At 44.1% G+C, this 144,179-nt stretch overlaps 3 protein-coding genes across 6 annotated transcripts; 1 reads left to right on the top strand and 2 right to left on the bottom strand.

Annotated features, from left to right (window-relative positions):
• Positions 1-2,973: 2,973 nt before the first annotated feature.
• On the bottom strand, positions 2,974-40,204 carry JAKMIP3 (Janus kinase and microtubule interacting protein 3). The gene is made up of 22 exons (XM_054205622.1): positions 40,070-40,204; positions 36,280-36,777; positions 26,302-26,517; positions 24,573-24,692; positions 23,983-24,129; positions 22,988-23,119; positions 22,486-22,521; positions 21,048-21,107; positions 19,440-19,568; positions 17,805-17,933; positions 15,680-15,763; positions 13,880-13,942; positions 13,457-13,555; positions 12,386-12,484; positions 12,243-12,296; positions 9,741-9,806; positions 9,219-9,287; positions 9,044-9,121; positions 5,359-5,562; positions 4,948-5,013; positions 3,932-3,973; positions 2,974-3,354 (listed from the first exon to the last, which is right to left on the bottom strand). The coding sequence occupies exons 1-22, from the start codon at positions 40,202-40,204 to the stop codon at positions 3,100-3,102; spliced, it is 2,781 nt and encodes a 926-aa protein (XP_054061597.1). The 3' UTR covers positions 2,974-3,099.
• Positions 40,205-85,967: 45,763 nt separating this feature from the next.
• On the top strand, positions 85,968-96,651 carry BNIP3 (BCL2 interacting protein 3). Its single transcript, XM_054204743.1, has 6 exons — positions 85,968-86,115; positions 88,975-89,158; positions 90,262-90,346; positions 93,708-93,814; positions 93,915-94,064; positions 95,680-96,651. Exons 1-6 carry the CDS (start codon positions 86,079-86,081, stop codon positions 95,729-95,731), a joined length of 615 nt encoding a protein of 204 aa, XP_054060718.1. The 5' UTR covers positions 85,968-86,078; the 3' UTR covers positions 95,732-96,651.
• A 6,259-nt stretch (positions 96,652-102,910) lies between these two features.
• Positions 102,911-132,340, bottom strand: PPP2R2D (protein phosphatase 2 regulatory subunit Bdelta). Of its 4 annotated transcripts, none has more exons than XM_054204739.1 (10): positions 132,289-132,340; positions 131,532-131,624; positions 117,715-117,812; positions 114,699-114,864; positions 112,861-112,973; positions 110,003-110,180; positions 108,970-109,134; positions 107,353-107,522; positions 107,175-107,266; positions 102,911-105,095 (listed from the first exon to the last, which is right to left on the bottom strand). In XM_054204739.1, exons 1-10 carry the CDS (start codon positions 132,323-132,325, stop codon positions 104,816-104,818), a joined length of 1,392 nt encoding a protein of 463 aa, XP_054060714.1. In that variant the 5' UTR covers positions 132,326-132,340; the 3' UTR covers positions 102,911-104,815. The 4 variants fall into 4 exon arrangements, with proteins under 4 accessions (XP_054060714.1, XP_054060715.1, XP_054060717.1 ...); XM_054204740.1 differs by lacking the exon at positions 132,289-132,340 and adding an exon at positions 131,957-132,094; XM_054204742.1 differs by lacking the exons at positions 112,861-112,973; positions 114,699-114,864; positions 117,715-117,812; positions 132,289-132,340.
• Positions 132,341-144,179: the final 11,839 nt, after the last annotated feature.

Raw genomic sequence — 144,179 nt, 5'->3', positions numbered from 1 at the left:
ACACACACACACGTATTTACAGAGACACACAGGACAATGTCATTAGCACAAGGCTGAGAAGCGCAGCAGCCCCGCACTGAGAGAAGCCCAGAAAAAGGCACTCACTGAGCCTTGACTGCCCTCCTGTGCCAGGGCCACCCAACGCCACTGTCCTGCGCTGCCCCAGCACCCCGTGATCCCTATTCCATACTTCTCCCTCCCTTTCCCATTTCTCCAGAGCGCACCAGCCCCCCACTGGGAAAGGCTGCGGAGGACCCCCCCTCGGCTCCCTCCCACCAGCTCCCCCCCACCGCCTCGGCCCTTGGCCAGTGCCGGGAGAGCGTCCGCACTGGGATTCCCGATGCACATCAGCACTGCCGGAACAACGACGCGTAGGTGTGCTAAGGTGTGATAACGGTATTATCCTGGAAGCCTCTAGTCAGAAGCACTCATTGAGATTTATCGGCTCAGAGTCGATAGACTTGCCAACCCCATGCGTAAGCATTTATTTTTCTTAAGCGAGTGCCTGAAATGTCCCCAACGTAGCGGCACAGTCTGAGAGCCGGGGGCTCACCATGTCCTGCCAGCGCTCCCCGAAAGGCCCAGCCACCTCTCACAGGACAGACAGACTTGGGTAGGTCTTTCTTCTTGGTTTCAGTTTGCCATCTTTGTAAATCTGTTCTTGTTTCTCAAAAGCTCTCCCATTGTCATATACTCAACCATTGCCTGATTTAAATTATTTCCCTCCTTTGACTGTGTTAAGGTTCTTTTTTGGGTTACTAAACACATGGATCTCATTGATCTTACTGCCCAGGAACACCAGCCCCTCGGAGACTGGTGTGACACTGGCAGCCACCGAGGGTTTGGACCCCTCTCGGAACGCCAGCAGGGCTGAGGTGTCCGGCTGCAGGGCTGGAAGAAGAGCAGGCGTCATCTAACCCCGAGCACAGGTTACCTCAGCAAGACCACGTAAGACAAGTAACTTCTCAGACTCCCCGCGCGCACCCCTCTGTATGTCGATATCCTGTGTCCGACTGATTACAAAAGCAGCGACCCTATCAGAGCAGCACATCAATAACCTTAAGATCGGAGAGGTGTTCAAGCTCAGACTGGATGGACATTCTGCTTCGAAAAACTATTTGGGGGGGAGGGAAGAAGAAAACTGATGGGATGAAGTACAGAGAGACGATTCCTACTTTAAAGCAGCATGAGTCCTGTGAGAAGTACTAGATATAAGAAGTGTAACGTTAAGAGGTGCTGGGACAGCCCCGACAAACCAAAAAAGGCCTCCGAGCCCTGCGGCGAGTGCTCCAGTTCACCCGACGCTTTGCCTGGTGACTGAGCCATCCTGAGCATTAGCCACAGGAGGGCCCAGGGAACTGAAGTTCTATGCCAGCTGGTTATATTTTGGAAACTTCAGTATTTTCCCTCATTTGGGGAGGGAGACAACGGAGCCCAGCGAGCACAAGTCTTTCCAGGCATGCCAAACTCCCCCAGGCTGTGGTAGCAGCGATTTCTCGTCAGCCATCTAGCTGGGTTCTGGTCCCCCATTTAACGTCCCTCTAGTCTTAAATATTCTTGAAAAAAGGCAGCTTCAGCAGTGCGAGGGTGACTGCTGAGACTGTCCCCATCACGTTTACCAGCCAAGTAACTCATTACCAGCATGAATTAGAAAAAAATTAAATGAAATTGTGACTTAAAATACTTTTCTGAACACTATTTGTCTTTTCATTCCAAACTGAAAAATATTTTCATGTATTGCATTTAAAATATATATTTTTAAAGTACCATGACTGCTTGCGGTTCACACAAATTGGACAGTGCGTTTCATTTAGTACTTTTTGTTAAGTGACCACTGATCTAAAGCGATAAAGTTAGCACTTGTCATTACATCATACTGAAATTCAATACCTAAATTACTAAAGTAAAAGAGAGAGATAAATAAATAATGTTTACATAAAGCCTTTGCTAATTTCAAAGTTTTCTCTGCATTATCATTAGAAACATTTTAACTCGTGCAAGAGGGACTAACAGCCATGCCAAGGACGTTACACAGTACATACACATAATTATACACCAAGTTGGTTTCCCGTTAACCAGGCTCACCTGTCCGCAGCTCTGGTTTCGCTTCCTGCCCCGTGCTGCCAAGGGAGGGGCAGTTCCCACCCGCGTCCTGCCCTCGGGGACCTTGGTGACACCGCAGCCATGGGAAGCTGCGGACGGCAGCGTGCTCTTGCCCCTTCTCGCCAGCCCCGGGTTCTCGCGCTCGGCTGCAGCTCCCATATGGTGACTCACACTGGTGGGATTTCTTCCGGATTTTCCCTCCTTCACCTGTCTTTCTGGAGGATCCATTTCTCCTTCCCGGCTCCTGCGCCACCTCCAGGGCTCGGGCTCTGTGGTCCTTGTGCTCCCTTGTCCCAAGGTAACATCTTCTGTTGCCTTTGGCTGCCTGCCCGAGCCCAGAGCGTGCGGATCAGGGATGACGTTGTTTTCCATTCACTCTTTTCTGGGTTGATCTTTTTGTTGGGACAGTGTTAAGTCTTTTCTCGTCATTTAGGGACAGCAAATTATAAATTATTGTGCCATTTTTCTCATCGTGCTGTGGGCCACGGTCTACTGAAAACTTCCCCCAAAATTAAAACTTGATTTCCTGGAGGGTTCAAACATACCTCAAAAAACCTTCAGGTTTTTCCCTAAAACTGGGCTTGCAGGATGTTCAACCAACCATTGGCCATACCCTGTGCTATGAAGAAATACCTTGGAACAAAACACTTCATTTTCATTCACGTTTATCTTTTTGTGACTTACTCCTCTGGAACTCTTCCTAAAATCTTCCAAGACAGATTTTTAAATAACTATGAATAACAAATATAAATGCGTGACATATAAAACAGGACACGGGCACTTCTACAGAGAAGCAATGTACTACCTGCTTAGCAGGGAACCAAAGTCTATTCAGTTTATCTGAATTAGTATACTGCTCCGTCAGTAAAGCTGAGAGCTAGTTCAAGCAGCAGAGCCAGGACTTCCACTGAAAGTTAGTTCAAGCAGCAGAGCCAGGACTCCGGGAAGGAGCCTGTGGCTGGAGGGGAGGGAGGGGGTTTTTGGCTTTCTTCTGTGTCAGCTTAGTTCTAGCTTTTCAAAATGCTCGGTCAGAGGGGCCAGTGGTGCAGGCGCCACCTGTGCAGAGACTTCCACGTCCCCTAGTTCAGCTTCAGTCTGAAAGGAGGAGAAAGATTGCACCTTCCATCGCCGGTAGCAAAATGTGAGAGATATTTGGAGTTTTTGAAATGGCAATGTCTCTTTTTGTGTCTCGGTAATCAGTGCTGTCTTCCTGTCAGTGACAGTAGAAGCAATTCTAGCTCCCTCCGTTGGCTGAAACAAGAAAAAGATATAAAAACATGGATCAAAAAAAAGTCTTATCTGGGCAAAAAAAACATGCATGAAATTTCTGTAAGGTTTATATTTATACCTATCTGTTTGAATTGTACAACTGATAAAAAAGGATTTGTGCTGTATTCTATTGCCTTTGGTGACTAATCGGGAATGCCCCCCTCAGTGCCATCAATGTGGTGATTTCTACGACCTCCGGAAGCACAAACAGATTGGCATTTTAACTCCTATTGACACGGGAATAAAGGCGGGGCTGGGCAATATCTAGGGCCCTAAGGCATGATGCTGGGACAAACACATTCATAAACGTCATGTCTCCACCCAAACCATCCTGGGTTTTTAGCCTGAAGCCAGGACGAGCTAACGCAAGGGGCCTGATCCAGCTGTGAGCGTGTCAGCCAGCCCAGCTGGGCAGGGAGAAGGAGCAGGGATTTCCATTTTCGGGCTATCTGGGGCACCCAGGAGACCCCCCAATACTGCTGAGGCCTGAGCAGCAAAGGGAAGGCTCTGACGCTTTGCAAAACAAAGAGGGGAAACCAGAGGTGATCCGAGGGCTTACCTTTTGTGTGTGGCCTGAAGGACTATGACCAAAGAATGAAAGCTAAAGAGAAAAATAAAAACAAAAATAAAAACTGAAAAGGGGAGGGAGGAGAGGAAAAAATGGAAGAGAAGAAAGAGAATAAGAGTTTACAGTGTGTTTAGCTGAGAAATAAGCCATGGTTACAGACAGAGTGCAACAAAACTCTGAGTTGAGAAGAAATATAAAGTGTGAAGCAAGGTCTGGGGCTCGGGGCTCAGCTCAGCTCAGCCGGAGCCCAGCAGCCCTCGGACTGACGAGAGCCGTCTCCTGCCCCAGTGGAGCCCGGCCCAGTCGCTGCCAAGGGCTCAGGAAAAACGGGGAGTAAAATATGAGCTGAATTCTTCTGATACCTCAAAGAACCCCGAACCGCTCACTGCTAAGGTTTGTGCTTGCTTTCAGGTGAAAGTCCGTCCCGGTCCCTGTTGTACCTGAGCAAGTTCTCCCATGGCAATTTCATCAGAAAGAGATTATTTCAGATGAGGGTAATTTTAGGGTAAAATTCAACAGGTATGGCTTGCCTGGAGAAAGCTCGATGACATTAACCACGGTGACAGTGACTGCTGTGGCTGCAGGAGGGGAGGGGAGAGGAAAGGGAGCCTCCTCTCTCCCCCCAGAGAAGGCAGGTCAGAGCAGATGCTGCAGATGGGAAGGAGACAAGATCCTCGGCTCCTTCCCTGAGCACGTGCGAGACCTCATCCCTCTGATGCCCAGCAGCTCTCCATCCCCTTCCCAGGGCAGATGGACCCCGCCATCCTTGCCAAGTCCCGTGTTTCGGACTTTACTGAAGGATAACAGAAGGAAAGGCTCAATTTCAGTTGGTAACCTTTCCTTCTCAGAGGGACAATGCAAATGCGAAATGGTTTCCTGGAGCGCTCTCACATTAGCTCACTGCGCTAACAAGCACAAACTTTTCATAAGATTGTTTTCTTAGCTGAGGTGAAATGAATATATGGTCATGTGCACATACAGTAACTGTTTCATCTGCATTACCTTACCTTTTCCTCTAACTCTTTTATTTGTCTTTTTTGGCCTTCAATTCTTTCTTCTAGCTCTTTAATTCTCTGTCAGATTTCAAATAAAAAAATATTTATTAACCAACCAAATACAGATGTACCCAGAAGACGCATTATTTTTGGAGATATAAATTGTATGTGCTGTGCTTCTAAAAAAATTGGGTTTTAAGCTGTAGATGAGTCCTCTGTGACTGTCACCACGTGTGACAAATTCATGAAAACCAAAATGCCCTGTTTGTAGGGATTATCCAAGGCAAATCAAACTCTGGCCCCAGGACCAGCCATTCCTGGTACAGCTCTGGGAGAAGAGGCTGGTGCTCACAAGTTCATTACGTTCCCGTCCGAGGGACCGTCCCACCCCACACCCCGCCATGCCCGTGCACCAGAGCCTACCTGCTGTGCGTGTTGGATGAGCTCCATCCTTTCTCGCAGGATTTGGGCGTCCCTCTCCCGGAGCTCACTCATCACCTGCCGCTTCCATTGCTCTACGGCGCTCTTCAGTTTCTCTTTCTCCTCTTCTGAAAGAAGTTCGGAAATTTTGGCTCCAGCTTCTTGCTGCAGGGCATCATAGAGCATGGCTTCTAATTCCAGAATTTGCTAATCAAAAACAATATAAGGCTGTCAGCTTGACCTTGTCTCTGCTCGGATGAGGATTCTGTGAGGAACTGAAAATCCTACCCCGGTAAGGCAACGGGAGCGGGAGAGGGGTTGTGTGTGTGCTGAGCCTCCTGCACAGGACAGTGCGGAAAACTCAATCCAGGGGGAAAATACTTCAAGGTGCTTTTAGCTTGTGGGGCTCTGAGCAGCACTGGGGCTGGGACGGCCCTGGGCCCAGCCTAGGCTGCCTCTCAAAAAATACATGGGTGTCAACGACTCCTTTCTGGATATGGGGAGATGGCTGTGGGGAGAAAGGGCAAAAAGAAAAAAAAAAGGAAAGGGAAAAAAGAAAAAGGGAGAAGAGGTTCATGTAAGTCTCATTTTGTGAGTTACAGGTATTTTTTAAATGCAATGTTCAGTCTCTCGGTACAACTCTCCCAGGTATTTCGTTTGCAGCACAGAGGATACGACAGCACCAGCTCATGCTCCTGCAGAAACGAACAACTCCCTGTTGTGTGCTTGCAGCATTTTGTACCAGGCAGCTTAAAATGCCCCATGTGAAGGCGTTTCCAGCACTTCCCTTGGCAGAGCTGTCAGCTCCAAGAGGCTTCACGCTCGAGAAAAATCTATCTGGTAGCTGGGCTCTGCTCCTGCAGTCTCAGGCTCCAGAGCCTCTGCTTCACTGCATCAGAAAACGTCTCTTGCACAGAGACGGGTGTACCCTCCAGACCTATTGAGATGTAGAAGTGTGTAGGGAAAGGGCTGGCAATGTTTCCCCAGCGTCATCGAGCCTGGTGCCCTTCTAGGGCAGGTGACCTTGCCAAACAATGTCTTCTGCTTCAAAGTCCAAGGTGAATGTTATTCCTTCGTGCAAGCCAAAAACCAAGGCAAAATCTTTTTCTGCAAGTTTGATATAGAGCAAGAGACAAAGCAGCAAATGATGGCACCTTTGCACACCCTCTCCAAAGCTGGTGGCATCTTGCAGAGCTCTCCGTGCTTCAGGAGACCACGACTGCTGCAATAGTGTGGTTTGAACCTTGCAGAGCTCTCCGTGACTTCAGGAGACCACGACTGCTGCAATAGTGTGGCTTGAACCTCCGGACGGGCTGTTTGAAGGTGCCATAGATGCTGCTTGTGACAATTCAGCTCAATTCAAAATCACCAAGTTTTTCTACCTGAGGCTGCTGGTGGTGTTTTCTTACTGTGCCTTAGCAGAGTCAGGACAGAAGAATGCAAGCATTTACAAGAACAATAACATCGCGCAGGAGTTATGGATACTGATGATAACGGAAAGAGTGCAACCATGGTATCTCTGGGGGGGAGACCAGATCAGATCTCAGAAGAAGATTCTGCTTTCACTTTTAAAAATAACGCCAACAGCCTTGCTAACCAGAACTGTTTCAACAAAATGCTGTTCTTTGAAACACGGATTTCTGTTGGGTCCCAAACCTCCACTGTACAGCCATTGGCCCTTCTGATTATACTGACTTGTGAAGAAAGAAGAGTGTGGGGAAATTCACGGTCTCCAGAGCAGCAACAGTGCCAGGAGTCTCTGCGTGAGCCAAGTGCTTCTCGGAGCAAAATCCCCCGCCAGCAACCAAAGGGAGTGAAAACCGTGCAAAAAGCTTAGCGGTTACAGCTGGTAATCTTGTTGGCTGCAGTTAGCGGGGGAAGATTAGCAGCTCCTCATCCCAAGGGGCACAAAGGAAACATGGGAGTGAAACAAATTATAGAAATCAAAAGAGCCTTTGCCACTTGAATTTTGGGGCAGAACAAAGCTTCCTCACTGCTTTCACGCTGCATTTGTGCCCGGGAGTAAAGCCCATCACTTTGCCAGGGGACACTTGTGCGATGCATTCAAAGAATACAGGAAGAAGCAAGTAACCCTCAGCTCCTTCAACATATTCATTACGCTCTTCCTTCTAATGACCAAGAGCTCATTACGCTCTTCCTTCTCTACCAAGAGCTACCAAGATGATTAGGGGGCTGGAACATCTCTCTTATGAAGAAAGGCTGAGGGATTTGGGTCTCTTCGGTCTGGAAAAAAGACGACTGAGGGGGGATCTTATCAACACTTATAAATACTTAAAGGGTGGGTGTCAGGAGGATGGGACCAGGATCTTTTCAGTGGTGCCCGGGGACAGGACAAGAGGTAATGGGCACAAACTTGAACATAGGAAGTTCCACCTAAACATGAGGAGGAACTTCTTTACTTGGAGGGTGGCAGAGCCCTGGCACAGGCTGCCCAGAGAGGTGTGGAGTCTCCGTCTCTGGAGACATCCCAAACCCGCCTGGACGCGTTCCTGTGCAACTGCTCTGGGTGACCCTGCTCTGGCAGGGGTTGGACTGGGTGAGCTCCAGAGGTCCCTTCCAATCCTATGATTCTATGATTCTCCACAAGCGGCAGTGCCAAGGAACAGGTAGTTGTTGTTGGAGCCTTCGGTAAATTTGGGATCCTGGAACTGGAGATCCATCTCACGGACAGAGAGTGAGCGGCCGGCCGTGAGCCGGAGAGGTGCTGAGTAACCGACAGCCACGGCTCCATGTCTGAGCTCTCCTGCACAGTCCATGATGTTACCAGGAGTTTCAAGTGATCCCATATGATTTTTACCACTCTGCTGCTGGTGCAAGTTTCCGCATACTCAGATGTATGGATCTGTTTCAGAACTCACCCAAGACCTAGAGGATCACCTCTCTCAGGGCTTATCTTTCAAGATGAATCCTACAGGCTCAGCCTTCGGCTGCACCAAACTGCTTCTCAGAACAGCTCGAGGCTGCAGGAGATAATCTTGTTTTAGGGCTGAGACCATAGGTAAAGGGGTCCAGGGTTTCCACTGTGCATAGTCATTGGTTCCAGATATAGCTCATCATTTGGCAAAATCAGTCTTAAAAATCATCCTTACAGGACAGGAAGCGTACTGAGTAAAAGCTCTCCCAAATGGCTGGAGATACAAATAAATAATAGGTGTCCAGAAAAAGAGGCATAAATACTCATTCCTGTGTAACTGCTCAAAATTGGAATGGAACTGAAAGAATGAGACAAATTGATATGAAAATTTATGCATTTATGTCTCTCGTGAGTATATATTGAACTTTTCTCTAACTGAGCTGTAATCTAAGATCTAAGGAAATGTCTAGGCTAGAATCTCTATTTTGTAAGGAAAAGAGAAGTTACTGAAAACGTAACTTTCTTCTCAGTCATTTATTGAAACCTCTGCTAAATTAAAAGTTGTGTTTAATAAGTTAACGTTCAGGTCCTACTCCTGCAGGGACCACCCAAACCCAAGAAACTCTGTCTATAAGGAACTCACTGTTAGCGCAGGGTACAGAGGATATAAAATTCAGCCTGTTTACTGCTCGGGTGACTCCACGAGCAGTCCTGTCCAAAGCACAGAGTTTTTCTATGGAGCACAGACTGCACATAATACGCAAAGTAAGTTCACCAAGATGTCGTAATTCAGCCAAGACTGATTTTCCTCACCTTGTGAGCTTGGTCCAAGGACTGTTTCCTGAAGTCGAGCTCATCATCCAGGTAGCCCTTCTGCTTGCTGAACAGCTCCTGGGGACAGAAGGAAGAGGCTGTCAGTGCAACCGCCCTGGTGCGACTGCTCTCCTGCCGCCTCTCCCACCGGCTCCTTCCCATCGTCTCCCGGTACCTTTTCATTCTCAAGATCCAGCATCTTCTGCTGCAGCGCAGATTCCGTCACCTCTATCTGCTGTAGCCACTGTGCACAGAAACAGAGATGGAGTGCGTAAGCTGAAAGAGCAGCGGCAGCACGCCTGCGCACGCAGCTTTCACTGCGACTCTAGGGCGTGCCAGCACCCCCTGCAAGTACTTATTTAAAATCACTAAATAAAAGAGGAAAAATTAACTTTATTATTACATCTTTGCTTTTATACATATTGGTAATGGAAAACAGCATTATTTCAAAGCCTAGCCATTTACCTTCTAACATAATTTTGCTAATTAACATTTTAAAATAAGCAATGTCTGTCTGTATTGCCTGAAAGCTACCTTTATTTTGACAAAAACTAGTGTAAGTATAATTCCACATAAAGAATTGGGGAATTTTGATAGTGATGAAACTATCCTTTCCATCACCAGTGTCTTCAAGCGAGCTACCCTGAGAGGGTCAGATGCTTTCCTGACAGGCGTTGACTGAGGCAGTTGTCATTACCTTTTCAGCCAGCGTGAGAACTGTCCTTGCTTGTATGACAACTACTTGCTCTTCGTTGCTCAGATTCTGCACCAAAAGCAGAATATAATTACAACAAATCCCAGTGCCTTGGTACTAATCCACTACTTGGGCTACTGCTTGTTAAACAAATATGAAATTAAAATATGTTCAAGGAACAATAAACTAAGGCAAAAAATATTAGTATTGCAATGCAACATTGTTGTAAAAATGATTGTAACTCTTCATGCTAAATTGTTATCATACATATAGTTAATTCTTCTAAAATCCCCACATTTACCAAAAAACAGGTGTTGACCCTGGATCTATTTTTCCCCCAAGAGGGAGTAAGCACACAGTTACACAAGACAAAATCAAGCTTAGCGCAACGTGCCACTATGAAAAGAGATGCAATCTGAAGTGCTCTGTGTTCTGTTACATGTACAGTAGGTTAATACACAATCCTTGTTCCACACGGCCAAAAGTCATGATTTTGGAAAACACTTGTTAAGATGTTAGTTTTTCAACTCATGTTTGGGGTTTTTTGTTGCTTTTTTTTAAAAAAAATGAAACCACTGAAACTATGTTTTGCATTTCATCCCAAACCTGGGTCTCCCTCTGTCCCCGCCGATGGTAGCAGAAGTGACCCCTTCTAGGCTGGGACCCGTATTTGCTCAGATCCAGAGAGCCGAGTCCGACCCACTGCTGCCAGGCACAGGAGGATGCGCCAGTCCCCGTGTCTTATTATTCCCCCAGGGTAATTAGGAAGGTGATAACGAAGGGTGACTGGGGTGAACTTCGACTTAATGCAGAAGGCTGCGACAGTGACAGTACTATCCGGCACAGGGTTGGACTAGATGACCCCCGGAGGTCCCTTCCAAGCCCTGTCATTCTGTGATTCTGTGGATGGGAAGAGCCCTGGAAAATTGTCTCTTCCATAAATGTCAGTAATTTTTTTTAAAAACAAGTTATGTTACATTAAAAATGAAACCATCCATACAGAGAATGAGCGGTGTTCTCTCCTGTGAGCCATCCCCTGTGTGTGGGAAGGGGAGGGCTTCTGTGTTCCTCAGCCCCCCTTCTCTGTGCCTGTCCCAGGGATGTCCTGCACGCCTCGGACCCTCGCTTCTGCTCTGCTCCTCGAGGTGCTCCCGCAAGGGCTTGCCTTACTGAAAGCAGTACTTAACTCATGACAGCTCTGCAGGAAGCAGCGAGGAGTTGCTGAGGGGCTCTGCAGAAATGCAAGTGAGAAAATGTGCAGAAAAGGCTGGAATCGCTTGCAGACAGGTGGGACATGGGTTCACTTTCCCACCCTCCCTAACAGCCAGACAGGACAACGTGCACCCACGGGGCAGAGTCTGCCATCGGTGGCTGAGGCTGTGATGTTAAACATTTGAAAACAAGAAAAAAACAAGCGATAATAACATCTACAGTTATCTTAAAGCTATCTGAGGTAAGAACTGTGAACTCCCCCTTGCGTTGTATCTGGAATTAACTGGTTGTATGTAATAGGAAGAAAAAAAAAAACCTGAGGAGGAAATAACATTATAGACTAGAAACCATTAATATAGTAAAGAAGCCAAGAGGAAAAGAAAGGGAACAGAAAACACGAGAAAAGCTGTTATTTTTTTGGTCCCTCTTTGTCTCCAAATTGCCTGTTTGGGACGCACAGGACTAACCTGACATCAGTAATGCCACTGAAGACAATATTAGCACAGGCATGAAAAGATTAATAGGTATTACCTTTCTACACATTAGCAGGGTCGGTCTCAGCTCATTTGCGAGTAAGCTTTTATGTATATTTTTTTTATTCTTTGCACACAGAAGATTTTAGGATTCTTCATATTTCTGCTAGTGTGAATATCATTAACTGCAGTGGGGAAGATTATTAATCGCTTCAGTGCGTTTCAGCTCCTCCACTAGCTCCTGGCCTGATTTTGTGGGGCAGAGTGTGTAGATGTCGGAGTGGGGACGTGGAGATAGCATGACCCAAGTGGTCTAACCAGAGAGGTGGCCACGAGGTACTTCCAGGCTGCCCGTGCCCCTGGGGCTGGCGTTTTTGCTGCTATCCCAACTGTAGAGAGGAGGGGGAGAGCTGGGGCAGCTCCTGGTTACCATCAAAGGTTTATGGGTTATTAGACAAAATTAAAATACACAGCTGCTAAAATGCAAAAGCAAAGCAAATGCAGAATAAGCAAATAAACAAACCTTGTGTGAACAGCAACCAGAAAAAAAAAAAAAGGCAAACCACACCGAAGTTTCAAAATGTTTCCAAATCATTGAAAATTTAAAAGCAATCTTGTGACACCAAGATCCCACATAGCACTGGTCAGAAGGCTAATAACGAAATCTTAAAAAGCCAGAAAACGCTTAGCTGGTAGCCCAGTACGTTGAGCACAGGGAGGAGAGGTTGTGCAGTAGCAAACCAAGAAGGCTTTGCTAACTTAACACGAGGACAGATATTTACCAAAGCATGCACAATTTATTAAAGGAACATACACTTACGGCGTTATCCCCTAAAATGTCCAATTTTTTCATCAGCTCTGCTACTACTATGTCCTAACAAGAGAGAAATGGAAAACCAGGAGTCAGAACAGAGCGTCTGATTTCATTTAGGGAAGGGAATGTACGAGACGAGGATCCCTTACCGTTACACCTTCTGCCTCGCAGTAGACCTGGAGAGGGCTTTTCCCCTCTGTAAAAGGACCGTGATGGAAATTGATGGCAGGCGATCGTCTTTCTCTCTCCTGAAATGACAATAATTGCTTGGTTACCCACTACGGTGTGTCACACATGGCAGCTTCCCCAAGAACTCGATAAATACAGTTTGGAAAAGACTCCCTCTGACTGAGCACGTCGCAAAGCAACGCTGTCGCAGAGTGCCATTATCTTGGGCACAGAGAGCACCAAAACCCTTCCTCCTGCACCCTGCGGCTGCTGGCACAACAGCCAGGAGCAAAGACGTTTCTCTGGCCAGCCCATGTGCTTTTGTGAGGGCACCGAGGGCTGACGCCTGCAGAGCAGGGCAGTCGTACACAGTAACAGCGCTATTTCCCACGTGCTGCTTCATCGGGCACTGAGCAGCAGCACTTACCTATTCGTTTGACTACGCAATATATTTGAACAAAACTATACGCTTATACCTAGTGTAATATAAATAGCATTTAAATTTTTCCTGTAAGTGGCTGATTTGTTAATCTCTTTTTGGAGAATCTGGAAGACAGCTTCCAAGAGCTGATAGACTCTGTTTATTCAGGTAATGATACAGAGAAGAGAAGGCTCAGTGGAAAAACTGAGTGGTCTAGGCCATGTGATTCCTTCTCTGCACGTTTAGCATGAGGTGAAACACAGCAATGATTTTTGGCGATGAAAAAAAGTTCCTTTTTCTTTCCCACGTATGATCTGTTCTGGTTTTATCTCTGCATTTTCAGAACAGATGGAGTATAGTAAAATGTGTATCTACATCGTGAGCCAATCTTCTGCATCTTGAAATTACTTAAGTAGTAAGACTGCCAGAACAACTTCTCAAGAATACCAGTATTGATCCCTTGGTGTTTGTTTGGGTTTTTTTTCCTGTTTTACCAAGCCCTTTGGTCTCATTCAGTGCAATGCAGCTCTTTAGAGTAAACGTGGGTGAGTTCCCACAGCTGCAGTGCCGCGGCCTCGGCTCGCGCAGCCCAGGGCGGGTGGGCAGGACCGCGGCTGCAACATGTGCTCACTTCAAGCTCCAGGATCCTGAACTCCAGGAGCTCATTTTGATCCTTAACGTCCTGGACATCATGTTTCAAGCGAGCTTCCTCGGCTTCCATTTGTTTTATCTGCAAAATAAAGCAGCCCGTGTTAGCACTGTTTGCAGAGCGTCACTCGAGATGCGCCGTGCTCTGACACTGCTGGGGAGACGCCAGGGTGAGGGCGAGCGCTGAGGGATCGAGCCCACCCCTGGGGTCAGCGTAGGTGCGGACTGCAGCACCAGCACTGGGGAACACGGGGCTTTTCCCCACAGCCACGGCCTCGCACCGGGACATTTTATGGGGCAATAGGGAATGTCAGAAAACCACTTTCTCTGGCAGGTTTATAAGGGTGTTGTTATTACACATGAATTATTTCCAGTAGAATAGAATAGAAATAGAAGCATTGAACACCTTTTCTACCAGTTCTTGATTTCTTCTGTACAACGCTTGCTTCTCCTCAATCCACTTCATGTCCTTGAAAAAGAAATGACCAATATTGTAGGTGAAGCTGGCAATGTTTAGCACATAGTAGCAAGTATTTCATTAAATCACACATCTAGAGAGAAGGGACAGAATAATATTGCATATGAAACTGTAATTCCATTATTTCCTATGATACAAAAGTTCACCCTTTTCGTCTTATTTTAACATCCTGTAGTATAAAATGGAACAGAAACACTCCAATGACTAAAACCAGCTTTCAGATAAAAGGTTGGTTTGTATAAAAGGGATATTTCTAGCTATGCAGTTACTACTAAATTTCAATTATACTGAATATGTATTTCTGAACAGTTGGCAAAATAAACCTTATTTTGAAACTAATGTCTTCATTTGATGGATATAAAAACCCACAAACCCGAGAACATTATTTATCAGTAAGGTTAAGAATAATAAGAGGTTAAGCTGGAAAGGTAAGGATCAAATGATTTAGTATTATTTTAAAGTTGTTCTCAAAAAACATTTTATGTTTCTGGCTGGTTTTTTGGTTGTGGTTTTGTGGGTTTTTTTGGATTGAAAAGTAAGACCCAGGCTAGAAACAGCCCGGGGACACTTCTTGTATTTCCAGCTGGGGGTTGGATATTTGCAGTCTGCAATATTTCATTCTCAAGGCTACCCCAAGGCTCGAGGTGTGCCTCTCTCACCATCACCCTGGGATGCCAGTGTGCGAGGTGGTTTTAAACACGTCCAATTTAAGGTGCCTTTTCCTCTTAACCTTTTCCTGTGTTATGCTACTTTCTGCACATCTCTGGACCGTGTAACCTCAGTGCCAGGACCGACTAGTTCACCCGAGCCACGAGGAGGAGGGTGTTGGGTGGTGGAGCAGAGGTGGCTTGAGTTCCCACCCCACCGCCGGGACGCTGCCTGGTCTGGGTGGTGTGGAGGTGGGCGCAGGATCCTCCTGCATCCGAGGAAGTGCCCTGCTGTGCTGTGAGCGTTCCGAGCCACGCGGCTCTGCAGGCAGGGGAGCAGAAATCCCAACACCATAATGCCTTTTCTGTTTGGGGAACATTACGAGGGAGATTTGTCTAACAGTAGCTAGGCAAGGACACCGAATCCAGGTACTCCTTTACCTGCTGACCTTGGCTTTCCCTTACTGTAACATCTGTGCAGCACAGTGCCTCTCACGCAGGCATCCTCCGCTGTTGTCTCCGTTGTGCCGGAGCAAGTGAGGCATTAAGGCTGAGCTCAGCAATGATACATGGGGCTTTAACGGGTGTTGGTTTCAGGAGCAGCATCTAAGCACCGATGGGGACTCAGGGCTTTGGGGACTGGTATCTGAGATAATAACACATGCCAATGTGGAGAGTGGGGGGTTCAAGAGCCCTTGTATGGCTGACTCTCCTTGAAACCAACTAGACCACATGTATTAAAAATGCTTTGTTTTCAATTAATTAACATGTTTACTGAAATAGTACTTGGCAGGTGACATTAATGTCTCCTAAATCAGGAGTGAGGTGGTGATGGGGGCTGTGCAGGGTAGGTCACTGCAGCACACACTGACAGGGACAGTAATTGCTTCCCTGGTACGTCTGCTTTGTACGGAATGAAACAGCTATTGAAAAGTCGCATCAGGATTATTCTATCCATAGACAAACACTCACTAGCATCTGCAGTATCGTATGGTAACATGATCAGGCACATCTCCAGAGCCCCCTCCTGCCCTCAGCAGGAAGGCTGGAGAAAGGGCCGGCGTTTGGCCACGTGCATTACCTGCCCCTGCTCAGCAAGAGCCTTCTCCAGGTCTTCTATCTGCGCCTGGGATCGGTGGATTTCTGCTTGGAGCTGCTCACGTGTCTGTAGGACACAAGGGAAAAAGAAAAAAAATAATAAATCAAACTTTCTCTAAAAGACAAAAGCTAACACAGGTATAAAAATACTTAAAACATCAAATACTTTTAAAAAATCATTTTTAAAGTTCTTTGGCAGAATAGATTTGCAGCTAAGCACATACTGGTAGTCATTAATCATAAAAAGAAATCTATAAGATAGGATAATAATTTTGAGGCTGAAGTCAAGATTAACATAAAGAGCCTCCCATTAGGCAGACAGTAGGACAGCAAAACAGAAACGCCTTCTCACAGCTGGTTCTGACAGTCTGCAGCGAGCAGCCTTCCCTGTTCTAGAGAAAGGTGGTTAAAAAAGCCAGTGTAATGCAAAGATTTGTTTCTCCATGAAGACAAATTAAAACTATTATGTCACAATTCTGGGCACACCTGATTCCTTTATAATTTTGACAAGTTAAAAAGCTCAGAACAGACCCTACATATATAACACTACTAACTGGCAAACTGCATTCCTCCTCATGCGTTTAGTACCCTACCTTATGGTCTTACTGCACTGTGTGGAATTTTTTACTATTCTTATAGCCTCATGCTTATTTATATTTACACCGTCTTCCTACGTGTGTTTTCTGGAGAGTAAACATAATTATTATTAGCTATTTTATTTGTTTAATACTGTTTTACAGAACATTTTCTTTCCTCAAACCATTTATCTGCTATTTATCTTGTTATTTATAATGAAAATGATCTTATTTATTTGCATTACCTGCATTGTTGTCTCTTTTGTCCTACTATGGAAAAAGTAAAATCAAGTGACTTTTCAAGTGAGGCATGTCTTGTTCCACTACAATTTTCTTTACCTGAGCCATTCCTAACACTTAAGAGCAGAGTGCCTGCTTCTGGGAACGTTAATTTTAATGCCGTTTGGGCATTCCGAGAGAGTGAGGTGGCCTGTGATTGCCAAACAGGGAGGTCGCTGGGAGACCAGGGATGCTGGGAGATACTCACCACCAGAGACAGTGGTGAAATTAACAGTTAATTCTTTGAATTATTCAGTGGAAAAAAGACCCAGACTAGTTATATATGTAGGAAAGCCAAAATATTACTGTAAAGATGGAATTCAGCTAGAGGAATTCATCTGTTTGCTTTATGTCTAATTGGAGCCAGGGAACCGCCCGCGGCTGGGACAGTCCCAGCTCGGTGGTACACGGTGCTGTGCCGCTGCTGGCAGAGGTGTCCCCGCCGGAGGCACCAGGTTGGGGGATGTGGGTATCTCCCAGCATTGCCGTCCTTACCTTGAGCTACAGCAGGCGTTCCTGGGTAACACGCTCACCCAATGGATTTAGAGGCAAATTAAGACCTTGCAGCTACACTGCTCCTATTAGGCATTAAACTGTGAGCTCAGAACAGAACCTGTCCCTTTATTTACTATATTCACCCACGCATTCTGTGCGTGGTAAGTCCTGCCAACTCCTTGTAATATACAACATACTCTTAACAAATGCAACCTTTTATGCCGGCTGTTTGAAGCTGCCTGGGCTGTGCGAGGCAGATAGGCATGCAGAATAGCACAGGACGCTTTGCAATTTAATTAAGAAAAAGAATCTCTCTCAGCTATAAGCTTTCTAAACAGTTTACGAGGAATCATGTAATCTCACAGAATCCAGAGGGAGTTAAATACCAGGCATTATATATTTAAGGCTATCTGCCCTAGATTTTTATAGAAAAAGAGCTTAATTTTAAGGATTTCCCATAAAAATTCTGTCTGAATTTCTCTTCAACTGATCAGAGGTGAAAAGACTAAACCATATTAATGGTGGTTCCTCCAGCCAACCAGCACGTGATGGGGGATGCCAGACAGGCTGGCTGGTGTCAGAGACCCCAGAACCCACCCTGGCAGCCCAGTCCAGTCCCCTGCCCCACACCCCCGGCTGGCAGCGTGCTGGAGGGGCTGCCTCACCCCCGTTTAGCTCAAAAACAACCTGAGCACGTACAATTGGAACCCCCCATACAATTACATTCCTTTATTTTCATGTAATATAAGCCATTTAGACCTTAACTTCTCGTTCTGCATCCAATGTTCCTCCGACCTGTTCTTGCAATAGGGCGTACGCTCGTTGCAGAGCCTGGTACTCCATCGTCAGCTGCCGAAACCGCAGCTCTGTCTCTTCCTTGGCCATGCCCTGGAATTGAAAACAAATATGCATTGCGCCAGTTGCTTTTCTTCTGCGATGAAAGTAAAAAATACTGTAAGAGTGGATTGCACTTGCTTTCTCGAAAAAGTGCTAAAATTATTACTTTCAAAATGCAATTTGGGAAGCAGAGTACTAAGGATCTTGTTTATGTGCCCTCAGACTAGCTCTCTTCGGTCCCTTAAACATCTTTTGTATACACTTACTTCAAGAAAATGCAATATAGAAAAAAAACTTAAATCCTCCCACCTTGGAAAGATAAAAACTTGCCATCCATATAACATACTAACGACTGAATTGCCCGTTATTACCGTAACAGGCAAAGTCATCACACTTAAACGTGAAAATACAACTTTCTTGAAACAACAAAAGGTTTCCAATCTGGAGAATAAGCCAAGCCTGACGGTCTCACTCAATTTTTAAAACACTAATCTAGAGTTAATACTTGTAGAAATGGTGACATCGACATGAAAAGAGCCCTTCTTGACTCTCCTTACAATATCCAGCATTGAACGCTTTCATGTCAGGTTGACCGGAATATTTCATTCGACATGAAATGAAATGATACTGCTGGTTGCATGCATAAACTTCACACTGTCTGAACAGGGAAAAGAATGTCAATACAGGAATGAAAAATGAATAGGCTCATACATATAAAAATACATTCAGATTTCCTGCAGTGCAGCACACACCTGGTAACCACTCATGTATCTTTTATGATGGAGACAGGAATTCTTTAGGTTCCCTTTTAAAAGATCTAATTACGACCCATGAAACAGGTGAAATGGCAGATGAAAAACTGCAGCCATCACACCATAAAAAGGCTGCAAGACGTTATTAGGATTTTTTTTGTTTATCACAAGATTCTTGTTAAACCTAGAAACATGTAATGGTACAGTGATCTGACACACGCTCGGGAATGCGTCTGTCGGGAAGCTCTGCAAAACACCAGGAATAATCCCTTTTATTTGTACACCTTTGTGTACTCTGCATTCAGAGCCTCCAGAAAAGTCACCACCTCGATATACCGGGGAGGAAACAGCCTTCCCTCTGGAGACCGGTGCTTTGTGTGACTGCTTCCTTCTCCTTCCAGAAACACGAACCTTATCACTTAAGGTTGCGCTCAGTGCCGAGGTCAAAGTGACAAATAGAAGGACCTGAACCAAACTACACGCGCACAAACCTGCAGTAAATCTCAGTGTGAAGAGATCTTCCCAGCGGTGTGAAACTTCTCAGTCTTTTTAGACCTCTAACATATAAACCAATTATAAATCTAATATTCTCAGGATATAATATTTCCAATATTTCCTAAAAGTTGTGACATTACTGAAGATTTGAGATCCAGAGATATTAACCACCACGCACAGTATTAAATTTAACATCAATTTTCAATTCTCTGCTCAGAGGTGACAGATGAATGATATAACAGACCAGGAATTTCATTAAAAATTAGCAGCAAGGTTTCAAAACAAAATAACACATGTTTTTGATGAATACCTCTTCCAAGTCATCTTCAGGAGTGCAAGGGGTTTGATCTGTCCGGTCAGTTTGATACGAGATGGAGGAACCGTCAGACTCCAAGGAAGCTTCTTCATCGTAGCCAAAAAACGTCTCCACAACCGGCTTCTGGCAGAGAGAAGGCATCAGCGAGCGCACCACGCCGCGGGGCAGCGTGCCATCGCCTGCGCCAGCCCGACGGCCTCGGGGGACAGCGGTGACTCTGGACACATGGCTACACTCTGTGCCTTCGTAGGTTTTTAACATACACACTTTCGGAGGAACCTCAGTTCCAGATTATTGGTAATTCTCACTGCTTTTTGAAAAACCATCCAGTTCGTTATATGCATTCTGTGAAGCTTTTGCACCCCACAACAGCGCTCTAACGATAGCTAAAACTATTCAAATCGCTCAATTGTCCTATTTGTTATGAGCCATCAGTGTGCCGCCTCAAAGCCCCTGCCTTTTTTTATTGTATTTTCCCCCTGATTTCTCCAGCTAAGGCAGAGCACCCTTTTCACGTCTTTGGGTGTTCATCTTGGCGCGAGGTGGGAGTCGTGCATGGAAATGCCTTTGTCAATCCATTGTCACCACCACGATGTCCCTCCTGTCAGTACCACAACTGTCACAGGAAAAGTTAGATTTGCAAGAAATATTCTACTTGGAAATTTGAAGTTAATCACCACAGCAATGTTTTTACAGTTTGAAGAAAACAAGTGTTCCACTCAAATCTGCTTTCTGTTTAAAAGACTGAGGGTAGTGCTGGTAAAAAAACATCTACTGTTAAATGCTTGAAAGTCAAAGATGCCATTTCAAACACAGTTTTAAAGATATTTGTAATTGTTGATCTACAAAAAAACATTTCTAGATTTTAGCTTTTTTAAATTATATATTTGCAGTGGCTAACTTTGGAAGGAGACAAAACGTAACTCTCCTTCCAAGGCCTGGTTGCCATTTGCAGGATGACAGGAGTTAAGGAGTTATCTCACATCGACCACAATTCGTTATTTATAGATTCATTAGCTCCATCACCGCCTTAATTCTTCATATATAGAGCACAGCGTACTCGTAGGTCCCTGGCATTATACCTTGCGATGTCATTACAGTGTTAATATTTATATTACCATCCTGCCAAGTATTCATTAACTAACATTTTCTTTTTCCCTGAGCTCTCTAACCATTGCTTCTTGTAACCAGCAATTTTTGCATGTTACTAAACTCCACAATGAATTATTTACAACCTACATATGTTTTCAGGCAGTGCCATTAAAAGATCATTTTGAGATGTGTTAATTCATAAAATCTGTCTTATCCTAAGACAATCGCGTAGCACTGCAGTCCCAGGGGACTGCTCGGGGTAAACGCGGAGCATGCGAATGCTCGTAATGCACAGTGCAAACGGTTCCCCAGCCACATCTTTTCTGAATATCCCAATAGTCTGTCAATGTCCTTCAACTACGTGACCCACATTTAAGATGGGGACCCGTTTGCAGACCCTCGAGGAGAATGTTGCCCCGCGCGTGGCTCTGAGGCGCTCAGAGCAACTGGGGAAGCCAGCATGCCCCAGCATGCCCACCAGCATGTCACCACTCAAGCTTTTTTTTTTACCTTAGGAATTCTTGTCATTTTTTTCCTTTGCTTCCTATACCTCAACAGCTTATCACGTTCCTGAAAGAATCAGATACATAGGTTATTTGTTTTCAGAGAGCTGTTATTTAAATTAACCGTGTCAGTACTAGTAGTCATTGGGCAATCAAGAAATAGTAATGCCAGTGTCGGCCACTGCCTCAAAATGAGATAACCACGCTTTCATCCGACAAATGTTAGTTTTACTCCAACGTCTTCCAAGTTTGCCATGTACAAGTAGCAATTGCTCTTTATATTAATGAAAACCAAAATCTCGAAAGAAAGGTGATTATAACCAGTGCACCACACTGACAGCTTCGGTGGCGTGTCAGAGCTGCTCCGTGAGCAATTGCGCTCCACTGCGCGCTCCAGCGCGTGCCCAGGCTCTTCTCTGGGCTCTGTCCGGGGGGGAGAGGCAAAGACCGACTCCTGCCCATGGCTCTCGCGCCGTGGCTGTTACCGCACACATGTAACAGCCCAGCGACGCAAAATTCAGAGTCTGACTGAGCTCCGCACTTTCAGTCCCAGCTGACTTCTCTAAGGACCTGCAGGTTCCCAGTGCGCCTGAAAAAAGGTTTGAGCATTTATTGCTGCCAGCAAATTTTTCTGTTCAGTGGAAATGATGCCTCTCTTCAGATTCATGTCAATTTTTTATACTACTGAAAAAAATTTACTTATTCTGGATTGCAAATACAGGCAAAGTCCAGGACTGCAGCAACTAAAGTTCGAAAAGGGAAAATCCCTATAATTTTTCATATTAACCATTCAGTAAAAAAATGTGATGACGTTGTGGGAAATTGATAATGTGCCACTACCATCAGCCCAACAGCAAATCCCAACACCAGCAGCAGTGACGGAAGAAAATCGAATACTTGTTTCGCTTGGCAACACAAGCTTTGCTGCACACTTGGCAATGAAGAACAAAGCAGGACACATTTTATCAATACATTTTAGTGGCTTAACTTCACAAAATCTTTACTGATAATAACACAGGGATGAGTCAGACAAGGGCAGTGACTGAGAACACGCCAGTGTGGGTGAGACAGAGCTAGTGGTAATCAGACTCAAAAAAAAATGCATTTCCAGCATGGCCGAGCTGTCCCGGAGATGGGGACACTTGCTATCAGCCGTCAGGACAGGGTGACCACGCAGACCTTTCCCTCTGAGGTCATCCTAGAGGTGAAAGAAGAGTTTTCCTCTCTCACCAGAGCTTTCCTCTCCACTATCACTGCATTTTTCTCCAGTGAACAACTTCTGCTGATACGGCCTTTGACAACATCTATGCTAATAAAAACACTGTGTTAGCTTGCTGCCTAAATGAAGATATAAGTGATAATAAATGTTATTATACCCTGTGTGCTTTTCATGAACAGCAATTTAAATCTTTCAAATATGAAGACAAAGTTAACTTCATTCTTACCATGACACTCTTCACGTAGCCAGCAGTTTCCAGGGTCTAATAAAAAAGAATGAAATAACGTCAGTAAGTGTACAGACATTTAAAAAAAAAATTTTCCAGAGGAGTATTATGATTACAGTATTTGCACTTTCCAAAGACTGAGAACACAACCTTGCAGACCACCCCCCTTGTACACAGCAGTCTTTAGCCCTGTGCTGTCTCCAGCTAACGGAGCTCTGACGTTTCCTCTCGCAGGTGCAGGATCTGGCCATCAGCATATCTACTGGATGTGCTGCAACGCTTCTGTCATGCAAGTACAATGTAGATTGAAAGGATTTTCCCAAATATACCACAGATAATTTATATTCAGTTCAATTACTAGTAATCGTAGAAATGCCTACCATGTTCCAGTGATGCAAGCTATGTCTGTTAGCCCGCAGAACGCCAAGCACCCATTGCTTAGGCTTCCTGTTCTGCTATGGCCTTAGTTGACCTCTCGCGAGAGCGGCAGTATTACACTTACCTTGGAGAGTTCATCGATGATATTTTGCTGTTCAATAACTTGTAGTCTCAGGAAATCAACTTCTCTTTCTTCCTGGCTGTGGTCAAGGTCATTTAAAGAGCTCGGTCTCCTTATTGTTCCAGCTCTTTGCCTCTAAAAAAGTCCAACCACACAGCAGAAGAGGAAATGATCAGAAGGCTTTGCCAAAGGAGAGCACATAACCCTTCCCTTTACAGCTAGCGAGGCACCGACCCTAATGGCTCTTCTGGCAGCTCTCCTGCTCCCTGTTGCTGGGCAATACCACGAGACTGCAAGGACACAGGGTGTTCCTGCTCCTCAGGGCGCCGCGTGAAGCTCCTGGCACTGGGGAGGATGGCAGACACACAGGACCACCACATCAAAGAGAGGGGCCAGCAGAAGCTCAGCTGCATCTGCTCTTTAGATCTGCCAAGAGCTAACTCTGGGTGGAGAAGGAACGCAGAGAGCTGGGACCAGTATCACTTCTCTCCGGGTTCCTCTCATTAGTTTATCTGCAGCAGCCCCGGTGCTGCGGCACCCACAGGGATGACCTCAGTGCTCCTACACTCGCGCAAAGCCACAGCATTGAGCATATTGCCCACTGACAATATTCAATGGAAAAAAAAGGGAAGAGTGACAAGTGCCGATTTCCTAAGGATTACGAGGTCATTCTGGTACAAAAGTCCAAGGTGGAGCAGGGCGATTTGTGCTCACGTCAAGCTGAGCAGCCAGTGACTGAGCAGTTGGATCAACATGTGCAAGGCTCACACAATCTCTTTTCTTCACAACTATTTGTTTTTAAAGCTAAAATAAAACATTTTATATAAACCAAAACACGTTCAAGCCACAAACCACTCAGTACTGCACCACGGAACATCTCAACAAGCACCCGAAAGGGGAAAGTTTCCTATTAAACTTGCCGGTTTGGGACAATGTCTACCTTCAACAGAGCTCGGACCTCTAAATTACATGTTCTCCCTGGAGCAGAAGTGACTTACCATTGCTATATTTTCTTGAGTTACAAATTTTAATTTATTTTCCATTCGACGTAAGGCATGTGACAATTCTTCATTCTTCCTACTAAGGCGTTTATTTTTGTCCAAAATGGGCTTATACTGACTTTCAGCTTCTCTAAGACGCTTTAACTGAAAAATAAAGAGAGAATTAACATCTCCAAAGCTGTTATTTTTCATCAAACATATTAATAATTTTATTTAACTATCACACTAGCAGTATTCTCTCCTGATGCAAAGCAGAGTTGATCAAAAATGCTTGGTATTTTCCATTAGGAAGCAGATTGTTCCTCGGTCATGAGGTATTCAGTCCGTGCAACAAGCATACCATGCTGGGAATGTATTTATTTTAAAAAATAAATAAAAATTATTCCAGCTTATGCCATCTTAAAAATTCATTGTTGTATAAGCAACGATGAGCGTAATGTGGCCAATCACCAAATGCAGAGCGTAAGGAGGAGCCAGCTACTCCTGCAACCATTCCAAAATGGCACAGGGGAGAACCCCTCGATATTTTGGGGGTAAGGCACAGCCACGGCAGCACATTCACAAGCAGTGACCACTGCGGCACCCACCAGCTCGTTCCTCTCCTCCGACAGCAGCGCGTTCCGGTCCTCCAGCTTCCTGATGATGGCACTCAGCTCAGCAATTTTGAGTTGGAAACGCCGGGCATCCTTTTCATCCAACTGCTGTTCCTAAAACAAAGATCAACTGCAAATAACTGTTCATAAGTGCACAGGCAATAGCAGTATTTTTCAAAGCTCAAACTTTTTCTTATCCCAAATTCAAACATTTCAAAAAACTACACAGCAGTGTAACCCCTGTACCCTAACTGACCACTGAAAGCTGCAGGATGAGACCAACGGAAAGTTAGGAGTGAAAATGTAACAAAGTATGCAAATGCAGAAGTATGTATATGCAAATACAAAGTCACAAATGGTAAACTTGGAAATAGAAAAGAAATTATCAAAAATTAAGGCAATGTTTCCAATGTATGCCACTGTTGAACTGAGTGCTTCAGACACATCACCCACTCTGAGGACTTCGTTATAAGAAAATGATATTAAAAGTACAAATGGGGAAAATCCATGCAATTATACCATTGCATAAGCTCTTCTTCCATAAAGCTGTGGCCCTTATGGGGTTCTACAGGGTCACTCGTAAGGCCAAACGGGTAGCACTTTATCCGAGTGAAAATGCTTACACCAAATTATAAATGAATAGCAATATAGGTAGACGAGTTCTCATTCAGAATCAGAGAGAAGTTACATCTATTTACAAATGTGAGAGACTTTCCCCCCTTCTCTAGGACTTGTTCTGACGTTTGGCAGAAGTTGAGTACAAATCGAAACAAGCAAATTAGTGTCCGCAGTGCTGGGGGCTCTCTGGGAGGTCTAGGGTTCCTCATTCAACAGGTGCAGGAGAGGCTTGGGACAAAGAATAAGAGATCGGTTTGCTCATGTACAAGGACTTACACTTCTACTGAGAAAATTAAGGCTGTTGCAAAAGAAATCTTGATGAGAATCAGCAATGAAGAAAATTTGCATACGTCAGATATATGAGGTCAGTTAACTGAGGGGTTTTTCATATGAGCAAATTAAGGCAAAAGCAGAAAGGTGCCATAGTTATATTAAAAAAGCCATTGTGAAAGGGTGACTAAAATTTAATGTTCTGGATATCGCATCGTAGAAGAGAACTAGGAGAGAACAGGTTAGCGGGTGTTTAATTGGCTGTCTGGTCCGCTGAAAGCGAGAGCCCTTAGCAGCAGAACCCGCGCCAGCAGCACTGATCCGGGGGGACCCCGGCACGGCCCGCGCCTTCATGCACCGGTTACCTTCCCCGCTTCCCTCGGTAAACTGACCTGGTACATCTGCTCACAAAATCCATTGTTAGCCGTTCCAAAAGCTAGCACACATACATCACTTGGTTAGAAATGCATTTGCATCATTTGTTGGCAAAATCGTGTTAAACTGTCAAATTAAGGCAGGTGGCAGAAGTATGGTACAGCGAGGAGAAGGAAGAGAAAAGGAACAGAAAGAATCCACCCTGCTAATGAAACCAAACCAACCAAACCAGGAAACAAAACGACAAAAAAGCAAAAGCTCTCCCATAACAAGGTTTGAATTTAAATCTTCAAGGTTTGGCTAACGAACGAGAGCAAGAAATGGGTGCCTCGGGGCTTCCCCTGCATGGCTATGGGAAAGCTGTTGCCGGAGGGCGCACTCATCAAGATTCTGTCACTCGGTGCCATTTTGTCACTCTGTCTGCTCGTTTGTGTAGGTGAAACCACGTGAAAGTGCTTACGGGGCTTCCCGAATGATCTGAAGCGTCTCCTGCACCACTTGCATAAGGAAGTTCCCGCTTGGGGCTGCTCAGATGCCGATCGGCCTCTTTGATCTGGGAAAGTTGTTCATCTAAAGCCTCCTTTTGGAGCTGCAGTCTCTGAGCATGCCCGGCTTGAACCCCTAACTCTCTCTCCAGCACGTAGACTGCTCTGTCTTTAAATTTAATCTCCTCCATCTACAAGGAGAACAGAACACAATCACACAGGCAGGCAGCGGCTTGACAACAACAGAGCATCTTACGACCCCAAACGCGGCCAGAGAACAGTTGCACAGCGCCAACACCCCTCAACATGGAAAATACAGCAACCAATGTTTGACCGTGAACACACGAACTGCATCGCTCGACCGGCTCATGGGTATTAGCGGCTACCCAGAATAAAATCTCTCTTTTCGGCAGGAATTCTTTCATTAAAAGGATTAGGAAATAACCCGTATTCTTCGTACTCTTTTCAGAATATCCTAAAAACATTCGAAACCTAATATTCATATCACAATTTGGATTAGTTCACTCAAACATTGTAATGATTTTGCAGTGTTTTGCTTGGACATCACCTTTTGAAAAGTTGGATTCATAATTTTAAAAGAAAAATATTAAAACCTGAATATCCCTTTAATTTTCAAATTATAGAAGCAATGTGAATTTTTTTAATTCTTTTTCCAAAAGTCTCCCATGCGAGCAATTTGTTTAATTATCCCCTTTCCATGAAAGGTTTTGCTTATGCATAATAAACATTATGCAAAATCATTAAGTGCTTCATCGACAAATGTGTGGCTATCTCTAATTCCGTTCTTTCCTGTTTGCCTGCACTGGGTTCAGAGAGCCGTGCTCATCGCTGGTGGATCAAGAACGCTGAATCTCCGGGTGCTCCAGCGATATTTTCCCCGGGAGAGCGTACTTGGGCTTTTTCCGAATGCTAATGTGGAATCAAAGCCTCCCTCTCTGCGGAGCTGAGCCACATCCCCCAGAGCTCCTGCGCTGGGAGGTGTGCGGGGCCGAGGGATGGCTCACGCTGCAGGTGCCGTGGCTTACGCCAGGATCAGGCCCTGGCCAGCCTGTGCCCTGCCTATTAACCAAAAATTGCTGAGCACAGCCCAAAATCTTTCTCTGTGCCTGCGATGATGTACGTTGCTGCAACAGGATCGCAGGCTCTTCCCAGCTGGATCGCATACAGCTACATTATACATGAATATAAAGTATTAATTACACTCACACGCCACGGGGCTGCCAAATGTGCTTACAGATAATGATTCTACGGGAAGAAAGAAATCAGATACATGTCTGTTGATCTGGTGTCAGACACCATGAATGCGTAAGATTTTTGTCATGAGTTTTTTAGACTTCATACATTTAATTTAAATGATCAGTTTTTAAAATGTGTCCTGCTTGAAATAAGAACATTTTGCCTTGTGAGAACTGTGTTTGATATTTTTATCTCTCCTAGCTTTGTCTGTAAACCTGGAAAAAAATGACATTGTGAATTAACAAATCACTCAAAGTACTTTGTTTCCAACAACTGCAAAAACGGCCCACGCAGGGAAAAAGCAAGTGATGGGAGTTTACACACACCCAGCAATGGTTCCGGGAAACCGCTTCCATTAGGGGTGTTTGGACGGAGGGGCTGGTTACAGCATAAAGCTGTGAAACCAGTTCCGCGGGAGAGGACAGGGCGGGTTAGGGCACGATGTCCCTCCGCTGGACAGCTGGAGGCCGTGTGCTGACCCCGGCCAGGCGAGGTGCGTGTCACTCCATCGCCCTCCCGCAGCGGGGAAGCCCCGCGGTTCAGCGCCAGCCGTAGGCGAGACCAAGGTGCTCCCCGAGGGGCTGCACTGCCCGGGGCCCTCCTGCCCTTCGGCGGCCGAACAATCGAGCTACAAACCCCGACAGGCCCCACATCCTCCCCGGGGAAGAGCCAGCCGTTGCCGAAAGACAAGGTGGGACAACTCAGAAGTACCTGCCTGGAAACTGTGTTTCAAGTTATGCAAAATTTAGATTCTCTTAGTAAAATGCTGCAAATCCACTGTACCTTGGGAGCCATTTTATTAAAGGTGTTTCAACACTTTCCGTTAAGGCAACGGTCTACTAACTTTGAGTGAAACAAAGAGATGCCCACTGAGGTCCTTCTGCTAAATACCTAATTAGGTAGAAAACTAAATGGATGTATAAATGAAAAGGTAACACATTATCAAATGATGTTTTGTTTAAAATAGGCAGAATATTGGGCAGCTGATCCCTATTTCTATGAAAACAAAGACATGGCACAACATAGGCAACACTTGGAATTAGGAGGAACAAAGAAACTGGAGAAAATACAAAAGATTTCACAGCATTTCACTAATGGTTTGTTTTCCATAAAAAAGAAAGCTAAACATAATTTTCATAAACAACTAAGGAAACATCAATATTCACATTTCTCTTCATAGGATTAAATTCACATTCATGAAATACACATGACAGTTTGACATCTGCAGCTCGTTATTAAATAGCAATGTTATAGAAACAGTACAAACTGACGGCAGCATTGCACCGAGAAATATTACTTAGCGCATTTCTTCCTACCATAAGTAAGGTTCAGAAAAGATAAAGACAAGAAAGAATGCGGCACTCACTGGCAGAGGTGCCCGTCCCCGGGCGCGCGCCCCAGCCGGCTGTCGCAGGTGCCAGCCCCATTCTGTGGAGGGTGCGGGAGCGGGGGGACGCCTCCTCCCACCCCGTGCCAGGGGCTTCACCCACCAGCGGCGCGTGTGGTGGGGCGTCAGCGTGTTGCAGCGCAGCCTCCACCCACCCGAGAGGAGGCTCCGCACCGCGCGGGGGGCATCCCCACCCAGCTGTAGCGGGCTGACTCGACTCGGGATGAATATTTATGGGGGAGCGCTAATTAATAACCAGCCCGTGAGCACAGCTGATGCCAGTTACACAGACATAATCCCATGCAAAGTTAAATTTGTTATCCCCTCCTTGCACTGCTCAGTGCCATACCTAGCACAGACTGACATGCAGCTGGTTTTAAGCCATGAGATTCTTTTTAAATGTATTATTTCCATCATGATTGTAAAACCAGCATGTCGGTTCCGTGGCTGGGAAGTTTCTCCTTGTGGTGTTCCCGGGGCCTTGGCAGCTCTGCAAATTCACAGACGCCCTCAGGAGCACGGCCACGCGCCCCAGAGATCTGCCTTTGAAGCTACCAGCTCGTGGCAGATAAAAGCCATCGTTCGTAGGCTGCGGTTTTAAATGCAAATGAGATGCCCCTCTCCAGCTGGAGCGTCTCCCCACAGGCATGGTGTCAGAGCCAGCAATCAGGACACGGAGGAGACCTGCCCTGGGACTCGGCCCTTGGGAGCAGAGGGGACTGACCTGCCAGGTCCTCCTCATTGTGGTTCAGCCGTGACACAAGAGCAACCCCCCCCCAGCACCCTGCCCCTGCCTCCGCCTCCCAAATCCTCTGCCAGCGCTAGGTCCTACCATAGGAGAAGTTCACTTATCATATTGATCCATAGGAAAACCGTTCTTTTTCACGTTCATGGTTAACTTTCTGCTGCGGCAGCTCACTGGACTGGCTCACTCCGTGCAGGCATGGCCCCGTGCAGGAGAGGTGGGTTGGGCACGACACTGGGGGGAGCACGGCTGGGGGCTCTGGTAGCATCATGTGCTCAGCCTGGCTCAGCTGTGAGGTGAAAATACACTCTCTAATCTCTGAATTACCTGGTCTCGCAGGTTGCATGGGTTTTTTAAGAGTCATCACTAGATGACATTAGAAGAAAACTGCAGCTATCCCATGGCTTCTTCTGAAGCAATGAAGTAACCCATACACGCTGGCAGCCACCACCCACGCCTGGAAGCTGGTGGGCAGAGCCTGAGCACCACTGTCCTGCAGGACGGCGGTGGTACCTCCCAGCATCACCCAGGAAACTTCTCCTCTCATGTCGTCTTCCAGAATTAATCCTCATCAGAAGGTGGTCAGTCAGCAGTGCATGACCATTGTTCCAGCAACCTTGCCAAATCGTCAGACATGAGAGGAGACAACATGTCACCTGTTTTCAGTAAAACAAGGACACGTGTGATTTGTTTTACCAAAAACTTCATTTGCAACATGATTCTGCTACAACTTTGGGAAAAGAACGATTCTATTTCAGACTGATTAAAACCCAGTTATACTTACCCAAACAGAAAACGTTTGTAACACGCCCAGTAAATGGAATATGATCATTTCCAGACAATTAAGATGCTGCAGCATCTTACATACAGTCGCTTACTGGGACGTGCTGGCACGGCAAAGTGCTCCTCAGGCAGAGCAGCCCACGGCACGGGGCCAATAGCGCGACCACTGGGATCGCACTGGCTCCCGACATTCCCTGGGAACGGGCTCTCGGACCCAAGCCCTGTGGCTGCCTTGCTGGCAGCTTCCCCAGGTCAAAGGACTGACGCTGATGGGCAGGGTCGGGATCCTTGTCACTGGCCTGCACGTAATTCCACTGAAACTGCTGGGATGATGCTGAGAGAGGTGCAGTGTTAAGCTGTTAAGCATAGAAAGGTTAAGTGGCGCAGGTGAAATCATAATTTGCTGCCCCACTCAGGCTATATATGACCAAAAAATTTCCTTTGCCAGGTGACTAAAGGCTTTTGTTTCTGAAAACTGGTTCCTTTTGGAGTGTGTGAGGTGTGAATTGCAGTACACAGAATTGGTAATGTTATATGTAAAGCTACTCATATCAAATTGTTAGATACTTCTGGATTTATATTAAGACATATTGAAAAAATTACTAATCAGAGTAGACTTTTCAATGAATAATCATTCGCACAGTTCATAACAAAAATTCTAACACAATTAAATTTAATACCATATTTGAAGAGTAAGGCATGTTGGATGGGAGAAATAATTGTGCATAAAGAAAGATTCAAAGATATTTCCCACACTTGTCCTATTTTGCACTCCTCTCTTTTGCTCTACCTTCAGATATACGTCATACCAGTGCCACTGGTAAATGCCACAAGCGGCAGCGTGCGGTGTCTCAGACCTCCGCTGCTCAACGCAGAGACCTCCCATCCAGTGCCCGCAGTTGCAGAGTGCTCCCAGCGTCCAGGAGCCCCAGACCCAAGCCCCGGGTTAGGAGTGCTGGAGCACAACACCACCACGGTCACAGCACGGAAGAGGGCAGAATTCTTGTTTAGGACCATAGAGAAAAACGTTTTTAAAAACTGGACTGTAAGACACAACAGGAACAACTCAGAACTAGGAGGTTTCACTGCAAAATGTAGGAGTAATGTTGCATAGCTTTTAATATACAACAAAATCCTTCAGCAGTCCACGTTTAGTTGGAATAAATATTATTGTAAATGAGGTTCAAACCACAATGATGAAAAAAATCCACATTTGCAAGAAGGAATTATTTACCTTGAATAATTTGTCTACCTTTCAGTATAGGATGACTGCTGAGATACCTTTTATAATACCAAATATGGTAACTTTTCACAGCATAAGGGAACAAAAAAGAGAAGATAAAGACTAAATCAATCACCAAAAATATTAATATTTAAAAAGTCAGCTTCCTACACTTTTCATCTGATACCGTCCTTTAAATCAGACATCTTCACTAATTTACCACTGCCTCACAGAGAAATCTCAGGGAAGTGCCCGTAAACGCAGAGGTTCAGAGCGACACTGAACAGACCGAGCTCCTCTTTGTCTGTGGTGCTGCATTACCACAAGGAAGCCACGAAGGTCGCAACGTACAGTGGTCGTACCTGAGGTATTAGAGTAGGTTATTAAACCTTTTGGTAGTGATCATCAACTAAAGTTTAACTTAAATTGAAAACAAACAGTTTCCAGTCTCTAACAAATCTCATTTCTTCAGTTTTTCTGACTTCTGTTTTAGTCCTCTTACAAACGAGACAAGAGGAAGGGACGCTGTAGTGGCCATTGCTGTTCAGCACTTCTCCTTTCTGACCAATCTACATTTAAGTAAAATTCAAATGCTCTTTGCCACATCAAATTTTAGTCCCCATTAAGCAAAATTCAAGGCCAGTTGATGTCAGGGAACTATCCTTATTGAAAGGCTGTTTTCCCTGGACGTGCTCACACTAACACAGGGTGTGCTGTTATTAGTGGGAACAATGTGAATATAATCAAATACATTCGTGTAGTATTTTAAGCTGTTCTAAAATGAACAAATTAAAACTTAAAAAAAAAGTTTACTAAAATTAGAAATTCTTTAGGAAGGAGGTGGATGCCATACTTACTTGTTACCATCTGCAAGGGACTTTCATCTTTTACATTAACATTTCTTAAGCTTCTGAGCCAGGGACAGCTTAACTGGGTGGGTTGTACTTCTCTGGAGGGCGTCACACTCAGACTTTACAGACACAAACAGCACAAGCCATATGTGCAAACAGAAAACACGAGGCCAGAATAAGTTGAACACACACTTTTGCAAAACACATTATTTCCTTTCCTATGCTGTACACAGAACTGAAAGATGCTCAGCCCTGCTGGATGGGATTAGCCCAAAGCCATTGGCATCAACGACTAATAGTTACCCTGGCACCTGAAAAATAACTGGAATAAATCGCTCTAATTTTTATTTGGTAAATACTAAGCGGGAACTGTTTCTAAAGAGCAATTACACCTTGCTAGCTGTTAGCAAGCCTCTGTGTGCCTGCAGTGCAAAACTACCACAATCACCACCTGGACATAGTACCCCTCTACTGTAACAGCCGGTGTGCTGCGCGTGCAGGGTCTGCCGAAAACACGCCTGGCACCAGAGTGCAAGCTGGGGAGGAGCCAGCTTGCAGCTGCGCTTGGAATTCTCCTTTTGCCCACAATTATGTTTTGGATTTAGTTTTGCCGCGGGAGAGGAGCGCAGCGCGCAGGCAGGCACGGCTGGTGTGACAGGCTGCAGGGCAGCTCTGCCTTCCCCAAGTCTCTTCTGGAAGAGGGCAGAAACACAGGGATTCCCTTCGAAACCTGGCAAGGGCAAAGTTCGTTCAAGGGCACTGGGTCTGGCTTGATACCACAATTTAACTTCATTCAAAGTTGTAGTAAGTCAACAACGTGGACAGGTTCACAGCAGAGCTGGTGATTTTGAGAGCCTGAGCATACATACCCTGCATCTCCCCTGGCAAAATCTGACAGAAGAGGATGACGCTGAAGACCAGAGAACTCCAATTTGCTTGAGGTAAATCTGATGGCTGTACAGTTTCTTTTTGCATAATGTTGTATTTTCCTACCACATCTGTTACTTTAAAGGCCATCTAACATTCATCCGAAAGTCTAAAGTGAGACATCAACAAATGTACTCCTGTCTGACCAATACAGAAAAAAACCCTAGTTTTAATTTGAAAGGAGAATAATGGATTAGTGCTAACTCACCTTTTTAAAAGAATCTTTGTCTGACTATGTATGGAAGTATTTTCCATACACTAAGCCTGTATAAATATACTTGACTTGGAAATGAAAATCTGTAACTATCAGAGATAAATAACTTAAAAAAATTAACCTATGTTAAGGGACTTCACATCATTGCAAAGCTAAACATGAATGAGTACAACCTGTCTTTCTCTATTCTCATATTTTTTCTAGCCATGAAATAATAATTTGCTCAAAGGTTACTTCCTCCTTTGATAAAATGACTAAATAATGCATCATACATGAATCACGGAGCTTTTAAAATCCTGATGCGAACCCATTACCAGCTGAGGGCTGGATGTCTGCCACGGCTGTTACACGAATGTGCAATCCCACTGCTCTGCTGGGTGGATGGACCCGCTCACGTGGGGCTGCCCTGCGTTTCTGTCTCATTGCGAGCCCAGTGGGGCTCAAGGACTGTACTTTATTGCTGGCCCCTATCTTAAAAGGGGAAAAAAAGCACTGGTTTTCAGTAATAGTTGAAGTGTTTTGAGAATTGTCTCATTTTCATGGAGAGGAGAGCTTTTATCATACAGCATGGCACCAGCCTTCCCCCCCCCGAAATGGCAGGGCCCTCCCCTGCCAGGTGCCAGGAGCCAACAGCTCCACGGAAATCAATTACGGGCAAGTCAGCGGAGCTCAGAGTACTTGAAGTCATTCAGGAAGCACTCGGGGCTTGCCAAAACCATGGCGTCATGTAATTTAATTAGTACAGTTAGATAATCTGATTCTTTCAAGCAGGAATTAAAAAAGTTTGATTTTTAAAGGCAATTTAGAAAACATAACATCAAACCACTCCATTCCTTATAACTAAGAACATATTTATTTTATAGCTTCTATATTAGAGGCCATTAGCGTGGACTTTTTATGTAATGCAGCAAGTTTAGTTTGGATGTCCATTAGCCAGCCTTTCACTCTGATGTAGTAAATCAATGCATCTAATAATGTATGTTTAGAGAAGAAAGTATTTACACTGCAGAATATTTGAACAGTATCAATAGATCAGCTGGTTATAAATTATTTTAATATCCTCTTCATAAAAATAAAATAATCTATGAGGGGGAGAAAAAACCCCACTTAACCTAAAGTCTGAGAGAATGGGTGGCTAAATAAAGGGCAGGTAACGCTCCACTGACCGAGGGAGCAGCGCACGGTGCGTCAGTCGCCGTCGGTCACTTTGGCTGGTTAGCACGCAGCCGACGCTGTGCCAGCCCTGCCGTGGGCAGGTCCCGCAGGGCCTTCACTGAGGCACGGCTGCGCTGCCGTGCTTTCACTTGGGGACGGTCTGCTACCTGATTGGGCAGTTTTAGATTATTTTTTTAGGGTTTGGATAATAATTAAGGGATAATGACTTAGAAGGAACATGGATGAGTTACACTAGGACACTGAATGCTATAAAAAAGCATGGCAAACATGAAAAGATGGTGACTTCAAATAAATACTGAGACAAGACCCAAAACACACATCATGAGAGTATGGGTGTTACATTTGCTCCAGCATCCTTGGGAAAGGCAGCGACAGTTCAGGGATACAGTCCCACAAATGACCTGCGCACTCACAAGACTGCGTGAATCGTAAGGCAAGTGTCTGAGATGGCAGTGGAGAAAAAATCACCCTAAACCCCAGAGCGTGTCGGTGGCCTGCCACGCTCTCATGCAGAGACTTCCCTCTTGGAGGGAGCTCCCTTCTGCAGGGACTTCTCCCCTTTTCCAAGCAACGTGATCCGATCTAATCTCTCCGACAAGTTTCCAAAGACACTGGAGGAATACTCCAAAGCCGTAAGCATGAGGCTATTGCCTTTTAGACTCAAACCGCTGCACCTGAGCCCCAAATGGTTGGAGTAGGTGATGGGAGGCCGATGAGCACACACAAAGCCCCGGTGAGGAGCAGGTGAGCGATGCTGGGTGAGGAAGACCAGTAACCTACTGAGGCCGGGAGCCTGCTGAGACACTGCTCGCGGGCCACCAGAGGAGGAGCACCAGTGCCTGTCCTGGGGAAAGCCACCAAGGTGGGTCACGGAGAGGAACTCCTTCCTGAACGCCTTGCAGAGGGAAGGGGGTCATTGCCTACACGGTATAGGACTCACCATGGGATGCAGGAGAAAGAGCGTTTTGGGATTGTGTAAAGCTCATTATGGGATGTTCATGGGGACTAGCAAAGGCAGAGAAAGGGAGGGACCAAGGTGGATCAGCAAGGAACAAATGGTGGGGAAACAGAGGCATGGGCCGAGAAACATAACTGTTTTGTATAATTCCCCTAACCAGTTAGTAACCCAAGGCCTCTTCCCGATACCTGAAATGTGAACAATATTAACAGGCACAGACACAGATAAAAATGTCCCTTACAAAACATCCTAATCATTTTTAAAAAACATTTTGACATCTCTACTAGTAAATGTGAAGCAGATTTGAAGGACGCTCCAGAAGTTTGAATGCCCATCCTTATCTACTCATCCGAGTCTAGCACTGAACTTTCACTTACTTACTATCAATACCATAAGTGTTAGTAAAAACATAGATGCAGACAGCAACACGTACCAGTCTACGAATTTCTCTCTCACACTCCCTCTTAATTCTGTTGATTTCCTCTTGATGCAGGTGATACACGCTCCTTATCTCGGCTGCTTTGATTTTGTCAGCTTGGATGACCATAGTTAAAGCTTCTTCCACTTGTTTCTTAGCCCCCTTCAGCTCTGAAATTTCTTGCTGCATTTTTATTTTCTCAACTTCAAACCCTTTCTTGGCCTCCTCCTTCGCCTCTGTGAGCAGCACCGTTTTCACCTTGTCAGGAGCCCCATCGCGTACAGCATTGAGAAGGGTCTGTAGTCTCTGGATTTCATTATCTTTAATTTTTATTACTCTAAGTAGTTCAGCTTCGTGCTGTCTCAAAAGCGCTTCTCGAACAGCTTGCAGCTCCTTCATTTTCTCTTCATGAAGTTTGACTTTGAGCTCTGTTACCACCACTGTACTTTTATGCTGTTCGTGCTCTTTGATCTGCTTAACTTCCTGATTTTTCTCTCTTTCCAACTTGCTGACCTACAAGGAAAATCAAAAAAGTATTTTTAATTAACAGAATGATTAATACAAATTACGATATTATCTAAAAATGGTACAGATCACTTTACAGTATTAGACCTTAACGTTGTATGTCTGTGCCTTAGAGCGAAAGCCCCGTCAATTAGTATTACCTCATGCAGAACTACCTATTTGGCATTTTGTTCATTCTTTATGATCAAATACTTCATTACACATTAAACATTGTTTTTTAAAAGAGGTTCCAGGTAAAACTAGGGCCACTGAGCTCTGCCGTGCAGCCTTCATGCTGTAGACTTACAGAAGAGAAATTTCTTCTCTTGAAGCATTTTGTGTGCGGAAAATTCACATTATAAACGCCTGTAAAACATTTTCACAGGGAAAAGGTTCTTTACAATTCCTGGCAAATGCTTTGAATGCACTGTCACAGCTGTCCTTGGCCTCGAGGCTCGGCAGGTACCTGTGGGGATCCTCGGTGACGCAGCTAATCTAGCAACGCAGCCAATCTAGCAACGCAGCCAGGAGTATTCGGAGTTGCAAAAGCGATTGCAAATCTACCACAAATACCCCGGGAACAACTCTGCCTTAGCCCTGACAGACCCGGCCTCTCTCCAGAAGCACTAGCGAGTGTTCCCCTTGTCACTGCAGAGCCACTGCAGCGCCACATCGTCAACATCCACAGTGGCAATGGCCACAATCCTTAGGATACAAGCTGTCCTCTGGGTGGCGGTAGCTGTGACAACTGCCCTTAGGCACCAAGGTACAGCCGACTGTCAGTTGTCCCATCCACTGCCCTCCTGGCCATACGTCCCTGCTCGGAGCTTACGCGTGTGCGTAAACACCAGAAGAGCCGGCAGAGCTGTCAGGCAGTCATCAGTGATTTGCTGGGTTACACATGAGAATCGTGTGTCTTAGGGGAAAATATGGCCCACCTCGGCGTTTTATGGAAGGCAGGCAGGCGCTGCACTAGCAGACGCTCCCAGCGTGTATCCGCAGCAGCACGCGCAGCGTCTGCCGCGCTGTCCCTCTCCTTGGGTGGGCAGGTGTGTTCCGAGACAGGGAGCACACCTCTGTCTTTTCTGCCCTATAACATTCTGCCCTAGAGCAGCCTGTGCACATGTTCAAATGCTAAAATTCAGAAGTGGATATTCACTATGTTTTATTTAATTACTGAAGTGTTTATTGGGAAAACAGTTCTGGTCAATTCTGTTCAGTAAAGATGCATTTTTCTTCCTCGGTTGACACAATAAGGTTTCCTTGCTAAGAATATGCCTAAGCCTGCCTCACAAACGAGAACACTGCACAACCAGGCCGGGCAGGTGTAAAGAAAAAAACCTGACATTATGGAGAACTTTCAGAACTCTTCTAAGGAAAAAGTAAGTTGTAAAAATAAGAAAAAGAACCCTGGAAAATTTGTAGAAAAGACCTTTCTTTTACTGAAAGCCAGCATAAGCAGAAATATCTGCATATTTTAAAAAAGAGAAACAAAAATCTATCATTATAATTTCGCAAATTATTGATATCGAGGATGAAGTCTAGGCACCAATGCTGAATTTAGCATCATATTGTATTTTTATAATTAAATAATAATCCCTTGCAATCTTACGGATTCTTTAATTTGCCCAATTCAGTGCCCTAAAAAGCATGAATTAACACAATATAAATAAGTACCATGAATTTATGCAAGAAACACAAAACCCAGGTGAAGTATGCATCCATATCCAAACACTGCAGGAAGTGTATGCTCAGGAACTAGGCTAACGGGTGTGTGACGGGGCTAGAAACAGACTAATGTTTAAGACAATACACATTTAGGAACTAGCCACTACCTTGTGGAGTAAGCCTGAGTCCTTACTTTATTTTTCAGCTGGATATCTGCAGAAGCTCTCACCCCACATCCCCAGAAGAATACATGAGAAATCAGATGCTGAGCCATTATTTTGGCACGCTCAGGCACACAGATCCAAACTGCTCAGTGCGCGTGTACGCATGCAGGACATAAGAAGCTCTGTGCAAGCTACTGTGAAGCCCCAAACAATGGGATTTTATCAGATGCTTTTTAAGCAATGAATTATGCATTACAGATAACTAACTATATCTGACCACAGAAGGGTCAAATGACACTTCAATTTAAAACCATACCATACACTCAAAAGAAGCTGCGATGAGAAGTAGCTGGGGAGGACAGGGAGAAGGAAAATGGGGTCTTCAGTCTTGAAACTGCAAATGCTGCTTCACAACAAAAGGATTAATACATGTTCTATTTTTATATATAGATACACACACACACACACTCCCCTTCAGAAGCTTCCTTAAAATTGTATTCATAGTCTACAATGCCTAATAATGATGCAAATTAATGGAAAAATGCAGAATATCATTCTGTTCCTGCATAGTAATGCATGTCTCTATGAATATTCTGGAATCAAACCCCCCCCCAAAGTTTATCAGTAGAAACTAATTTGGGGGATTTGGCAAAAGCAAATAAAGTTTTCATGCCCTCACTGAGAAGTGGGCTGAAGGCTATGGCTGAAGGCTCTTAAAGCTGAGGCGCAAGCTGCATCAGCCGCGGCGCTCTCAAAGGCTCAGGGTGCAGCTGTGGCAGTCAGAGCAGGGGGCAGGGCTGAGGCCTAGTAGTGTATATCTGGAAATTGTAAGCAGCCAGTTTGAAGGATTTTGAGCATAAAATCCAAATGAAATTAGTGTAAATGTGAAAGAGAAGAAACAGCAAAGAGAATTTCTGAAGAATACAAAATTGCGTTCAAAGCCCTCGATGTAGCCAACCTCATGAATAGGTAAATATTTACTAGAAAAAGTTGTAGTGAGAGAAACAAAGGACGTGGACAGCTTTCAGCCCACCACTACAAGTACGCCATCTGTTTTGAGCAGATGTTTGTCTTTCCAGATCTTTTGCTGGCATTTAGCTCTGCCATTTTTCAACTTCATTTCTTCCTGGCTGGCGGGAGCAAGCGTGCTGCCCGCAGCCGAGTCCTGCTGCCCAGGGACTGCCCATCCTCACTGCTCGCCTTTCCCACCGAGACGCATACCACCAAAGCACCCTCGCTTCCAGAGTTCTTTTGTACCATTCGCATGTTATAAATACAAGAACAATTTAAAAATCTGCAATACAGAGGTTGCCTCTTGTTTCCCACGGAAGGCTAGCTCCAGGGGCATGCACTCCGATTTATTGTCGAAGTCATGTACAAGTTAGCTATGAGTGGGGCAAAGAGTCGTTAGCGTTCAGAAACAACAGACCTTGTTAATTAACGTCAGAAGGAAAGGAAAAGATGCACACCTTACTCTTTTCTTGCTGGAGCTCTATCTGGATGTCGGTGAGCTTGGCCCTGAGCTCTTCATTGGCAGCCTGCAAGGCGGCCAAGGCATCCGGCTTCTCCCCCCGAGCTCGGCTGCTGGTGCCCTTCTTGGACATGGTGAGGCTGCGTGGCAGCGAGGGGAGTCCTGCCCAGAGGCCCTCGTCCCAGCGCTCGCTCGGGGCTTCTCCTCTTTGCCTCCGTCCCACTACATTTTCTTACTTGCCTGGAAGGGGGGAAATCACGTAAGCGCTGTCAGAGTGCCAGAGGCGGGCAGGTGACACCTCACCCAGCAAGAGCACAGGGAGACACAGGACATCTCTAGGAAGCATGAGGTACACCTCAGCCAGCTAAAGTGGCTCTTCCCTGGATTAAGTAAGAGCTAGAAACATTGTCAGGTGTAATATTTTTTTACACGTGCTGAGAGCAAAAGATTTAAACCACAAACTGTAAACATTTCCTGCGACTTCATTTGCACTGGAGTTCAGACAGTGCAGAGGATGTGGATGCTCGGGAGAGACGTCCAAGCACCATCCCCTGGCACTGGCACGGCCTGGAGACAGCAACAGCTGGGAAAACTCGTATCAGTACAGGCAGAATACTTTTATGTTCTTTAAAAAAAAAGTCTTAAGAAAAGCAGTGTTTGTTTTCCTACAAATAGTTTTCACATATTCATGATAAAAATAGTAAAAGTAATAAAAAAGTACGGAAGCAAGGGGAGATTACCCAAAGGCAAGAGAAGTTTTCTGTACAGGAGTGTGCAGTGAATCATCAAACCAGCAATTAAGATCTCTATAGCTTTATCTAAGTCTGTAACAATGCAGGAGTTTTAGTCACACTAAGGGGATTTGAGTGAAATCTAAGCAAATGAAACCGAGACAAGCAAATTCATTCTACTAAACAGCAGGGAACTGGGCAAAAGTGGACGCAACCTCACACTATTCATCTATGAATACAGCTTGCATTCCATGCCTATCCCTTAATCCCAACACATTCATAAACTATACAACATACACAATTTATAGCGATAACTTCAGATTTGTCGACAAAACATATAATATTAAGTACAGTACTAAAAGCTGCATGCATTTGTTGATTTTTATTTCAAAATTCTCCAACACTTTGTCCAAGAATAAGCAGCAGTGTTCTGGAATGGGTAAGCATTATTAAGGTCTGTAGAGACTGTGCCAAATTTAGAACGTCAAATTATCAATGAAACTCAAAGGTCCTTTATAATCAATACCATTAAGGAAAGCATATAAGAGTTATTGGAAATTCATATTCTTGCAAAAAACATATTCTAGTTTAGTGTAACTGTCAGGACAAGAGCTAGACACAAACTCACTCCAAAGAATTTGCTATCTGAGACAAAGACAGATAAAAGTAGGGAGAATGATGGTATTTTTTTATCTGTTAATGCCATTTTTATGCTGCATCCATCTTATTGTTCAGAAAAGTCTATCAGAGTTCTATGTAAAAATAAATAATTAACCTATTCATCAAATCAAATGAAATCCTGGTAACCTGTGAGTTGTCTGCAGAGGTGAACTTGACTGAAGTTATCACAATTTGTCCTTATTTCATTTGATTCATTTTTAGAGCTGTTGATGCAGACAGCGAGTCCATTAATGTTCAGCACAAAGTGACCGAGTACGTAATAAGTCAGTAAGAGGGTGTTCAGGTTGCTGTTAATTCTCCCTCTGATCAGTATTTAACTCAGGGTTCATCAATGGCACGAACAGATGTAATTAAATAGAAACTTGAGGATAGCAAGAAATTCTGGGCAAAACGCTGTGTCCTGGAGGCTTTGTTTTGCTCTGGAGCCGTGGAACGTAGGTACTGTTTGCTCCATCCCAAAATACAAATGTTTCCCCGACGGTTCTTTCACACGCGGTATACTTTCTGAAGGATCTCCTCTTACAGCAACATTGTTTGGTCAAAGCACTATGGAAGGAGAATCCCCACGCTACCGCACAAGCTCCTTGAGAATTATCCCATGCAATTTTTCAATCTGTGGATATAGACTACGGTTGTGAAAACCCAGTTCACACAGTTCATGCCTGTTTAAATGATAAACAGCAACACACACAAAAAAACCAGTTGCCTCTGCTTCTCTAGACAAAGCTGACTCCACTATCAAAGTTCATTTGAAAATTGTCTATGAAAAAAATTAATGGGAGCGCAATCATGAATGAAACGCCTAGAGGAGCAGCTAACACGCTCACACAAGAGACACGCGCTCGTGGTACTGCAAAATGGGGAAACACCATCACAAAGAGAAGGATCAAAATAACATTCAGAGAACTGGATGGTCCTACAGACTGTAGTAAGAGAGGAGGTATGAAATCCAGTGCCGTAACGGCTCTGACTTTCAACAGGGTTCTCAGAGAAGACTTGGGCCAACTTCTGACCCCAGGACGAGGACAACATGGTTTCATTGTTTTGGAGCAAACAGCAGCATGTACATTTACAGAAGAATGTAAAATCTAATGAAAAAATCTCTCACTGGCAAACTTTGACTTGGTAGATAAAACTAGATCCTGAAGAGATCATATGTATTTCTGAGTTCAAAAACTTACTTGGATTCATTTTTAACTGTCACTACAATTCCAGTTTGAACTAAACCCTTGTTTTAAAGATCCGTTTAATTTATGCTATAAAAAATACACAAAAAGCGAAAATTTGGAAAAATATTTCCAAACTTGTTAATACTAACCTTATTAATGTGGATAACAATCTTTTTGCACGATGACCTTCAATGCATCGGTTTATTCATCCTGACTCATCGTCAAAACCACAACAGAGCAGCGCTATTCCCGGTCCAAGCACGAGTAAAGAGGCTTAACGGTACAGGGCAGCTGTAATAATAAAATATCAATAAATAATAACAGTAAAATATCAATGCTAAATACCACCAATAATACCACCAACTGAATTCTAAGAGCAAAACCTGCATCCATTAGGGAGGAAGCGCAAAGGGAGGCAGCCGCCTCGGGGGATACAGAGGTGGGCTGCGATGCTGCGTGAGGGCTGAGAGCGCCCGGGAGAGGTGGCGGGAGTTTGGCAGTCACCAGGCAAAGCTGCCGACAGCCGGGGACATTAAGAAGCACAAGCAGCCCCTACAAACCTACACTGGGTCAGAGTAACAGTGGGGAGGCTCAGACTTAGGGAGAAAAGTGCAGGGAAAAATAAAATTCCTGATATTGGTTGACCAAACCAAGGCAGCACAAACGGTCTTAGCTCTGTTGTTTCTCAGTCTGATGCTTGACTTTGTAGCCTTGAAGTTTCTATTAAAAAAATGTGTTTGGTTGTTCAAAGAAATAGAAATAAATAACATTTTACAGATATTGCCTGAAAAACCTATAAACAGGAGTAGGTGTTCTTAGCATTTAAGATTCTTGCTTCTTTGTGTAAGAAGATGCACTACAGCAGTGACTGTTCTACAACGGAGGTCTTAAAAACCCTCTTTCTTTATAGATAAAAAATGGGGCAGTCTATAGCCACAGGCACTGAATTCTACCTGCTGTGATGAATGAAGCATTTGTGCACATTACAATAATTTTCTTAAACGCTATGTTATAATGACAGATGCAGCAGGTGAGTCAGGTTATTTCACAACCCGAGGAAATGAGAAGCAGCACAATACAAGCTTTTAACTACTTTCATTTGAATGTCAGACGAATAATAATTTGAACAATACAGGGATTTGTGAAAATTGATTTAAATCAGAAGGATTATTTTTGACAGACAAGGGCTACGAGAATTTTTGTTTGTTTGTTTTCTTACAAAAAATAAACCTAAGGAACTGGTACAAGTAAACTGAAAGGCAAGCATGCTACCAGAGGCACGCTAGGAGGAGCGCAAGCCCAGCAGCTGATTTTCTGGGAGACAGTGCGTGGTAATGGTGCAGAGTAGTCAGACACCCTGCGCACACGCACCCTGGGTGTCCCTGTGAGTCCCACTACCAGAAGATCAACCATTTTGCTGCCATGTGCCGGTGTTTTCTCAGAGAGCCCTCAGGAATATCGTGCAGAGGAGCCCACCACGCTGGCATCTCCCCTGCAGAGCCGGGGACCTAATGGTTCCTCAGCGTAGTTCGCTCGACGGGAACTCTGCCTGAGGTCCATTTGTAGCACCATGTGTCCCCATACTTTCAGTTTTTAAGCTTTTAAATTTTGTTTAAAATGTTACCAAGGTCTAATTGTATGAGTTGACACATTTCATGCCAATCATCTGCCTAAATCTGATTTTTCTCTACTAAAAACCAAAATCTAAAATCGGTTAGCTTATTCCAAGAAAGAAAGGCTTGTATTGCAATGTTTGCTCTGAGCAGGTCTAGAAAACCTCTAAAGATCTGAAATATGACCAGCAAGGTGTTCCCTGTTGTCCCCTAAAAGCAGCCCAAGTGCGGGAAGGTGAAACTCCTGCCAGAGGCTGCAGTTGCCCACCCTCAGCCAGGCTTGGCCAAGGCTTCACTAGCCATAGTCACGGCCTGTGTCTGCCATCCATCCCCCCAGGCACCAGTGCCAGGAGACCTTCTCCTCTGCAGGCTCAGCTGCGGCTCATGTCCGCATGTCCCATGGTAAGTCCGAGGTGACAAAGGACAGGGGACAGAACTAACTTTCAGATCCTACAGGCTCCCATCGGTGCAGCATGGGCGAAGGGGCCGACATCAGAAACCTCTTCCGGACTGGAATGCTGAAGCCTTAATGAGATTTTCCCAGAAAACATCATCTCCCTTGCCAGTACTTAAAGCAATAAGCCTGCTTCAAAAAGAACTACACTGAAATCAGCTGAGGACTCTTTCAATTAAATCTTTAAGGATGAAAAGGGACAAAATGATAAAACTCGCATGCAGCCAAGAATAACATCCAAGGATTAAGAGATCCAGACAATGGGAATCTGATCGGCCTTGGTAATGGGCTGTCTGCACCAATGCACTAACAGCGAGACCAGCAGAACAATGGAAAGCTGTTCTGCACACCACACTTCCCAGCACAAAATCCTTTGGGTAGTCAGGGAAGGTTTCTCAGAGGAAGATCTGCAAGAAAGGAGTGTGTTTCCCCTTTCTCATGGTAAAAAAGGGCTACGTTGATTGTAGACTTGCTCATGCGGAGTGGGAGGAGCTTGCGGAGGCGGCGGTGGTGGTGGTAGCCTTTCCACAGGCATTTAGAAGCCAGCAGGGATGTAAGCCCTGGTCAAGGAGTGGCAGTGCCCATCAGTGATGCCACAGCTGGCTTTGTTCCTGGATATGTCAGAGCTCGGGCCCTGCAGGCAGCTGCCCCAGCTAGCAGGGATGCTCTGCACATCCCTCCTGAAGTGGAAGAGGCACACGCTGGAGAATGACAGAAAAGGAGGTTCCCCTGCCCCCGCTGGGGTCCTTGCGGAGGCCCAGGAGGCTCCCACTTCCCTCCCAGCAGGAGTGGGACCAAACCCCTCTGCGCTTACAGACCTGACCCTGTCCCTCCTGGGGCGGGGAAGGAAAGTCAGCCTAGGACCGAGGAGCTTCGGCGCTACCAAATGCTCACTTCAATAGCTTAGCTGTAATTTATTCGATGCAAATTAACGAATCATTAATAACAATAAAAGATATTTAGATAATCTACATTCATGAAACTCCATTGGTTTCAAAGACATTATGAAAACATAAATTAACGAAGCCTACAGGCTCTTGAACTTCTAAGTATGGAAAGACTAACATGCGGTGTGAGCACTAGGTATTATTAGTGACCAGGTTGATTTATCCCTGGTAACCAAGAAGTGTAATCACACTTGCTGTTCACCTGCAAGGACATTGATTTTGAAGGCAAAACTAGCAAAAAGCAACCATTATTGTCAGAGAATAAAACAAGTACCAGTCACTTACTGCTGTTTTTTCCACACTACGGAAAGCTGCAGGAAGGATAAACAAAAGAAAAGCAGGTAGCGTACAGGTACTCGCTCACTTGCGGTCTGACGCACGACCTGTGATTTACTCCCCGGGAGCAGAGAACTCCCCTGCTGCTCTGCTTTTCCTCTGCCCCAAGCACTTTGCCTCCCGCCCGGCTCCTACCAGGCAGCACTGGTTTGTGGCTGGGGGTAAGGCACCGGGGCAGAAGCAGCAGGACGGGTGCAAGGGGACAAGGGGGGAGCAGGAGCCATTTCTCCCCTGGCATTCTAGAGGGCTGTGGCTTTGTCATCCTTAAATGGCACATCTCTCAGAGCTGGGATCACAGGGCATGAAAATACTGCCACGAATGGGTGTAAACCAGAGAGAAGGGAATCCCAGCCCCCTTCTCCCCCCCGCAGACGCCCCTCTGGCTGCAGGTATACATCGCACAGCCGTGGGCTGCAGCAGACCGCATGAGGAAATACCCGCAGCTTCATTTTGGGGCAGGGCTCCTGACCAAAATTGCTCAATCCGTTGCTGTACGGGTTGAAGGGAAAAACCTGAAAGCAGTGGGCTTATTTTCAAGAACTGCTGATACACACAGAGGCCCCCTCACCTATTCCGTGGCCTGCAGACCATGAAGGGATGTACAATTCGGAGTCATCGGTCCATTTGATGTATGCTGGGTTGTGATTCCCAGGGGTAATAATGGGAAATCAGGCTGGCTGGAGTAAGACAGCTTTCTAGTGACAACCACAGGCTTCTGTGTATGCAATGGGACAAGCCCCATTGTTGGGAACTATGAAAGTAGTGATTTGTATTAATAAAAGTGCCGGTCTTGTAATACGGAGCCAGCGGTGTCTGCTGGTGCATGCCTGTGCACAGAAAAGCCATCTGGGGGCTGGTGGACAAATGACAGTCTTAAAAGAATATTTCTCCCAAATACTGGGAGAAAAAATTTCTGCAAAAACGTTTCCAAGCCAACATCATTGTGCTGACAGAGAATGCAGCAGAGATGGTCTGTCACGCCAGCGAGGGCATGCAGTCCTGGTGGTCCCAGGCTGCTCGGTGTTCTGCTCTGACAGCTCGCTAATGTGTGCTGAGCCCAGACGCTAATGCTGAGCTGCCAAAACTCAGCACAGCCCCTTAAACAGCCCAGTCCCTACAGCCCTCCACCAGCTCCAGGGCCACCACCACCGTGGTGCGGGGCAGCAGTGGGCAGGGAGCCATCTCCTATAAAAACAGTTACCTTGCCCTTCTATCTTTTTTTTTTCCCAATGAGTTATGTAGAGGGGGACATCTATAAGACACATCATCTTAATAGAACAGAAAGGTCTTCATACTTTTGATTCTGGGAGAAAATATTATGTATATGATTCCTGGCATGTTTGATATTGAAAATAGCATTAATAATGCATCATAAGCTGCCTTTAGCAGGGCTTATCATTCTTTTTGCGTCCTGACTTACAATTCAGACATCAAGGCTAATTGGAAAATGTGTTTTCTAGATAGTAGTTTCTGAAATCAATGTTTCACTGCGCTTAAAAATAAATTAATAAATCCCTACCCAGAGTACCGATATTTTATACAAAACACTGTTCTTACAAATACTGAAAATTTCAAATGTATAATACAGCCTTGTGAACACGGTTGCTTTCTATTTTTGACAAATTGTTATAATTAATTAGTTTATACAAATCTTTTGAGTCTCTGGTGCATCTCTAAATATTATAATAGAAAGAAAATGTAATATTGTCTATGGCTGAGTTCCCAGTTCCTCATATGGGGAAGCTCTTCTTGAGTAATCTCAATTTTTCATTTAGGATTTCAACAGTCTATAGATCTGAATGCAAGAAAATGAGTTTTCCTCTGAAAAAGGTGTTTCTTGCTAAGCCAAAGGGCTCTGCCAATGTAGTCTCCTCACATGCTGGTTTTCTGTTGGGTTTTTTCTGTACAAACACTTGTCACAAACAGTATATTATTCACTCGGCTGCAATGCGAGGAGAAGAAAATCTGTTGAAAATTACATGGAAAAATACAGTGAGCAGGCAGCAAGTCTTGAAAGCACCGAGATCAAGAAATAATTGCCAAGACACGTATTGTGCATATGGTTATGTTGCATATTTCCCATATACATCCCATGAGGATTTTTTCTCTGTGCTGTTTAGATAATCATTAAATTGAGACTAGTTTGATAAAACACTTTTTTTGCTACTACTAATTGTGGTTAACTCAACCCAAACTATCAAAGAAGCATGCCTGTCCTGACCATGCTTTTGCTGAGAAACTTTCAGGTTCAGAACAAAACTCCTCATCCAAAGGGGCAGAAGACACCAGCGTAAGCAAAGCTCGGGTACATGGGACACTCACTCGGGATGCGGGAAACTCGCGTTCAGGGCACTGCTTTTAACCGAGTGCCATGCTCACCGGGAAACAGGGTCTTGCCTGGAAGATTCTCACTCTGAACAGAACTACCACGTGCTACCACGCGCCAGCAAACCCCTCGGGAGCTACCCCTATTGCAAAGTTAATGTGCTCCTTCATCAACAGGTGGCTGCTTCAGCAAATCTCAGCTTCCACAAGGGAAAAAAACCAGACACCCAACCAATGTTTCCCTGTGTGAAATAAGTTCTGAGCTTATCTTTGATAATATCTGATTTAAACTCAAAATAACAAACACGCCTCCCCCCCCAACTCCACCATCCAGTAATGAGTCTCTGCAGATGGAAGTCTAGCCAAAGTTTTGCTTAGGATTAGATCAATTCCAGCAACAGCTTTAACAGACACATGTCAAATCCTGACTGACCTGAATTTTTCCTCAAAGATTAATCCTTCAACTGTAGCCAGCTTTAACTCATTGGTGGGCGGACCATGTTTACAAACCCCAAGCAAATATTCATAGGTAGTTGACACAGATTCCTACGTGCAGATTTAGTGGGTGTGCGTACCTGTTTGCATCACACACACACAGCTAAATCCCATCCACTGATTAGTCAACGTAAGTTTTACACAGTTTGTTGGGTTCTTTTAATTGTAAAACATAGCTGGGTGTCAATTATGTGAACAGTTAATGGTTTATAGCAAAACAGAAGAGATTAAGAGAATTTCAGTACTGGAAGACACAACTGCTGCTAAATCTCAACATGTATATTTTAAACCACCTGTTAAACTTTTCCATCTCTTATGGCCAAATTGCAGAAAGTGAAATAATTAATCAGAAACAGTGGCTAATATGTAGGAAGCTAATTTTTCTTTTTTCTCAGGTACTCCACAACACTTAAGGTACAAAAATACATTAGAGTTATTGCAGTAATACAATAGTACACCTATCCTAATTCTCAGTTAAACTAGAGCAACTTAGAATAATTCCACTGATTTGTGGAGGATTATTAGCGAGGAATGCATTTCTGACTTAATTCCGTCAGTTTAATATTGTGTCATTCCATTATCTTGATCACAAACAAACTGTTTGAGTAATGCCGTCCATTTTCCCAAGGAATTCATGCCTGTATAATTAACTACAATCAACTGTAACACAGATGGCATCGTATGATCCAAAAGCACTTTATGGAAACATTTTAAGCATGTTATTAACATCCCTAAATAACTATTTAACGCTACCTCTCCAACCCTCTTCTGCATGAACACACAACACAGCTGGATTTGAGAGTGGGAAAGGCAGTATTTAACTGCAACTCAGTTCTTGGAATTATTCAATTTATAAATGAGTTTGAAAATAACAGACCATACTGTGGCAACAAAAACATTGCGTTTTAGATTTCAGAATTAAGACTAATTTGCAGAATGACTCATGCTCATCAAGCTCAGCTCTGAGGAACTGGGCAGCATGGAATGATACTGATGGGATGAGGAACCTTTCTTTAGGCTGACCATGGTTATCCAAAAAAGGTCTTTCTATTTGACAGTTTCTTTTTTTCTCAGTAGATGTGTGCCCAGTTCTAAACTGAGATAAAAATTTACATTTAACAGCAACAGACAAGAATTTGAATGGAAAGTCGATTAATCTCCCAAATGAAAACAGTTACAAGTCATTAGATGCCCATCAAGCCCTAATGAAAAATTGTTCTTTCAGCATGAAAAAAACGACGATCAGATTGTTATTATTATTTTTCATTCCTAAATATCCGGTTTAAATAAACTTTTCTTGACAGCTGCTGAGACTCCCCTCCCTAATTTCAGCCCATTTCTGCCCATTTATTTAATAGTGAGCAAGTCCCTTGGCCCATAAACTGATTTAGAAAGAAAGAAAAAACATGATGAACGTAACAGACTTGGAGATTCACTGTGATGATGCTTTAGGGGGATGGGCTGCAGTACCCACCGAAGGCGACAGCACTGGGGATTAAGACCATTCCTCTCCCACAAACATCTGCTCGACGAGGGCAGTCCTGATGGGGGCTGGAGGTCCAAAATCTCATGGAATCAAGTGCGAGCCCTCCGGCATGATCTCAGATGGGGAGATAGTCCCTGGGAAAGAGCAAGAGAGCTTTTGGTAAATTGTGACGGAAGCGAGATCTTTTGCATTTTAGTAACCAAAGAGACAACCTGCTGCTCCTCTTCACACTGGGCAAGCTTCTGGCAAGAAGGCTGCTAGAGACGATAAAGCCGAGAGAGAGATGCAATTTAGAGATGACAAACGAGTTCAGAAAAGAGAAGGTGTTCAAATATCACATTACCATCACTTAAGATCTAGTGCTCAGTATCACACAATGGGGCTTCTTAACACTTGAAGTGGGCAGCACTAAAGGAATATTCGGCGTGAGAACTGGAACTAGGGTGAGAAAACCATAACGAACATAACAGTCATTTAGAGGTATTGTCACACAATTAGCTGCAATTATTTTAGGTACATGGATTTCTGTCACACGATAGGATCATAGCATGTGGAAGGGAAACAAAAAACAGTTCTGGACATTATTATGTGCTCTGGGGGTTATTAACTCAGCTTTCTATTCCTTCCTGAAGAAAGCTGGCAATTCAGCGTATCAGAGCTCTGCAGGATTCAGCGAGAGCGGTGCTTTTTAATTATTGGTCTCCATCCATGTATTTGTACGATCTCTCATAACAAATTGGGAGACAAGACAACAGCGTAAGATTTTGTCTTCTTAAGGAACGCACTGCAGAGACACACACATAAGAGGTCTAAGTTATACACAGATACAAAAGGCAAAACAAGAGTGTTACTGCTGTCAGTTTTAGTTAGAAAGCCAAGGTTTTCCCAAGTCAGCAGTTCTAAACTGGAGTAGCGCTAACTTAGCAACAGCAAGTCACCACTGTTCTCCTGTAGGACTGGGGCTTCCTACTGCCCTGTGGCAGCTACAGCAGGCGAATTTACTGAGTGTAAAGTTACACAAATAGCTTTGCTCCCACTGAAAATAACCTTAGGCATGGGCCAGGCCAGGTGTCACACCTGAGGTCAGGCACCGTTTGAAGCCAGCTGGGAACACCTCCTGAGCAGCCCAGGAGGGATGCCGCGGTCAGCAGCCCAACCAGCCAAGGCTCCCTCCACGGCACCTCTGTGTCTCACCCATGGGTTCCGGGCAAATTCTCTCTTAGAAATCACTAACGGAGACACTAAGAAAAAGAAACAAACCAAACCTTCACTTACCTGTAAATCTTCTGAGGAGATCAGAACTGCGGTATTTAGCTTATACGCTTAGCTACAAAATAACAGTTTGTTGTTTTTTAAACACCAGAAAAGCTATTGAATTTACCACTAGTACCTTTAGGGACACCAGACCACTGTTTAATATGAACTGCTGCATATCTAATTATTTTGTAAGATTCCACATATTTCACAATTCACACAATAATGAGCACAAAAGCAGTGTCTTTTCACAGCTAATAATCGTTATGAAGAAACCAGAAGTCAAAATACCCAGCTCATTGATACTGCACATTTTAAGTTATGCACTGAATAATGTTAAGAAAAAAATATGGAAATACTTAGCAAGCAGAAAAGGATTTGAAAAAAAAAAAAAAGGAAAAAATATTGTTAGCCAACTTCATACAAGAGCTCTAATCCAGCTTTAGAAAGGATGCATCTCTGCAGGGAATAAGGATGCTAGAGAAGGGCGATGCTGCCGGAACAGCCGTATCCCCTTGCAGCCTCTCCCATGGCCCGCTGTAACCAGGCTCTTTCCATCTTTTCCACTGGGTTACAAATGGGGCACCGGAGCCAAGTTCCACTTAAGTCAGTAGGAAACTTTCCATCCACTGTAATGATCCAGTCATTAATATACTCGGAAGTCAAAAATAAGTGCCTAAAAGCCACTTCTCCAGAGCTTCCATTTAAAAGCAAAAGATTCTCTCTTCAGAGATGAACCAGCGCCTCACTGGTGTAAAACGCTGGAGAGCAGGAGGAGGTGCCGGTGAGGCCCAGGAACGGGGGAGGCGATGCAGGCGCCGTCCTGCTGGCAGCGCACAGCCGGTTCCTGGGAATGCTTGCTGGGCCTCCTGCGTACCTGTGCCCACCTTGTGCCTCGGAAAGGGAAAGGACTGAGAGACAGCCGGGTCAGGATAAGTGCTGGAAAAAAACAAGTTCTTATTTATCCTCAGAGCTAGAAATAGGATGATTCACCGGAGTTAGCCATCCCGAGGACGCCGCTCTTTTCCTAGGAATGTCTTCCAGTTTCTAGGGGCAGAGGGGTGACACCCCTGAACCGCACACAGACACAAGTCAGAGGGGCCTCTCCTTGCCTGCTCTTCTCCAGGGCAAGTGCAGCTGGAATGTTAGGAAAAACCATAAAAGTAGTCAAGGAGAATAAGGACAGCAGAGTCAGTTGGGTGCTTTGAAGAAAAGCACTATGTAAAGTTCTAAGCATAATACCCAATCCTTATAAAACCAAGTAAGATAAGGTTTGTTCCAGATGACCATGAAAAATATTGCCACTATGAGAGAATTTTACATGCGAAAGCAAATTCCTATTTAGCCATGTCTATACCAAGAACCAGTAAGTTAACCTTCCTTCCATAATGTTTTTTGTATTTGCTATTAGTACATACAGGGCCCGTTTTGATTAACCATTTTTTGGCAATGGTTAATCATTTGGCAGTGATCTCCATCAGCTCGGAGATGAGGACTCAGACACACTCCTGTAAATCCCAGTCTGACCCAGGCACTGAGGCGCATAGAGAAGGACTCCATTGACACGTGTGCTATGAAGCAAGCCCCAAAGCAAGAACCAACAGATCCTATAACCCATGCCACGTATTAAAGCACTCGTTATTTACAGAGAAAGGGAGAAGTATGCCGATTTTATCTGGTTAAGTACATATGTCCAACTATAAAGATCTTTAAAAAAGATTTTAAAAACAAAACAAACAAACAAAAAACCCCAACCCATCCCATGGAAGACGACTGAATAAAATCCCAAGGGCAAAATGCCCTCCCAGAAAACAAAATAGAAATACTAAAAAACCTTGCAGTACCAAAGCTCGTGTTTCTCAAAGGAGAAGCAAAGCAACAAGTAGGAAGGACAACGCTGAAGGCATGCAGGAAAGCACACGGCGAAGAGCAAGAAATGCTGGTGTGACGTGAACCAAACGCTCTTGTCCGCGAGGCTGATGACCGAGTCTCTGCCACGTCGAGGGTACGCAGACGCGGTGGTGTTTCACTGCTGCTGACCTTCTCAAGGTGATTGCTGTTAGTAGGTGGCTGTGCATTAACCAGATGTACATGGCTGAGAATTTTTAAGCTATAATCTGATTTTTTAAAGCTCATTTGATTTGAGATGCTGCACCAACCTTTCTAGTCAATTTGCTTGGCATGCAGGTACCCATTTCTCTGTCGTTTCATACAGCAGTCCAGTAAGGGGGTTTAAGACTTCCTTTCAGCATGGCAAAACCAGACCCGTTCTTAAATATTTCAGGCTTCTAAGGGGGATAAAAGGGCAAGGGTTGTTTCAATCCAACTTTAACATGGGAAGTCAAATGATCCATTCCTCTGGGAAAACCTTATTTTCAACACAAGAGCTCTATAATTTTTTTTAATCAAGACTAACAACCAGAAGACAGGCTGACTTTCACGGAACACCACAGTTTGTATACATAATCATACTCGAGATATAATTTCAGTTAGTAACCAGCACAACATAAACTCATCCCTCTAATGCTACACTAAATGTAATAAGCATTGCATTGAATATAAATATAATTGGATTTAAAAAAAAAAACAACCCTAAAAATAATTGGAATGAGCAACTCAGAAGATGGACCATGCAAACCCAGTGTGTGTGCATATGCGATGAGAAAGTTAACAGAAGTTATACCGTGTTATAGAGCCTCCTGCTACCGGCACCACGAATGACAAATGTACACCGAGGATTTAATCTCCAATAGCACACCATGTGGCTCACGTGGCCTCTACCTGCCTACAAATCCAGGGACCAATATACAAATTATTGTTAAAAAACCACACACAGCCCCTACCGCAACAGCAACTGCATAACCACTTTCATGGGACTGGCTAAAACGAACAGCACCTCTGAAAGCTCTCCTGCTCTGTGCTGCTCCCCAGCTGGGAGATTATCAAGGAAAAGGGACTGACCCCTTGGGAGGATTACAGGAATGCTGCCAGAGCGTGCAGGGATGAAACAAGGAAAGCCAAGGCCGCCTTGGAATTAAACCTGGCTAGGGATGTCAAGCTCAACAGGAAGGGCTTCTACAAGTATATCGGAAGCAAAAGGAAGAGCAGAGAAGTTGCGGGCCCACTGCTGAATGAGGCAGGAGCCATGGGGATGGAGGATGCGGAGAAGGCAGAGTTACTGAATGCCTGCTTTGCTTCGGTCTTTACTGCTTGGCCCAACCCTCAGGAGTCCCAGGCATTGGGGGAAGTAACGGGGAAAGAAGAAGACTTCCCTTGGGTTGAGGAGGATCGAGTGAGGGATCAATTAGATATTCACAAGTCCATGGGCCCCGATGGGATGCACCCGAGAGTGCTGAGGGAGCTGGCGGAAGTCATTGCTGGGCCGCTCTCCATCATCTTTGAAAGGTCCTGGAGAACAGGCGAGGTGCCTGAGGACTGTAGGAAAGCCAATGTCACTCCAGTCTTCAAAAAAGGCAAGAAGGAGGAGCCGGGGAACTACAGGCCCGTCAGCGTCACCTCCATCCCTGGAAAGATGATGGAACAGCTCGTTCTGGGCGTCATCTCAAGGCATGTGGAAGTAAAGAAAGCTATCAGAAGTAGTCAACATGGATTCACCAAGGGGAAATCATGTCTGACTAATCTGATAGCCTTCTATGATGGCATGACTGGATGGATAGATGAGGGGAGGGCAGTAGATGTGGTCTACCTTGACTTCAGCAAGGCGTTTGACACGGTCTCCCACAGCATCCTCATAGGGAAGCTTAGGAAGAGTGGGCTTGATGAATGGACAGTGAGGTGGACAGATAACTGGTTGAAAGACAGAGCTCAGAGAGTGGTGATTAGGGGCACAGAGTCCAGTTGGAGGTCAGTGACGAGTGGTGTTCCCCAGGGGTCAGTACTGGGTCCAGTCCTCTTCAATATATTCATCAATGACCTGGATGAGGGGATACAGTGCACCCTCAGCGAGTTTGCTGATGACACAAAGCTGGGGGGGGGGTGGCTGACACACCGGAAGGCTGTGCCGCCATCCAGAGAGACCTGGACAGGTTGGAGAGTTGGGCAAAGAGGAACCTTATGAAATTCAGTAAGGGCAAGTGTAGGGCGCTGCACCTGGGGAGGAACAACCCCCTGCACCAGGACAGGCTGGGGCTGACCTGCTGGAGAGCAGCTCTGTGCAAAGAGACCTGGGAGTCCTGGTGGACAACAGGATGGCCATGAGCCAGCAATGTGCCCTTGTGGCCAAGAAGGCCAATGGCATCCCGGGGGGCATCAAGAAGAGTGTGGCCAGCAGGTGGAGGGAGGTCATCCTCCCCCTCTACTCTGCCTTGGTGAGGCCGCACCTGGAGTACTGTGTCCAGTTCTGGGCTCCCTGGTTCAAGAAGGACACGGAACTGCTGGAGAAGGGACAGCAAAGGGCTACCAAGATGATTAGGGGGCTGGAACACCTCTATGAAGAAAGGCTGAGGGATTTGGGCCTTTCTAGTCTGGAAAAAAGGCGACTGAGGGGGGACCTTATCAACATTTATAAATACTTAAAGGGTGGGTGTCAGGAGGATGGGACCAGGATCTTTTCAGTGGTGCCCGGGGACAGGACAAGAGGTAATGGGCACAATCTTGAGCATAGGAAGTTCCACCTAAACATGAGGAGGAGCTTCTTTGCTGTGAGGGTGGCAGAACCCTGGCACAGGCTGCCCAGAGAGGTGTGGAGTCTCCGTCTCTAGAGACATCCCAAACCCGCCTGGACGCGTTCCTGTGTAACCTGCTCTGGGTGACCCCGCTCTGGCAGGCGTTGGACTAGATGATCTCCAGAGGTCCCTTCCAATCCTATGATTCTAAGACACCCCAGGGCAGCACACTGGCACCTGCAGAGCTGAAGTTCGGGTCAGTTTGCTGGTTCTGCTAAAGGACAAAACTGGGGCAATCTCAGCGCATGTGAGTATATGGAAAAGTCTCTCATTTCTCTATTGCAGGGGTGGGCGTAGAAAAGAAGGGGGAAAAGGGGAACCTCAGCAGCTATTTCTGCTCGTGCTCCCTATTGTGTCACTAAAATTTACTTGCCGGAGTTCACTTCTGCGGCCAAGTCACTCATTCCCGAGGGGCACCTTCTGGCAGCAGTACCTGCTGAGGTCTTATGTCAAGAGAACTTCCTCCTGTGTGGGTATCTCCCCCTCAGACTCATTCAGATGACTAGGAAAAGTGCTAGCCTTGCTTTTCATTGTGAAAAGTGCTATATAACAGAACTGGGGAAATATTCTCACAGACATCTCCCTTTACAGGCGCGAAACAGCTACAGAGGAGCTCTTTCCTAGCTATTTGTTTAGTGTGGCATCTGGGTAATCTGGGATTTGAATTCAGGATTTTCCAATCTTTTAGCCTTCTGCACTTACTCCTTCAGAGAAAGTTGCTTCTCACTTGGGTTGCACTACACTGATCTTTAGCTAAGAGGATGTGTCCATCTGCCTTCTGACTTTCCAACCGATCATTACTCTTAAAAGCAGGGAGCAGCCAGCACCCGGAGCGGAGGCACTGGATTCTGCCTGCAAGAAACCAGACGGGGGGCCCGAGGGCACAAGAAATGCTGCTTGCTGGTAACTGCGTCCCTCCCATCCGCTGGCATTGCAACTACACATCTGCAAAGCTCCGGGAGACTGGAGATGTGCAACATAACGTGCAGCAATAGCTGGGGCTGCTCTGCTCCAGGGTAACCTGAGTTTATTAAAAGTTTAGACAAAAAATATGTACAAACTGTGCAAATACACATAGAACATTAAAGCCCTAAGAGAAGTCCCTGCCCCAGCAGACGTGCTGCTGCTCCTGTGCCCACCTGCACAGAAACTACTCGCCAGCAGGCAAAAGGGTTTCACAGCCTAAACCGTGAGCTGCGTTTGGGCTAGCAGACATGGCCTCGATGAAACCTTGCACGTAAATGTGCAAAGGATGTGAGAATGTAAATCTGGATCCCAGCTTCACAGTGTACACTTAAGGGTTGGACGCTTATGTCATTAACTGCTTAAGAAGATTTAGCAACGTGATGTGTAAGAAAGTCTAGTAATGGCTGGGGGATAAAAAAAAAAAAAGGAGGAATTACTACTAAAATGGGGAGATTCACAGCTGCGAGCTCCAAGGCCCAGAGCTAGGGCTGGCAGCGTTTGATATTCTGCTAGCGACCTGTAAAAAGAGTAAAGGGTAGGATATCAAAATCTGCTGATAATAGAGGATTATTTAGGTCAATCAAAATGAGAGGAGAATATAAAACAAGAAAAAGAAAGAAAAAGTAAAACAATAACCTCCAACTAGAAAATTAGGTAACCAAGCAACATGAAATTCAGTATGGGAAAGTAAAAGATAATCTATATTTAAAAATAAAATTTGACATATCCTGCACACAGAGATTTAGAAGAAAAGATCAAGTCATCACTGAGGACATCTGTTGTGTACACAGCTAGGTAAATAAGATATTAGACTGTAAAAGCAGGAGATGGGAAATAAGATGAAAAGTGTTATAATGGTGCAGGAAGATAAGTGGTAAGTACTCATTATTACACTCATATTCATCTAAAAGAAACACAATAGGTACAATCAGGTAATAAAAGAATCAACATCTGTGATTTTTTTGAAGAGACATTAAACAGGCAATTATAAAACCATTGATACTGTGTAGGCGAAAAGGATGTTTCATTTACTTGTTCACACTAATGTAGGAACAAGAAATCACCCTACAGGGCACTGGCAGGAGGTAGTTACACGATTTTTCCAGTGGAAAGATGAATCTTCCATTTGTATCACCCACCACAAACCCTGGCAGCAGCAGTTCCCCATCCTTCTGCTCCTGGGGCCAAACCACCACAAGCCAAATTCAACGTGGGAGAAAAACGCTGCCACTTGGAGTCACAAGGCGCAGGGTGAGAGAGCAGAACTGGCAGCATCCAGCCCAGTGTGACCTGCGTTTATAAAAGGTACAAGGGCAACTCTACGACTAGTCTCCTTGGGTTGAGTTTCAGTAACTAAAGCAGCAGCGCAATAGGTTTTGCTGCAAATGCCTCTCAAGTATTGTCAAGAGCAGAAACATACTGCTCTGAAACCCTTGTTTTGAATATACATTGCATAAATCCTTTACGAATGAGGAACCAGAGCATTCCCTGGGCTGATGTGGGGTTAGCAACGGAGCCTCTGCTACCCTGATCAGAAAACATCCTGCAATACAAACTCTCCAAAATGACCTGCTGGAAACAGTAAAGCAGAATATAGAGGAGACAAGTGTTCTAATTTGCAGGTATAGCACCTACATCAGCCCTAAAAGGCACAGCTTTAGGAGATACTTGCTGCTCCAACCTGTTCCAGCTTTTACATACTCTGACTGCAGAAGGATGCTAATAGAAATAAAAGAAAAAAATCATTAAAATTACTGTCTCTGAAGTGCACAGGGTTTGGTGGTGGTGGTGTTTTTGGTGGTGGGTTTTTTTTTTCCTAAGAGTTCTATAGTAAAAATGACTGCAGTTTCATTTTATTTTCAGCCACATACAATTAGTAAAATCCAGCTTCGTTTCTCACAGTTAGCTATCATTTCTGCACACTTCTGGACATACGATTAAACTTCCACATTGCTTCACTGCTTTAAAGCATTCTCTTTACATAATCAAGAGTTCTCCAGAAAGTAACAGTGAACGCAAAGCTCGTCATGGTGCTTCACCTGCAGCCTCCCCCATTGCTTCCATCAGGATTATCATTTTGCTCTTAATTGTGCTTCTCACCCACCACAGATGAAGTACGACCACCCCCTGTTCAGCTCCGATGTGCGTGGCTGGACGATTGCCCCTCTGACCCAAACTGCCTCTCAGCCTGTGGAGCCCATGCAGGGTAATATTCTGCTTTATTACAGTCTATAAATAGGACTGTGGAGCCTCACAGTCTAACCACGGTGCAATGAGGGGCATGGTGAGATTGTCCTCATTTCTGGTAATGCCTCACCTTAATCCCAGCTCACGTCAAATGTGTGTTACAGAGCTAACGTATCTCTACATCTGTTTTTAAACTGGTACTCAATTAAATCAGCCAACAGAAAAAACATTACATTGCGTCTTCTCTGTGTTGCCCAGCAGCACAGGAGCATCCCGGCTGCAGTCAGGCTGGATCGGTTCCTTTTCTGGCCTCCAACTAGCACAGACACCACCTCCCAGCTCCCCGTCCAGATTCAAACAAGTGTCGACAGTAAGCACAGCATTTAAAAATGTTTGCGCTAAAATCACCACTGTTGGACCCGAGTACAGGCTGGATGCACATTTCACTTTTGGGCCACGGAGCTCTGTGACAGAGAACGTGAATATGAACACAGGTATTTTAAGCCCATTTTGTTTTGACAGGCTGGCAGAAAGGAGCACCATGCACACAGAATCAGGCTCAGAAGTACACCTCAACATTGCCCTGCATCAGGCTGTAATTAGGAAAGAATTAAAATACTTACATGGCCATAAATAATATGTACACTACATCCCAGACAATACTTTTTCCTTGACAACTGTTTGCTGCTGCAGTATAATTAAATTATGATCCTGACTTCAGTAGGAACAGTGACAAAACCCCTCCCGTTGGTGGACACAATAAAATAAATAACTTTGTACTACGAAAATAAGAGCCCCACAGCGAGGGAAGGAAGGAAGGAGAGGGCACCCCCGTCACACAGATGCTGTCAGACTGCGCAGACACGACTACCTTGAGCTCCATGCACCCTTTCTACACCATTCCCAGCTGCTCCCGTGCTGGGCAGCTTCATGTCAGTCCCTACACACTGCTCCACCTTTGTTTTTGCTAAAATTGATCAGCTGTTTTTAAAAAAAAAAAAAAAAAGGCTAGGAAATTAATTTTAGCAACAATATATACCACAACTGTCTTCAGTGACCTTTCAGAGAAGGTCACGATTCCCAGTACAAAGCGGCATGGGACCTCTGCCCCACGGAGCAGCACTGTATTCCCGGCTCGGATTCGGACCTTCCTTGTGCAAACTGCATCAGGCAGGGGGAGGCCGGGCATTAGGACTGAATTCTCCTTCCATTTATGGAGAATATTTGCCCTTCTGGTTTACTTTTTAAAAATTTCTGTACTGAAATGCCACAGTTTCTTCTTTCATCTTGCTTTGTGTAAAAGCCAGCGGGACAGGACAGGCGCACTGGTGAGACAGCCTGGGAGCGGAGCCGCCTGGGCCAGGGAGAGGAAAAGGAGCGCCGGGGCTCGGGGCTGAGGGAGAGGGGTCTGGGGGAGAGCGGCCAGCAGCGGGGCAGCACCAGCTCGGCAGAGGGGAGCAGGCACTGGCCACACGGAGCCGCTGGGCAAAGCTGAGGGGCAGGCGCAGGAGATGCACTGCATCCCACCGGGACTGACTTCATGGACCTGGCTGGGGAAGACGAGTGGAGCTGGTAGGAGAATTGCAGACTATACGGAAGAAAGAGTAGAGGTGCAGGTTTCCATGGTGCAGCAGCCACAGCAGAGTGCGTTTGCTTTTCCTAACACTTGCTCTGGGCCTGACGGGTTACAGCCCCGCTGCCTCGCTGCTCTTCTGCTCACAAAGTGCAGAAGCCCAACACATCTCAGCTGCCCCCTGTGCAGATGCACACACCAGGCAACTTCTGCTCCTGCCCCCGGGGACACCAGCTCACGCACTGTCCTGCGCAGGGACAGGGAGCTTCGGCTGGGCTGGTTACCCGTGCAGCAGCAAAATCACAGCCCCTAAAGATATTGCTGAGGTTTTGTTTACTTTTAAAAACAAGTGCTAAAAAGTACATGGAAAACACATATTCAGTTGTAGCATCTTAAGTTTAGTATTTGCTTTTGAAATGTTCTTGTTCTTGTAAATTGCAGATTTGTATTTTAAGTAAGGTGACCATGAATTAAATGTCCATGTATATATTCAAAATAATAGCCAAAGATTATTCTTCTGACTCGATAATATATATCTTAACAGCATTCAAAAAAACCCGGAATTACGTTCAAATGCCAAGTGCTATATTTTAATGGAGATCAGCAAATGCTCCTTGTCCCTGTACTACCTGCAGCTTCTCTGTTGGAAGGAAAGCCAGCTGGCTTCCTCCAACAACTCTACCTCCCTCCTCCCCATATTAACTTGTTCTCTGGATTTGACACCCGGTTCTGTAGACTTAAGAAGATAAAAAGCTTCAGAAAGCAAACAATCTTTGTGCATCTGAACCACTAAAACACAGTATAGAAGCAAGTATAAATAAAGCTGTTACAACTCCAGCAAATAAACAACAGTGCAAAGCCTGGAAAAGTACCAGGCCTTAGCTATGAAGAGATTTATAAATATGAGGAAGGCAGAATAGAGCCGGGACACTACGAGAGGCTGCTCACACAGAAAATCATTAGCTGCTTTACTGCAAGGTAGATATAAACAGTGCAGGAAGCAATGTACCTGGCTACCCAGCACCTCACCTTCAATCTGCGAGAGGAAAACAAGCAGAACCCCCCTTTCCAGCACGAAGAAAGCTTTCCAGTCATGCTGGCCACCTCCTTCCCCGCAGACCCACTCCATGTGCCGCTGCCCCTCCTGTTCCCCACCCTGGCAGGTACGGGCTTCCCTGACCTGTGGTGCTGACACCCACGCCAGGGGATACAGGAAGGTGCAGTGCTGCACCCAGAACAAGTCCCTCCAAGAGCAGTGCCAGCCACAGCCCGTTTCCCGAGGTGTGACTGCGCTTTGCCTTCCCAAAGGGAAGGGGCTACCACCGTGACTTGCCCAGCATTTGCCTCAGAAGAGCCATGCAACCCCAAGTCCTGCAAGACAGGAATATAGCTGTACACTTCTACAGACTGAATTAAACTTACAATACCCTTTAATGAGATTTAAAAATCATTTCAGGCAAGAAATGCACTCGAGAAGGATTCTGGACAGCCTTTCCTCACCTTTGCTTCAACTCCAGCAGCACAGCGTCTCCCGGCTTGTCACAGCTCCAGCTCCGAGGGGGCTGTGACTCAGCAAAGGGAGCAGCTTTTTATTTTTCAGATGGAACTTACCAAACCGTGCCAATATTACGGGGAGGATCTGCTTCCTGGATCCACTTCTCTGCCAGTCTCTCATGAGATATTTCCACTGAACCCTCCCCATCTGGTCACATTATGACAACAGGAAACAGTTTATTTGGGGAAAAATCAAATGCAAGCTTACATGGGAATCAGGCTGAGCATGAAAGAAAAAATTCCCAACCTCTATCTACACTGTATTTAAAGAAAAGGTGGCGTCTTATTATTAGCCTAGGAGTTATGCTGTTCCTAGTCAGACATCCTTAGATCTGCAAGCATCTGTGATGCAGCTGAAGCTCATCAAAAGAAGAGCCTCCTGCGCGAGAAGACCCCAGGCAGGCTGCCTGAGGCGGGAATTGCCGCAGGAGCCAGGCAGCTGCCTCCACTCCTGCCCACTGAAAGCATCCCTCTGGCCCTTCCACAGACACACGTGAGCTGGAGGGTCGGTGCTCACCTTGTACCCTGCGGCTGGGCTCGGCATGAGCCCTGGCACACTGCAGGGCAATGGGAAAAAGCTTGTTACCCCAACCACAGCCCCTGCTCATGGGCCAGACCCTGCTGCCTTCCTCAGCTCCGCACTGCTGAAACCTCGGAGAGCCTGTGTGTGGAAATCTCTGCATGGGATTTCAGGCGAGTTGTGCAGCCTGAGATTGCTCTCAGTTAGGCTGAGCCTCTGCAAGGCAGCAGTACCCAGGCGGTGCTGCAGGTACAGGCTGTACTGCCCCAGCTGTGCAACCTGCAAATCTCATGGTTAAGAAACTGTGAACTCCAACAGCTCAGGAGCAAAAATACTAATCAACATTTTAAAATCCCAAGCCTATTCCAATGTAAATCCCAGTCTCTTACACTAACCTAAGCAACCTAGTTCATCATTAGACAAACCATGGCAACAAGCATTCAGGTACGATGAACTGTCTCCAGAAATGCTGAACATCCACAGCTCCAGGCCAGACGCTCATCAGGTCCGAGACACAAAGCCGATTACCATCCATCTCATATTTGTTTTCATCTCCCTCTGTGGTCCCTGCCAAGAGGATGCTGCTGTATGGGATGCAGTGCTCCCCTGAGCCCCACAGACCCACGGCAGCTCCCAGGCAGGATCTGGCATGCTCCCAGTGCCACTATATTGCTCCTACAAGATTATTTTCCTTATCCAAGAATTCACAGTTCCCCATCACACCAAATAATAGAGAACGGACTGACTTTTTTTTCTTCCCCAGGGTTATTTTCCAATTTTTTATTTTACTACCTCACTTTAAAACAAAGATAAGAAAGAGGTCACTGCCACTGTAATCTCTATTTGCTAATAATTCACAAAAGTAAGCACAAGAGAGAAAGCAAAGGCTTCAGGTCCATCCCTGTTCAGCTCCGGGCACAGCAGGCGGGGGGTTTCACGGGCAATGCTCAGCACAGGGAGATTGGGAAATGCCTGCAGCCCCAGCCCTGCTTCCACCACTACCAAGGTACCCTGCCCACTCCCTGAGCCCGGGTCCCGGGAATTTACAACCATAAGTAAGTACCATCACTCAGATGAATGATTAGCCTGTTTCTATGGAGAATGAAAGCTGAAAGTTTACTTCCAGTAACCAAGCAGTGCTTGAGAGCTCAGCCTGTGACAAATTAGCAAACATCTACTTTAATTACATAAAGTCTTCCCCTTCAATTTTTTAATTAGAAACAAGAATGTGGATGTCATGTAGATACAAAGATTTTCTTCCACTGCTAGTACAACTGAATCCCAATCAGACCCTGCAAATCTCCATGGATTTGATAAAGTCCTCAGGGTTACAAAACTTCTGACCACCAGGCTTTTGAGATACAGGGTACTCCAGCAGCAGTCAAAAATTGCTGCAGAAAAGATAACTGTGTAATTTTTACATCTATCCGCAACCATAAATCTGTTTAAATAATTAAAATATTAAAGATCACCAGCTATAGTCTGGCAGGTGTTTATCAGTGAGAGCTTCAAATATTTCTTCTAATAAAGGGTCTTGACTCCGTACGTACCATGGGATAGTCCATGGTTGAGGGATGTGGGGTAAAAAAGCAGCAACAAGGAAAACTTCACAGCCCCCTCAAGACCTGTGGATTTCCAAAAACCTGCTGCTGCTGCCCTGGGGCTGGGCCCTGCCCGCTGCTGGGAGTATTTCCAAAGTTGGCACCTTCTCCCTGTGACCCACATCCAACACTGTCAGAGATGACACAGGGAAGGAGGATGGACAAGGGGAGGAGCAGGAAGCCATTGAAGAGCATCTGTCCACACCAGCACACCCTCACAGAGAACGCCAAATCCCATGTACAGCCACATTGCCACTGGTCTCACACTTACGAGTGTCATTTTGCAGCGAGAAAAACAAGAGGTGCCTGTTGGTGATGACAGGACCTTACTGGGAGGGGAAGTGCTGGCTGGGAGCGCGGTGCTGCAGAGCTGGTGCCACACACCCACTGTCGCGCAGGGCAGGCTGTGGCGCGGGCACTGTCACCCGCTGTCTTCAGTGAATGTAACATCCGCCTATCGCCACAGTAAATCTGCTCTTTCTGTCACCAGCGTCTATAGATCTAAACAACTGTGCAGATGGAAACACTGGCCCAGAGCTGATGCAGTCACCAGTGCAAAATGAGAAACAAAAGCTATAGCTGAGAGTTTTAGAATGGATTAAATGAGTGAATGAGTAAGAAAACAGACGAATAAAATTTTCGTAGCGTGCAGGAGACCATAAAAGCGAATACTTGAATAAAAAAAATAAAAAAATCAATATTAGTCTGAAGTGCTATGGAATCACAATTTAAAATAGCAAGACTGGAAACCCGCAAGGAGCCTGCACAAGCTCTCTGGGCAGCCAGTTCTGCCCTGCTTGGCTGTCCTCCTGCTGCCAAAGTTTCTGCTCAGAGCCGGTCAATACGCTGGCCTTCCTTCAAAGTGGTGGGAGGCACCACTCTGAATCCTCCCAAAAGGAGAGAATCCCACCAGATTCACCTTAATTATACAACAACTACAGTAATGGTTCTGAAAGGGGGGGAGGAAGATGGAAGGAAAGGCTATAACATTTCTATTTGTTCTTCATAGATTTTGTATGCAGTCTGGCTCCCGATTTCCATTGCTTTGGTTTTGTTATAACATCCTGAGAACGGAAATAAAATATATTGTTTTGAGCTAAATAGACATTTTCTGTGATCAAAGTCCACCTTGTCTCACACTTCTTTCCTTCCTGCTTTTCTTTATAGCATAGGTTAAGGTGAAAAAAATATTATTTTGGTTTGATCCACACTTCAACAGTTTTTTAGCATACAGTCATACCGAAGGAAAAGAAAACAAGTTTTATCATGGGTCTCTAAAAACACAAGTATTTGTGCCTTACTGCCAGTTGAGAATTTGTACTCCTTCTCTCCCCACCTCACGCGTCAGAGCCCAAGATACAGACAGGCCCCATCCATCCCCACTGGACAAGAAGCCACCGTGCTCGCTGTGTCCCTCCCCAGAGGAATTCTTTGGCAGACGCAGCCCAGACAATGCGACCTTCAAGGGCTGAGCAAGACTCGCCCAATCCATTGGCAGGGTCATTGTCACTCTCACTAACTGGATTTACATAAAAGATTACTTTCTTCGCTGGCAAATGGTCTTGTAGCCAACAAGATTTTGAAAACAAATATATACTCAGGAGTAAATTACCCATGCAGCAGCTTTAAAAACCCCCAAACCCTGCAGAGCACTGGAATCCCTCCTGATGGGAGCCACTGCAGTTGCTATGGAGCCCGGGCTGCCCGCGCAGCCGTGCCCTTCCTGTGCTTTGCTTTATTTCAGACTATCTTCTGCCTGCCTCGTAGCAGACGGTGGCTGCACCGCTGCTCTGGGCTTTTGCTTCTCACATTTTCTCTCTCTCTTTTTTTTTTTTTTTTTAAAAAGAGAAGGCCAGTAACTCTGCTGCAGATCAGTAAATGATATTTACAGTGTCCTGCCTTACAGATCTCAAAGGACCACAGACAAAAGGCAGTCTCTGAAGCACGCTGCTACACTGATGAACTTTGTTGACTGAAGAATTTTTATGACAGATTTATTTCTCTATCATTTTAGTCAAAATATTAAGATTACAAAAATTGCAATGATGATGTCGAAAATTAAACTAAAATGTTTTAGAATTACATTTGATATTTTAGAATCTCACATTTAATTAAAACCAAGAGTTTAAAAGCCCTATTTTAAAACATTTTCTTCCAAGAAGACATTTGTGTCAAGTGATAAGCTTTTATTGTATCTGGGAGGGGCTTAAAGGGAGAAAGAAGTTTCCCAATAAGGCAAAACATTTCTGAGATGTTACAGTTTGGCTAGTGCATGAACTAAGCCAAGCATTTTCTCTGCTGCGCGTTAGTATAGGCTAGCCCCCTATGGCGAGCCAAAATCTCAAGGGAATCTGGACAAACCCCCCACCTTGAAGCCCGCAGGTCTGCAAGCCCGGCTGGGGGCTGTGCTGCTGCTGACACCGGGCAGCAGGGCACGGGCACGCTGCCGTCTCCTCCTGCGCGGCAACACCTTCCGTTGAGGAGCTCAAGGTGAGCAGTAAATCCGCAAAGCACAGAACAGCCTACATGCAATTTGCACTTCATTTCTTTTTTAAAGGAACACAAAAACCCACCAGTTGCCTAAAACCCAGGCGGGGCGAGGAATGGATCTCCTCCTGCTTGAGCCTAGTCAGCTCCAGCAAACCAACTCAAGAGGGGCTTGGCGAGGAAAGCTTCTTACTCAGCCAGGAAGCAGGACGGGGTTTTTTTTCCCTGCTATTGCCAAAGAGAAGGGAACTGTAAATTTTGTTCTTCTTTGCCCTTTATCATCTCTGATGACTTAGCAGCAAATGCTAAAAATAAATTTTCATGCTTCATCTTCAAAGTAGATGTGGTACAATGTTTAAAAAAAACCCCAAAACCTATAGCCCAGAGAGAATATTACAAATATTTCAGAATCCAAATTGAACTTTATGAAGAGGTACTGTAAGCCTGCCAAATGGGATATTTTACATACAGCTTTGGCTCTATAAGCTCCTTTCTAGTCCTCTTCTCATGAATGGGACAGCAATTAAGATAGTCACATATTTCAGAAAAGCAGTTTAACATAAAGTGCTTATGATTTACTGCACAAAGGCATTTTTGGAAAAAAATGACCTAAAATTGTTATGAGTTGTAGAAGAAATGAAGTAATATTCTAATCTGCAGTGGCAAGTTGGGGCCATTCAGGTTTCCACTTCCTTTGTATTTCTGATGTTTAATACAGGCTTTATAGGCAGGCAGTAGGCAGGACACAGCCCAAACCGAGAAAGCGGTTTGAACTGCTGTATGAAAACAAAACAGTAACGAAATACATACATTTTTGTAACAAGTAACTGCTACTAATCCCACCTGCATGACTGATGGCCTAAATTTAGATATGATAAAACTGATTTTGGCTGTAAATAACATGAAATAACATCTCAAACTTTTGACTCAAAGTGAGTTGAGCTAGTGCTTGGAATCCAAAACCCCAGGGAAACTTGAGGGACCTTGCACTTATGTTACTTTAAAGAGATGAATCACATTAATGTGAAGTAAGCATGCATGAAACGATACTCACAATCACAAGCTTTAGCTATTGAACCAAAGCTAAGTTTTCATGAAAAGTCATCAATAAACAAAAGTTGCCTTTTTTTAAAATAGCATCCAAGGTTCTGCACAGTGTCACCTACTGCTCCTGAAGGGCTCATCTGGGGAAGGGGTCTGTTGCCTGTTTTCCATGTGAAGAGTTGTCTCTCTTTACATCGGTGAATGTAACTGATGTGCATGTCTAGGTCCGTTGGGCAAAATAGTAATTATTGCTCTTAATGAGATGAAACATTTCAGGTCTGTAGTGTTGATCATAATGGGGGAAAAGAAAAAAATTTTTGTGAGAAACAATTAGTTTCTCTTTCTTACAGTTTCACTTCCCTTTTCCTAAAGAGTTTATACTCTTTATAGAGAGCATATGTAGATATAAACCCAAATATATGTGTGCATGCATCTATATAAAAATATATATTAAAATAATTGGGGTTTGTTATGATATTACATAATAAATTGCTCACAGCAATCTAAAACATACAGGTCATACCCAGTACTAAACACTTGAGTATATTATCCACGCACTGAAGATTGTTTTCACAAGAAGCTCAAAGGGCAAAATCTTCCCAGGTACCCCAGGGAATTATGCCTTCAGGCTTCTCCCATATTTGTTTATGTGCCTAGAAGTGGGTTCTGACTGACAAGTTTAAACATGCAGTTGCTTTGTTCAAAATTAACTCTTTGATTAATTAGTTACGTGCTCAGGCCACGCAGCTCGAAGGGCAGCACTGGATGGCTGCAGCATCAAGGCAAGCCTGAGCCAGGAAGCCTTCCACAACCCAAGGATCAGTCAATGTAACTGCGCTAAACATGCAACGCAGGCACACGCACAGCAGCAGGCTCAGCGCTGCCAGTTAATGACAGTAAGAGGCCATAAACAAGAGCTGAGAGGCCATCAGCAAGTTCATGCCACTGCTGAAACAGGCAAAGCCCAGCACTGGGGGGACTGGAGTTACCTGTTTGAGGGTGCGCGGAGGTGGCCATTTCAGCATATGCTTACACACCCAGAGTTAGTCAAGAAAATGCTACCAAAAATGCCAGCCCCGCCTCTAAACTGACACATCCATACCTGAGACGATGTGCCTGGAGCCGAGTACAGACACCAGGACTGCAACACAGGGTTAAAATTATGGTAAACAGATAGAAGATACTTCCAATGCTCTTAAATTACACCCAGAGTTACTATATACATTGCTAGAAACAGCGGTATTTAAAGAAGTGATAAAGCATTAACGGCTGCTAAGGCAAATGAAGAGATGGCATGTTAAGCCTGAGGGCTGGCTGAAGGCAGGAGCAACGTATTTCACAATTTCCAGCACAGTTTTTATTAGTAACTGAATTACCTGGTGTCATTTAGTGCTGGTATACAGTAATACCTTCAAACTCTGTTCCAAAGATGCATCTGTTGTTCAAACAAATCCTTGCATCTTTTGCTCCCTGTCTTTCACTCATGATTTGGAGATTTCCATGTACATCTATTGCTATGTAGACATTCCTTCCCAGGAGGTGCATCTGCTCTTGAGCTAACTAACACTACTTGATACCACTGTTTGCTGATTGACATAGAAACAGAAGCAGAAGAAAAATATTCATGTCTGTATGATATTCTTCAGTGCCAAATGCAGTTGTTGAGTGACTTATTTTTAAATGACGGTAATGGTATTTTTATCAGAAAAAAAATTCTATTTGTACCTATTTTTCTTTAGTTTCCCATGTTTGTTCACAATACCAAGTTAATCAGCAACTTTCCCCCCAACTCTCACGTAACCGTTACTGCTCTTACACTAACATACATCCAAACATTTCTGATAGCGTCAGGGGGATGGAAAGCAGTTACTCTGTTGGGATGGAGAACTAAACCAGACCTGTAACTGATGCCCAGCCCCTTGCCAGTACCAATAAATCGGCCAATGCCAATGAATAAGTGTCTTGCTTATTTGGAGCCATTTCGGATTTTTCAGAAGCAGGCAGTGCTGGTGTAAGTCTGCTCCTGGTGTGTATCTCGGCTCTCCAGCCTCTAGCTTTAGCTGATGGTAGACATCTCTTATGTCTTTCTCTTCCGCATGAACTCTGTACACACAGAAAATGTCTAACTTCTTATCTAGGAAAGGGAACGCATCATAGGCCATGAAGATCATTTGCTGTCCACTCCTGCTGCTCCTCGTGAGAGGTTGCTAGAGTCACTGGAGCCATGCTGTAAGGTCAGCCCCTGTCCCCAAGGCCTACTTCATTTCCTTGCCATACATGCCTTGTGCTAGTGACAGATATCGCTGGTGATAATGAGGTGAAAACAGAAAAAAGGTTTAACATCTATAGTTTCCTTCTCCCTAGCAAAATCCAGACCTTCCATCGAGATTATGGACTCTCAGCTCTCCTAGGCTGCCAATGGCACAGGCTCTACACGAAGAAGAGATCTGCCCAGCACAAACTATTGCACCCACATTGACCAGTGCTCCAGAGACAGCACCACCTCACTGGCTGGTGCCCCGGGGACAGCACCATCTCCTGCCATCCCCAAGGTGCTCGCTCCTGGGGCTTTCACGCAGTAAAGCAGTATTCACAGCATAGACCATTAATAGAAGGACAACGGGCATTCCCCATCCTCAGCTTAACTTCTAGAAGGAAAATAAATCCTCACACTGTATTTCTCGTAACGGTATGTACTTCGCAAGTAAAGGAGGGGGAAAAAAACACTTTTATGCTAAGAGCTTTTCCCAGGTTTGTACAAGTCCTTTACCAAGCCTCACATTACCCAGCAGCAGAGCTGACTCCAGCTGCCTGCAGGTGTTCTGAGGGTTTGATTCATCTTCCTGCTCTCCTGTGGGTTTGGACGTGCTATCTCTGTCAATACCAAATTGATTCTGGCCTTCTACTGCCATCCTGCTGGTTACCAAGCCCTTCTGAAGAAAGTAATTTCACAGACTTCCCTATTTCAGATTTTCCCTTTGAGCAAACAAAATAATAATAATAAAAAAACCAAAACAAACTTTGAGGGGGAAAAGAGTGTAGTTCTATTTTTCTGCTCCTGCTTTCAACAACAAGCCTGACACACAAACTCAATTGCTCTCCCCATCCTCTGTGCTGTCTGCTTTGCCTGTCTGAGACAGTTCAGACATCCTTACCCACCGCCGACTTCATGTGGGACGACTCCAGGAGTCTATCAAGCAGTCCTCTTTTCCATTCCTCTTCAAATCTGCACTGTATCCCATTTTCTGGGTTGCTTTCTTCTCCACTTATGTTTTGGCTTAATTTGTGATCATAAAACCTTACCAGGTCCCAACCATAAGGCAATCTTAAGTGACACACATATATTTTAATAAGAGGGCAAGAAAAAAACCAAAAATTCCAAACCAAAGAAAGCAACAAAATTGCCCCTGTTTAGGAAGAGCTGGCACAGCTCCCTCAGACACCCCTGCAGAGCTCTGCCTAAAACCAGGTCAGTGCTGCTCAGCCTGCTGGGCTAATTGACAGAGTAATGAGGGGCACCTGTGAGCAAACAACTAGTTTTTTAACTCCTGCTAAGCTTGAATATATCCTAAGGGCAGTTCAACATAACGAGATTTCCCTTCCACTACAAGCTTGCAAACCAGCAAAGTCCAAAGCTTTGGCAGTGATGGCTTTGTCCCTATAAACCACATAAACTGGTATGAACAATATGTGGAATTGGAATTTCTGTATGTGCAAATCCAGCAACCAGCCACGTGTTCAGGAAAGCTTAGGCAAAGTACAGAAAGCTAAATCAAAATACCTCCCTTTGTTTCAAAAGCTTGTTTTGATTTTTCTCTAACTGTGCTGCTAAATGTTGCTATCTGTGATCTCGGGAGATAAAAATCAGCCTTTACTATACTTTTTAAAGTGAACTAGTCTTTCTTAATGCCTAACCTATGGTTATTTGAGCTGTTCAACAATGAATGCCAAATGAATTCACAGTCTGTATTATAGAACAGGAAAAAAATAAGCCAGGAAGCAAAAAGGACAGAAGCAGAACAGCCCCAGCATCTGACGGGGTAATAAATGCAGCGAACCCCTCCCAGCCCCCTTCCCTGCCTCTGCGGGCAAACCCAGACAGCACCTGATAACGCCTTGCATAAGATACTGAGAATAAAGAAGACGCAAGTAAAAGGTGAAAGTGTCAAACTGTATAATGAATCCTCCCACAAGCCACATAAATAATAAATCATTCATCCTGGCATGACAAGGCGGCCTTAGCCCTGAACCTGCCGGCACCCACCCGGCATGAAGGGAAGCCTCCCGCAGCTCCCAGCAGCACTCCGAGTTATGGCCATTGCCAGCCAGGATCTTTGTGGAAATATCAGATGTTTGTTTACAAAAACAAAATCCATAATGCTTCCTTCAAGGACAACTGGTAAAATAGATAGCTTATGTGGTAAAAAGTTGTGATTCAGCAGTAAGGTAAGTTTTTAAGGAGCCATTCAAAACACTAGAAATCCCAAAACTGCTTTGATTGGAGACAAAAGGCTTTTAACTACAAGCATTATCTGAGATAAAGGGATTAATATCAACCATTATGTCAGTCTGTTTTCCTTTTACTTATTGTTACAGTTATTTTACTTATTATTTACTTTATATTTACAGTTATTTACTTATTATTACAGTATTATTACAGGTCAGTTACATTTTCCTTTAATACCCTTTGCATTTTTACTTTACTAACTTCATGCAAATATTTCCTTTGCCTGTAGCTTCCTCTGACTTTGCTTCGGGTGCAAACTCGAGATCTTGAAACTTGCAGTGATCATCACACAAGTCAGACAGACCTGACTCACGCTCACGTAACATTTACTGTCAGCAAGCTTCAGTGCGCTCAGGGTATCACCCCCATTTTCCATCAGGGAAGGGCTTTGTGGAAAGTGGGTGGAAGAGCTGAGCAGCGCGTGCGGTCGCCTGTGCTCCCGGCACCTGCGTGTTCACAGCCATGTACGCCACGTTCTGCTCATGCTCCCCTAGACATTCATGTGTACTCCAACCAGTTTTTGTTGAACTGAACCACACGCATAATCTGCATTCCCATCCAACACAAAAAAGCATTTCCCAAGAAATACTGTCAGGATGATCTGGCCTTGCCTAGCATGCAAGAAGTAATTAGACAATAATGAATAATTAGTCATGATTAATCATTTTATTCTGCTAACAACAAAAGCGACATGTAAAGATTAAAATGCCAACAAGCATCCCACAAATCCCTATGGAGATTTACTGGTATGGACCAGTACTCAGTACTTGCTAGCTTCTGTCTTTGAACCAGGGCAAAATTCAGTTATCACATTGTGGTATGTAAATCTGCAGTTCTCCGAAGAGACAAAGGCTGTGGCTATAAATTTCTTTCCACTTCAACATACAAACATGACCATATCAACTATATTTAGTGAACATTTTTTTCCTATTTATGTGAAAATCTGAAACTTAGCCTTTGAGGTAAAGAAAAATCTCTGCTTTGGATGGTTCTATTTGATTTCTACTATGCCTTCAAGTTTCTTATTAACTTTTTTTGCCGATAGTTCTTTTCAGATAGAGTAAGAAAATATCACATACAAGAACGAACCCTGCATCTATAAAAAGCCAAAATTATGGAACATTTTGATGGAACTTCAAATTCTAGTGTTATCCTATGGTGTGAGCACCAGTAACTGTTTGGAAAACACCTTCTGATTTAGTTTTATCCAAAAGGAATCGAGATTGTGGATGCGGAGACCATACCATCACGCAAACCAAAGTGCAAGTGGGTGTCATCAAGAGATTTGCTTTAAAAGCACTGTGCTCATCCAAACGAGACACATTCTTATCATAAACCATGGCTAGAATTGATTTGTTATGGAGGCAGCTAGAAAAGTAATCCAATATCAAATGACTCAAATCATTATTTCAGTATAGAGTTAGTTAAAATGCAAACTGTAGCAAAAACTGTTCAGGAGGGCCATGAGAATATTAGTGTAAGAGTCCTACAGTTAGTGCAGACCAGTAAATCTTCAGACACTTTCAATACTTAGTAAAGTTCTCCTTCTGGGCATAGCCTGAGTCCCTGCAGTCAGTAAGATTTCTGACATTGACTTGGTGGCATGAGAGTCAGGCCTTTTGCGTGCAATTTCTTTTTTAATTAAACACCATTAATATGGAATTTGTTTGAGATTTACATCCCAGTAAAATATAGTATGTGCCATCTGGAGTTCATTAATGCTGTCCTTTACCTACCGTACGTGCCAGGGGACACATCTATTATGCAACTAAGGGTCATGCAAGACAAAACAGACCTGTCAGCAAAAAGATGAGAAGTCTTTTTGGTATTAAATGCCCAAGTTGAATTGATTACATCTCTACTAATTTTCAAAGGGTTGAAATAGAGGAATGGGGATTGCCAAGACTGATGGCCAGTCTGAACAGCATCTCGCCCCACAGCAGTCTTGCACAGCTAACAGTTTGCTCTGCAATCAATATTAACCTACCTCCAGCAGAGTAAATTCTGGCTATGAACTATGACAAAATCAGCCTCGTGCAATATCCAACATCATCTGGGCAGCAGCTTTCCAGACCAGATGCAGGTTTCAGTTAGTCCTGGGACACATCATTCCAGTTAGTCTGGGAGAGCTCGGGGGGCATCGCTCTCCTTTGAAACCCAGCCCCACAGCCAGGCCTCCGAGCTGCGGCAGGACATGGCAGCTCAGCCTGGAACCAACAGGAGAAAACCAGAACTCAGAAACACCTGCATCTTAAACTGACTCTTCTTTTCACCTGAGCTCCATGAAAAATAAGGTCCCTGTTTGCACATGACCTTGTCAAGGTCAAATGATCATGGAACTAATGGAATAACTCGAAAAAGTGGCAGGGCTTAAAGAAAGACAACACTCCACACCCTGCTGCTTGCACGGGTGTTTGGGGTAACAAATTTTGTCCTCTGGATGTTTTCTCAAGCTTTTCTGAACAATTTCTCCTCAGACCCTGCCTCTGCTTTTATGGAGCACAAAAGAGAGGGTCATGCTGGAGGATATAGGAAGCCACACAGGTAAAATTTATTGAACCTATATCTTGATTCTGCACCATTAGAGAATAACAAATTCCTAATCACATGTTACTGGAAATAATGATTTGAGGATTTGCATAGAACTGAAGAGTTTTCTCTAAATCTAAAAGGATGTCTTTCTCCATTAGAACAATTTCTACCAAACTATATTAAATTCCTGAGATCTTTTGTGGGTTTAGGTCTATTTGACTGCAGAGCACTTGGCTGTAAGTGCCAAAGGAAAATCAGGGACGCCTGATCAGTGACGCTCTAGGGACAAGTAAGCTTCCCTTTTCCTTCGCGTGTATATAAATGCTGCTAGCCAGTTGTGGTCAAATAAAGATAGGATTACAGGAATGATTTAGTTTGGAAGTCTGAAGTATTGGATAATATTTGGCTGCTTTTGCTATAAGATATATTAGTAAAAATGCTGTTATCTGTCTTAAAATTACTCAGTCCTGTTAGAGTCTCACAACCAGAGTAGGTGGACGGAATAGCTTTGTATTCAAATCCTACATCCCAGTCAATTGGTTTGTGTAAAATTTTTAGAATCTTATTTTTTTATTTTATTTTATTTTTCCCTTTAAGCTGAACATCAGCTGTTGATAATACATGAAGAGCTGCACTGGAGAAGATGATAAGCTGAGAAGACAGATGTTTTAAAGGAAAGTGATAAAAAAGTTCATTATTTAAAGGCCTTCACTTGTTAACATTCATTTGCTGACACTTTTCTGAATTTGAGCCATCTGCAATAAAAGGTAATATTTCAGAGAGCCATTTGGAAAAAAAACAGTGAAGCAAAATTTTGTTCTTCAAATAAATTGACGGTGCACTTGTAAACTTACTGAAACTTCACCAAGTAGGAGGTGTTGACAACTGCCACTTTCAGAGCATATAATAAGGGAAAGATTTATAGGCACACAGTTCCACAAATATATTCAAGCCTAGTGCTTTTCAAGACAACCAATGGGCCTTAAGCACATGCTTGAAAGTCATCTTAAAACAGGGTGCTATTTTTTCCATCAGGGCCCTAGTGACAAATGCAACTTCCTCTAGGCAAGGCGTTCTTGTATCCTCATAGCAGCGTCATTTACCTTTAAATTCACCACTACAAAAGCTAAATTTTCTACCAGTCTGTTATTTCCAGGTGAAGAACAAGCAGTTACTACTCAGAAACCTAACAAGAGGCAATACAAAATAGACAGAAAGTCCACTGCAAAAGTATTAAGACTGCCCCTACACCAAACTTTCCATTTCTGAGCATACTGTAAGCACCTACCATGCACTTAAACATACACAGAGCAAAAGTGTAGAAGAGGTGGTAGGTTAAGAATGCTGTACATCAGCTGAGAGCTGCCAGCCGAGACTGACAGCAGTGAACATCTCCTGCCAGTAAATTATTTTATACTCTACACATTTCTTTGCAAGTATCATGATATGAGAAATAACATTCAAAAGTCAATCTGTCTCCAATGCATTTGCTTTCTAATTTCTGTCTACATTTTAAACAGTGTCGGTAGAGGCACAGCCACATTAACTGAAAGGGAAAGAAATCCTGATGAGAAAAATGGCATTTAAGACCACTAAGCGAGCAAGCAGCTGGGAAAAAAATGAACTTTCTTTTTTTAATTTAACAGGTTAAACAGCACAGAATAGGAAGCAGTTCTCAAGATATCCAGTATATGCATTGGAGTTCAGAAAATAGGAAATGTCCAAATCAGTTACTCGGTGAGCACAGAAATCAGATTACTTTGTGACAGTAATTCATCATAACTTGTATTATCCTGAAACACCAACATTACAGCTGCAGAGGACATTTATCAACAATTACAGGCCCTGACATTTCAACTCAATCTTGCATGACAGAGACTCTATGAAGATCCCGACAAATAAATGGAGCAGGAAGGTGCAGCCCACTTAACCAATGAAAGGCAGAGACATTATCTTTGATGGGCTTGCTGGCATCCGAAAGCAAAGCTGTTCCAAATCACGGCTACATTTATTAACCACTCGGAAGAGAAACTAGGTATTAAGGCGGGGGGGGGAATCCCAAACACAGAATGCAAAACAGGACATTTGAAAATGGATTCTACAAAGCCTTTAGGTAGCAGAGGGTTCATGTGTAACATACAAATATATATAGAGCACACATTATGTACATATTTATATATGCATAAACACATATAGGAACTAACCTCACAGGCATGCTCCATCATGGTGCACACTGCTTGTCTGCTTTACCTGAGGATAGTACCATTCCTTGCAGTGCACTTCATTTTAAAACCTGTAGGCTGTTCCTAGCTGACAAATTTAAAAGGATTTTTACGATTCACGCTGCAAAAGGCTAAAAAAAAAATAATCCATCCCTGCTGCATAAGATTATATTTTCCATCTCTGTCCTCTGAATAGTGGAATCAGATGAGAAATGATTCATCAATCAGTCCGGGGAAGCATTTAGAGGACAGAGAAGAAAAAGAAAAAAATAATAAAAAAAATCAACCATACAGTAAAATCTGCTCACCATGTACACACCCCCAAAGTGAAGAATCAGACCAGCCTAACTGAGGAGAAGCTAAAGATGAATTTCACCAGAAGGCTGCAGTTGCTGGGTGATGCACTGTAAATCCTGCTCCCTCCGGGGAGAATGAGCTCATTGCGAAGATACAGCAGCCGCCCCTCAGCCATTGCAGTGTCACTGCAGCTTGCAGCTGAGTGCAGGCACGTCATCACACCAGCTCCCTGAGAACCGAAAGCCCTCCCTTTCAGAAATCTAAGTCAAGCATGCTGGTATAAAGCCAGCTCACCTCCAACGCACACTGAGGTCCCCTTGTACCTGGATGCTGCTAGAAGGACTTGCATTTTCAGCTTAATTATTAAGCCAAGGATTTTGCATCCAGCACAGACTGAATCTGAACTGAACTCCTCCCGAAGCAAGGGATAAATTACTGAAACGGGCAGAGAAGATTTGAAGGATATTTGGATTTAAAAATAGCTAGCAGCCTTTGCACTTGCTCCTAGCAAAGGAGATGGAACCAAGTTACAGGGAAATCCTTACGTGTGTAAGTGCAGGGCCAGGCATGGGAGCTTCTCTTTTATAGGAGTGTCATTACTGAATAGCCCCTGCTCTGAAATGATGTGGAAGTGGTAATATGGTGGAAAAAAGGCGGGTGTCTTTACAAACTCTTATAAGGTATGATTTGAGAATAAGAGCACTGCAGATATGAAAAGCATGATTTTAACCCCTAACTTGCTGTCTCTCACTACTTTTCATAACTGAAAAATTACTCGTTTTCAATATTCGTACTCACCACACTGAAAATTCCCCTTTACATCAGAACTGAATAACCAATAAAGATAAATTGGATGTATTTGGATACTTATAACATCACCACACTGCAAAATTATCTAGAAGTAAAGAGCCTATTTATTTGTTTTTCATATCTTCCTGACAGTGGCAACTGGGAACCATTCCCAGTGAATGTCATTGAACTGCTGACAGGCATGGCACAGTGATCTGAGCACAGGACTGGAAAGCAGAAACCTACCCTGAAGTATATTCTTCGTTTATTGAAAGGAGGCTGGGGGGGGGGGGGTTCCCGTTAAACAATACCTAAATATCTGGAATGTTCCATTTAAAAACCTGGTTTTCCCCAAGTCCAAGGCCCCCAACTCTGTGCAGCACCTGAATGCAAAGCCAGGAAGCGTGTGTGACTTCTAACCAGATTCCTAGAAACTCGTTCCTATTTTTGTGGTTAGCCACTGCTGTATTTCTTATGCCCTCTCCCCCTGATCTGCAGTTTAATTACCCTTTGACAAAATGACATGTAGTGGTACTTTGAGAAAACCATTAGAACAAAATTTATATTTACTTCATAGAAACTCCTAGAAAGACAAAAATATGACAAAGTTTCTTGTGATAGGAAGCTATAAGAACAGAATCTCTTTGGATTTTACTATCAAAATCAGAGCCTCAAAATTTCCCTTTTTTCTGTCCATCCATACTGTGCTGCACGATGTGAAACAGTACTATCACTCACAGACAGGGACTCCTCATTTAGAGGAGTGGGTTTTCCTAAGCCCCAGTCCTGGCTGCTTATCTGAGACTTTCTGCCCTGCTGGCATCCCACTGAAGTCAGGAAGTCTCTGTGGGAAGAGAAGGTCAGTCTGCCAGAGACATTGCAGGATCAGTGCCTCAATCTACAAACACAGAGCTGCTGAATTTAGTGTCAAATACTGGCAAAGGGGCACTACCAACTCCACAAATCTCTGTCTTCAGCTTTGACAAAAACCCAGCACTTTTCCTTGCTTTGTTATCACACAAATACTTTTTAAAATTAGATTATTTCACCACAGCTCAGCCTACTGCGTGATGAGCAGACCACCAAATCACACATATTCCAGCCGGTTCCCCAGTTTAACCCAGGAACCATCTCCCTCAAGACACATGCTGTGGCTCTGACGAGGGTTGTGCAAACAATAGCTTTTGAACTGTTGGATAAATAAAACTGTTTTCTATTTTTAGAGTTGAATTGCAACATTTTGTGGGAGTTTGTAAGTAAAACAAATAACATTGAATGCAGTGTTGTAAGTGGTATAAAGCAAGAGGCCATCGCTAGTTTACATCACTCAAAGAATCGGGTTTTGTTTTTCAGCTGGCAAGTGCTAGGGAAAATGCATTCTTCTGGCAATTTCCATTTACTGAGCTGTATCCACCGCAGGCTTGTCCAAAGCACTCCACTGCACAGTGCTTTATCACACAGAACAAAAATGTTAATGATCTTTAAAAACCTGAAGTTAGCAAGTAAATAAGAGCTGAAAAAAAATTTATGCTCCACTTCTCTGATTCACAGTAGAAGCAGTCAGAATTTCTTACATTTTAGAGGTTGCAAAGCAAACCAGCAGAAGTCTGGTTTTTGTGTTAAACATTCTGATTTCTGGCTTTTCCAGCTATCTCTGTTTAGAACTTCTCCGTAATACAGATCAGCAGGTGAGCCAGGTGATTTTACACGTAGCACTCCACACAGCTATGTGCAGAAACTGGTCATGAATCTTTTCCTTAGCCCTTTACTCAGTAATTGCTGGAGATAAATGGGAAAGACTCTGTACAAAATACTCTGCAAAGCCCTGGGATTGCAGTAATTATGCCAGAGGCTGCGGGGGTTTTTTTGTACTCTCCAAATGGAACAAAATGAAACCTCCTTAGTCAAGAAAATAATGCGATGAGAGCTTGAGGTAAAGGGTATTAAGCAATGCTTTGATAACCAGGGACACTGCATGGCTGAAGACGGCAGGAGCAATAGATGGCCACATTCATTCCCGATCTTGTTCTGCAGGAGGCTGCTTTGCACCTCATCCTCTGGAGCAGAATAGTGTCACCTCGGGGCTACAGCCAGATATAAGATGTCCTGAGACAGCCCTTCTTTACTTGTCTTCCAGGTAAGCTTCGATCTGTATTTCTAATGTCAAACCTGGTTCTATGAGCATCTTTTAGAACTAAGAGAATGATATTTCTGAGTCCTAATGGAAGAGTATCCATTTGAATATCTAACATAAATTAAGTCCTACTTACATTCAGTGAGTCCTGTTTCCTGCACCTGTCCAGGCTGCAAAGCTAACTGATGATTCTGTAAGGAATAAGCGATACTAACGATCAGATTTTGTCACTGGGCCGTCAGAAATTGCTGTAAGAAAGGAATAACACATAGAAAAGAGACAAGCATATGCAAGAAACAATGATCTATGCTCATAAATTAAACTTGAAGAAATCAAATCTCACCAAAAAGTAACAGGATAGGCCCAAATAGAAGACGGGGACTCTTCTGCACCCAAGTCTTGGTTTTATTTCACCTGTAAGAGGATCTCATTTCCGAAGTTCTCTACCACTGTAGTGCAAATGCCTTTTAAAACCTAACATTAAAAATTACATGAAAGGAAACTCCTGTGTTCATTTAGTTTCTCCTGAATCCTGATGGATTGGGGAGACATAATTTTACTCCTCTCTGCTACCTTCATTACTTATAAGAGGTATGTCCCGTTCACAGTCTCCCTGCCTGATCCCATGAGCTCAGATGACTTGAGGGCTGCCAGTAGAAATGCACAAAATTGGGGTCCTCACCAGCAGCTTTCAGGACTGGTGACATTTGGGGCTGACATTTTGTTGGGGGCTTCAGGGATGGCAGGGATCAGAGCTGAGGTGCAGAAGCCGGCTCTGGCTCAGGTCATGCAATCCCAGCGACGGCCCAGGGGGCTCCGAGCATGTGGTGCCAGGGGACTCGGGCTCCCCAGCAGCACCCAACAGCTTGTCCCCAATGGTTTGATCAAACTTACCCACTTTCAAGGTAATACAAGCAGATTTAAGAGTGTCTACATAAGACTGTCCCCATTTAAATCACTTTAGAAATACATTTGCTTAAACCGACGTGATTATCATGTGTAGACCTAACCCCTAATTCCTTTCCTTCTTTAGGCTGTATATTAAATCAGACCATTAAATTCACTGTGTCAAGATTGTTTTGGTTATTAAATCTCAGATATAAAGAAATCAAACCAATAGACTGTGTATCTGTTAGATCTCCTCATGTCAACAGCCCGGATAAGTATGAACAGCTCAGAAATTAGTATCTCAGAATAGTTTGGTAGTTAATGATGAACACCATTCCAAGAAATGCACAGCATAAAAATATACATACCGACTCGATTTCCAGAGGCAGACAGGAAGGTTAATAACTAAGCCATTGTTGGCAGAGAAAAAAACAGATGAAACCAGGCAGTTCTCAGATTTCAACTGCTTTCGAGGCCCCGTGTTTTGCACAGGTGAGCAGGACAGCAGTACCGTGCTGCTGAAAGGACTAGGAGGCACGTAACAAAAGCAGTGAGCTTCATCTCTTGTGCTGTGTGGAGTGACGGCAACACGTGCCACTGAAGTGGCACATTCTCCCCAGTCAGTCCTCAGACTACCCCCTGCTGGGACCATATCCTACACTGTATCCATTATAAAGTTGGTGTAGATTACTTTGATTTATATCAATAAGAAACCAAAGAAACTTCAATCAATATTATCCATTTTTAAACTAATTTAAGTTTATAACCACTTTGGGATTACAAGCAGTTTTTGTGTAACACCTAAAGTAATTGTTCCTCACAACTGTTGCAAGCTGACACGTGGGTACAAAAGCACATGCTTAAAACTGAACACAGAGTCGAAGTTGTCTGAGCAGCAAGTATGACTTCATAACTATCTAAAGTATTGCCTTCTTTAGTCCAGGGAGGAGGTGGGTCACTGCCTCTGATTTAAAGGAACTAATCAATAGACGATTGTTCTGTTGACATGCAAGTAAAAAAAATTAAAGCAAGTTCCAACCTGAAAGAGGATTGCAGCTTAACAAATTGATAAGCTTTTAAAGTTTTAATTCTGCCCCATGGTTTGCAATATTAATTATTTTTCAAAGTCAGAGAACTGTTGACAGAAAAAAATTCTTAAAATTTAATTTTAAGACTTCAATGTTTACTACCCAAATGATATCTTTCCCTGCAATTTATGACATTTTTCTCTCTTAATGTAATTTTTTTTTTAAATTCAAACCCCTTGTATTTGATGTTTGGGGTAACAAATACTGTAAAATCATAAATGAGCATTCAGGTGTTAAACTTAGCGCCCTTTCCCTGCTATTTCATTGTTATAACTCTGCAACATTTTAACAATGCTGCTCCTTTTGTTTCAAAATAAAATCAATTTCCCCTCCTATAATGTGGAGAAAATGATTTTATTTTGAAACAAACCGAGTTTGACTCACAGCCTCACCAGGGTGCACCCAGCCGTGCTCCCCCAGTCTGCCCAGCGTGCAGGCGCCCAGGTAGGGCATCCCAATGGGCTGGCCAGGGCTCCTTGCAGCGACACTGAGGACGAGGGAGTACTGTCAATTATTGGTAGAAATATTAAACAGTTTTACTATGAATGACAAAGTTCCTTCTTTTTCTTTAGAAGAGCTGGCCCACAAGCCGCACATTCTCATTCCAGAATGTTGCTGGAAACCCCTTAACACAATCTCCCTGTTAATGGTAGCAAGTAGAGCATTGCTCCAAGTTCCCTTTTATATCTTGCCCTTTTGCTTCACCCAGCACGCTGGGGCAGTTGAAGAATCTAATGACCTGTAGGCAGTTTCAATACACTGGAGGCCAGCTAGGTATTTCCACCACGACAGAAGAAAAACGTGCTTGAAACTACAATGCCTTGTCTTTCTTACCTTCCCATACAGTTGTCCAACTATGAAGTGCATCCTGCAAAGGGGATGAGGTGGGATCAGCTCCTCTCTTCTTCCCAGGAGAACAACAGGAGAGTGACTTCGTCAGGAAACCCTATCAGAGCCCTGTGTTTGCACAAATTCCTCCTAGCGAAGAGCCTGTTGCTGCCGAAAAGCCAGTAACTAAGGAAGCCAGTTTGGAGGTAACGTGATATTGGTGCTGCCAAAACAGGCAACAGCCCATGGCAAATACACTGCTTCACACAGGATATGCTCAGGGTTTGCACAGCACCAGGAGATAAATACTTGTCAAGGCTTTTTGTGCTAGTAGGAGACATCGTCAGAGCACATTTCTGCCTACGATGAGTATCGTGGAGTTACTGCTGGTTCCTGGAGTGGAGGAAAGCGCTATTCAGGCCTGTTGATTGGGGGTTATCCTGTGCCTGTAAATCTCCGTGTATATTTTTTTTTGGTGGGCGAAGACTGAAAAGGTGATTGTGTCAGTGGGATGGCCGTTGCTTTGGTGACCCCCGTCTTCCTCCTGAGCCAGTCAGCCCATATTCATGTCAACACAGTGGTGAGCTTCCTGTTCCTTGAAGAGTCCCTGAGGCACGCAAGTGCAGTGTTCACATGGAGAAGACTAACACGTTCCTGGGATGATGAACTTGCTCTTTTCTGTGTTCAAGGCTGCCTGGATTTGCTTTTCCGACTAGGGTGCAAAGGAGGATTGCTGGACAGCAGAGAGCAGCAGAGAGCTACAGGACGAGCACCGAACCTCGGGCAGCCTCCAGCTTTGAGCCGTGTCTGTGCCCATCTATCCGCCCTGGTACATGAAGACATAATAAATAAACACAAAAACATAAGGAACTTGCTTTTATGAACAGTTATTCAATTAAAAATTGTATTTTTTTCTGCGGACAAATTTGCCCTAAGTTCCTTTGCGGAACAAAACTGATTTTTAGTCATGCAAATTAAATACCAATTTCTCAGTAGATTTCCTGTGGTCAGGCATAACAGAAGAGACTTTAGGCATTGGCATGCTTGGAAAGGCTGATGTCTGAAGGGGCTGTGTGCATGCCCTGTCCCACCTCTCACTGCTCCTGCCTGCCTGGGAGGAGCGTGGCAGGACAGCGGCCCTCCAGCTGTGCCCAGCTGTGCGGCTGCCAGGGCAGGCCACCCTTCCCTGTGGCTGTGGCACATGGTCTGGGACTGACCCGGAGAGCCCTGGGGTTCTGCGAAGGGAGAAGTACAGAAAAGGTCCTACTTAAAGCTCTATGTTAGCCCCAGGAGGCCTAAGACTGAAGCGTGGAAAAATGGTGTGCTAAGGGTGGACTAAAAGCTGGAGAACTGACCCTGAAAATGCCTTCGTTGACCAAACCGTTACTCTACTTTGCCCAATAATCCATTGGCTGTACTGAGTATAATGCATATATTAATGAAATCCTGACCTTGTCTTTCTGGGAAGGTTGTAGGTTGATACTCCTTGCTATTACTGTAACTTACCAAAAATTTACCAGAACATACATTTTACTTGGATTTCATGATTGCCTACTGCAGAAAGGCACAAATGACAACAATTACAACCTAAAGAAAATGGCTGCATCCTCTAATTAAGTAAACAACACTTTACCCATCCTCTAGCTAAATAAAATAAAACTTTATGTATGTGTCTTCATAAATTACCAGCAGTGAATCAGTATCTGGTTTCCAATGGCAAAATTAGTCTTTACTAAGTGGTTTTCTATGTGGAGAGCCCTCGCTGTCTGCTCGGATGGCATCACAGCCCTAGCCAACATTAAAAAAGAGGAGGAATTCATTATTACCTATTTCAAGGCCCTGTGCCATTAGTTTGAGAGCTATCAGAGGCTGGTTCAGAGGCCAGCACTTCTGGTTTTGCAATCAGATACGGTTTCCCTTGAAATCCAAGTACAGTTTTCTGTTTGCTCTGTGTAACTTTATGTAAGAAGTGCTGTATTTAGTTACCAAAGATGAGCAGGAAGCATGCTGCGGGACACGGGTGGGTGTGCAGCGCACAGGCCCTGTACGGCGCTGAGTGGGTACGGAGCGTGAAGATGAGGAATTCTCTGAGGAAGTTACCGTGTTCTTCAGCTCGGGCTCTTGAGGCCAGCACAGGACGTCTCCAGTTGCTCCTAGAGGCTTGGGGGATCCTCCGACCTGCAGCTAACCTTCCCCAATGGCACCTGATGTCATGGCGGCATGAGGGAGTATGAGGGACTGCGAGGGAGTCTGAGGGAGCGTGAAGGACCATGAGGGAGCCTAGGGGAGCATGAGAGATGATGAGGGAGCGTAAAAGATCATGAAGGAGCATGAGGGACCATGAGGGAGTGTGAGGAACACCAGGGAGCCTGCGGGAGCGTGAGGGACCGTGACGGACCGCGGGCGCGTGAGGGAGCGCGCGACCCGCCTGACCCCGCCCCGCCGCCCCCCGCCCCGCGGCGGCGGCCAATGCGAGCGGGGCGGCCGCTGACGTCACGGCGGCTGGTCGCGCAGGAGGGGCGGCGGCGGCGGGCAGTGCGTGTCTTGCTGCGGTCGCAGCAATCGGTGTCCGGCGTGTGGCTCCGCCGCGGCGCAGGGGAGCGGAGGCCGCGCCATGTCGCGGCTCAGCCCGCAGGAGGAGAACTTGCAGGGTAAGGTCCGGCGGTCGCTTCCAGGGGAGACCGGGCTTGCGGGCGGTGCCGCCGGCCTGCGCGGCGCTGAGGCGGTCGGTCGGCCCGCCGCCGCCCCGGGCCTGGCTGCGGGCCGGGCGGTGCCTCTGTCGGGCGCTTCGCGGCGGTCGGGTTTCGCCTCACGGCCCGGCCCCGGCCTCGGCCTCCTCCCGGGCGCTTTGAGGTGGGCGAAGCGGCGGGGCGGCAGGAGCAGCCCCGCGGGGCGCGATGCTCGGCCCTGGGTCCCTCGGCAGCGGCGGGCCCGGGGGGACGCTCGGCTGTCGGGCCCGGGCCGGGCCGAGCCGAAGGGGGCGGGTGAGGCCTGGTGTGCCGCACCCCCGGTACCTCTGCCCTGTGTGGGCCGGGTTTCCCCTCGTTAGCCTGTGGCCGTACCGCAGCCTGGCAGTCATCGCTCGCTAAACCGTCTGCAGAGCTTCCTAATAAGGCTGAGAAATTAAGGTTTGTGTGGAAGAACGGGCCAGATTTAAAAAGCGGTAATATCTCGGTTGTGTAGCTGAACTGCCAAGTGCGGCTAGATTAATATGAATCCTCATGAGATCTGTGCACTGTGGTGAATATAAATCCTCGTCAGGATAAACCCTCTACGGACCGTTTGGGATTTGCCTTTGAGGAGCGATCAGGGTCAATCGCATGCTCATGACTTTAGCAAAAGTCAGAAGTGAAAGGTCTGTGTGCAATGACATATTAAATTATGTGATTTACACGTGATTTTAGAAATTTAAGGAGACATTCTCATTCTTCTGTGGAATTTTGCTTTTTTGTTTCCAGTTTTGAAAGCCATATGTTAAGAAAATAAGATTTCCAGAGCTAATTGAGTATCATTTTTAATGCTCATCAGTACTCCTACAGTACGTATCCTGGTCTGGAACATCACATAAGGTCATTCTCTTCAAAAATCCTTCCTCCTGACTCTGTCTGTTCAGCTTGCATTGCCATGTTAGATGTGCTCTTATCTGTTTATATTTCCAACTTCATAAAAATACAGGATCTTTTATCTTTAAATGATAATATAACAACACATTCCTAGAGCACTAGCACAGCCTCACTTGCAAGAGTGTCTAGAAGAAAAAAAGGAAGTGTGTAAAATATATATAGTGTGATCCTTCCGTCTTAATGTTCTCCCTGTTTTATCGTACGTTCACTGTGCTGTATCCAGTAAGATTTCAGTAGGTAGCGTTAGTTTGCTGTGTGAAGCAGTTATGTTTGGCCGTGGCGCGGATGATTGTTGAAATGTGAGTGTGGCTCAAAGAGCACGCATCTCTACGGGAGAAAATAGCTTCTGACCGTGTATACAAATGCCTGTCGTGCAGCCCACCCAGCGGGAGTTGTTCTGCTTCTGAAAGCAGAGGAGCAGAAGCTGAGGTGGGACGTGCTGAGGAGCTGGGAGCTGGCTCATGCTCGCAAGGTAGCTGGAGCCAGAGCTCCGGTTCGACACAGTCTTAATTTCAACTTCAGTGGTTATGATCGTTCTTTGGTAACAACTTGGGCTTTCATAAACTTAGAGGGAAAGAGTAGGGAAAAGTTTGTCTGGGTATAAACACATACCCAGACACATACCACCTACGGTCATGTGGAGGGGAAAAAACCCACAAACAAACCAAAACAACAAAACAGTTGTGAAGTAAAAGAGGCTGTCTGGAAAAAAATGTTTCCTCAAAACTCAGTAACCCAGTATGTTTCAATTCAAAAGATTTTGTGGTCATCTGGCTTTTTAGAAGAGAGAGTTTAATGCAGATTAAGCAGTTCAGCTTTTTGCTGTTTTCATTTCATTGATGAACCTTCATTCTCTTTGCAACCAGAATATCTTTCTTCATCCAGTGTTTCTATTTCACATTAGATCTCTGCATTGGCTTATCCCCTTCTGCGTACTTTTAAAACTGCTCCCTTATCCCTTCTGCTGTTCTGAATGTGGCTTACTGCCTGAGCTCTGCCACAGCCTCTCTTCCTCTAGAGCAGAATGGGCCAGGCACCGCTGTCGGTGTCTCTCCCTTTCCTTAGGCCTTAGGTGTCCTTTCTGCTGTGCTCACCAGAACTCAGGGGGTCTCACCTGCCCGCTTTCTCCTTGTACTTACTGCTAGAGTTCCTGTAAACTGCTCTAGGATGGGCACAACACAGCTGGCTACTTCTGCTGTTGTTTACGCACATAAACATGTTACGTAGGTAAATTCCACTGACGTTTATATCATTCAAATATTATCTGTCCCTTGAGCTGATTTATAAACGAGACAGCAGATACGTACGCTTTTGTGCATTGGTTACTCCTAGCTCAGAAGAGAGTTGTTATTCAGCACACTCTTAAAAAAACAAAGCAACATGTGACTGTCTGTGTTAAATATACTGCGAGTAGCAAACACATGATCTAGTTGTTGCCACATATCCTCTATTGCTTAACAGCAACACCTAAAAACGCTTACTGAAAAAAGGCTAAACAAAACACAGTTACTGGATTCTTGAGCCTAAAATATTTTCAATAAATGAATAAATAAACTCTGGCAGAGAAAGACCTTGAGATTATTTTATTTGGCTACCACCTATGTTGAACAATAAAAATTAAACATATCCCTAAGATCTTAATCTGCAGAAAGAGACACAATGTACTGACCAGCTTCTTCTCAGTTCTGTGAGACTTTCCAGCTCGCTAACAAAAGCGCCCACGCATTTTGGCATTCCATCATGTTTATTAGCCGAGATGTCAATGCTAGTACTTTGCATGTCATACTGTAATGTCACACTGGGGAGGATCAGCAGGCTCATATTTTACATGCCTTTACGCAAAACCACTTGGTTTATTCTGGTTCTGTTTTCAATTATGCCAAGCAGGTTCCTGGGTAGAGCTCCACTTCAGCAGTAATGGAAATGGCAGTGGAAGCGCTGCCACTTCGACCAGCCAGGAGCAAGTACCAGCTTCTATTTCCATTCACAATGGTGACATGGAGAAAATACTCCTTGATGCTCAACACGAATCTGGAAGAAGCAGTTCAAGGGAAAGTTCACATTGTGACAGGTAAACAAAGTATTTTATTGTAAGCAAAGTAAAGATTGCTATTATACAAAGCCATTTTTATGTCTAAGAGGCAAAGACAAATATAGAAATGCTTACATACATGTGTGTATATACACATGCACATACACATGTGCAGAGAGGAAGAGAGGTGAAAATTTCATACGTAAAAGAGTGGTGCCCAAGTACTTCTACGTAGAAGCCTGTCCTGAAGCGAGAAAGAACTTACAGGTGAGAGGACTCTAGAAGGCTTCTCACATCTCATGATGATGCTATCTTGGGGATTTGGTGTATCCTGAGAAGTCCAGCAGCAGCTGCTGAACTTCCCACAGGGGTGCTGCTTGTGTGCAGGCAGCAGCCTTGTTTTGGTAAATAAAGCACTCTGGAGCTGTGTGTGGCTGTCATTCCAAAGGCTCAGTCCTTGTGCAGGCAATGTCAGCGTGACGCTTAAGAGCATGTAGTGCTACTGACACTGCTGCCTGGAACAGGAATGCCAGAGAAAGGTGATGAAAAGGAACGTGTGTTTTGTAATGCGGTACATCAGTTACGAGTTCTTAAGTAATTGCTAAAGAATTGTCCTGTATCCAGCTTACAAAACATAACAGATTTCTAGGAGTAAAACACAATGAAACAACTTACATCTGATGCATGCAAGTTGTCAGTCAGCATTATTCATTTATTTGGTTTTGATGCGCTGTGAAGTCTGCAGCCTAAAGTTTAACAGGACGCAGAACTTCCTAGTCTTACCTGGCTAGTTTGTCTTCAGACCAAACCCCGCTTTTAGTCATCGTTTGCTGCCCATCGTTACTTAGTGAGTAACACAAGCCAAATCATACAGCCCCACAGGCATCTCTGCACTCCTGAAAAACAGGTCTGTGCAGCAAGCTTCTTAGCAGATTGTTAGAAAATCAAAGATTAATTGAGTATGATGGCAGGATTATGTTACCCATTGACAGGTTAATGTCTTAAATTATGGTCAAGGCACTGTAGCTCTTAGGGAGAACTGTGCATACAAGCTTCATTGACTAGCTGTTAGTTCATACCATAAACAATGTCATAAAAAACTTAATGAGTTCTTTCTTACTTGCACTTCTCTTTTTATCAAGCCCTCCTCGTTCCCAGACGCCTCAGGACAGTCACAGAGCTTTGGAAATAGAGAGTCACAGCAGTGGGGAAAAGAATAGCTTTCAGGTAAAAAAAAAATCTCATCTTGCTTTGGGAGAAATAATTTCTTACTCTTACTGTTTGAAAACTAGCATTAGTTTTAGCATTAGCATTAGACTCCATCCTGGAGTCCCTGAAGGATCAGTACTGGGACCAGTCTTGTTTAACATCTTCGTCAGCGACATGGACAGTGGCATAGAGTGCACCCTCAGCAAGTTTGCTGATGACACCAAGCTGTGTGGGGTGGCTGACACGCTGGAGGGAAGGGATGCCATCCAGAGGGACCTCGACAGGCTGGAGAGGTGGGCCCGTGCCAACCTCATGAAGTTCAACAAGACAAGGTGCAAGGTCCTCCATCTGGGTCGGGGCAATCCCAAGCACTGATATAGGCTGAGCAGCAACTGGCTTGAGAGCAGCCCTGAAGAAAAGGACTTGGGGGTGCTGGTGGACGAGAGGCTCCACATGAGCCATCAGTGTGCACTAGCAGCCCAGAAAGCCAATCTTATCCTGGGCTGCATCAGGAGAATCATGGCCAGCAGGTCGAGGGAGGTGATTCTCCCCCTCTACTCCATTCTCGTGAGACCCCACCTGGAGTACTGCGTCCAGTGCTGCAGCCCCTACTACAAGAGAGATATGGACGTGCTGGAACGTGTCCAGAGAAGGGCCACGAGGATGACCAGAGGGCTGGAGCACCTCTCCGATGAGGACAGACTGAGAGAGTTGGGGTTGTTCCGTCTGGAGAAAAGAAGGCTCCGAGGAGACCTTACAGTGGCCTACCAGTATCTTAAGGGGGCCTCCAAGAAAGCTGGGGAGGGACTTTTTAGGATGCCGGGTCATGGTAGGACTAGAGGGAATGGATTAAAACTAGAGATGGGTCGATTCAGACTGGACGTTAGGAAGAAGTTCTTCACCATGAGGGTGGTGAGACACTGGAACAGGTTGCCCAGAGAGGTGGTGTAAGCCCCATCCCTGGAAGTTTTTAAGGCCAGGCTGGACGGGGCTCTGAGCAACCTCATCTAGTGGGAGGTGTCCCTGCCCAGGGCAGGGAGTTGGAACTGGATGATCTTTAAGGCCCCTTCCAACCCAAACCATTCTGTGATTAGGAAGTAAGAGGCAAAGCTGCTAATGTAGAGACTTAAATTACTTTGTAACGTAGATTAATCTTTGTAGAATCAAGCTTTGTGTATTTGTATCTGACTTGCATAGATTTATTTATTTTTTTAGTCTGTAACCTGAGATTTTTCAGAAGGATTTAAGTGCCCTAATCTGTTGTCTTTTAAAATGGCTGCATTCTCAAATGCCTCTTTCCAGCCACAAGCTGAAAAGGCCAACCTTCAAATCCTATGGGTAGCTTTTAGGAAAAAACATAATGCAGGAGATAACTGCTGGTCTAGAATTCAAGAGAGCTGGAGTCAGCACCTTGCTAAGTCTCCAGCTTCTGGTGATCCCAAGAGGTGTTCTCTATCGTGGCTTCTTTTGCCCTGTGAAGTGGGCATTGTTCTGCCCTACTCGATAGGTCGAGTGTGATGTAACCGTTTGTGAGACAATCAGATTTTGCATTAAAATGTACAGGAAATGTTAATGTTCTGTGGACAACTTACCACGCAGAAGTTTCCTCTTCTCCCTTTGACTGTCAACTGGGTACATTTCATTCATCCCTCACAATGAAATTTTATTTAAATGCATTACCACCACTGCGTTCTGAATTTAAAAAGTGAATTTGACAGCAGCAAGGATTTCTAAGAATTTCACTTGAACTTGACATTTTCAAAGCACTGTCATAGCTTTAGGATTCCACTTAATTTTAACAACTAGTACTTAACATTTCTACCTGCTGCTTTGAAAAACTCACCGTTATTTCTAATTTCATTTTGTACCTTTGTTTACATACTTGCAAAGTCGATGAGTAAATACATTTGAGAAAAGAGTGAGGGGAAAAAGGATGCTCTATATTAACCATGTTTTATCAATATATATCCTATTGCATAATGATAGGCTAAAATACCTAATTACAGTGAGACTTAATACTAGTTTTAATATGAAAAAATTTACTTATAAAACATTTTGAGGAGTGAAGTATTAAAAGTACTGAAGTAAATTTCTCTGCTTTTCCAGAGACTTGCTGTATTGTCTTGAGTAAATCGTTCTCTCTGCACTGTTTACATACAAAGAGATACTATTTTCTCATCAGTTTGAAATATATTGCATGCCTGTGACTAATTCTTACAAGGTTAGCGGTTAGCAATTAGAAATCAAGATTATATTCACTTGGAGCCTCTGCATGAAAAGAAGTAGCAGGGTATGATAAACTGTCAAAAGTTACCAGCACTACCAGTTCCTTGTGCTCCAATGTGCAACGTTATTGCTTTAACTCTAGTAAGAACTCGGGACCCTTGCATTTTACTTTAAAAACTGATTTCTTCCATCACCTCCTCCTTTCAGTTACTATTGTTTACCGTCTGTAGCCGAGTGTGCGTGGGGGTTTGTCATCTCGGGCTCTCCCCATTTCCTCGGCTGCCTGTATTTGTTCATGGATTATCTTTTTCTACCCCGTGTTATGAACTTTTTAAAACAAAGTCTGTGTGTTCACTGTTTGCACAGTGTTTAATCTCGTGGAGTTTCAACTTCATACAGTTTCTAAATGATACAGCTCTATCAATAGTACATAGATTTAATCAGTTCTCCAAGTGACACGAAGTGTGCTTGGTCCCGTCGCCTCTTCCTCTGTCTGAAACTCTCCCCATCATCTCTACAACTCCTACAGGAATCTGCCTGAATGAATTACTACCTTGGGGTTAGCTAAATACATTACTGGAAACGAATTATTTTTATTTTGTATTTCCAGAAAACCCTTTATATGCTTAAAGATCATCATTTAGACTTTGAGAACAAATAATCAAGAGTTGGAAAATGATCAGAACTAAAGTTGCTTGGACAACTTTATTTCCGTTCTTAAGCGTGCGCGTATATAGCTATTTTAATTCTATGATCAGATACTATTTTTATCACAAGACCTTGGCTCCACCTAACGCACATGCATTAAGTAAGAAACGGTATTCTTAGTTAGCCTTTCTGCTGTAATTCACTTAAACGAAGCCACTGTTTGTTTGGGGGGTGTTTGTGCTCAGAGGTGTGCAGATAGACCCGGCCTGGCTTCACCTGGATTCCCAGCTCCAAAAGCTTTACGAGGCTGGAATTGGTTTTCAGACAAGTGTGACACGGTCCAGTTTTGCACGCAGGCACAAGGTTTCTCCTGCCCAGTGTCAGTCAGATGTGGGACCTGGAGATAGGAACGGTCCTAGACGCAGCGCAGGGGCTTTGTTTGGCAGTACTGACTTCGTGCCTGTCCTAGCCCTGAGTCCCGTTTGACACCGGCTCTTTGTTTTAGTCTGAAGAAGACTTTCTTGAAAGGAGGAAAGAAGTAGAGCGTCTGCTGAAGAAGAATGCGGATTGGATATGGGATTGGTCCAGCAGGCCAGAGAACATCCCACCCAAGTGAGTGCTCTGTGTTACGGGTGAACGTTGGTGCAGCTTTTACTTTGAGTCTAAACAATATGTGTTAATGCTCTGACTGCGTTTTCTTCCTCAAAACCAGGGAATTCCTCTTCAAACATCCCAGGCGCACGGCTACTCTCAGCATGAGAAACACCAGTGTAATGAAGAAAGGGGGGATATTCTCAGCGGAATTTTTGAAGGTTTTTCTTCCCTCTCTGCTACTTTCTCATTTGCTTGCCATTGGACTAGGGTAAGTTTCAATTTAAAAAAAAAAAAAAAAAGTAGTAGATTTTTTCACCTGTTTTCTCTAAGGCCTAATTCTGACCCCTGATTCCCTCTCTGGCTAAAGGCTGTCCCCACAGAATGGGGCAGATGCTTACTCAGGAAGTGCTTTCTGCTTGTCGTCTTGTGGTATTGCTGAATTTATCAAGTTTGCCGTTTCTGCTTTTCTTGCTAGTTAAGAATTCTTCAAAATAATTAAGGGACAGTGAAATTAGGAGTGTGTGTTTATATGAACGGTAATTATACACATGAAATACTCTGTTCTATTAGAGACAGGAATTTAATCTCACAACTAATTGCAAAGGAAAAAAATACTATTTAATGCATTTTAAAATTCCCCTCACACCTGGGAGGGACAGGGGACAGGAATGGGGTTTCTTTAGACGATATAGGGGGTATATGGCCCTGCTTTAGAGGCAGCTGCAGGACACAGACTAAAGGGAAGAGCTTAAATTCCTTCAGGGCAGGGTCAGAGTTGGCCTGTGCCGAAGCACGGCACATTCCTTGGTAGCAGCACAGAATCCGGGAATGGGGCTGCTCTCCCTTCGGAGCACGCTGTGCCACAGGGGCCTGGGGGAGATGTGACAAGTTCTGGGGTGACGCCTGTTTTCCAAGGAACCTGCCCTTAGCTCCGGTCCTGCTCTTCCTCTGCTCGCTCCCGTGCATCAATCTGAACCTCACCACAGCTCCGGGAGTTGAGCGACGGGGTGCAGGAGACGGGGCAGAGCAGGAGTAGCTGGGAGGAGGGACAGCCCGAATCTCTGTGGTCCCTGCCGCCTGCGTCATTTTGGGTGGATGAAGGCACAGGTTGTCTTCCTGTACAAAATCATGATCTCTGACACATGGTACTGTAAAAGTAACACGAAACTAATCTAAGTCCTTCCAAAGTTGAAATGAGAAACTGCACAAGATAGAACAAAAGCATAATGGAATTTTCCTTTCAAAATAAACACAAGTTTGGCGATGTAAGTACTTACTTTCTTCCTGGTCACTCCACCACTGCTGCAAACTTGCATCATTCCAGCTCCGTAATGAGTGAATACCAAAGTCACATCTTCAGAAAGTGCTTAATGTAGTATCAATAAAATAGTTACACATCAAAATACTCCTTTCTTTAAGCTACAAGTACCTGAATAGAGGAGGCAGCGTAGGGCAGCTGTGCGAGCACGCCAAGCTGGGAGATCGTGACCAGAGAAAGGGTAAGAAGTACATGAAGATGACAGTAAAATAGCGACAGACTTCAGAGGCATTTAGCATATGGAAAAACTTCAGATAACAGAAGGGGAAAGGTAATAAAACATGTGACTTGGAGCCTCGTTAAGCCCAGGCTTCTCTCCGACTCCGGCATTCCTGAAGAGCTCCCCCGGAGTAACTCAGCCTTAGAAGGTGGGGGGGCTGTTCCGGGCCCTGGGAGCTGCCTGCGGTAGCAGTCCCTTGGGGAGCCGCTTGGTTCCGGCAGCACTGCTGCTCCCGCTGGCAACGGCAGCCCTGGTAACCTGGCAAGGAGAGAAGCGTTCCTCCCGCGCTGTGCGTTCCGTGGAGCAGAGTGCGACCCTCGCTGACCGTGTGCTCTTCTTCCTCAGCGTTTACATCGGACGGCGCCTGACGACCACAGCGTCCAGCAGCACCTTTTAGAGGCGCCCGGAATCCCGGTTCGAAGCAAAGGGAATAGCGGAGGTGAATGGCAGGAGGGTCTCAGCTGGCGCTGGCTGCGTGATCAGTGTGTGCTTGTTCCGCGAATGTGGTGGTGCTGGGGTAGCAGGGAGGGGAGAGAGAGACTAAAGCCCATGTATCATACCTAGTCTGCTGGATCAATTCTTAGAGCATGTTTCAGGTGCATTAACATCGGTTATATTGCTTTGTAGTGAAGCATCTTGGAAAATTAAAAGAACTTGATGTTTAACAACAATCCTAGCTTTAACATAGCCGTTGTGATCGGGCGAGGTGTTCATCTGAACTGCTGTTTCCGTACGCTTCATAGATGTGAGTATTCGTCACTGCTGCTGTAATCATGACACGAAGGGATTAGCCCCAAACGACGTGTGGCCTTATGTATCATAGATGGGAATTCAGAGAAGCTTTTGCCTGGCCGGAGGCAGCTCCTTCCTTCCTTGGAGTTGCTGAGCTCCCTCTTGTGTGAGCGTGACGTGAAGGGACACCGTCAGCGGGAAGGAGCGTGCGGGTGGGACCCCCGTCCCTTTCCACTAGTTCAGAGTGTGATGCACAACAGCCCGAATTAAAATTCGGACTTTGGTGCCTAATAAATAGCTTCTTTTGCAAAGGCATTTATTTAACTCCCTAATTATTAGAGACTCCTTCCCGAGTGTCTCCTCGCAGACTATTGCTTCTCAGTCTTTTTATCTGTAAAATAATAAATTTGCATCTTATATTTGCCTCATCCTTGTATAGATTTAAATAAAGGGTTGCTTGCTTATTTGTTTTTACTGATGGAATGCCTTTTCATTCAGTGATTTTATCTTATTTAATGAGGAAAAAAATAAATGTTTGCCAAAATACCATGTTTTGTATATTTAAATAAAAATGTTCCTTGTGGATTTGGAGTTTTCGCATTCCTTCAATAGCTGTCGAAAGGAGCTGACGAGGCTCTTTGTCTTTAAAGAGGAGTCTCAGGCTGTTACTGGCGTAGCTGACAAAGAAGGGGGACGTTTCTGGAGAGAACAACTCCAGGGCTCGTTCTTAAGCTCGAACAGGGCAAAGCTGGCAGCGGCGCTCACTCGCTGCACGGAGACTCACGGAAGTGGCAAATGCACATTCCGCTTTGTACCATCATCATCATCACTTCATAAGTTTGCTTTCTACTTTCTTTTTGCCCTTATTTAGCAGCGCTGACTCTTTCTTCTCTGCTTGAAATGGATCCTGTAAAGACGCGCTACCTTTTCATAGGGCAGGGGCTCCGGGCCCTGCGGCGCCCAGCGCTGGCACCGGCTGCTGCGGCCACTGGAGGTTCTCCCTTGTGTGAACTTAATCGCACACCCGTTACAAGAGGACCAGGATCTCTTTGTGGTTTTTTGGGTTTTTTTTACTATACGTGCAATAAAAAATGGATTTATAGGATTATATTATATATATAATTTTCCATATGGGACATTGGACGCAGTTCTGAACCTCACTTTCCACCAAAATAGTATTAAACACGTTGGTGTCAGAGAGACTGTTAGAGCAGCTGCTGCTTCTCCTTTGAAAAAGCAAGACATTTTTTATACCATTGCATCCAAATTTAAATAAAAGATTCCTTGTGAGCACTGCTAAACCCCCAGCAGCTCGCCTCTCGCCCAGCGCCCCTTCAGTGGCAGCAGGCGAGGGGGGGCGCAGGGAGCGCGTCCCCTGCTGCCCCTTCGCCGCTGGGCGTTTCTTCTTCTCCCTGGGCGCGAAGCAGCCCCCCTGCGCTGGCCCTTCCCTGCGTTCCTGCTCTAGTGCAGCTGGTACTTTAAGAAAGAGTCACAGAAAACCACAGAGAAGGCACCTGAGGATCACACAGGAGCAACGCTGCTGGTGCGCGCTGCGAAACGAACCGCATGAAGGTATCCATGGTGGAAAAAGGAACTACCTCAGCTCCTCCTTCTTTTCTCCTGTCTTCTTTTGAACCCAGAAGCGAGGAAACGCTGCAGGGGCTGGAGCGCAGTTACCTCCTCGTGGCTGTGCAGAGCAGACGGTTAACGTTCCCGCGGGAGCCGGAGCTCTTCACGCTGGGGCCGGAGCCCTGCTGCGGAACGCAGAGGTGGGAGCAGCAGCCGCCGGAGCGCAGCGTCCCAACGCCGTCCTGCCGCCATCAACAGCCGTGTCAGCCTGGCACATCCCATGAAACGTCACAGAGTCCCATGAAACATCAGAGTAGTACAATCAAAAAAGTGCTCTATATAGTTAAACCACACTATTTGCATATTTACCATCACCAGCAGCTTGACAAGAGGCCTGTCTGTTACCTGTCACAGCTGCCGAGAAACCAGTTCTGATTTCCATCACCGCTTTGATTGGAAGTGAGAAGCCGTTTATGTTACAGGGTCCATTTCTTTTAAAAAATTACTATTCCTTCAGCTGCACCGCCCCGCGGGTACCGCGGGTGTTACACCGGCACCAGCCTTTCCAGCGCGGGGCCCTGCCTGCAGGCCGTCACAGCCCGGAAAGCCCCGGCTCGCTCGGAACCCTCATGGAACCATCGTGGTCCAAGCGGAGCGAGATCCGACGGTGTGGAGGGGAGCAGGAGAAGGCGGGTGGCAGGAAAGGCCTCTCAGTCTCTCGTTCCACAAACTTGCGCAGACGTCAACTTATTTTCCAGATTAGGCACAATGAATAAGGATTTTAGAGGTAGTTACACATTTCAGTCTTAATTTACATCGATTTTAATTAGAATTACATGCATAATTATCTCTGAGGATCCCCTCCGCCGTCCTTGCCCTTGCCGTGGATGAATAGAGCTTGAACAGCTTTTTGGGCACGCGCTGGTTTTCCTGAGGCCACCGAGCAGAAACGGTTTGTCCGTGTGCAGGGATTCCGGGGAGCTGAAGGTAAGAAACAGAGAGCTGTTTTGTCGACACTCGGGGCTGGGAGCCGGCGTTTCACCACGGCGGTGGCAGCGAGGGGGACATGGGGAACGCCAGCGCTGCCCCCGGGCATCGCAGCATTGAGCTCTGCCAGTGCTCGGAGCCAGCGCCGCTGCCCTTACCCCCAGCTTCAGGAGCATCCTTCAGAAACCCTCATATTCAGCCCCCTCTCCCCCACCTTCACACGACAGGCCCGAGGTGACAAACACCCATTTCAGAAAAAACAAGGTGAGAAACAGCAAAAAGGAAATCCCGGACGGGCAACTTCTGTATCCGAGGTTTGTGTTTATGGCAGCAGCTTCTTCAGCTGCCCTGATCCAAGCCGGACGGCTGTACACGTAATAATTATTCTTAACATGGTTGAAAGCAGCAAAGCTTATTGAAAAAGCAGCCCAAAACCAACCAGTCGTCACAGTGCCATTAAACTAGCAAAATACTTGACGTCGTTATCCAGTTATGGGTCCGGGAGTTCTTACAGAGCTGTATCAGGTTTCTACGGTCAAACGTTGCCCTTTTGCCTCCGCGTTTTCACACGGATTTCTGCAACCGCTGCCCCATACACGTTTCACAGCTACCAATTTTTTAAAGCAGCTTTAAAGCGCACAGGCTTCCGGAAAGCCACGGACCCAGCGCACAATCACTCCAGAAGAAAGAGAAATGCTGAAGAAATGGTCCACAACTGCCTTGACATGCTAGACATTGACAAAATCTGCGCTGGAGGCTTTAAGCCATTTGGTCCTCACTTAACACCGGGGGAAATGGAAAATTCAGGCAATTTTGCAACCACTCATTTTCTTTAAAAAAAAAAGAAAAAAGAAAAAAGAAAAAAAGAAAAATGGTCCTGGCACAAATAAGTAGGATTTTAAGCACAGCAGCACGCCTCCAGTGCAGGGAGCTTTATTTCTTTAGAGAGACAAGAGCGGGTACAGCTCATCAGAACTCTCTCGTTTGCTGCGCTGCCAGCCCCGGCCCCAGGGCGCTGCTCCCCCACCCCGGGGGCTGGGCAGGGTCCCCTCCATCGGGGTCACCCTCCCTGGGCAGACGCAGCCCAAAGGACAGCTGGGAGGGCACCAGGCGCGGGCACGGGGGGGGACACGGTGCCGGGGCCGCGCACAGCGACGCTCCTCGGGCACCACCATCAGCAGGAGCCGGCTGCTGGGAAGGCGCCGGGGCAGGACACAGGGACTGAGCGCTCCCGGGCCGGAGCACGGGGCTTCGGGACTCATTCACCAGAGCTTTAAGAGGCCGAGAAGCTCCATCAGCCCCAGCGCCGAGGGCAGCCCCTGAGCTGGGCTGCATCCGATGTGCTGAGCCGGAGCCACCTGCGGCTGCCCGGGTTGATGTCACCGCAGCTGGTGACGACCGTGGCCACCTGGGCCAGGAAAGGGGAAGGGGGGACGGCACAGGTCACCAAGACGGAGGTGGGGAAGGTGAATGGTCCCCCAGCCCTGGCTGGAGGGGGCGGCCGGCCCGGCTCAGAGCCGAGCTGGTCCCGCTGTTCCAGGGCTTTGAGGCTCAGCGGGCCCAGGCCAGCAGCGCACTGCGGGCTCGTGTGCTTTCGCGTGAGAAATGCTGTCAGGGAGAGCTATTAAAGCCATCGCCACATACTGAAAGGAACCAGGAGAGAACTGTCACGGACCCAGGCGTCCCGGGCTGTCACCGAAGGCTCTCGCGCAGCAGAGGCCTGTTCTTGCTCCAGAGCAGCAACCGGCTCATCGCAGCCTTGAAGCCCTTCCTCTGCCTGGGCTCAAAGCCCCGCGTCGCAGCGTCCCCCGCTGCACCAGCGGGAGGTAACGCTCAGCAGCACCCAGCGGAGCCAGAGGCCAAGCTGACGGCCCCGGGGCACGGGGGATTCTGATCGTTTCCTAACTCTTGATTATTCGTTCTCCAAGTCTAAACTTTGAGAGGCCAGGGGAGCTCCACCGCGCAAGAGCCAACTCCTCCCGCCGCGCTCCCACCACAGGGACCTTCAGCCCCATCCCTGGTGGAAGCTCAGCCAGACACAGACGTTCGTCTGCTCAAACGTGCCCGGGAAATTCATCCTCACGGCTTAACGTAGCTTCTTCATCCAAACTCTGGTGGTGCTCACCAGCCGGTGGGAAGTGTGGTGTAAGGCAGAAAAAGACCTTTACGACAGAAGTGCATTAGATGGGGCACCCAGCGATGGCTGCAGCCACCTGCGCGTCCACGTCCCGCCCAGCACCGAGGGAGAGCCGCACGCGTTTGCTCTGCAGGTCGCCATCGCTCGGGGCAGAGAAGAGCCAGGCTGGCCCCTCTCACCCAACCCCACGAGCACGGGGCCCTTTCTGCCAATTCAAATGGACACGACGAACCGCACAACAAAACCCCAGCTTTTATCTCCAGCTGAGGAACATCCAGAGCGACGCCCGGCCCCCCCGTTCCTCCGGTGCGAACCTGGCACAGGGGGAATCACGGGCATAGGAAAATCCTGCTCCCCTCCCTTCCGCTGCTCCAGCCCAGGGCAGGCGCACGGGACAGCCCTCGCACGCTGCCAGGGAGCCTGGAGGGTGACCTCATCCCTAGCGATGGCCTTCGGGCAGGCTGCGAAACAAGGACCTTTGGTGAAAAGCCTTCCCCGGGAAATCAGAAGTACAAATGAAGCGTCTCAACTCTTCGGAAGCACAATTTATTTCACCAGGCTGTCAAATATGTTCCGGCTGTCCCTCATAGAGCCACAAAACCGTTACGGTTGGAGGAGACCTTTAAGATCATCGAGTCCAACCACTGACCCATCACTGCCGAGCCCACCACTACCCCACGTCCCTCAGCCCCACGTCTGCCCGGCTGTTAAATCCCTCCAGGGATGGCGACTCCACCACTGCCCTGGGCAGCCTCTTCCAACGCTTGACAACCCTTTCCACGAAGAAAGTTTTCCCAATACCCATCCTAAACCTCCCCTGGTGCAACTGGGGGCCATCTCCTCTTGTCCCATGGCCTGTTCCTTGGGAGAAGAGCCCGACCCCCCCAGCGATACCCCCCTTTCAGGCAGCTGTGGGGAGCCCTGTGCAGCACCCACCACCGCAGGTCGGTGTCTGGAGCAGCACGGCCACCAGTGCAGGGACAGGAGCCGATCCTCAGACACCGATCCCAGGTCCTGCTTCTCGGACACCGCTGTGTGTCAGCGCCGACCCCCAGCACAGCCCCCGGGCTGTAGTGATACACCCCCCCAGCTCTCACTTCACCTTACCGGCCTGTTTTTTCTAGAGCTGCTTGTCATTTCCATGAGGAGTCCCGATTCTCTCAGTGTAAAGCGACAATGCAATTCGCTTTCATCCGAAATCCCATTCCTGCAATTTCCAAACCCATCCCCGAGAGCAGCAGCGGCCCTTCGAGGGTGGTTCACCTTCTCCCAGCACCGGTGAGGAGCTACCACCCACGCTGACCTTCTGCTCACTGAAGAACAACTACGCGGACAACTTAAACCCCACGCACGGGTCTGTGAAGAGAGGGTTACGCAGAAAACTCTTGGGTTTAGCGTCTCGGATCCAGAGTTCACCTCAGCCCCGGCCACCTGGGCGTTGGGGACCCACCCTACCAAAACCGCCAGTGTTTGAAACAAGTCTCAAAAATCTTACCTCTTCATTTCCAGCACAGACAACGTGCTGCTCTTCCACTCGTTTCCTCAAACCCCACCGAGGCCCGAGGTCGCCTCTGTCGGGACCGTCTCCGCTCCCCGCGTTTCTCACCACCTGCCGCAAGGCGCCTCTCGGGATTTTTCGCCCGTTAAAGCCAAGTGCCGTCTCTCCAACGCAAGACCCCGACCGCCCCGACACTCCACACCGCCGGCGCCAGCCCTTCCCTGCCAGGCTCTGCCACCCAGCACGGGAGGCAGGGGTGGTTTGAGGCAAATATCTGAAAGAATAATAATTTTACCAAATTGCCCATAAAATCTGGTTTTAGATAAAATGAAATGATGAAAGTTTCATGAATCATCAAAAACTATTTAATTGAAAGTGGTACAAGCAGATCATGTTTTATATAATAGAAGATTTCATCATATCCTTTTTCTTTGTACTCATATTCCACTTACATTTGCTGAAAAAATAGATCAAAAATAGACAGCACTACTATATTCACTGACTAGGAACAGAGAGCTTGCGAGTCAGAGGTACGACCGTTCAAAAACTAACCATTTAAAATGGAAATACAAACAATCTTCGGGTTGGCTCATCCGGCCAATTATCTCACAAATGGAAGAAAAAGTTTTCAAAATACACAGAGCAAGTCCAGGTAAACATTTAAAATTTATTAAACTTTTTGGTCAAAATAATTGAACAAGTATGTACAATCCCATCGTATCAGCTCTATTAGGTATTTTAGGAACAAGGTCAAATCTAATGCTTTAGTGACCCAGAAGTTCCGCATTTCAAGATTTTCAAATAGTGTCACAACCAATATACAGTATAAGATTTTTTTTTAATTTAAACTTTATTTGTAGAACCTCAGAGTTAGTTGTACTTACTAGCTTACTGTGAACAAGAGTGGCACTCTACGGACATGAATCGGGAGGGTAACGGAGACATTTTGCTCTTGCATATGCAGGTCGGATTCGGGAATCATACACACCTTCCTTGGAGAGAACGGAGTGTAAACCACGCTTTGGGTTTCCTCTGGGAAAACTGAGGGATCTCGTTTTTCAGCAGGAATTCCTAGTTTGCAGGCACATTTCATAGGGTGCAGTCTCTAGCTACTCGGTGCTACTAAACGTGCTGCAACCGCTTCAGGAACACTTTCTCACCCAGGCCAGGCTGGGGTGAGAGAAGGTTGATGCGTTTTAGGCCTCTTTGAAGAAGAAAGAAAAAAAAAAAAAGCAAAACAAACCAACCAAAAGTACCTAAGGCTTAAAAAAAACAAAACAAAACAAAAAAAAACCAAACAAAAAAGGTATCACGAACAGAGTTACAACCACCGCAGTTTAGGCCAGCTCGTGGCCTCAGTGTTTTCCGACATCTCGGTGCTAGAGCCAGACGGTGGTCCAGCGAACGGAGCCGCGCTGCTGCTTGGCATAACCCGGGCAGCTCTGGGGCTTCTGCTGGCTTGAACCACAATGAGAAATACAATATATTATGCCAAGTATTTAAAATAAACTATATCTTCATGCCAAATGCTAAAAAGGTTAAAAACCATAATGCACATAAGGTATGTCTCTATCTAACGTCGAGAGGCATCAAACTGAATTTTTATCTTCAAAGAAGAGAGTTTGTTAAACGTTTTGTTTTCCCATCTGGGCAAGGTGGTCACTTCCTATTAAGGCTGTGGATGTCGTTACGCTAACCTTCTCAGTCGCCTACTTGGGACACAGAGAGCAGTTTACAAGAAAACCAGTGCAACTTAAACTAAATGACAATTTCATGGAAAGTCTAAATTTAGAATTTGAAATACTACATAAAAATGCTTGTATTAGTCTGCCAAAAAAAAATCAGTGTTCGGGGCAAACATTTTAAAATCTGCCCATCAGAATTATCTCGCACAATCTCAGTACATGCAATAAAAAAATAAAAAGACTGAATACATACCTTCAGATTTAAAAACACTTTTTATAGCTTGTTATTTTATTAAGTGGTTTACACCAGAAGGTGTGGTTATAGATACAGTTGGTGAGTAAATATTCATGGAAACCTGTCTACGAACCCAACTCAAGACCTACCTAAGTGCTCAAAGGTAAAAACACCTAAGCCTAGATACAGGCCAGAGGAGGAATGTTTACAGGCATTAAGCACAATATATGGTTTGAAAGGCCCAAATATTACAGCAGAGAAAGAGCGCAAGAGATAGAAATTACATTTTTATGACAATTTTTCTTCTCGGGTGTTAAATTTTTTGGTCTATAAACTGGAAAGGAAGGCTCAGACTTAAATAAATACATTTGTTTTGAGTATTGGCCTTATTGAGCACTGTCCATCAGTTCTGCCTCTCGAGGGCCTCTCCCAGAAAATTGTGACGGACACTCCCGACCCCCACCGAAGGCAGAACCACACCACGAACTCAACACCCAGGCCAGATCCTCTCCTTTATCTAAAGGGAAGTAAGTGCATCAATGTTCTTCACTGGTAGGACAACAAGGCCTTCTCTTTTACAGATAAACAACTGAGCTTAACTATGCAAGACGACGACTCTGTCCTCAAGTAAGTCATCTTTAGTTAATTTTGTCCTGGAATATATACAAATTATTGGTGGCAGCTACAGCAATGATGTTCTCCATGGGATGCCATGCTGTATGAAGAATCTTCTTGTTGAAGTCCAGACTGTCAACGCTTATTTCATCCTTCTTTCTTTTACCACCTGTACACACTTTACGCGGCTTTAAGATGGCACGAGGTTTGCTGCTCTCCCTGGACGCTTCTAGAGTGATATCCCGTCGCGTGTTTCGGTCAAACATTCTAAAGAAATTGTTGTAAGATCCAGTCATGATGGCACTGTTTAAAAGCAGAAGAAAGGCAAACCTTACTAGGTTTCCAGAAATAGCATCCAGCCCCCATCTTCTCTCCCTCACACACAAGGTGACCGTCAGACCAAGGTCACGGCCAGTATGTGGCACTACGCTCTTTTCCTCTCTGATGTATACCTTTGCTCAATTCCATTTTTGGACTTTACCACTGCTTCCATTCCACCGCATTCTCTCCCAGGTCTTCCCCTGGTCCCCCGCCTCTCCTGCCAGCAGCACTCAGCAGCGCTCTTACGCTTTATTCATCTTAATGTGAGCAAACGGGGGGTTTCGCATTGCTACTCTATCCCTTTATATCCCACAGCAGCAAAAGTCACGGTGGAAGCAAAGCCCCTGTAAAACACCTAATTTCAGTGGACTATCAGAAACGAAAGTGCCTTCCTTGGCACTGTGCACGTGTTGACCATGAGCACGCCAATGGATTAATTACAAAAAATTGTCTTGAATCAGCAAAAGAAACCCCTTATGTCAACGTCTGATATGGCCCTGCAGAAACAATTCAGAGTTTCTGTACAGTATCAAATTTGCTTTTGAACACGGCAGAAAAAAATTTGCACCTGAAAATGCTGTCATATATCTAACTTCCAATGACCAGCTTGTTTGTAGCTCTGAAAAACACACGCTTGAACTTGAGGCCAAGTTCATTGTTTTCTGTATTGAACACTTCTCTCTACCAGATGAAACTGGAAAAGCAGTTTCCCAGAAGTTTCACGGATTAAAATCACAACCACCTCACCCTTCTCATCTTATTTGCCGACACACATTGTCCTCAAGGCATTAAAAATTACTGACTAGGAGGAGAATGAGATACTATTACCACAACCTATGCCACTCAGCTTGTACGAGCAAATGCTCCGAGTGAAGTATGTTTTTCTTTTTCAAAGAGAGGTGAGCATCACCACTTCCACGACAACTTATGTTCTTATGTTAAAATGAGGTGACTTTGCTTTCACTGTTTTTTTTTTTTTTACCCCTCCAAGAAAGATTGTCTGGAGTTACTTGAAAGAAACGTAGAAATAAGGGTCAGCTTCTTTGCATTTTAGCTTCGTGAAAAACGTACACCGCTTCTTTATGCGTTTTATGTTAGATGTTGTAAATACTGCTAGTGGTGTTTTTTTTTTTTTGTAAACTGACTGATACAGTGTATTTCTCCCCTCGATAACTAAAAGCCACTTGCAACCTGGTATTTAGAGTAACCAGTTTGCTTTAATACTGTTTACTTAAGAAACGAGTCCCTGCATGTGCTGCTACGTGCCACGCAATCTTGGCTATGGCTGCAACACCAAGGTAGGCAGGTTTTCTTCGCTGACTCCTGTGCACAGCTTACCAGGCGTGACTTCCCTGATCACCGACCCCATCTAAACTATGTGGTGGATCTTTTGTTCTGCAATATTTGATAGATACTGGCCAAAGCTTGTTTCACAGGCTGATCCTGTTACCATCAAATCAGAACTGATACAGACCTTCTATCAAAAAAGTAAGAATCCCCAAGGCAATCCAGATATGATCCAGATCCGCCACAGTCTTATTTGTGGGTTCTGAAAGCATTTTATCAGGTAGCCAATATAGGTAGTAATCAGCGGCTTTGCTAGCCCGTTGTAATACTTCCACAACTTGCAGGCAAGACATGTATTTCCACTGCTAGCAAGAAATACAAGTTATTATCTAACAGAGTTTTATCTTCTTTAGCCTACAGAAAGTATGTGAAGAAGAGTCAATTTGCAAGACACAGAATGCATGTTCTTGTATACACTGTAAGGATGAAACTAAATCACATTTTCATGGCTTGGAATGGCCAGTCTTGACTATATAAAACTTCAACAATAGTTTATATTAGAAGCAAATGGACACACAAAAGTTTATTCCGCTTCTGCAACTGGAGGGTGGAGGATTGAAGAATTAAGTCTTTTCGCAAAAAAACCCACGAAACACAATAAACAAAAAACCAACAAAAAACCGCCAAAAACCACCCAGTTGACTGAAATGTAACGAATTGCATTCTTAAAGTTAAGTACTGCTTAGCTGAAACAAAACGGACCCCCCAACTTACCTATCCGAACCATTCCAGCAGCATTCAAACTTGTCAAAGATGCAGTCGTTTTCGTAAAGGGAACAAAGCTTGCTTCGAAGATACTCATGCACCTTTTTGGAACATTTAAATTGGTATTAGATATAAGGAAAAAGAAAAGGGAAAAGAAGGGATATTTAAGAAAACTTGACCACCATACTTGATATGTCTCTACAGGCCTGTTTTCCATATTGAGATCCCACACTTTAACAGAAAGGTAGTCTCTTGTCATCATGTATCGACCACTGTGACTGAATTTTACATCAGATATCGATGATATTATTTCTGAAAAAAATGATCTGCTGCTAGGATCTTCAGGTTCTTCAAAAACTGTAGATAGAAGACACGATTACAAATTAAACCAATACCAAGTTTTACAGCTTCGAACATTTTTCCATACTTGGAAAATTTTAAATCAATATGCTAGTTTCTTTTTAAAGAAAGTTGCTGTTAAATGCTTTTAAAAAAATAAGCTCTTTTTAAACAATGTTATGCTCTTAGTCATCAGATTGCTAGATGCTTATCTCCAACATTCGCGACTGGAGCACAGCACCAGCAAACTACAATTCACAGGTCTTAGAGATGAATGAGAGAGGAAAAAAGATAAAACCCAGCACATGGATTATACCTGATCTACAAATCATGGTCAACAGCAGCAGACGAAAACACCAGCATCCCAAACACAGTATCTTAATGCATGACCCATGCATTTTGAGACTACTGTACAATGTACTTTTCTCTAGATCTGAACAAGAGTTGTACGACACAACCTACCGAAATGAAGTATTAGTATCTACCCTTGAAACGCAATTGGTATGCTTTTCGAAAGCAGATAAAGAAATACACTATTTAAATTGAAGAGTTAATCTTGGAGTCAATGTTTTATGACACAAGCTACCCAGAACTATGTATTTCAGTTTTGAATAGATCCTTTTTAACAGGATGTTATTCAGTGACAAGCAGTTAAAAAATTAAAGTGCTTCTAAGTAATTTAATGCAACGCTAAGTCAAGCAAATGAAGTGGCCTAGCGTTCTACATATCCCATTGCACAAATTCCTTCCACCAATAAGAAAACCTTATCTGTGCTATAGAAAGCTTACCTGCAAACATCAGTATGGTAGCTCACCCCACAGGACTAGTAATGCTAACAAACCACAGCTATTACAGTAGTGAACAAGAAACAGAAGGCCGCGTGCAAGGCGTAGGCAGTTATCCTTACGGCTTCAACAGCAAAGCTCTCCTCACCTACATAAGTTTAGGTGGCTCAGCAGACTACAGAGCGTTCACCCTTCACCCTGGAAATTCGCTTCAAACGCAGTGCATATTCTTAAGAATTAATTCTATGCGAGGAGCTGCAAATGGTCACACGGTAAATGGATTCTGGCAGCATCAGCCCAGTTTCTAATGCACAAAGGTGAATAAACTGCCCTGAACTGGCATTTGATAAGCAGATACCTTTGAGAAGCACCAAGACTGAGTCTGGACAGAAGACAGGTCTCACTGGTGCCAAAAGCACTTGTTCCCATCACTTTATGATGCATAAATGGGTAAACAGGAGCAGAGTCAGATCGTCAATTGTCTCATGCTACACTTCTGCTTGTTGATGGCCTAGAACAAGACAATTAAAATGTTCCATTCTACAAAACTACCACCCCTTACCTTGTATGCTCTTTACCAAGAAGCAGAACTTGGTACGTTTATTTATAAGCCTATACACTCTATCTTGCATGAAAACAAAGTAAGAAACCCACTGACCAAAGATGCAGCCTAACTTACATTTTGAATGCCTGTCACAGAGGGCCGAGGAGCGCATGTCACAGAGTCGGATAGTTCCTTTGCTACTACTGTAGACAAAGACGTTACAGTGGTGAGGGTGGAACTCGGCAGCAGTAATCACCTCCGTCAGCTCCTCCATGTTAGCAGGCTTTATATCTACAATATCTGGGAAGGGTTTTGTAAAGGCACGTAACATTTCACACTCAAATCACTTCTAGCAGGTAATTATTTAAAAATGTTAAAAATACCACGTAGAAAAACAGGGCAAGATCTTAATTTCCACCATGTGAAATCTACACAAATTAAAGTGACCTGGGTAGATTTGAAAAATAAATCATCTAGGTTTTACAAATTAACTTTAGCAGATGCAGGAGATAGTTTCAGACTCCTCTCGAGCCTCCTTCTTAACACTTCCTATTGAACACTGAATATACTTCATCTATTTACCTAAAGTTTTAGAAAAACTTGCGTATGACCCCAGTATTTCGGCAACTTTTATTTTACTGCATTATTTTACTTTTATTTTCTGCAGATTTGTCATTGTAGGACACACTATTAGTTTTGGATACACATGCTTGCAAAAAAGATTTTTAAATTGTTTCTGCAGTTGATATCATTTGACATGGAAAAGTTAAAATTTGTTTTCTTTAGGAGAAGTGTCACTTAGTCCATTAAGAGACCTTAAACTTTGGAAAGAAGTATCTACAGTAACGAAGAATCTACTTGTCAAATCTTTCAACTCTTAAGTCAAATGAACTCCACAAATACAGGATGCTCCCGAAATTGCTCATTTTCTTTTTACAAACCAAACTATGATATTTCTACTGTCAGTTTTCCATGGGAAGAATGCTTGCACTCAAAGAATGAGAGTATCTTAAGGCCTGCTTTCACTGTGTTAAACCTCCAGATTTTAAAATCCTATCTTCTAATCCCTAGATTCAAACACCTACTCTGATTGGTAACACTAAAGTGATTCTCAAACATACACAACTTAGATGTGCCCCCGTGTTCATAGAGAACAAAAAAAGGATACTAAAACTTCTATCTGTGATTTCTAAATGCCATAGGTTAATTCTTAGGTCATCTGCAGAAAGGTATGTTTCATGATCACTATTTACTGAAATAGAGTTTATGTGATAAGTATGTGCATTTGCAAATATCCTTCTGGGACTTGCTTCTACCATTAGGTCCATGGGTTTCAATATTGGCACCTGAAACATGAAAAAGAACAGTCACTTTTGGCATAAACCGGATTTCTAATTCAGAAGATATTAGTGAACTGCACACCACAGATTTCTGTTTTCAGTTAGTGACTAAATACTTTTCAAATCCTCTGAGCAAGTAATAAAATAACCTATGAATGTTGACTTGCCATACTACCAACACAAAACCTCAGCCACTGACTTGTGCAGAAGTTACCTGTCAAATACAGCAGCTTCGTACCTCACCCAGCAGGAGAATGGCGTGTTGCTCTAACAATATTCAAAGATTCTGTTCATTTGAAACAAGTGCTTAAAAATGCCCCCCATGTCTTAGAGGGGTGCTTGTGAAATTGCTAAGAGCAGTTTGCGAAGAAAATCCCTGATGTGTTCACTGAACGGTCAGTACGATTTTCGGAATACATGATGCCCTATTTCCCCAACTACCTGATCTAAAGGGTGATAGGGTTTGTCGGGGTGAAGTGGACTAAGCTTCCCTCCAGCTCCTCACTGAGCAGCGAGTGAATAGTTTTAAGGTTGCCCAAGGACGTCCTGCGCTGTTCCAGTACACACAGTTCAACAGAACACTAACCTACACCAGCCAACCAAAAAAAAAATTATGACAGTGTCCAAGATAATCTCTCTTCCTGGAACAAGAAACAAATTAATCCAAGAGCTCTGTAATTGCTTTCACCATGTTTGTATCTCACAGTCTGTTTACATCAAGCTGTAATGATTAAAATTAATCCATTACTTCTTATTAGGCAATTTCCCTATCTCACCACATGAGTGTTCCTAGCCTGGCTGTGAAATCAAAAATACGTTAATGTGAATTATCAGGAATGGTACTTAGAAATGCCACGGTCCCTATGCAAAGGGTGCAGCTCTCAAGTGCTGCTTCTTCTCCATGTCTACTTCTTTATAAACAAACGGGGGGATTAGGTTTCTGTAACAAAACATGCAAACAAAGCCCATAAAAGCCCAAGGTCCATGTGCTCCAGATCTCCAAAACCTGATCATTTTAACGTATGGAAGTAACTCTAGGCAAGGGTTTTTTCCCCTTCTGCCAATGGTTGCTCAGACTTGGTTGATTCCACCATCACTGCTTGGAAGACGTAGTGCCTGGCAAGGTCTGCAGCTCAGCCCAACTGTCCTTTCCCAGAAAAGCGGCAAATTTAGAAGACTAACTTGTACAAGAGAGGTTCTTGCTTTTTGTTGCTTCCCCCCATTCAGCATGATGATTCCTAAATATATTAGTGTTTAAAGAAGATGCTACTGCACTCCCTTCAGTGATATAGCCAGTACCAGGTAAAACCATTAGGCCGTATTCTGGACCCTGTGTGTTCCCAGGTGTTTAAGGTTCCTGCATAAGGGCAAGGTTGTACAATGTCATCTACAAAATGTCATCTGTACCTACTTCCAACCACTGGGATATGGCACTGTATCATAATTTATTTTCTTGTTTTTAGATGTTTTCATTAGAATACTCAATCAGATCTTGGCTCCCAGATGCTGAGTAGAACAACACTTTCCGGAGGAAGCAGATCTCCTTTCCCGACATGATCATGGCATTAGGCTCACGTGTACCTAAAGCTTCAGTTAAATCTTCAATTTAAGCAAAAGCAAGGCAAAACACCCCAACAAAAACCTGCGACTGCGTAGTCTCTATACAGTTAGGGGTGGCATTGGCTTTGAAAGTAGTGAGACCCTCAGTTCAATTCTACATCACTATGCAAGTGGAAAAGTGTCAAGACTATTCAAGTATACATTTTCCACATTCTCATAACCTGCCTCTAACAAAGCAACCTTCTACCTACCCACAGAATACCCAGCACCCTATTTAAATTTTTTAGTCTTCTCAGAAAAAAGCCAAACAAGTTAAACATGAGTAATGTTGAGGGAAAAAAAAATATCAATACAATCAAAGCCAAATCCTTCCTAACTTCCCAATGGCCTTTTGGCCAAGCAGAAGGACCCTCCCTGCCCGTGGGAGAGAGCAGCTCCCAGGGTGGACATGAGCTACCCCGGGCCCCTCCTGCTCCTTCCCAGCCAGCGGCACAGCCAGCGCAGCACCGCGCTCTACGCACCAGGCATGGCCAGAAGTCAGTGTGCTACGGGCCTCCGAAAGAAGTGTCTTCCCTGCACTTTTCTTCGTGTTGCACTAAGACTTTAGACTGTTTTAAGAAGACAGCAGGAAGAGCCTTTGCCTTCTATGAACTGAGTACAGAAGCAGTGCAGGCCCAGCCAGGTGCTCAAAATGCTGCATTTTCAGGCTTGAATAACATTGTTATATTTTATTGTGTCAATGAATCAGTGAATCTTTTTCTACAATTTGAATAAACGGAGGTGGATGAAGGCTGTCTCTAACAAAATATTTTAATTTTTAAAAAGTTTAAATTTTAAATCAGTTTTAAATATGCTAAAATGTTCCAAGAAGAAAAACCAAACTATTGGGAAGTTAATAATTCATTATAATATTATAACCATGAAAGTTTGCCTCAAGTTTTCCAGACGAATCTTATTTAATAGTTGTATTTGTATAAAGAAGTGTCTCCATTTTTTATAAAAGTTTTCAATGACCCTGACCAAAGCATCATTTTTTAATCTACACATTTCAGTTGACGGCTTTGGTATTACAGAGGTAGAGAAGTACATGCAAAAAGATATTTAAAGTCAGAGAGCAGAAACATACCCGTAGTGCTGTGATTCTGAAAGGATCCCTAAGTCTTCCATCTTCATCTTTTAAATTATAACCTTCGGCTCTTTTATCCCTTTCACTTATTTTCCATAATTTAATAGTTTTATCTAAAATCAACAAAAAGTCACATGCTTGAGAATGAATTAAATTCAAAATAAAATCACTAAATAATGGAGTCAGCAGAGTGGATATTATTCATCTATCCAGGTTTCCACCGCTTGCAACAGAAAGGACCCTGAGGGAATCCTTTAAACAGCAACGTAACACGGGAGTACAGCCCGCCCTACCCGTACTAGAAGTACTTCGCCCTCCAGCTATATTGTTTAGCAGAATTGATACATGAGAAACAAACAAAAAAAATATACCAGACACACGCCCTTGGAGGGTGCAGATGGGAAATGCATGAAAATACTAGTAAACGGAGAGGAAAAAAAAAATATAGATTCCATTTTAACTCCAATGTAATGTTCAGTTTGAATAAAATACAAGTTTCTTCCTGAACAGTAAGGCCCATGACTACCTTTCACCAAAACGACCCTTCACAAGGCAAGTTTTGCACACCAACCACCAAAATTCACCAACAAGCCCTGTATGACCATCTAAATTATTTTTAACAGACAAATGCTAGGGAAAACCCCAACAAACCCATGAGTTAATTACACTAACTACCTTAAGGAAACCCAGATTTGTCCCAGGTGTCTGCTAAGAGACAACCAAAGGCAGTAAGTGAGAACAGGACTTGCCCCATTATTTTCGGGTTCCGTGTCCAAGGGCACGAGCTTCCCAGGTCTTACTAGGGGAATCGAGTAAGTATACACCAGGAGAGAGATCCTTAGCAAACTGGAAACAAACCTCTTCTCCCCAGGCTACTGCATGTCTTTAAAGCACTTACGATGACACAGTTTAAAGACTGCTTAAAATTTAGTAAGACTTAAATCAAAGTAAGATTATTTGTATTTCAAAGTCCAGTAGACAGAAGTCATTCCCACTGTTAAAATTTTGTACAGCAGGTACAATATTAGCCCTTACATAAAGTCATTTAAGGACAAGGCAAAAAGTCATCCAAACTGTTAGGAACAAGTGCGCTCCTCTGACGGTATGAGCAAGTTTTTCCATGCACAGTCTCTGCAGTTACAGCTACAGCTTGCTCCATGATGCATCAAAATGAAACACACCTAATAACCACTACTAAAACACTGGAAGAAATAAATTAAAAAAAAAAAAAACAAAGTCCATGAAAACTTGTAATTACCAACTTGCAATTTTTGCACTGCTTTTATGTATTCTAAGGTACAGTGAAAATGGTATAAATACACTCCTCCTAGAGTGACTGATTGTCTTTTAAACAGTTGCTTTTCAAAGCACCCATGATGTTCTGGTATTGGAAAAGCAAGAAGAGCATTGTAACCACAGTGTTTCCATTTCAAACTCTTTTATTAAAAAGTCATCTGAGATCACAAAAAAATCAATTTCAAAATTAGGATGATCAAGTCAAATTGAGACTTCTGCGACAGTTCAGCATACTGGGAACCCATTTATACAAAACCAGTACAGCAGAGTAACAGGGTATGTAAAATGATAGCACGGTCAGTATATCCACAGAACGCAGCTCTATAACTGTGTCTATTCTGTTGCTGCTTCATTATTTTTTACATTCATAAATCAGTAATTTACAGAGTATTACAATCAAAACGTATTTTGCATATAACTAGAGAAGACATTATTAAAACCACCACAAAACACTCCAGAAAAAAACCCCAGAAGTGGATTCACAGGTGACATAATATTCAAATGACATCAAAAGTTATTTTGCAAAAATAAAATCTCCTTACCATTTGTAGACAGCAGGAAATGAGCAGCATTCTGTTGCGGTAACCACCTAATTTTATTAATTTTTTCCTCAATTTCTAGACTTTTCAAGTAGTCAAACTCAGGTTCATGACTCTGAAAGGTACTGTAAACATTATATTCTCCCCTAGAATGAGGACGGCTTTTATTCTGCAAGGAAACACAATATTTCTTGAAGCTGATGTTACTCGGTTCATTAGTGAATTGTCAACCAGAAAATAAACTTTTTACAACAGATCTTAATGAATTTTACTTTTTACTCTACGATACTGTTTCTATTTTAGTATCAATACATTGCACAGAGACTTCCTTTTAAAAAAGCGTATCTTTATGTGTGTACTCCTAGAACCTAGCACACCAAAGCACTTTCAAGAGACCTTGCTGCCTGCAAAGGAGCTCCTGTCTGTGCCTGGAAGAGCTCTGGGCTACGCTACTTCTCCCAAGCGGTTTCACCAGAACCGGAGCAGAGAAGTTAGCAACGTCCTAAAGCCTAAACCACCAACTCCATGGGATTACATTCTGCACTTCACCTAACCTCCATCCCCGTCCTCTTCCAAAACTCATTCCTCTCATCACCACAATATGGGGACATAACACAGGGCTTCCAGACTAGGAAATAAATGTTAAAGGACATAAGACATAATTAAGCACGTTTTTTATAAAAACATGATTGCACAAAGTCATTCTGATGAAGGGACAGCAAGATCCAGTACGCGCATTAGACCTAGCTCCTCTCCTACCCACTTTAAAACATGCTGTGCCCCGAAGCAGTATCAGAGCTTGTAAGCAAGCTTTGACAACCTTTTTTATTATAAAAACTTGAAGGCTGGGATTACCACATTTTCATCTAAGCCATTCTGTAGTGCTCACCATGATGTACCAAAGACTATTGCAAATACACTAACAACTTCTCCCCTCACAGAACTAGAAGACCCCTTTGGATCATCCTCACTTGGCAGATGCGGCAGCACGGAACAAAGATCAAAGTCACAAGTATCCACAGATTTGCAATATCCAATTTGAGGCAACTAGTTATCAGGCTTTTCAAATAAATTAATGTTAGTGATTCTCATTTGGAGAGCAACCCCACTCATAGAGCTGCAGTGCCCAGAACTTCTGAAAGAACAAGCTCCCCCAAACACCGTTGGGAATCACTTACTTGAGAAGTAGCAAATCACTTAGAGAGATGGGTATGAGTCTGTGCAGGAAAACCCTGTCCTGGACACAGATGGCCAGCACGGTACTGGGGAGCAGCCGTGGCCACCAACAGCCAGCGCAGCACCGGGGAGCAGCCAGCAGTGACTCCCAGACTGAAGACTGCTTGGCCAACACAAGGTTGCAAAGGGAAGCTTTGTCCTGACACTCCCCTCACGCTTCCACACCTGGCATGGCAACTTTGATAAGGTTATTTCAGCTAGGGGTTTTTTTCCTGCAATCTCTCACAAGTATGGAGTCTTAGTTAATTCTGAGACTGCACATTATTTTACTCCCTATTTGCCATTTAACTTTTAAGCATTTTGGACAGGGTCCTCTCAACTAACACGATTCAGTGTGGCTACCCATGTTCTGTACCCAGCCACCCACACTTTGAGCGAGCTACCCTGGCTGGCACCAGGCAGTGCGCTCCCTCTTTACTCACACATTTGGAAGAATCAGCTGCTTGGAACTGAAATCATGTCATACAAGGTCAGGGCACGATGCACAACATTTCAGCCTGCCTTCCCAAATTAAAGTGTATGGGAAATTTTATAACTATCCTAAGTTGTTATTAACCCAGTTCACCTAGTTCAAAATCCACACTCTTTAAAAATATTGATTGTAGGACTTTACTGAGGTTCCAGCATTACATACTTATTTTTTCCTCTACTCCAGGAATTCTGCAGTTCTGCACATGACAAGAGAAATGACCCTTATGCCCAGCTCTTCCCCATTTTGCATGTGCTCCCAAGCAGACAGCAAAATATTCCTGTCTCCGACTTGTTTTTTGGTTTGGTTTTTGTTTTTTGTTACCCTGTAAGGAAATGACGTGACAGCTAGGTTTTGACTTACAGAACAACTGAGCACTAACAGCTGAAAGCCAACCAATAGTAGTTCTGCTCTAAACAAGCATCAAGAAAGTCAGAGATCCTGAGCGGGTGGACACTTTTGACCTTGATCTCTCTGTGCCTTAGTTAAGTCTATACAGCAGACTAAATGATAGATGAGCTATGAGCTGTCTAGGTGTAGTAGTATAACATTTCAGCAGCTTTTTCAGCAACAGTATTTTCATTTCATTGCCTCTCAAAATCTGCTCAGTAAAAGGTAAGTCACTTTTGGTAAAACATTTTATAAGTAGTATCACAGTGAGGACAAAATGTAAAATATTGGATGGCTGTTCGTTAACTTAGCATTATTTGAAACACACAATGAAAGAAGTGGGATTCTGCTGAAAAAAAAAAAGTCCCACAGCACCTAAGGATTAGCATACTTCACGCACATACAAGCTGAATTACAATTCCGTGATCAATTTTGGTATTTCTGATCCAGGAGAAGGCTCAAAACAAAAGGCTCAAATTCTCATCAGCTCTTCAAAGGGAAGGATAAAGATGCTCTTTGGTGGCAGGGGAGAGGATGAGAATTGCCTCTGGAATATTGACTTTTTGAAGAACACAATCCCAGATTTCTCCCAGACGTGACTAGGCACGTGCAAAGTTTAGGAGAAAGTCCAAAGGCAATTCTGCACAATGATACTGAGCATACCAGGTACATATATAACAAACTCATTGGATTTTGGGAACTTTTTTTTTTTTTGAAGGGAGGGAGGGGAACCACCACCAAACTAACCTACCAAGGTTAGTTGGTAGGTTCTAATAGCTACCGAGGTAGCTATTAGAAATTTGGCTAAATTGGAGAAAACTATCCAACCATTTAAACTTCACAGCATGAAAAGAAAAGATGAAGTGGGACTGTGCAACACAAGAACAGTGTAGTAACAGCACTTTTGTTTTTCAAGTCACTGACCTCTTGTTCCCTTTGAAATATAACCACTCTGCCACCTTTGTCTCCTGTTGCAAGAAGATCACCAGAGTAATTAAATTCAACTGTTGAAATAATATCAGCTGTAAACAGAACAGAAATGAAAGAGCACTTTAATGTGTAAAGCAAATCAAGATGTTTCAAGACTTGAGCACAAAACAAAATTACAACCTGTATTAATGCAACAGCACAACTTCTTAATTTATACCACTAGTATCGAGAAAGTAAGTCACATTTCAAAGCTTAACAGAGTTTTATTTACAATCTAAAACACTTCCTCATTTCTTAGTTTTTTAAGCTTTCGAGGGCCTTCAATTCTACAAGATAAGGAATATAATTTCAAGAATTGAAACTGTGTATTCTACCTGCTGACAGTAAATACTGAAATACATAACGGAGATACACCTGCACAGAGCTTCCAAAAGTCAGAACCACCTCAAAAGCCATTCATCCGCAGTATTCCTTCGGGGCAGCGCTGCAGCTTGCTCTGCTCAAACTCAGGTTGAGGGAAACCTGCCTTTCCCCTGAGCCAAATGGTCATGTAGTTAGTTCAGGAATCTGAACTGGGCTTCCCCCCTCTGCCGGGGGTGGGGGGGGGGGGAAGAAGGAAAAAAGAGAGGAAATTCTTCCAGTTGAGCTTCCTGAAGCAGCTGTGTGCAGAAGCACCAGCAGGCATACAACAACCAAGAGGCACAGATGACTGCAGCTGGAGGAACAGGACAGCAAAGGAAAAGGCTGCCACTGCCCTTGGGACTGAACCCTGAAAAGAACTAGTATTTATTCACCTCTGCACACCGCAATTAATCTTTGGAGGTGGCAATAAAGAAATAATTGCCATTAAACAAACTCTAAGCAAGGGGCAGAGAGATAAGGGGCTATCACAGGCTCTGTCATAGGTTTTGGGCATATGGCAACAAAACCAACAAACCACTAGGCATAAAATTTTAAGTAAACATGTATTCATACTATTGCTTGCTAGCCATGCAAATATTTCATTATCTTATGCAGCTATAAAAATTGTAAGATTTGATGTACAGGATATCAATAAATTTCAGAGTTTGTAATTGGAGACTAGATGAAAACTACTTTCCTGTATTGATTTTGATGTGCTATCTTTTAAATTTCTTTCAGTAATCCCCCCCCTCTTATGAGGAAGGTGATTAGGAAGTCTTATCAGTTTTCCCAATACACAATTCGTATTTCATCTTTTATTAACAGATGCCCTTGAAACAGTTTTCTCCTAGTGTATAGAGATCATAATTTACCTTCTTTGATTAAAAAAATTATTAAAATAAATTTAAATGAAAAATATTTATTATTAAAAAAATATTCCCAGAGATTTGTCCCAGCCTTCAAAATTGCATTACTAACATGCTTCTGGACATGTCTGGTTTTAGATTTACCTTTCCTTAAAAGGTGATGAAAAGATTCCATTTTGGTAAGAGAACAGGACGATGGCTAATCCCAAATCCTCAGATCCAAAACACAAGAACAAACCCCACACCTTTGCTGCATGTACTCCATAGTGAAAACACCAATCTTTCCTCAGCTGAGATACTTTTTAAAGTTAAGTACATTGCTAGTTTCTAACTCATCTCCCTAGCCCCTCTCCCCTCCATTCAAAACAACCCTCACCTGCCACTGTGTGCCCAGCTCCAGCGACCACCACCTCAAGTCCTCAAGCCATCAACCACACAGCTCTTTGCAAACCTGACCCTTCCTGATGACCACCTGCCAAGTAATTAAGAAGCAAACTCTTCTGGCTTTTCACCACAAACATTGGCAGAATAAAAATTAACCCCTCTATTCTCTTTACATCAGTTCCACATTTTGTAGCCAATTTCTGGTACGTGGCCATTTGTCTCCATAACAGACTATGTAGACAGTATTGAAAACACAAAAGCCCCCAAACAATCCTCCCCCTCTCCAAATTGCTAAAATGAATTTACAGCAATAAGTAATCACCTACAGAAAATAGCATATGGTATAAAGGTTTCATTAGGACTAAATGATCTCTTACTTTAGAGCTTGCCTTAGAATTATGAGCTTCTAGTAGCACAACACTGATAAAACCTTAAGATATATATACACAGATCCTTAAATAATATGTATTTTTATACACACATATACATAAATAAAAACCTACAGAGTGGTACAACGTGTGTTTAACACAAAAATGTAAATAGAAAAGCTACTTATTTCCCCTTATCATAAAGATCCACTTTGCCAAAACTGTACCTACCCATTGAGCACAACAATAACATTTCACTGAACCTCAGTGTTAAAACAAGCAGCAAAATGCCTCAGTTTAAACAATGACACAAGGTCTGTCAGGTGCCATGTGAATGGGTCTCTGATCCTCTTTGAAAGGTTAAGGAAAACTCAGACTATTGATACACTAAAACCAGATAATCAATATTAATACCTCTCCTATACCGTAAATAAACGGGACTCGGTGAACTAGCTGGAGATGTAACCTTAATTCAATTCTACTCCAAGACTGACAGTAGTGCTAGAATAAAAAAAAAAAAAAAAAAAAAAGAAAATCCTACATCCCAGTATCACTCAAGCACACACAGGAAAAAACTCAGGCATTTCAAGAGACACCACAACAAAGTAGTGAACTAAGGAAAAAAAGCAGCAAACCAATGAGGTAAGCACTGAAGCGGCTTGATAAGAGTAATTTTATGATGTTTTCAGTGCTCTACTCAAACATTAGGTAGCCCTTAAGTCACAAAGGTTTATCAGTAGGAAAACTAATATTCCACTACCACAAAAATCTGAAAGCCATTCTAGCATGGATCATTTTTACCCTTTGAGACATCAGTGAACATCTAGCAGAAATAAACGACTCCTTTACATATGCAATCACTTCAAGCAGTCACAAAAGCCACTTTTCCATTTAGTTTCAGAACGGGAAAAGCATATTGTTTATTTCTCCCATGTATACCATCAAAGTACACCATGCACCATTTTTGCTTTAACATGCATTTGTCAACACCAGGTGTCTGACACAGCCATTCTTTACCAGCAGTGCCACGCCGCCAAACATCATCCTGGGCTCCTTTATGGTAACAGCTGTAGAAACACGCTAAAACCAAGACACCACCCAAATTCTATGGTTTTAAACAAAAAGTACAGGTGGAAGTGCAAAAGCAACATGCACAGGTAAAACGATGCTGCCAGTGGAGAATGCCTCTCTTTCCTAATTGACTGCCAACTGGAAAAAGCAGCTTAACATTTTAAATCAGCACTGAAACAGTATGTAAAAATCTATCGCCAACATGCTATACAGAAACAAGTGGAGGGGACATAAGGACAAAAATATAGATACTTTCTTCAGATGTTTTCTAAGTTAAAAATTTCAGAATATGATAAATCAACTTTTTTTAACAGCACTATAATTTTTTTATATATATAAAAGTATGAATTAAAAACAGTTTTCTCTGTAGGCATGTTTAATTGAAACATATCGATCCCCAAGGTAATTCCATCCAGTATCCTCAGCACTATACTATCTCAAAGAAAGTAAAATAAAAAAAATAAAAAAATACTCAAGACTAGAGGTAAACCACAAAATCCATTCCAAACCAATCACCCTGTGTTCTGCTCAACATTACCCACCTACCTCAGCTCTTTACTTACAAATCAGCTTAAAACTTTTAGAAAAATACCAAAGCAAGTCATTGCGGGTTCTTAATCATCACATTAACTTTGGAAATTTTAAAGCTCTTTTATTATATGTTATATCTTTTGCTTTGTGTACAAGCACAAGGTTTTATTTCCCCGTGGGATATTTCAGCCTTTTCTTGTACTAGCCAAGTAACTCACAAGGCAATGGACACAAGGAGAGGAAAGGCTGATGTACAGCACCCTAACACGCTCTTCTCCCGTACAGGACACCTTTGTGATTACGACTCTCTAGAAACAGGGAGCTTTGTCCAACATCCCTTCCATTTCTGTCGCAGTGTGGCTGGGACCCTCTGCTCTGGAAGCAGTCACATAAACTTTACTCCTGTAAACTATGGAGAGTAGGGAGACATATGGCTTTACAATATGATATTAGTCTGGCAATATTTGGTTCTTTCCAGACATGAAAAAATAATGTTTAGCTCCACTTTTAGAAAGGCATTCTAACTCAGTTACAGCCTGCATACAGAGTAGGAAACTCCTGGCTGTTTTCAAAGCTAGTATATTAAAAGGAGCATGAGGGAAAATGTCTGTCAACTAAATTATGATTCTGCGGAATCCCCACATTTAAAAGCACTAAACACTTCCATGGGTAGTAAACACCCTTCCAACACATTAGAAGGTTACAAATATCCATCTCTATCATAACGTAGTGGAAACCATTCTCAGTGACCCAGGAAACTGTCCTGTAAACCTTGATAGAAGCCTCAAAATTCAGTATAAACACTTTAAACCTTTTAACATCACTGCTGAATATTAACCTCCCTGGATTACAAAACTTCTGTCATAATTCTGTTGAAGGTCTATAACCTCCAAAGCCTCCTGGGCTAGTTATACTGGGGGGTGGAGGGGGCCAGGAATGAGAGACCAACATTTGTTTGGATTCTGAGATGACAGCAAGCTTAGACCTGCAAACTAATTTAATCCCACAAAGGATTCATACTAGGTATTTCTAACTGACACAGATAGCAGTGTCTGCGCTCTCTGTTTAGGTAATGGAGAATGCAAAGAGATCCAGAACACCTAAATTAGATACCTAAAATTAGCTACCATGAACTTTTCCTCTCTAAGCTGGCTGCATGCTCCTACTTCAGTTAAAATCGAAGAACTGAAAAAACATAATTAATTCATAGATCACCCAACAGATTAATGAATTTGCAGCTGTAGTCCATGCTTAGGACTAACACTAACTCCACACAAGCAACATCAACTTCTCTCTCATTCTTCTGAGCTACCCAAAGACATTTGACAAAAACCCACTCCTCAGACATTTAATGAGCAAGGAAGTCAGTCACTGCTTTCGAACATTACCTAAAAAGGGGCTGCTCCAACTTCTAGGGGATTTAAACCTAAAATTTTCCAGATATGTAATGGACAACATACAGCTTCACATTCAGTACAGACTGACAAAAAAATGCATGTTAGCAAGCCTGTCTCTTGTCCTTCCCCTTTAGAAATACTTTTAATACACAGCACCTTTTCCCATGACCTGTGGTAGAGACCCAAAGAATGCCCTGCTTTAAGCACTATGAAACCCTCTGAAGAGGCTCATGCTTTGAGAGGAAATGACTGGCTCTGGACCAAAGCCAGAGGCTGGCATAAACTGGAAGGGAGATTGCTGAGGAAACTAAACATAGAACATTTCTGTGCCTGTAATCAAGATCAAAGGTGACACACCTTTCTCTCCGATATGCAGTTTTTCTACAGATTGTTTTATTCTACAGCCGGAGAAAGCTGTGGGAGACACTGCATGGTCTTGTACAGCTGATGGGAATGAAGCAGAGCGCACAGAAGGCGGTACCACGACAGCAGCTTGTGTGCTCTAAATCAACTTGAAATCAGAAGCTGGGATCTACCTGTGACATTGTGCTGAACTCTAGGGCATGACATCAGAATGAACAGAGCTCTTTTCCAAAAGTCAGTGACAACACACCATTCCGAGGTACAACTGGCAAAAACATGTTCAGTTGGGGCCCATACAGGGCATGGCATGGTGTTTCAGAGCAACTAAGTGAAGTCTCCGATAAGACTCAAATAAAAGAATATAAAAGAAGCACAATTAACAAAGGAAAAAAGATACAGAGACCTTTTAGAGGGAATGGCTAATCAGAGAATGAAAAAAATTAGAGGCTAGCACCTGTTAAACAGTAAATAATAGAAAAAATGTTTTAAAAAACAAAATCATATTTGAGCTTAACAGGTTACAGACACACAAGGCCTTACAACATCTTGTTACTTGTTTTACAATAACCGTAAGAGAACACTCCCTGAACATCTCCAGTGGCATCTATTAGGCTTGAAAGGCTTCTGGGACAGGGAGGGGGGAAGCAGTTGGTGTGAAGTTTGACAGTTCTCCACACTTGGATGGCTACAGTCACCACGCCAGGCGCCAGCAGAGAGCTGCTGGCAGACACTCCGCTTCTCCCCAGACCTGCCTTCCTCCTCTGCGTGTCGGGGCAGGCAGCACCAGCAGTGCCAGTCACTGCAGCGCACTACCTCCAGCCCCCATTTCCAGCCTTCAGCCTCTCCCTTCTCTCTCCTCACCTCTGCACCCTCCACTCCTTTTCTCCCGGTGAATGAGGATTCTCCACACTACGGCTGCCGGAACAGCCAATGAAACAGGCTGCTATTGCTGTGCAATTAGGATGGCCCAAGATGGGTATTGCTGTTACTGTCATGCCTAAGCGCTCCTAAAAATCTTTCCTAAAACATCGTTTCTTAATTTAACAGTTGATAGAAATCAGATTTCTAACTCTGAATTGTACTGAAAGGTGAACTGAACTTTAAAGGTAACAATAATCACTTAACAATATACACATACATGGAAGTTACTAAAAATCAACTATTTTTCAGAATATGCCACTTTACATACTCAATTTTTAATTTCCACTTTTACAATTTATTTGAAGAATTAACACCGAAGTGAGATATATCAGAAGTCAGAAGAATAAGCCAAAAGTGGTATAGTTTTGCTCAGACAAATTTCCTCCAGCTTACACTGATAAGCACTCTGCCCATCTAAAGTATCCATCAAGTCTAACAATTTTTTATGCCCTAATACTCAAACAACTTGCAAAATGGCTTGAATTGCCTTTAAGTACCTGCTAGAGTTTAACTTGGTCCGAAATAACTCTGTGTTTGAAGTAATTTAAATCCTTTAAGAGATTTAAGGTCAACCAAGGGCATGAAGAGGGCACCTGGGCTGTGCCAAGAGACGCGCGGTGGCTTGGCCAGCAGAGTCCGGCTGGAGAAGCAGCAGACGCTGGGTGAAGTCAGAGCTGCCACTGACAGGCTGTGGCAAACTACAAACATGAGCATTTCTCTCGGAAAGACAGTCAGCTCCCACATGCCCTGGACCCAGTGTGGAGCCAAGCCACTTGGCGTCTCCAAGAAGGAGGGGCGCAGGAGCCATTCTGTTCGGAGCACTGCACCAAACTGGTAGGAAACAAGCAACAGAAGGCGTCAAACTGTTCCTGAGAGCTGTTCCAAAGGCCGGACTGCCAGCAAACTCCCCAAACCAAACACTTCTCCAGCCGATTTAACAGTCACCTAAGTCTGCATCTCATAAAAGACAAGTAGTGCAATTCCCTCATTTATTTAAGTTTGCGTTTTCTTTTCAATGAAACCAGATCTAATTTGATGCTGTTAAGTTCTTTGAATTATATTAAAAAAAAAGTCCATCTTCACTGAGTTTGAAGTGCATGTAGTTGCCTAGATGTGCTACTACAAAGAAAGGGTAAAGCAGCAGCAAGAAAAGAGACTAGTGAGGCTGAAGTTCAGTAAGACAGAAATAAATGTTACCTTCATGCTTGCCAAAGCTTGCTGAGCCTTTTCTCACAAGCAATGAGAAATTATGGAGTCTATTTATAACATCCAGGACACGATCCAGTATTCTCTATGCAACTCTATCTCCTCAGTATTATATTTTAACCTCTGGAATAGTAATTCCGATAACCTTTCTTCTACTAGAAGTACATTTAATTAATTCATGTTATTCTGTTAAGTTTTTTCTAAGTAGCTAATTGCCATACTTTTCATTATACTTTTATTAGGAGTTAATAAAAGTCTTAACATGATGGGTAAATAAAATTTTTCTTCCAGTTGCAGCTTTCATACCATCTTGTCTCTTTTTCGTAAATTTAAATAAAGTGCGTTTTGCCATTTTTTATTAAGTTTTCCCCCAGATGTTCAGATACTCAACAAAGGTAACGAGGATGCGGGTGGGAACTACATCAAAGACTCCCTGGGTCAGCAGGTAACCCACCCTGCTGCCACCACAGCCCACTGTTCTGCGGGAGACCAACGGCACTGGCTCTCACTGGTCACACATTCACAGTACCGAGGTAAAGACTTGTACTAATTTCTGTATTCCCACAATTCAAAATGTTTTAGTTTGCATTTCCACCTTACAATTCTGCAACTGACACTCACTGCATACCCAATCTGTTTATCGTTCATTCATAAGCTATGCATTCCTGCAGCTTCACCTTTTAATCAAAGTATTATCCAGCCACATCCAGTAATTCGTATTCTCTTGTAGCTTAGTGGTTGCTTAGTCTTTTAAAGCATGTTCTTATCTATTCTTTAATATTCCGCTTGCCGTCTTTCACCGGTATTGAGAATTCCCCACCCCCTTAACGCCTATAAGCTTACAACCTCTGTAGTTTTCTGACAAGACTGTCCTTTCTTTTACTTTATCTGTGCCAGGAAAAAGATGCTAGATACAAAAGCTATGGATGAACTTCAACAGCGAAATAAGGCATTTATGTACCACTTCTGACTGCCTTTAAGGTCTTCACTAGGCCATAAGTTTCCTAGTTTCCTTTACAAAAAGACAGATATTGTTTTCACAATTCTCAGAATGCTAAACATTCTCATGTACTTGTACTCATACTCCTCCTCCTGCCCCTGCAGTTCCGTTAACCCATCATGTGCATATGTCAGAAAAAAAAAAAATCAAAATTTGATACCATGGTAAAGATTACAGACTTAAATTCACTGTAAGTACTCTAGGTAGCAGGACAGACTCTCTTCTCCACAGAAAACCAAGAAATCATCACTCGAAATGATCACTTTTATGAAGCCTGAAGATCAACTGGAGCTTTTTTTTCTCTTTAAAGCATAGCTATTCACTTGTGAATCTGTGCCTCCATACTATGAGGAGTCATACTCTAACTATTCTAAAAGACAGAAACTTCAAAAAACTCTCTACTATAGCATTTCTCGCACACACCTTGTCTTAATAGTCTCCAGAGGTACTTATACTTTAATATATAGTGGCATAACACCCTGGTGTTTTTGTTGTCTGACAGAACTGGCACCCAAAAGGACACTTATTATTAACTACTACTGGCCGAGAACAACATTTTTACAGAATAGTGTGTTGTGAAATAAAGGGTGAAGACAAATTCTTGGTCCTTGGATCATATGAAGACTCAAGATTAAAGCGGTCTACCTGACACATTAAGAATACTTTCTCCAACAGGAAACCACTATAGAACATGTGCTCAGATCAGCACTGTTTGCAAAACATTATTTCTGCCCACATTTAAAAAACACCAAAACGTTTCCCAGAGTCAATATTATGTCATCATATGCATTATGCAGAACACCACATACAACACACAAAGCAGGAAAGATCAAGGAAACTTTCATAATCTTTGGTGCCTGCAAGAAATGGTGGCTCTTCAGAATATTCACAGCAGTCCTTTGGGAGCAGAGATGTGGTGAACTGCAAAGGATGAAGGCAAAAGCACACGACTACATATCACCATAAACCAGTGACAAATGCATAATGTCTTAGGGAAGGCAAAAGAGCAGGCATCTAAAGTCCTGTTTATGGCAAAATACTGTTTTTTCAAGGAAAAAAAAAAAACAAATCCCACAGCTTAAAAACCCATCTTCTGCCCCATTTCAGTAATAAGTGACATCTTTAGGGATAACCAATTATTTATGATGAAAGGAAACAAGACATAGGGCCTAATAATGGAGTCATTATTATCATATTTTCCAGTTCTTACAGAAAAAAATAAATCTTAAAGATAACAATCAATCCTCTCATTTCTTCCATCCAGTTTTAACCAGATGTCAAATAGGTACCTATTTTGGAGTATTTTTTTAAAAGTGTGAAATCATGCTGGAATTAGCTTTAAAAGCAGTGAGAATAGGCCAGTTAAATTCCTGAACAATACATGAGACTGTTTTTAAACCACTGATTTGTAAAGACGATTTAACACTAAGAGTGTTTTTAAATCACTTGTATCCAAACTTGAGAACAATTACAGGATTATAGTCCAATGTATTTTTATTAGATCATGGTTTTCTTCCCTATTTGTGTTCTGCATTCTGACAGACTTCTGAGATGGACTGACTTAGCACTGTTACAAGCCTTAAAAGGAGAAGAAAAGAATTTGTTGAACTGATGATAACAAGGGATCTTTTAGTTTATCAGTGCTGTCAATACCAATTAATAGTTGGAGAACTTAAAAAAAACCCAACAGTATTTTTCTTTGATCATTAAAAGTAGATACAAAATTTCTTAACAAGTAGAAAATCCAATACAAGACAAGAATTCTGAAAGTCAATGACAACTTTTTTTGAAGATCAAAGTTTTGCTCATGTGAAATACCTCACAACATTTCATCCTCAAGTTAACAAATGTGAGCTTCCAAGGAGCTCATCTACTATGAAAGGGTACTGTGTCCAATGTTTCTGTGCAACACTAGGCTTTATACTCACCTGCTTCAAAAAAGGTTTCACATAAAACAGTTTAACACTTAAGCTGATGAAGCTCCAAGAGGAAAGCAGTACCTGTGTCATTTAGTGGAGTAACCATACCCTTAAAGCTGCTTGTACCTAAACCAGGAAGATACAGCTAACCAGTGCCAAATTAAAACAGCATTTCTAGAAGGGACCAGCTCATCACAATCCAAAACCCCATACGGACTGCTTGTGGAGGAGAGTGGTTAGAAACAAAATCCAAAGAAATCCCCATGTCAGTAATGGGAAACCCATGATCTCCACAGCACACAGGTTCACGTTCTGACAAGGATGAGACATTCTTCTCAGTATTTCCAACTCGGCGCTAGCACAAGTCAGTAAGATTTATAGTGCCCACTACATATAAATACATTCTGTTAATTACATCCAGAAGTGGCTATGGATTATATGCAGAACATCTGGCCCAAGGGAATTTGAGCATATCTGTACATTATTTAATAAACTGTTCCATATTTTGCTTGCCAAAAAAACCCCAAACTGCACTTTTTGAACATGCAAAACAAATTAAGTGTTGAAAAACCAAAACTGATTAGGTCTCAGACAGCATTATTAAAAAAAAAGGCCTGTATTTAGAAAGCTACTTTCTACCAAAAAAGGTGACCCATGAATAACACATTTCACAAGCAGTGTGATTTACTAATCACATGGTTTTACACTAACAGCAAAATTACAACACAATTTTTAATTACTTATTTTTTTAGTTAAGTGTGTTGCCATCCTCAATATCAATTCTTTCATTCAATATCTGTTTTATCCTCCAATCCTCCTCCTTGAATCCAGTTAAACTTTTCTAGTTTAGAAAACTAAGTTTTTCAGTAACTGTTACATTTTCCTGATCTTTTCGAAAAGGCCACATTGGTCATATAAACTCCATTCCTCTATCTATTTAAAGAGAGCATTGTACAGATTTCAAAGATTACCCAATGAAGAAAGTGAATACACAGAAAAGACAAAATGATTTTCTATATTAATGACCTTGTTCGAAAAAATCCTGAGAAGGGAGATACCAGTTGCAAATCTAACAATAGCAATTTGTCATATCCATGTTAATATTTTTATTAAAGTAATGCACATGAGAAACAACTATTGACTATAAAACGTGTTCTAGAATTGCAATTCAAAAAGAAGTGACATTTGGTTAAGTTGCCTGAGTATCAGGCTTTGTAATTTCAACTACTGAATGTTCTGTAAGAACATTTATCAAAAAAGCCTGCATTTAATATGCTTGACAGCTATGTTTATGTTGTGGTTTTCAGATTTCCTCTACAGACCTTATTTTTCACAAAACAGAAGAGAGAAAAAAATTACAGAAATAGCATGTTTTCACTATCACAAAAATTTACATGAAATTCACAGTGGTTTTATGTAATATTTGCAGCAAGGCTATTTGAAGGCAACAGTGGGCCATCAAATAGATTTAGATGTGCAGTTTGGTAAAAGACGTTTTAAAAAATGGTAATGAGTAAGTATTTCCATGACTGGGGCCAAAAATCTAGCACTGGAAATGCATTCTCATTGCATATTGCTGAATCAAATTCAGGCAGTTATTAGTAAATAAATTGTATATTTTGTTTATTTAATTCCAATTCCAAGGCAAAAAACTAATGAGGCAGGGAAGTCCACAAACCAAAATAAAGACAATTAATCACAAAACCTGTAAGCAGTTCTTGTAACCCAGTAGGAAAATGAAACTCCAGTACCAATTCTGCAAAACCAGGTGCTGAGTAATTACTTATATTAATTGCCCTACGAAGCAAAATGAATTCCTCATACGGAGTAACATCATGCACAATGTGAAGTCCTCACTCCAGGAAAAGTCACACTAATAAGGTACATCTGGAAAAGCCCAGGATAAAAGTGTTGAGCACTACCATCACTATTTCCCCTTCCCTCAAAACAGAGAGCTTTCCCCTCTCTAACCGAAGAGCTCTGCTTTGGTGATGTGCCTCATCAGTAATGTCAGTTCCTCTTTGAACAGTCCTGTTACGCACTTAAATAATTAACTGGGTTTAGGACATCTTGGTGTTTCAAAACCAAGAAGCTTTCCAGCTCTACACAAATTCATGTTGCTCACTAATTGGCTGGGAAGTAAGGCTCACAGAAGCATATTTTTTGCAACATGGAGAACTGACTTTTAATCACCGAGATGATAGATCCTAAGAAAAAAAGAACCATTTGGAAAACTCCTAAAAGCTACTTAAGTACATTTTTATAAGAATTCTGGGAACTTCAGAACAATAGTACAAGTTACAAAATATATTTAGAGAAAAAAAGGAAGAAAACAACAACTGAGTCAGAGTACTAGTTTCTTGAGCAGTTTTCAAGTCTATTCCTCCCATAGCTATTATTTTAAATGGAATGCCAAACAAGTGGCATGAAAACGAAAACATTGTCAGCATAATTTCCCTGTAGTAGACAGCAGGAAAAAATATTTACTGCATCCAGCAAAAGAGAAATCCACAGCCCAAGACGACCACACGCTAGCACTGCAAGTTATTTCACTAAATACAGTAAATACAGCTATTTCAGTTAATGCAGTAAAAAATCAAATAAACAGCATGGAATTATCTTTCACACACATACTTCACACCTTCTTTTCTCAACAGTCTTGCCAGCCTGAACAGTTTGAACACAAAAAATTTAGGAAAAAAAGAACTTTCTCATCAAAGTCGAGCAAAACTTCACATTGTTTCTACATAATACAGAGAAATACTTTTTCCAATTAAAGCATTTATTTTCTACTTGTTCCAAAGCATGCTGTGCTAAGAAAGTTTCAGAGAAATGCAAAGCTGTGCCCATTCTCCTTACTTAAGTATCTCTATTTATAGCTTCCAACGTTAACAAGTAGGAATAAAATCTCTTCGCAGCTGCAGGAAGCCTTTAAACTCTACTTTTTAGATGAAGCACAAATGACAGACCTGCCTGCTCACTCTGTTGCTCTCTTTGCATCAGAGTGAAACCTGACAAGCCTGACAGACTCCATTTGTGGTTTCTCCCCCACCGTGTTTTATCACTGTCATTACCTTTTCTCCCTAGTGATTAGAATTAAAGAACAGGAGGAAGCCACCGTGTCTTCTCTATTATGCTCTCCCCTCTGGAAGCAGGGGCGCTCGCTTAGTCATGGCAACACACACCCCATCCTCCGAGCCTCGGGCAGGGACTGGGGAGAGGCTGCAGCTCAGCCATTCCCAGCCCCGGCTCCCCCAGCGCGGGCGTGACACAGATGTTGGGAGAGGCAAGAAAAAAGGGTGTTTATGCCCGTGATTCCGGCGGAGCGGGAGCCACCAGCCGCGGGAGCCTGTGGCACAGCGGAGGCCCGGCCCTCCCCTTACCTTCCGCCACGTCCTCGTCGATAGCCCCCTTCACCTGGGAGAAGCACCACTGGAAGTCGTTGCTGCCGCCGCCGCCTCCACCTCCTGCCACCCCTGCAGAAGGAAGAGAAGACGCTGAGGGGAGGGCCGCCCCGCCGAGCCCCCGCCACCCCGCCGAGCCGCCGCCACCCCCGGCCCAGCCCCTTCCCCGGCGGGCCCAGCCCAGGCCGCGCCAGGCCCCACCGCCCCAGCCGCACGCCGCGGCTCGGTCCGGCGTCCCGGGGGCAGCCCCGCTCCCCTCAGTGCCGCCCCGCCGGCGGGACGCTGCCACCCGGAGCGGCGCGGTGAGGCCCGGCCCTCCGCGCCGGCTCCCGCGGTGCCTCCGCCCGGCGGGCCGAGCGCAGCCGGAACCGGTGCCGCCGCGCAGCCGGGCGGTGCGGCCTCACCTGCCATATCTCACGGTGCCGGTGGGGCGGCGGGCTGCGGCGGGGGGGAGGCGCCGGCCAGGAGCGGGTCGCAGCCGCCGCCGCCGCACAGAGCTGCCGCCGCGGGAGGTTTCGGGGTTTCAAAATGGCGCCCATTGCCGGTCGGCCTGATCCGGTGACGTCATGGCCCCGGCGCTCCTCAGGGAGGGGGCGAGCGCGGGCGGCGGCCGGCGCGGCAGGGCGGGCAGGGGCGGCGGGGGATGAGGAGGAAGATAAAGGATAAAAATGAAGGGGTCCGCGCCGCGGAGGCGCTTCCCAGGCGGCATCGGGCAGGCGGGGGGCTCCGAACTCACCGTTGGGATGAGGGGCGCGGCGGGCCCGCGCTGCCATGGCGGCCTCGGTCCTGGCTGGGGACAGCTGTGGAAACGACCTCGTTGATATGCCTTCTGATTTATTTTGAGTTGGCTTCCCCCCCCCGCATGTTTAATTGTGATGCTTCCTAAAACGATGAACACGCTTCTTGCCTGTTTGCTCTTTCAGCGAGTGCCAAAGCCGGGGGCAGGTGAGGGGTCACCACACGAGGCCTGCCGTGAGGGGAGGGGAGCAGGCCTGGCCCGGCCTCCCCGCCCCGGGGGCTTAGAGAGGGTCTGGGCGCAGTTTGGAGACCCGAATTGCGTGAGGGACAGTCTTCTTCAGGTAGGCTGCCCGTGGGCCTTGTCCCCTGTCTGGATTTTTGAAGTCCAGGTGGTGGTGGAGCTGTGATGGTGTCAGGAAATACAGCTGGTGTCTTGTAAATAGCATATAATTGTGTGCACCTGCTGCCTTAGAGCATTTAAATGTTTAGGTAGCAGCCCTTCCTGGCAGTGTGCTGCAGAGATGTACACTCTGTCTTGTAAACTGTGAATATTACTGATGCTCTGTTTAGTTTTGGTATTTTATGCTGATTGTTTTTTTTTCTAAATCAGCATAGATACTGAAAGCTGTGAAGATGCAATTTTTATCTCTAAATCCCAAAAAGAAAGAAATCAAAATTAATTGTGTGTTTTTCCCAAGCTCCTACGTTGATACATTTTTGACCTATAAGTCCCTCAGAATCATAGAAGAATCACAGAATAGTGTGGGTTATAAGGGGCCTTAAAGCTCCTCTAATTCCAGCCCCCTGCCCTGGTGGTATACCATCAACTTTAAAGCCCTTACTACTTCTAGGGAAGTGTGAAGTGCTTAGATAGGTAACAGGTCTGAGTTGGCATGTCTTAAATCTTAGGTGTTTCCTAAATCATTTTGGCTGTAGGAAATACAAGCAAAATGGTTGATGAACAGAGGCTTGGTTAGTTGCGATCTTTGAGAAAAGAAGTATACCCTCTTCCTTACAGAGTAAGAGTCCTGTTAGTGACAAAGAACACTAAATAAGGTACTCTGCACTGAGTCTTCCTCTCTTATGGAACTGATGTTCACCTCTAGATGCCTCGGGATCTTTCTGCGAAAGGATTTGGCTTGCCTGAGTTCACTAAGGTTCCTCTCGAGGTGATTCCTGCTCTAGGCTCGCAGCCCCTTCCAGATACCTTAGATACAGAAAGACATTTGGCTTAAGTTTTCTTTATTTAATTTCATGGTATGATGTCACTGTCCATTTATGAATTGATTATTTGATTTGCGTTGTTTATTCCTTAAGCAGTGTATTATGCATTTAAAAATTTAAATGAAATTATTTTCACCTCACTTTTGTGAGTGTGTCTCCTTTGTAAGTATAGGATAGTAATCTTTTAGGGGAAGTGGGTATTGTATTTTATTATCTAGTCTCTGCTCTGCAGAGAGAACTTGTGGGGCAAGTTCTGTGCTTAGCAAAACTCCTACTTGTCTGTTGAAAGCTGTCCATTTTATTTTTTGATTGACTTGCACATTCAGCCCATAGTGATAGACAGCTATATCCATACAAAAAATTAATGTTATACGTGTCATAACTTTATGGATACCTGAAACTTTTGTATCAAGATATGAAGAGTATTTCACTAATTAATTTTTAGTATTAATTTAATTTTGAAAGGAACTCAGTCTTGAAGTTTTTATTTCTGAAGGGTTTTTTATTGCTTTGTATTAGCAACAGAAACATATCTAAATAAAAAATTTAGATTTATGCTTGCTATGAGCAGAATAGGTATAGATCAACCGCAGACTAGGCATTATGCCTTGAAATCTTATTGCAGTGTCAAGTTAACACTGGCTTCGTTCTGTTACCGAACCGAGAAGGGAGGTTTTATGTCACACTGTTGGCTTGAGTCTGCTTAAATCTTGATGACAGCTACTAGTCATGAATCAGGTCTATGGCCTGAGCTTCTAGGAATTTTTAAACAAGAAAAATCAATTTAAAAGTTAAATAAAAAAATCATCAGAAACTCAGTATTCTTACCAGCTTTTTCGCGTGCATCATGTTGCCATTATAGTGAGCTGTATGTGTAATGGTAAAATTTTAAACATAAATAAAATGTAGATATCTCTTGTGTCTGTGTTTTGGATGTCTTCAGCCATGTAGGGAGTGACTGTGGGGAAGGTGGAGGACAGCCGCTGCTCAGTGGTGCACAGCTGAACTCAATCAATGCGAATTCCAGCAAGGGAAATTCAGATTAGCTGTAAGGCTGGCCAGTGCTGTGAGCAGCCTGATCTACCTTTTAAAAGTGCCCCTGCTTTGAGCAGGGCTTTGGGCTAGATGGCCTCTGGAGGTCCCTCCAAACCAAAATGACTGAAGTCTATGATATACATTCAGTCTTAATTCTTACCTTAGTATTTTTGTACGTATGGGGGGGTTAGGGTTTTTTTTCTGCCCAGGTTTGTGCACTAGTGTGTGCTTTTGGAGTGAACTAGATGCGTTTATGTGCCATAAACTCATGTAAATTACTGACCATGTATAATATGAGAGAGAATTCAAGTGTTGATATAGGTAAATTGTTTTGAGGATATGATGCTAATTTGAAAACTGAAGTTAAAATAGCTATTGATTAGGTTAGCCTGCTGAAATGGGTGCACGTGTTTGTTCACTTTCCATGTATCTATGTGATTTTATGAGCAGGATCTTTTTTGAAGTGGTGTTATATCCTTGTGAAGTGTTTTTTTTTAAACAAAAGTTAAATTCATATGCAGAATACACTTGTCCTCATTGATTATATTCAAAGAATAGGTTAATTAAAATGAAGGCATTACTTAGTTTTTACAAGCTTCCCAAAGTTTGGAGCTCAAATTCAAAATAATGTGTTGATAGAAAAAGACTTAGCCCACTGTGATCTGTTGATCTGAAACCTCTTCAGAGTTGTCTTGATACTGGTGTGTGACTTTCTTAAAGTATTACTCTGCTGGCTTCTACCTGGAAGTTTGTGTTGGCCACTTGTGTCAGGTTGCTGGGAAAGTGTTCCCGTGCTCAGTTCTCTGTGCGTTGGGAGCCCGGGGGGAGAGGCTGTTGCACAAGCAGGGGAATGGGGGTGGGTGTAATACTTTTGTGTAATTCTGAGAATTAAAGCACAGAGTGTTAGTGGGAGTGTTTGTGGTGGCCGTTTCCACTTCAGTGGTTTAGTGTCATGCATTTAGGAGTTGTGCTTGGAAGAAAGTGACGCTTTGCTCTTGCCACACTTTGTAAGAAAAGCGACTGACAACGATGTTTCCAAATGTTCTCTCGAAATAGTATCTTGCCCAGCCAGCTGCTTCGTGCCCCTTGACATATGCTGTGTGAAGTGTTGCTGCCAACTCATCAGCAGTTGTTTCTCGTCGTATTTCCCATTATCTGTTTATGATTAAATGAAGCCCTGAACTCTGCTGGTGGTTTGGTAGTGGTTGTTCGCTGCTACCGCTTTGAAAACAAAGCGTGCTGAAAGTGTATTTATATTTTCAAAAAACATAGTGCAAGCCATAGAAATAGCATTTATCATAGAGTGAAATACAACTGTTTGGCATACAGAATCATATTTCAGTAATAGATACATAGCACATGCTAACTGACATAAAAACATCTGATGATTCTTAGGTGAGAAGAGCAACAGATTTTTTCCCAAGGAATTTTTGTCAGTGTTCCAAACTTCAGAGAAAATCTGTGGTTTAGAAGTTGGTGTGGTAAGTTATTAGCCCTGTATTTTAGTCTTATTACCTGTACTTTTTTTATACTGTGTTTATCAATATGGTATATAAACATATTCCAGACTTTGGACCTCAACCTTAGACTGGTCTTTGTTTAACTCCAGCAGTTTCGTGCCCTTGTTGTCTGTGCCCCCCGCCCTGTGGTAGGTGGATGCCTGCTCTCAGACCTGTCCCAAAGCTACAGACCTTGCTCTTTCTGGAATATTGTCATTTAGACTCTCTCTTTCTGCACCAGAGTGTCCTTGCAACCCAGCCCCTCCATACAGTAAGTCCCTTTCTTCGTGTCCAGCCTAATGACCTAAAACTTGTGGTTCAGCTTTTCTCTTGGCTTTCTCCTCTCCCGAAACGCCAGTTGTCCAGGCAGCACCGTTGCCTTCCTCGCTGCCCTGAGACTGTACATCCCGTGCAGAAATCCCTGTGACACATCGCAGCTGCGTCTACCAGCCTGGCCCCGGCTGATCCACGGCACCAGTGAGGGCAGCTCTTCCAGGAAGAAGCAGCACAACCTTTTTTTCCTAGTGCTAGTTTGGCTGCTGCTGTGCATTTCGTTGGTGTGTTATGGATAGCTTCTCTGTGAGGGAGCGGAAGGGATGATGGCATATGCTTTGCTCTCTGCTTACAGCTACAAAGGCAAAGTGTGCCCTAGTTAGTCACGATTTCTTGTCTTGCTTATGTTCCAGGAGTATTGTCAGGCGTCTCACATGGTTGTTTAGAGGGGAAGGAATGTGAGGAGAAGGGAAGAACTGCAGAGACCTTTGCAGCTGACAGCCATGATGAATATACCTTGGGAATGTCAGCTTTAGACAGCTGAAAGTAGTGATTTTTTTTCCCAAAAATAGAAACAAAAGAAACTCTTTGATAGCTGAATCACCTCCTGACTGAAGAAAATGTCTGCTCTATTGTGTTTTTCATGCTCTGATCCAGTAATTGCTCTCTGGCATTATAAGGACAGATCTTGAGCGAAACAAAAACTTCAGGCAGCTTCTCAGCACTCTGTGAACGTTTCTATATAAACCACTTTTTCAGTCATGTCAGAAACATTGCTGCTGGGAGAGGATTGGAATGGTTGCTGCGTATGCCTGGTTGAGTTCTCTACTACGAGAGTTCTCTACTAAATTACACTGGTGTGGATTTGAAAATGCTTTTGCATTTTATGCAGGACCGAGCCAGGGATTCCATCTTGTTTTATGCAGTAACTCACTGTTCCATAAAACAGTAGTTGGTAGTAGCTAAGATTAAGTTTGGAGATTACCTCCGAGTTTGGCCTTTGTGGCCCAGTCTATGTAGATTGGGAAAATTATGGGTGATTTTACCTTTGCCTTTCCTGCCCTTTTCTCCTCTTGGCTACCCTTTGGGATATTGCAGTCAGCTTTGCCATCCTGGCAGACGGGCAGTAATTTTGATCAATCTTATAGCCTTTGTAGTTTGGCTTGTAATTTCAGTCCATGTGGCCTCATGGTTAGTAATTGGCTTCTTGATTTAATTTTATTCTGTGCTTGCTGGAGCACTACACCACCACCAGCATACCCTAGTCTCTCTCTCCGGCACATTTTTCCTCCTGCATTGGAGCCTTCCGCTATTTGTCAGCATTCCACAGCCTCTGATGGTGCCTGGGCAGCTGGAACCCTTGTCTGAGAGTTAACAACCCCGTTTCTCCAGGTGCCACTGTCAGCAGGTATCAAAACTCTGCCTGTTGCCCCGATCGCTCCAGTACAGGTTCCTGCATCCCTGCAGAGAATGCTATCATAGCAGCCATATTTTCAACTGCTTTCTTCAAAAATTAAGTCCTTCCTCCAGATCCTCTTTCCTGTCTCCTGCCCATAGTACCTCTTTACAGAAGTAATGTGCTTGGTGGTAATGTCTAATAGTTGCTTTCTGTTCTCCTTGAAAGTAGGTTACTTCCTCAGCTGTGGATCATTGGACATTTGGCAAAATATTCTTGCAACAATTCCATATGGTTTTGCACCTGTTTGCACTCTTTCCTCTCATTGATTTGGCTCATACAAATAATTCTAAGGCATAGAGAACACAAAGTATGGCTGTGGACATCTCCGTTGGAATGTAATGAGGTTGTAATCACTTTGATCAGAGCCACCCTTAATTTTTAGTTCTAAGATGAGCTCAGAGAGTATGTTCTGTGCAGATGTGGATCTGTTCCTGCATTTCAGTTTTCTGTCAAAGCAGAAAAGTGCCAGCAAACCCTAGCTGTTGTTTCCTGTGCGTGCTTTCCCCACCGTCAGGTAAAGTCCTTAAAAGACCTTCCTTCCCCTGCACAGCTTTCCTTGTTACTCAGCACTGCTGAGGGCTGTGGGGTTTATTTGCATGAAAGCTAGGAATTCCGTCTCGTTTCAAATTAGGTTGATCTCAGTAAGCTTTAAGGTTAATGTTTCCTTTGACATAAGTGGTTCTTTGCTTTGTCCTGCCCAGAGCCAGTCCCTGCCGTTTTGCTTCAGGGCTTTGTCCTGCCCAGAGCCAATCCCTGCCATTTTGCTTCATGGTGGTTCCAGACACCCGGCATTGCAGAGGTGCCATCCAGTTCTTTCTCAGCTGGAACACCTATCAAAAGGGACCAGGTGTGTCATTGTAGTCTTTCAGTTTAAAATGGGAGCCAATTGTATGCAATCTTGTTAATGTAAAAAACAAACAAATAAATCTCTGTTTTGCCACCGTGTTTTCTACGAGTGGTTCAGAAGCTAGCTTCCCTGAACACATGGTATTCTCTTACCTAAATAGGCTTGGTTTGGGGGAAAGTCGGTGTCACTTCTCTGCGATGTGCCGTACATATAGAGATGGCCCTTTATGCTATTTTAAGACCTACGCAGCTGATGAACTATGAACACTGCACTAAAATATTCGTTTTCAAGTTACCTTTGGAGGGAACTGGTATTATTTGGTTTGAATGGAATTGATCATCCCTCTGCTTCTCTTGGATTAAAGTAGAAATTATCTTGATTTCAGAATTTGGAGAAGACGGATGTCAGACACTGAAGTGAATTAGTCATATCTGTGATAGCAACATTTCTGTTCTGTTAAATGTCAGAGTCTCATTCCCACCCAGCCCGCAGCTGCTCCACTCCGCGCAGCTTCAATTAAAACTTCAGAATAATTCAAACATTTTTGGGTTTGTCCAGCCTCACCCAGATCTTAATTGCAACTTGTGCATTTTCCACTGGAGAAGAAAAGTTATAAACCTGTCACAACCAAGTTATGAGTCATTTCTTTAGCTAGGTGTGGCTGCAGATACTCCACTCCTTCGACTTTAACAAGTTGGTCATTACCTATGTTTTAACAGTATGGCAAATTAAGCATGGTATAGGACTTATTCAACTCTGAAGTATTTCTTCCTGCATTAAACTGATGTGGATGCTTAAAGGGGGATGAAAAGAAAAAGATACACTTCTCTTTGAAAAGAAAATATTTGAATTCTACTGGAAACACTCAAGCTAGGAAAACACCTGTTTATTTGAGCACTGGAAGAGGCTGCAAAGTGAAGCACTTAAAAGACCTTTGTGCGGTGATATATATAAATACAGGAAATGCCATTTTTTACTCGCTGCAGCTTTTCTGTTTTGAGATAACGAAGGCTTGAATGAAGACTTTTTTTTTTTTTTTTTTTTTCCCTCCTCTTACTATGCTGATTGCAGTGTATGATTTCAGGAGGGGCAAAAGGCCAAAGGGCCAAATTCATGACTTAAAAATAAACAAGATTAACAAGCTCTTCTATGTTCATTGTTAGCTACTGCAGGAAATGCATGTTCTAGCAGCAGTGCTATAGTAAACCCCTGGGGTGCTCTGCTCATGAGGCTTTGATTTGTCAAAAGTGTTAAGTGAAACTCCTAAACAAGGTGGGTTTTTTTAACAGAGATGGGACTAAATGAAATGTTGCAGTCTTTTCCCAGCCAGGCAAGTATACAGCCTATTTGTCCAACAGGGCGATGTTAAGTTTGGTTGCCTTCCAGACCCATCATCCTCTTAAATTGATTGAGTTTTCGGTACAAATTAAAAGTATATTGAAAATAACATAAGAGTGTTTAAGCTATAGTGAAATAATGGAGAAAATTCAGTGTTGAAATAAGTGGCACTAACATATGCTGGGGCGAAGTCTGGTTGGAAGACTCAAAAAGAGTACTTGAGATGTCGGCGGGTATTGGTAACAGAATATGCGTTTTACTCCAGGCTCGCTGTGGTGAACTTTTAAAGGATTATAAAATTCTTCTGTGTTAAATCTGTCTGTCCTGTGCAGCTTTTAGCATTAATGGTGTGCGAAGAGGAGTAAATTCCAAACCAGTGAAAGTTGCCACATGTATTTTGGACAGTTTTATTGCACCACTATGCCACTTCAGGAATGTGAGCGGAGACAAGAATGTTCCTGCTGGAAAGGCAGGCTGTGCGCGACAATGCACAGCTCGGTGGAATGCAAGAGCTGCGGCATTCAGAGTGCTTTTGTGCTCCAGCCTGTGGAAAACAGTGGGCCAGCCTTAATGTCCCACAGAGAGCTGCTGTCCCCGCGCACGAGCCGCTTCAATGCCAGCTGAAGTTATCAATGCTCGCCACTGATGCTGGGGAGGCTCGGGTCATGTCTATGGACGCTTGTGTAGCCCTCAAAAGCCCTTATTATTCCAAATACATGTGCCAATGATGCACCAAGTTGCTATGAACTTCACACACATGTTGCAGGTCTTCCGGAATGTTAAACTTAGGTTTCTATCAAAAAAGAGAAAAGAAGTGTTATTGCTTATGATACTTACAATTTGACCTGTAAAATGTGGCAGGAAATAGACTTGCAAGCCTTTAAACGGGTCCTGGGCTCTAACCACTGCCGGACAGGGTATTGCAGCGATGTCCCCGTGCTACAGGCATGGGCCAGGCCTCAGAAAAGAAGCAGCACTCAGAAACCTCACCCTAGCTCGAGAGACTAGCAGCTCATCGCAAGTTCTTAGCTGCACAACAGAACACGTGCTGAAACATGTAGTATCACAGATAATGTAAGCAAAATTGGAGAGCTGTCACCCTGGTAGTTACGGTTATGCATTGGGCATTGTTGGCTAAATGTTTCTGCTCAGACGGGTCAGCTAAAGAAAGGGACGTTCGCTTCTGTCCTGCAGTGCTGGGTGACGCTGGAGCTGTGTCCTCAGCAGAACTGTACGAGCTGTTAAATACGGGCTTGCACTGGGAAGGGAGCCAGGGCAAACAGCAGGCTGAGGAAAAGGAACACAGGCATATGCTAAATATTTGTTTCAATTATTTGAGCTACCCCTTATTCTTACCACAAGCTTATAAAGTGTTTACAGACACTTCTCAGTTGAGGATTACTGACTGAAATGGAATATTGTAGCTGTATAAGAATACAAGTTCTGTTCGTAGTGCAAGTTGTCTCTACTTTTAAACTGTTTTTTTAAGTCAAAATTCCAAAATGAAGCCTTTTGCATTGATTCATTTACATTTCGATGTCATAAAAGCTGCCAACAAAGGCATATTTATATAAAAAACCGAAGTATTAAGGTTCTTGCTTTGTTGCGTTACAAGCAGTGGTTGGTTACCTGGGAAGATGCCTTCAGGGAGGACGGCTGTGGTAGGAGTCCCTCGGTCTTTGCTGGTTTGCTTTGCTGGCACCCAGACGGACAATTTTAGCCGTACCTTCAGCTTATTCCAGTGTTGCGGTACACATATGGTTAGTGCTTATAAACTTTATTGCTTTTTGTGCAGTGTTTCCAAGGTTTAACCTTGTTTATCCTCACGCCAATATTTTTGTCAAAGCTCTCCTCTTCTGATGCCTGGGCTGTGGGAGCCTGCCCCTTGGTGGGGGCCCGGCCAGCCCCCTTGGCTCTTGGTTTACTGCTCTGATCAAGGTGCCATTTGATGGCCCATTCCCAGATTCTGCTTTCAGCACATCACAAACAGGCGTTGTACTTCTCATTTTGCAAATCTTCCATATTAAAACCTTTTGTTATCTTAGGCATGTAATAAATATTAATTCTTGAAGCATCCCAAGAAAACCCAAAATGCCTCTCGAGGGCTCCAGCCCAGCGAATGGCACAGGGGGGCAAGGGAGCCCAGGGCCCCTGTGCCTTCAGCCTCCCCAGACCGGGAGGACGGGAAGAAGCAGTGATAAACAGCCAGTGAAATTATCTCAACTAAAAGGTTGTGGAAAAACATCTTTCCATTGAGAGCTTGAAAACACTGCCCTGAGCGATGCTGCCGAGTGATGTTCGTCAATCCACTTTAGTTTGGAGTTGGTCATTGCTTTTTCTGCATCCTATACGAACCTCTCAATTGCTCGTCTTGCACAAGTGCTAGGTCCCCATCCCAAATTCAGCACTGGGTTTCAGGCACTCTGACAGAAACTGGAAGAGGTGTTTTTCCTCTAATCAGAGAGAAGTCATTCTCTCCAGTGATTCTAAAGACACGGGGAGCGGTAGGGAGAGTTGGGCTTGCTAATGAGCTACTGGAACAAAAGTCTCTTTATGGCAGGCCTTTTTTATAGGAAGTTGAGCTGCTTAAAATTCAGAGAAGAGTAACTTATTTTGAAGTGTGAAGCCACGTAATGCATTTCAGAATAGGCACTGACCTAGGGAAGAAGGGGGTCGTATGGGTGGCTTGCAGAAACAGTCATGGCAATGGGATTGGTTTCCAGAGTGCTATTTCTCCTGCCTGCGAAATCCAAAGTAAATTACTGTTCCTGCCAGAGTGGCAAACTCTGGGGTTGAAAACACTGCTGTGTCCTACCACGGCTGCTGAAAGCTGCTTGTTTCTGAGGAACTGCGTGAGTTTGGTGTCTCTGAAAGGTGCTTGCTTGGAAACGGCTTGGCAGCTTCTGTGGAGGTGGTTGTATCTCCTGTCTCCGTGTTCCTCTCCAGCCCGTGGCCTTTTCATTAAGTGCCAGCAGAAGCGTGCGGAGAAGTGGAGATGGCAGAGCCGGGGAACAAAATACCTGTCAGTTCGTCAGCCATTTGCAGTAGCCCAAGAGATTGCCAGGGGACAACAGGTACGGATGAGACAGCAGAGAAAGCCCAGGCACACCAGGGTGTTCAGAATTAGGCAAATACCTGAGAGGACCGGGTGAGAGCTGAGAGGGCCGGGCTGTTGGCCGCGGGGAGGTTCTTGTGTTCCTGTAGATGTGCTGATTATTGCTCTTGAGGACTGAGGTGATCTGGAGCTCCTGCCTGCCTGCTCAGCGCTATGACCTTGCCTGTGTGCCTTACCCATTCTGCTGTGGGCGCTTCGCTTTCATCCTGGCTCTTTCGATTACTGCGTTATGGAGATTTATGTGTGTCCTTGTCTTGAGAATTTAGGCTGTGGGAACTATACTCAAACTGCCGTGTAACCTGGCGGTAACATGGATAGATGCTGCATCCCGACACTTCTGTGCAATCAGACAGAAAATGAAGCTGGCTGCTGGGAATTAGGATGTAATGGTAATAGATTCCTCCTCATTTGGAGCATTGTTTGGGTAGTTCATATCAATTTAATACTGTTTAGGCTAAATAAATTATGGACAGCGTGTTCTTGAAACTTACCTTTCACTCCACAGTGGCAAGAACATCGTCAGCAGGAGCGATGTGTCGTTCGCAGGTCATGTGTTTACGCTGATAAGGGAAATTTGGCTAACCGCTGTGGTTTAGAAAGCTAGCACAAGGTGTTATCTACAGCTGTGACCATATCATTTTAAGTATTGGTTGAAGTTATAAGGATTGCATTTTGATTTCTTTTGAACTAGTTAGTAGTCTGCAATTAAAAACTCGTACAAATATGCTGTTATCCATCCAGCAAATTTAAATCTCATGCAGTGTTTAAGTAAACTTTTTATTTCTTTGAAGCTCTATACTTTATTTTTAATATCCATGTTACTGACTGTGATTTGGCTGGGATCTCTTGGGTTCCCTTAGCGGTGTTAGGGCCTTTGGTACAGCAAAGCTTCCCGTGCCCAAGCGGCTCCCCCTGTCTTCTCTGGAACCAGATGTTAGGGTAATTCGAAACACTAAATAAAGTTCCTGTGAGAAGTTTATCCCTTAGGCTATCAAATATACATTGTTTTCCTAAAGTGACACCTTTTAATGTGTTGCAGATACTGTTTTTTTTTTTTTTTAAAGTGGCATAACTGATACTGTCGGTGCTAACCTATTGC

The sequence above is a fragment of the Rissa tridactyla genome, chromosome 6 (genome assembly GCF_028500815.1).
Source record: "Rissa tridactyla isolate bRisTri1 chromosome 6, bRisTri1.patW.cur.20221130, whole genome shotgun sequence".
Classification (NCBI taxonomy): domain Eukaryota; kingdom Metazoa; phylum Chordata; class Aves; order Charadriiformes; family Laridae; genus Rissa; species Rissa tridactyla.
Note: the sequence above shows the minus strand (reverse complement) of the source record. Positions and strands in the feature narration are given on the sequence as shown.

What these genes read in the sequence shown, in the direction of transcription:
- JAKMIP3 (XM_054205622.1), bottom strand. Translation starts at nt 40,204, where the DNA reads ATGTCCAAGAAGGGCACCAGCAGCCGAGCTCGGGGGGAGAAGCCGGAT. An exon ending in ATGCAGAACGAGAAGTTAAG is followed by an intron (nt 15,764 to 17,804) that starts GTCTAAATGGCT and finishes TGTGTCCTACAG; the next exon opens with ACACGTGAGCAGCTCCAAGC. An exon ending in ATCAAGAACTGGTAGAAAAG is followed by an intron (nt 13,556 to 13,879) that starts GTGTTCAATGCT and finishes TTTATTTTGCAG; the next exon opens with ATAAAACAAATGGAAGCCGA.
- PPP2R2D (XM_054204739.1), bottom strand. Translation starts at nt 132,325, where the DNA reads ATGGCAGCGCGGGCCCGCCGCGCCCCTCATCCCAACG. An exon ending in CCGCGCCCCTCATCCCAACG is followed by an intron (nt 131,625 to 132,288) that starts GTGAGTTCGGAG and finishes TTCCTTCTGCAG; the next exon opens with GGGTGGCAGGAGGTGGAGGC. An exon ending in AATCACAGATAGAAGTTTTA is followed by an intron (nt 109,135 to 110,002) that starts GTATCCTTTTTT and finishes AACCCTTCCCAG; the next exon opens with ATATTGTAGATATAAAGCCT.
- BNIP3 (XM_054204743.1), top strand. Translation starts at nt 86,079, where the DNA reads ATGTCGCGGCTCAGCCCGCAGGAGGAGAACTTGCAGG. An exon ending in GGGAAAAGAATAGCTTTCAG is followed by an intron (nt 90,347 to 93,707) that starts GTAAAAAAAAAA and finishes TCTTTGTTTTAG; the next exon opens with TCTGAAGAAGACTTTCTTGA. An exon ending in TTGCTTGCCATTGGACTAGG is followed by an intron (nt 94,065 to 95,679) that starts GTAAGTTTCAAT and finishes CTTCTTCCTCAG; the next exon opens with CGTTTACATCGGACGGCGCC.